Genomic DNA, 123,958 nt, shown 5'->3' with positions numbered 1-123,958 from the left:
GTAATAAGGTTCAAACTGTAGAAAATACTGATCAGAAATCTTCAGAACTCATCTTGAGGGAACAGGAGGGACTTACAACCTTATGGCAGACACAGGGAGGTCGCACAACTCATCACACATGAATGAAAGCAGTGGTTCCCAAACTTGATAGCACCAGGGCCCACTTTTTAAAATGACACTCTATTCAGACCCACGTAGGTTTATGAGACTTAAAAAAGATCTAGAAAAAAATAAAAATTTTCTTTATTTGTGAGCAGGGCTCGATTTTCTATCTGTGGGTGATGGACCACAGTGGCATCCACAGGGCTCAGCTCAGGCGGCCTCCTAGGCTGCCATCCCTGAGCACTCCCCGAAGGGCCCAGACACCAGTGAGTGCAGCCCTGTGGACGGGTTGCTGACCTCCTTGTTCTTGCCACAAAGCCACTTGGGAGCTCCGTTCCAGAGGAGCTGGAAGGGCTTGAGACCAGCACACAGCAGTGGTTGCACTTGTACGCCGGAAGGCCCATGTGGGGCCAGAAAGCAGTGTGGTGATGGTGTGCTGATTGCAGCAGGCTGAAGCCTGTTGAAGGCTTACTTGAAGCCAGCGATGGGCTCGGGGAGTGCAGGGTGCCCTGCAGACACGTCCGCAAGGCTCCCCAAGGCTCAGAAATAATAAAAATTGCGATATTTTTATTATTTATGAGCCTTGCGGAGCTTTGCGGAGTGTTCTGCAGGGCACCTGCACTCCTTGAGCCCTTCGGTGGCTTCAGTAAGCCTTTCAACCGCCCCCCCTTCAGCCTGCCTGCAATCAGGCACACCATCACCACCACGCTTTCTGCCCCACATGGGCTTCGGCGTCAATTGCTGCAATCCCTGCTGGTCAGCCCTCTCCAAAGACTTAAGTGGTTCCCTCCTCCCAAGGAGGGCTTTGGGAACCACTGTTGCAGTTTAAGAACATAAGAACAGCCCCACTGGATCAGGCCACCAAATGCCCCAGGGAGCACACCCAATAGCAAGAGACCTGCATCCTGGTGCCCTCCCTTGCATCTGACATAGCCCATTTCTAAAATCAGGAGGCTGCACATACACATCGTGGCTTGTAACCAGGGTAATATGCCATTGGGCAAAAGCTTAAAAGCCACACTGCTAAAGCATGAAAGGCACATAGAATAGTAAAAGCTGTTTGACTTTATTTAAAAGCAAATTGTTAGTCTCACAGAAAAGCTGCTTGAAAGAATCATTTTGGTAGCTGATTGTTAGTTTCACAGACGTTTCACAGAAGCTGGGACTTTGGGGCCTCAAAGGCCATGTTATACACCTTGGAATTTAGAAAAGATAGTGCAGCTAAGGCAACGAAGAGACAGGCTTCATCTTGGCAGAAGTACACCTCTTGGCAAGGACATCACTTTGCCTGCCTGCCAGTGCTCACTTATTTTATTCTTTCATGCTTTCAAAGGAAAAGACACATATAGGTAAAATAGTCTTTGCCCTAAAGTGTAACCAAGATATATGGGGACATAGTCGTCATAAGAAGTAAGTCTTAAGCAACCTTTGCTGCTTGATTTTAGAAAAGTCTTAAGAACAGACCAAAAGCTTTAACATTGCAGGAAGGCTTCACGGGTGTTTGATGCTGAAATTAGCATAGGAGAAAGGCATGCAGAGGAAGATAATGGTACCAGTCGAAGTACATTGCGTCATCCCTTTAATGAGGATGGTATGGAGACCTGTCAAGGAAGTCCCTAATTGGATTGATGGATGCGAGTAAGGGTCAGTACTGGATAAAATTATATTATAGCAACCCCTGCTGGTTCTTGAAAACTTGGTAATTCAAAATGTTTAATTGTTTAATTTCACCTTTTTTGGAAACCTGTATCTTGAAACTCACCTATGAGGTGTCTCTAAGGTTACCTTTAGCCTGTTAAGAGTTAGCCCCATCTATGATGTCAAACTTCAGCCAACGGGAAGTTCAGATTTTCAAACAAAGGACCCAGAGTGGTATAAAGGGTCCAGTTAACATTGCCAATTGCTCTCAGTGCTTTGGACAGGAGTCCCATGAGATGCCCGTTGCTAGCAACAAAATAAAACCTGCAAACCATCACCCTTAGTACTGAGTCTTGCTTTTTCAACCTTGCAACACTGTGTGCACCAAATGAACTTCTGCAGCACCTGTAGCCCTGCAGCAGGATCCCTGAGCTCCTATCCACGTCTTCATGGTTATTGAATCCGCAAGCTGAAGAGCTACTGCGTCAGGTCAGTTTCCTCCCAGATTTGACACTGTGTTAAGGAGGGTCATGGATGCATTCCTGGGCCCGGTGCGTATGGCTTGCAGCAGCAGTTGCCAGTGCATGCCCATGGTTGTGCCCCCAGCATCATGCATAGGCAGTGAGATAGGAAAATGTCAGATCCCAGGAACTTTCTGGGCCCCCTCCATTGACTCCTGGGACCCCTTTCTGACCCTGGGTCCGGGTACAAATTACCCCCTTTACCCCTTTCTCCTAGGCCCTGTGGACCAGGCCTGAGAGGGGCAGGATCAGCAGAGGACTCTTCTGCCATCTCCTATCCTTCCCCCAGGGCCTGGAAGCCCTACACAGGGATGCCCAGACTTGCACCCACTAAATAGCTGATGCAGATCCAAGTAGCTCCATTGGAGAGGATGGGGCGTTACTTGAGGTAAGGGGAAACATCTCCTCTTACTCTGAGAAGACCACCAGCCTGCTCCTGACACGTGGTGGATACAGTGGAGGCCACTCAGCCCTACCCCACCAGTGCTTGTTAGGACTGGGCTGCCCATGAGACTTAAAGCCCAATCCTAAACAGATCCTGAGCAACATGGAGGCTCTTGATTCTGCAGCAGTCCTAGAATCCAGTAGCCCAGAACCGAGTAGTCCCATTGCAGGACTACTTTCCTTACCTGGGAGAAGGGGATGAATGTTCAGTTCATCAGTTTTTTGGACAATTGACACAGCACACTGCACTGCCAGCTGGGGGCTCACATACCCTTGGTTGAAGGGCAAATTTCAGATTTTACTTGTAAGAGCTGAATCCCTGCCTCTGCTGGTATGTTCTGGTCTCCTCATTTCAAGGAAGGGGTTAGTGGGTAAAGGATTACCTGAAGCTCATTGCATCTGACCTGGGTGTTCTTCTTTCAGTGACTGGCTGCTAGTTGCAGGTCTAATGAACTAATGAAGGCCTAATGAGCTAGCAAGAGTTGAACAGGCCACAGATAACTGAAAAGTTGTTAACAGGCCGTAAAAATAGCAGTATAAATGAAGGAGCTTGCTTACTTGTTGCTCACCAACCTTTTCAAGAATCCTGCTGTCCAAAGCAATTGTTAAGACCCTAGTGGTAGCAAGCGGCCACCGGGATATTTGTCCCCACAAATCAGGGTTCATACAGTACAACCGTTTTCATTGGGCCAAAATTAAACATGTTTTCGATGCACTGATTGCAAGTCGGTAGAGAGGTAATCTTGTACTCAAGCATTCCTTTCAAATAATTCAAAGGGAATATTATAGGATTTACATGTTTAACGTTCACTGAATTGTGTTTATGAATTCTTTGCTTAGTGGAACGCTGAAGAACTATCACATGTCCTGTCCTTGGTGTTTGCTGTGAAGAAGGTCAATGAGAATCCCCTGATCTTACCAAATCTCAGCCTGGGCTTCTACATTTATGACAGTTTCTTCAGTGAAAGGATGACTTCTCAGAATACCCTGAAACTTCTTTTCACTTGTAAAAGGATTGTCCCCAACTTCAAATGTGACAAGGAAAAGAATTTGATAGCTGTCATTGGAGGACCTGACTTTGACATTTCCCATCACATGGCTACTATCTTAGGTGTCTACAGGATTCCACAGGTACAATAAGGATGTGGTTCATGAAAATTTTGCCAACTGTGACACATTTGTTTTTCTATTATATCCTCAGATTTCTTTTTTTTTTCTTTTTAGTTAGTTTGCTTGTGTATTTGTTTGAAAGAGAGAAGGAGAATACATGGCAAATGCACTTTTAACACCAAAGAGGCTATCTTATTTAGCTATTCAGGAAAACAAAGGTAGGAGAGTTAATGTGTGATTCATTCCTAAGGCAGCGACACTTGTAATGTTGGTCATTTAGAGCAAAAGCCTATGAGTGTCTACACAGAAGTAAGTCCCATTGTGTTCAATGGGCTTCGTACTCCTAGGAAAGTGTGTATAGAATTGTAGCCTCAGGGTACAATCCTAACCTGTGCTGGAACAGGCAGGCCATCTGGCCTGCGCTGTGTCCAGCTCAGGGTAGGAGCATGCTGGGGCGGAACTTGGAGTAAAGATATTTTATTTCCCTTACCCTGTGTCACGCACTAGCCAGCCCTATGGGCCTCCTCAGATCTGCGCCTGCGATTTTGTGGGAGCAAATCCAAGCAGTCTGTGTAATACTGATCAGGCCGGGGATGGTGGTTAGAATCTGGCCTAGGTTGCCCAGGCTGGTCTCACACCCCTCCCAGGCCTGATCTACTTCCTGGACTGCTCTCCCCACACCCTGGAATGACTCCCTCCCAGCACCCTCTTCTACCGCTGGGCTGGCTTGCCCAGGCCGGCACAAACTCACCCTGTTCCAGTGCTGCTCTGGCTCCGTGAGGCCAGCACATGAATGTGTGCTGGCCTACTCTTCTCGTGGGTAGCCCCAAACATGCTTTGCAACACGTTTGCAACACTCCGGAGCCAGCGTAAGGGACTTATGCCAGCTTGGGGGTGGGGAGGTTAAAGATTCCCCTGCCTGTATTACATTAGCAGAAATTATTTCTCACTTTAGGAAAAATGATCTTCCCAAAAATTGGCAGTGCTAGTGGCATCAATGAAGGATAAGGTGAAAAGTTTTAGAGCTACTGCCCCAACATGCCTAATGTAGAGAGAATTCTTCCACATTCCTTCCACTAAAAATGCAGATTTATTTATTTTTTGCTGGAATTTACTAATGAGCTTTAGTTTGTTAATTTTTTTTTTTTTGGGGGGGGGGGGTTAACAATTAAACATGCACATAATCCTCACCACTCATTATTATTTGTCTTTTGTAAAGTTAGATTGCCTATTGTATATTTACTCTAGTGATGAGTCTTAAAACCCAGCTCCCTCCCCTCTACCAGATGGTACCCAATGAAGCACATCAGGACAGAAGGATTGTCCAGCTGCTTCTGCATTTCCAGTGGATGTGGGTTGGGATAATTGCAGCAGATGCACCCCTGCTAATTGGGTAAGAGGCACTTTTTCAAGTGGGTGCTCCTTTTTTAGCAGGGGGAGAGATATTGGCCCGCCTCACCCCAGCACTGTCTGTTCTAGTGGCTGTCTGCTGGTATTCACTTGCATCTTTTTAGATTGTGAGCCCTTTTGGGACAGGGAGCCATTTAGTTATTTGATTTTTCTCTGTAAACCGCTTTGTGAACTTTTAGTTGAAAAGCGGTATATAAATAACAATAACAATAACAATAACAATAACAATAATAAGGGAGAAACTTTTGTCCAGACCCTGGTGTCAGTGTTCTTAGAGCGTAACACCTGCATAGCTCTTATTGCAAAACTAGAAGCCATATTTTATGTTTCTAGCATACTGGACTTATCCAGGCAGATGTGGACCATGTCTGTTTCACTGACTGAAGACAAGATCAAAGTCTTTGTTGTGCATGCAGACTCTCAGACTATAGCATGCTTGAAATGGTCAACGTATCTTTATGCCATGTTAAAACGCATTGTGAATAATCCCATAGGTAAAGTGTGGGTCATGACAGCTCACTGGGATTTCTCCTCGGAACTATTTCATAGGTGTTTTGACATGCAACTCTTCCATGGTGCCTTGTCTTTTGCAACCCCCACAAACGAAATGCTAGATTTTACAAGGTTCCTACAAATGCTACATCCCAACTCAGCCAAAGAAGATGGTTTTATCCGGCTCTTCTGGGAACAGGCATCCAACTGTTTCTTTTCTGATTCTAAGGAAGGTAAAGAGAGCAGTGATACCTGCACTGGGCAAGAGAAGCTGGAGAGCCTCCCTGGGATATTTTTTGAAATAAGCATGACTGGCCAAAGCTACAGCATCTATAATGCAGTCCATGCCATAGCACATGTTTTGCATAAGATGTAAGCATCAAGGTCAAAACAGAGAGCAGTGGTTGACAGAGACAGGCAGAAACTTTTAAGACTGCAACCTTGGCAGGTAATATTTCACATTCAAAGCACTATTTTTGTAATAGCTCATCTAAACTATACTGATATTCAGGTAACACACAGCAGTTCCAAAACTGTACACAACAGTTGTCTTAACAACTTCAGTTTTTCCATACTCAGATGCCTTCCCTCCTCTGTCAGTTGAATGCATCATAGAAGTCCAGATGTTCTCCATGCGTCTTCTTCTCATGGTCCAAATGGAAAGATTGCCGTGGGAGGCATTTCAGCTGCTGCTGCTTTTCCCCCACACCAGTTTCGTTCTTCTTAACAGTTTGGGCAATCACTGAATGAGAACAAACTGGATCTACTACTTGTTTCATATAGATTAGAGACCCTGAAATTACCAGAGCTGGGTGGGAAAGAGATATTATACAATGACACCAACATCATTGGCGCCTTATTGGACTCCTAAAAATGTATATCTGCGATCAAACCCCTGTTCTGCTCTCCCCCTGCCCCATTCAACCCCCTCCCTGCGCTCCCCCTGACCCGTTCTGCCTCCTGAGCAGGGCTTATCTGCTAAGACAGGCCTCCACTACTGCATGCGGGAAGGCTCCACCCTTCCCCCCAGTGTGCTGGCTCCTTGAACTGTTGCAAAAGGTTTTACAGTGCTTTTGCAGCAGCCTGTACCAGCAGAACATGTGTTCTGCCAGTGCAGGCCTTGAATAGGATTGGGCCGTGAGTATTACAAGTGTGATATAACATGTCTCTTCCACCTCAAACATGTCTCTGAACCTGTTTGCATATAAGAGCTGAAATTCCATCTCTGAAGGCAGCCCCATGTACTTAATTCATCAAATATATTTCATGTCGTTTGAATGGAAGTGTGCAGACAAAACAATGGGAATATATTTTAAAATTATCATTTTTCACAAGTGTATTAAAAACAAAATCAAGAAGATGTAAATGTAGAGTGAAAGACTAGGAAAATAATTCTGTTGCATTTCGTCATCATTTTATAAAATCTGCCTTCGCCACTTTCCCTCTAGCTGAGGGAGCATCTCACTTAACAACAGTGCTGGGGACACAGTGTCCTTTGATGAACTGGGTGAATTAGGAGGTGGATCTGATATAGTGAACTTGGGTACTTTCCCCAACCAATCCTTCTTAAGAGTGAAAGTAGGAAAGATGGATCCACAGACTTCAATGGGTGAAGAGTTCACAATTAAGGAGGAGGAGATCACATGGCACAGCTGGTTTAATCAGGTAGGGAAAGAACCAACAGCCCAATCCTATGCTTGTCTACTCAGAAGTAGGTCCCACTGAGTTCAATTACAACTTCTCTAAGATCAGTATGTATAGCAGTTGTTCCCCAAAGTGGTAGGTCACAAGTAGGACTTTGGGAATCACTGGTGTATAGGATTGCAACCTAGGTTCTAAAAGGCCAAGCTAAAAGGGTAAATGTCTAGTTGCTAGCTCTTAATAATTTCACCTTCCTGGCTAATAAAATTCAGTTATTAGCACTGAGTTTCTCTGTCACATCCCTTCTGTAGGATTGTGGGGAATACATGGAAGCAGAATGTAAGACATTAATAGATCTTCTTAGAAACCAATCCCTTGAAATTCCATTTCAAGCCCTGTTCACTTTCCCCCCCTACTCAAATCAAGGGAGAGAGGAAACCCCCTAATACTACTAGATCCCCACCAGTGTATCCCCTCCAATACCACTGCAGTTCTGATCCTATTGTATGCTGCGCAAATTTGATATAAAATGTGTTCCATTTGGGGGAAAAATAGAAAGGTTTTTAGTGGAAGAAATTCAGATCTTCAGAGACAAGAATGTTGCCTTCACAATGAACCAAAGAGAGACATTGTGAGAGATCCAGATGGGGGGCTTTTATAAAGGCAATTCATGCCTCCTTTTCACCTTACAAAGTAGCAGCTATGGAGCTACTGCAAAATGTATGGACTCCCCTTTGCAGTCAATGATTCAAATGCTGGTTCATCTGTCCAAAACTAAATCTTTTCTGTTCAGTTGTAATCCTCGCTACTGGCAATCCTGGCCCCTGTACGGCCCAGGGCCAGGACTGCAGAATGCCAACCCCCACAGAGGAGAATGCAGCCCCCCCCCATCACATATTCAGGCCTTCTGAGGGCCTCTGGGAGACTTTACGACATCACTTCTGGTTTTCATCCAAAAACTAGAATTGCTGTTAAAGGTCCTCCAAAGGTCTTAGAAGGCCTGCAGAGGGTCTGGGAGGCCATGTGCAGCCTCCTCTGGCTTTCCAGAGGACCTTCAGTCAGGGGGTGAGGAAGGTTGCAGTGGGGGGCAAGGAAGGCACCGCCACCCCTGAAGGCTTGTTGCTTAGGACATTTGACCCCCTTAACCCCCCTTAGGTTCGCCAGTGATCCTCACCCCCCCAAACAGAAGCACCTTGGTAATACCCATGTAGAGTACTTTGCATACAAGACTTAAAAGTCATAGGTTTTCTCTCTTTTTATGTATAAGTGCTACCACTTTCAGTTTGTAATGACAACTGCCCTCCAGGTTACAGAAGAAAAAACAAGGAGGGGGAGCCATTTTGTTGCTACGATTGTGCTCCATGTCCAGAGGGCAAAATTTCAGACTGGAAGGGTAGGAAACCTAATGTGCAGTTTTGATACATTGTATTCTATTTTATGGAGAGTGCTCTACCACCAATTCATTTCAACCAGTTCTATTCAAACAGAAGAGAGATGATGATAACCCAGTCACAACTAATGATGAGGATGATCTCTCTGCCCCTGCCAGCTTAGGTCTGGAAAAGACGGAGTTAGAGCCCAGTCCTATCCAATTTTCCAGTGGAGACCTCTGGGGGCTGAAAATCCTTTGTCAATTTTTTTTTACAAACCTTGAAAGAAATATTGCATCCTCAGCACATTCCTGATGAAGCATCCTGAATGTCAGTGAGGTAAAGAAGATGAGGATAGCTTAAGTCTCATTGTTCAATGGAACTTTGTCATTACAGGAATTCATGGGATACAATCAATCACTTTTTAATTCATGTTGCTATGTTCAGGTTTTGTTTTCCATGTAACAAAAGAACATTGAAAGTACGATTTGTATTCATCCTATTTGATACCAAACAAGCCCTCCATTTCAGGAAAAAGAATTGTGTCTGGTGAATTCAGCACAGAGTGGCATGTGAGGCCGTCTGCCTGACTGCTGGACCTGTGCCCAACATGGCTGATTATCTGCCCAGGAGGGACTGGCCAAGTGGACAGAGAGGGTGTTGCCACTGGCTTTAAAGCAGGCTTTGGTTTGCCCCCTCCTGAAGAAACCTTCTCTGGACCCTTCTATATTAGATAATAATCCGCCAGTATCAAACCTCCCATTTCTGGGCAAAGTGGTCAAGTGGGTGGTGACAGCTCCAGAGGGCCCTGGATGAAGTGGATTATCTGGATCCCTTTCAGTCTGGCTTCAAGCTTGGCTTTGGGATGGAGACAGCCTTGGTCGCCTTGGTGGATGACCTGTGCCAAAGGCTAGATGGTGGGAGTGCATCCATGCTGGTCCTTTCAGAGGCTTTTGACACCATCGACCACGGTGTCCTTCTGGGACGGTTGGCTGAGTTGGGGATTGAAGGCACCGTTTTGTGGCGGTTCTGCTCCTTCTTGGTCGACAGGTCCCAGAAGATGGTTTTGGGGGACTCCTGTTCAACAGTTTGGCCTTTAGAGTGTGGGGTGCCACAGGGTTCTATACTGTCCCCCATGTTATTTAATATCTATATGAAACGGCTAGGAGAGGTCATCCGGGGTTTTGGAGTTGAGTGCCATCAGTATGCTGATGACACCCAGCTCTATCTCTCCTTTCCACCAGACTCCAGAGTGGCTGTCTCTGTCCTGGAGCACTGCCTGGAGCCAGTTGAGATCTGGATGAGGGCGAACAAGCTGAAATTCAATCCGGACAAGACAGAGGTCCTCCTGGTGCAGAAATCCACGATGCAGCTGCTGGACTATCGCCTTGCTCTGAATGGGGTTGCACTCCCTCTGAAAGAGCAGGTTTGCAACCTGGGGGTTATCCTGGACTCACAGCTGCCAGAAGCGCCTTTGCCCAGCTTTGGCCGGTGCACCAGCTACGGCCGTACCTGCCTCAGTCGGAGCTGGCCACGGTGGTCCATGCCATAGTGACATCAAGATTAGAGTATTGCAACATGCTCAACGTGGGGCTGCCCTTGAAGATGGTCCGGAAGTTGCAGGTAGTGCAGAATGCAGCGGCTCGTGTAGTTGCTGGAGGTCAGCAGTTTGACTCTGTAACGCTGTTGTTCCAGTGGCTGCACTGGCTGTCCATTCATTTCTGGGCCCAATTCTAGGTGCTGGTTTTGACCTTTAAAGCCCTATACAACTTGGGACCAGTGTATCTGAGAGACCACCTTCTTCCATATAGTCTGGCTCATCCTCTTTGGTCATCGGGGGGGCCCTATTGGTTGTGCCACCATTGAGAGAGGTGAGGGGGATGTCGGCCAGAAACAGGGCCTTCTCGGTGGTGGCTCCTATACTGTGGAATTCCCTCCCCTTTGAGGTTCAAACAGCTCCTTCATTGTTAACCTTCCGGCAAGGCCTGAAGACTTTCTTATTTCAGAAAGCGTTCGGAGCCTGTTAGAGGGCATGATGGCTGCTTTTGAATAATTGTTTTTATACTGCTCGTTTTATTGCTGCTGGTCTTGCAGTTTTATCATTTATTTTATTATTATTATATTTCATAATTCTATGTATTTTAAATGTATTTTATGTCTTTTTAAGTGATGTCAGCCATCTTGGGTGCCCTTCGGGGAGAAAGGCGGATTACAAATCCAATAAATAATAAAAATAATGATGTCTATACCTGGGAATAGGAAAACAGTACAGATAGTCCAAATTCCTGCTTGAATGGGTGAAGCAGCAAGGACAACCGAATTGGTGATTCTTTCCCCTACCCAGTTGCCTATGCCGATCTTTTCCCTATCCGGTCTCCAATCTTGGATCCTGGCTTAGTGGCCATTAAAGCTGGAATCACACTGATTTCCCCCCCTCTCCCAAACCACAAGAAATAGCCAGGATCTCAAAAGATTGCCGCAAAAGCCATCTGGCTGTATGCACCAGTGTTTATACAACCAGTGTTTCAGGAAGCCAATGTATAGTGAGGTGTCAAAACAGCAGAGCAAGGGGAAGATGAATTGGGAATAAGAGTCTGATTGTTGACTGACAGTAAGAGTGTCCTGGTTATTCACAATGATTGCTGGCATCAAAGAAGCTGCCAGTGAAGGGGATAGCTCAAAAATTTTATAAAACAGGAATTCTAAACTTTGAGGAAGCCATGTCTACTTGGAAGGAAGTTCCACTGTGTTCAGTGGTGCTTACTGACAGATACGTATAGCCTGCAGAGTATAGCAGTTTTATTCAGACTGGGGCGTTGTGACACCCCAGTCTGAGGGCCCTGGTCTCTGCCCCCTTAAGGGGCGGGGGCAGGAGGGAAGGTAGCGACTTGATCACCAGGATAGCACCGCTCAGGGGGGCTGCAGGGACTGGGATGTACTCACCAGTCCCTGCAGTAGCCTTCCCGGGGTGTGGGCAGCCCTGCGCGAGTGCCTGCAGGGCTCCCCAGCCGCTTTGAAGCAAAAGTAGAGCGATGATGCTCCACTTCCGGTTTTGTGGTTTTTCATGGTTTTTGCTTGTGAAGTGTGTTTGGGGCACCCGGGAGAAATCAGAAAAAGGAAGAAGGTTGTAGGGAAGGATTTTAGGGGACCCTGTCCTTCTACCCCAATTGCTAGGCACTAAAGACAAAGAGAATGGGGAGATGGGGGAAGAGATAGTCAAAGGTCTGCAAGTGGAATTACGTAGTTACCTGTCCTGTAGAGCAGTTGGGAGGAGAGAGAGAAAGAGTTCTAGTGGAAGACCTCTCTTATAAGGGCTTAGGAGGTTTTTACCATGCGCTGAGCTGGGAGTAAGAAAGAATTTTGGGGTGGCTGGGTACTGAATTTGATTGCTGGGTGCTTGGGGCACAGCTTTCATATGTATAAGAGTCCCTGAAGTCTGAATGGGAATCAGGGAGTAAGTAAATCTGATATCAACTTAAAAGTCAAAAATCAATCAGGGAATTGAATGACTGGCTTTCTGGAAAGGGAAACTAAACAAAGACTTTGGAAAAATACAGGGTGTAGGTCCACTAAATCAGTGTTGAGAACTCGAGTCTGACCTGAGTGCCCAAAATGTGTGATTTCGGGGGGGGGGGGTGACTGGGACTTGTAACACATCTGGCCCTTGGAAACTCTTTCTACAACTCTTGGGCTCTCCCAGCACCACGGTCAGCTGCTCCCAGCTGAGGTGTCACTGCTGAAAGGGCAGCCCCCGTGATAACTGGACTTTCCCATAACTTGAAGTTACCAAGTTATCTGCATATTTTCGCTTCTGACATTTGCAGCTACTGAGTCCCTAAGTGAGAAGAAAGTGCTTATTTCTGGTTATGACCTGCTCAATGGCATCAGTACCTGCTTAATGCCACCACTCCCAGCCCTCAGCAGGCATCATGAATGTGATTCGGCTGGCTGCATGAAACGAGTTTGACCACTTTGGTATGTCCTTTACTGAAGTGCCTGGCTCAGGTGCGCAGGCTGAATGAAGTACTTGCAGAAGAGGGACAATGTAGCTTTTCAGACATTTATGAAATAACATGAAATCATTGGGGGGGGGGAGGCTATTCCTTGCCTGGAAGGAAAAGGCAGGCATCCATTTGCCACATATGCAGAAAGGGTTTTGTAAAGCTACACATGTTGAGTTTCTGCCTGAACACATCCCCAAGCCCTACACCTAACAGACTAAGGCAAGCTGGAGGTACACAGAATCTAACTGGTAAATCAGCACAGTATGTCAAACAGTATAGGTCTTCCTTGCTTATGTGATGTAGAAGTCAGGACCATGCATGAACTTAACGTATGCATGGTTTCTGAAGCAGGAGTCCATTTTTAAGAGCTGTGACACATTTATTAACATAAGTATTGTTGGGCTAAAAGAGTAGTTACTTGGAGGAAGTGCAAGATAGAAAAGGAAGTACTACTGCTACTACAATGACTACTTTTGAAATTGGCTTCAGCATTTAAAAACCAAGGAAAGGACTAAGGGCCTAATCCTATCCAACTTTTCAGCACCGGTGCAGCCGCAGTTCAGCCCTGGGGTAAGGGAACAAGTGTTCCCATGCCTTGAGGAGGCCTATGTGACTGTCTCCACACCACAGGCTGCAGTGCACGAACCATTGGCACAGCTGCACCAGCACTGGAAAATTGGATAGAATTGCACCCTAAGAATCCTATTCTGTCAGCTTAACTTGTGTGAGATGCTCTTTCCTGTTTAACTCTGGTCTCAGGAGAATGATATAACATTTGGGGGCAAAGATACAACCAAGCAAACCAGCACCAGACGCCAAGATGGAGAAGATCTCCACGGAGACAATGTACTTTCCTTTGGTGCTCAGGTAAGCTGGAACAAAAGATACCCAAACAGTGCAAAAGACCAGCATGCTGAAGGTGATGAACTTGGCTTCGTTGAACCTGCTGGGCAGCTTCCGAGCAAAGAAAGCCACAATGAAGCTGACGAGAGCCATGATGCCCAGGAAGCCCAGAACACAAGGAAAGAGGACAGACGAGCCTTCATTGCATTCCAGCACAATTTCTTCTGCCAGAGAATGCAGGTCCAAAGCAGGGAAGGGAGGACTTGTGCAGAGCCACACCGTGCACAGAGTTATTTGAAGGATGGAACAAGAGAGGACAACAGAGAGTGTGAGTCTCTTCCCCAGCCACAGTCTCATTCTGGACCCTGGCCTGATAGCCATGAATGCAAGAACCACAGTGATGGTTTTGGCCAGTACAGAAGAAAGTGCCAGGGAGAAGGTAACTGCAAAAGCAGGTTGTCGTAGGCAGCAGGTGATTGGCTGAGGCTGGCCAATGAATAGAAAACAGCAGAGGAAGCAGACCAAGAGGGAGATGAGTGAGAATAGGTGAGATCCCGATTGTTGGCTTTGACGATGGGAGTGTTCTGGTGCCTGATGAAGATTCCTAGCACCATAACTGTGGCCAGAGAAAGAGACAGTGCCAAGACAGCCATGGTGATCCCCAAAGGTTCTTCGTAAGACAAGAAGTTTAGACCTTTGGGAAGGCATTGATCTTTGTCCCTGTTTGGATATTGATCTTCTTGGCACTGGAAACAGCTTTCCAAGTCTGAAAGAAGGAAAAGAGGCTGTTTGAGTTTCTCAGATTTACAATAATTGCTCCTCTGCTGCAGAGTATATCAAAAGAAATGAGCCCTTATAGACAGGCAGCCAATTCCAGTCATTGGGGTCCACTGGCATCCAGAACTGTTGGGATCCTGGCAGATGTTGTGCAATCTGGCACTGCCAGCAGGAACTCGAAGGCTGCCAGCAAAGTCACTGGTGGACACTCCTGCCGGTGGGGGTTGGTGTTGGGAGGAATGGGGGAGAGAGTGGGAGAACGATAGTGTTTCTGGGGAGGGATAAGGGAGGAACTGGGGCAGTGTGGTGGTGGATCTGGTAGCAGTGGCACATGCTGGATCCTATATCTTCTTTTCAAATGTCCCTGTCCCTTTCCTCCCTCAGACAGAAACCCCGCCGCCCCTCACAGTTTTTCTCTGGCATTATTCAGGGCAGGGGTGAGCAAACTTTCGACTTTAGAGATCCTGGACCTTCAACTATTGTGTAAGCAAGAGAATTTCAGCAGGTGCAGCTTGAAATTCCCTCTTCTATACAATTGTTAAAGGTCCAGGGCACCTAAAATTGAACATGTGCCCACCCTTGATCTTGGGTACTCCAATGCTAGATTGGTCCAAATGCTGAGGAGCAGTAGGAATTTCTTCCCCGGTTGAGTTAGGAGGTTGTTCTCTATACTGCACACCTTTTTGGTTAGAAATCTTCCCTTCTGGACACGGAGGACAATCATAGCAACAAAATGGCATCCCTTCTTTCTTTTGCTTGCTGTGGCCTGGCTGACAGTGGTCACTGCATAATGAGGAAGGAGGCACCTGTGCACACAAAAGAAAACAAAAACAAAACAGAAGGGGAGAAGGCTGTTCCAGTCTTATAAAGTTATCATACACCTGGGAGAGTGAGCAGCACATATGTAGGCCACATATGACGAAGAAATATAATGACCACTTAGTTACATTCAAATGGGGCCTTGTGCTGCTGGAACGAGTATACTTGCCACAGTGCCCTTTGTGGCTGTCACCAAATGTAACATGCCATTCAGTATGGCTGGGCCACAACTTGCAGCAGCAGCCACATACCAGGGGCTAGAGAAGGAGCCTTGGCTCCAAGAAGTCAGCACTCGTGAAGATGGAGGCAAGAGGTTGGTTGAATGGGAGAGGGAGGGGAAGGAATAAGTTGGAGACCAGGATGTGACGGGGTTTGTGTGTGTGTGTGTGTGTGTGTGTGTGTGTGTGAGAGAGAGAGAATCAGGGCCAAGAAGTGGCTGGTAATGGTGGCATAACTGATATCCTATTTCCTTGATCCTCTACCAGAGTCCACTGAGACTTCTTTCAGCAGCGAGTGTTTATTCAAGTAGGCCCATTTGGGAAGTTGAGGCTTATCCCTGGGCAAGGAAACAAATGACCAAGAGGAGACCTCTGGGGACTGAAAATCCTTTGTCAATTTTTGTTTTACAAACCTTGAAAGAAATATTGTATCCTCAGCACATTCCTGATGAAGCATCGTTAATGTCAGTGAGGTAAAGAAGATGAGGATAGCTTAAGTCTCGTTGTTCAATGGAACTTTGTCATTACAGGAATTCATGGGATACAATCAATCACTTTTTCATTCACGTTGCTATGTTCAGATTTTGTTTTCCATGTAACAAAATAACATTGAAAATATAATTGGTGTTCATCCTATTTGACACCAAACAAGCCCTACATTTCAGTAAAAGAATTGTGTCTTGTGAATTCAGCACAGAGTGGATGGGAACCCTCTCCTTAACAGTTGTTTTATATTTTGAAAGCACTGGAACAGGAAAGCAGTTTAGGATACAGGTCAACTTGCATGGTGAAACAGAGAAAGATTATCAAGGTACGAATGACATTTTACCTGTATGGAGGACACCCTTTTCACAGTAAAAATGTTTTTGTTTTAAGAGACTTTATTAATATTAGGGAACATTTTCCACTTAACTTTGTCCTGAAAGAGCTTCATTCACCTACCTCCTGGTCAAACCAGCTGTGCCATTTGATACTGTCCACGTTAATGGTCAACTCCTTGCCCAACAAAGTCTGAGGATCCACTCTTCCTACTTTCACTCCCAAGAAGGATTGGTTTGGAAAAACAACCCAGTTGATAAGATCAAGTCCAGCTGCAAATTTGCCCTCCTGATCCAAAGAAACCTTCTCTCCCACACTCTTATTAAATGACATCTTCAGGAAAGGGTGAAGCTGAAGAGGAAGAATGATCCTTTTTTAAAAAAAAGCAATGAGATTGACAGCAAATTCTGTTTAACTCCTCCCCCCCCCCACCAGTGGAGCCAGGCAGGTGGAGTTTGTGCTGCATCCCAAAGGAAGGCTGTCCCAGCGGTCTCCATTTATCCCCTTGCCTAGGTGAGTTAGGCCTCCACTCCTGTGATGGGTCGAATCAGTCCTGCCCAAGCCATTTTACTGGCTCAAGTCCATGAAAACCAAGGAAGGTGGATCGAGGTTTGGAAGAAGCAACTTCATCACATTGTAGGAAGGAAGGAGGCCTTTTTTTCTTGTCCCTCTCACCCTGATATTCTCCAAAGCCTACACTGTAATGGGGATGGCAGCAAAGAAAGAATATTTCTTTACTGTCATGGGTAACCTGATCCTCTGCTGCCCCACTGCCAGCCCTGCACCTGCAGCACCCGTGTGGGTGTCACAAACATGCCATCAAGCACATTTGTGCCTCTCAGACAGTAAGCCGGAAGGAGTGTGCTACTCCCTCAGTGTCACAATGGGAGCTCCAGCTGCTGGCGCAGGTATGCACTGAGAGATGTGGGATCAGGGGGAAGGTATCAGGAGGGCATTCCTGGGAACGGTGGATAAGGTTGGGCCCTCAGTTGCTCCCTGAGATGAATTAGGTATGCACTTTGCAGATAAGACTCTGTACATGCACCAAAATTTAGACTTTTGTCCTATTGAAATGGATTCATTACATCTTCTAGACTTTGAGGCTGTGGATAATATTGTTTGGACTCTTCATGTTTAATTATATCATTATTGTGTTTTAATGCATATGATAGCAGTGGGTTTAGTTTGATTGCTGTTTATGAAATCCGATTCACAGGTCCAGGATTATGAATTTTAGTCCGTGAAGTCACCAGCAGGATTGCCAGGTTACAGCAAGTCTACTACTCTCCCTTGCTGAGGGAGAATCAGCATGGCTTCTGTAAGGGTAAGTCTTGCCTCACAAACCTTTCAGAATTCTTTGAAAAGGTCAACAGGCATGTGGATGCAGGAGAACCCGTGGACATTACATATCTGGACTTTCAGAAGGTGTTCAACACAGTCCCTTGCCAAAGGCTACTGAAAAAACTCCACAGTCAGGGAATTAGAGAGCAGGTCCTGTCCTGGTTTGAGAACTGGTTGAAGAACAGGAAACAGAGAGTGGATGTAATGGGCAATTTTCACAATGGAGAGAGGTGAAAAGCGGTGTGCCTCAAGGATCTGTCCTGGGACCGGTGCTCTTCAACCTCTTCATAAATGACCTAGAGATAGGGGTGGGCAGTGAGGTGGCTAAGTTTGCAGATGACACCAAACTTTTCCGAGTGGTGAAGACCAGAAGTGATTGTGAGGAGCTCCAGAAGGAACTCTCCAGACTGGCAGAATGGGCAGCAAAATGGCAGGTGCGCTTCAATGTCAGTAAGTGTAAAGTCATGCACATTGGGGCAAAAAATCAAAACTTCACATATAGGCTGATGGGTTCTGAGCTGTCTGTGACAGATCAGGAGAGAGATCTTGGGGTGTTGGTGGACATGTCGATGAAAGTGTCAACCCAATGTGCGGCGGCAGTGAAGAAGTCCAAGTCTATGCTTGGGATCACACCTGGAGTATTGTGTCCAGTTCTGGTCGCCACATCTCAAAAAGGACATAGTAGAAATGGGAAAGGTGCAAAAGAAAGTGACTAAGGGCGCAATCCTAACCCCTTATGTCAGTGCTTTCCAGCACTGGCATAGCGATGCCAATGGGACGTGTGCTGCATCCTGCAGTTGGGCGTCACTCACGGAAGCCTCCTCAAAATAAGGGAATGTTTGTTCCCTTACCTCAGAGTTGCATTGCCCTTATGTCAGTGCTGGAAACCACTGACATAAGGGGTTAGGATTGCACTCTAAGATGATTAGTGGGCTGGGGCACCTTCCTTATTAGGAAAGGCTATGGCGTTTGGGCCTCTTCCGCCTAGAAAAGAGACACTTGAGGGGGGACTTGATTGAGACATACAAAATTATGCATGGGAAGGATAAAGTGGATAGAGAGATGCTCTTTACACTCTCACATAAAACCAGAACTAGGGGACATCCACTAAAATTGAGTGTTGTAAGAGTTAGGACAGACAAAGGAAAATATTTCTTTACTCAGCGTGTGATTGGTCTGTGGAGCTCCTTGCCACAGGATGTGGTGACAGCATCTGTCCTGGATGTCTTTAAAAGGGGATTGGACAAGTTTCTGGAGGAAAAATCCATTATGGGTTACAAGCCATGATGTGTATGTGCAACCTCCTGATTTTAGAAATGGGCTATGTCAGAATGCCTGATTTTAGAAATGGGCTATGTCAGATGCAAGGGAGGGCACCAGGATGCAGGTCTCTTGTTATCAGGTGTGCTCCCTGGGGCATTTGGTGGGCCGCTGTGAGATACAGGAAGCTGGACTAGATGGGCCTATGGCCTGATCCAGTTCTTATCTTCTTATATTCTTAATATGCAACCCTACTCCTGGCCTTTGGTCTTCTTTTGCAGGAAAGCCTGCATGAACCAGTAGATGTAGTGAAACCATCTGGTGAAACCATTTCCATTCTGGTGAAAGGAATGTGAAAGTTATAGGGCACAACGGGATTCCTTCTGAACTTGAAGGTTGGAGAGAGCACCTCTTGCCTGGCTGGATTCTCTGCTGTTCTCCTCCCCCTTAAGCTGCTACAGAGATACAGGTTGCAGTCTCATTGGTTTATGTTGCTATTTTGTGTTGGTCTAAGTCTGTTGTGAGTGTATGTGGGTGTATGTGCAGAAGCCCTTGCTGAGATAATGTGTTGGGGTGCTCGAGGGAATAATTGTGCTATGAATAAAGGAGTGATGCATGATTCTTGGTTATCCAAGGGACCACCTTCTCCCACATAATCCGGGTCACCCTCTTAGGTCATCTGGGGGGCTCTTCTTCTATCCAAAGTTAGGGGGATGGCGGCTTGCGGACAAGTCTTCCCTGTTGCATCTGGCAATTGGTTGATGGGTTAATGCACCTATTTTCAACATTCCTCATCTCATGCCACACTGACAAGGCACTAAAATTGTCAAGGCAACCATCACTTTTTGGGGTAATTGACAAGGCACACCACATTGCCGGTGGGGGGTCACATCCCCTATAGCCCTACTAATAAATGACCCTCCCTCAAACTCCCAAGGCACACTTGAGGACTATTTGCAGCACACCAGTGTGCCCCAGCATACTGGTTGAAAATCACTGGATTAAGGTCTGCTCTCTATGCCTTTGTAACACTGCAGTGGCTTGACTGCTTTTTTATGGACGAAACAGTTCCCCCTCTCCTAATGGCTCTCTCTCTCTCTCTCTCTCTCTCTCTCTCTCTCTCTCTCTCTCTCTATCTATCTATCTATCTATCTATCTATCTATCTCTCTGTGTTTACATGAGTTTACATATTGCTGCTTATGTGGCACTTTAACAATGGAGCTTTGTAAGCTGTCTTGGGTGTTTGCTACAGCATGGAAAAAGCAGGATATAAATTTTTCAAATCAAAATAAACAATTAAACAATACTGGTTTTCAACGTTGTAAGACTCTTTGTGCATCCTTATCCAAAGGGTGAATGTGTTTAAAAAATAAAATAAACAGCAAAAAAGTGCCGTAGCTGTGTAGATGGAAAACGTACCTCCCAAGGTTGCAGAGCTGGAGGTCCCAGTTTGTCTCCATTCACCTTTGGCCTGGTTCTGGACATGTGCATTGCATGTAAAGCATGTGCAATGGCATAGGCAGCACTGTAGATGCTGTAGCTTTGACGGGTTGTGCTCATATCCACCAGTGTCTCAGGAATATCCTCCAGCTTTGGCTCAGAGCAGCTTCCATTGTTTCCTTGACCCTCCTTGAAGTTTGGCAAGGAACAGTTGGAGACCCCTTCTAAAAAGTCTGTCATTGAGAACCGTTCTTTTTCCCACTCTGAATTTAGCCTCTGGAGGACATTTTGGAACTCCAGCATTTCCGCAGAATGGACTGCAAAAGAGAAGGAACCATGGAAGTTTTTTTTACTCGAAGCCTCGATTATTAACTGTGATGAAGAATCCCAGTGGGCAGTCATGATCCACACCTTGCCAACAGAGATGGTTTCCACAAGTAGGAATGTATGGAATGTACCCATGGTCTGTATATCTGCATATATGATGCAGACAGTTGCTTTGGTGTTTGTTAGAGAAGAGATTATATCCCACATACCTTCATACCTGAAAAAGATCAAAAGAGATTCACTGCCTGGCACTGTTTTTGTGAATGCGACACAGATGTCATGCTGGGAAAGCTTTGCTGTCAGTGTCTCTGTGAATGTCTGTCCTATTTCAGATTCGGACCCAATGACCCCAACCCAGTTCCATTGGAAATGCAGGAGTAATCGAACAATTGCGTTATACTGGTATTGAGCACTGTGATTCATGTTGTAAAAGGTAGAGGTCTGGGTCCCACCACGTTTCCATGTAGCAAACGTGCCATAAGCAACCTTTAAATAAAGCACATTTTAAACATCTGTTAAGGATATTATGGGTCCATGAACATCTGCCTGTATGATGGCTTGGAACGTTCGGAGAAAGGGGGCGCAAGGCACTTCCATTTGCAGGAAGCGCTTTGTCCTGCTATTTCCGAGTGCGTCAAGCCTTGGGGTGCGCTGCGGTGGGCTGTGCAGGACTCCCCGCACCTCCTGCAGCCTGCTGCAGCCCTGCCTTCTTTATAAAATTTATAAAACCCTTGGAAATGGCTGCAAAATGAAGAAAGAAGTGGAAGGTCTCATCCTAGCTGCACAGGAACAGGCACTTTCAACACATAGTATCAAAGCAAAATTTCAGAAGATGAATGACTACAGCAGATGTAAGTCTTACAGCATCTTACAGCACTTTGTAAGATGAAGGATGACACTATCAGGTCAGTGCCTATAGTAAGATCACCCAAACTGACTATAAAGAGTGTCACGAACAAGTTGCAGCCATGCTTCATTGGAACTTTTGCAAATAATAAAATTCCCTTCACACCTAAGTTCCTGGGATCTTACCTGTGGAATCCTGTAGATGCTTAAGATGGTGTCCATCAAGAGGGAACTTCTTGTGTCAGATCCCCCAATGACAGCTATTAGATTTTCACAGTTGCCACACTTGAAATTAGGGATGACATTTTCCTGATCAGACAGAAGTTTCAGGGTATTCTGATAAATCATCCTTGCATCAAAAAGGTCATTTTCAACGTGAAGTCCCAAACTGATATTTGGCAAAATGGTGGGGTTCTCATTGATCTCTTTGACAGCATATATCAAGGAGAGGACAGTCTGGTAATTCCTTGGTACTGCACTGAAAAGGGAAAGTACATGCTTGATTAGGTCATCATATTGTGTGAGATGAGAAAGGAAGCCAAAGCCTCACAGTGTAGGCTACACCTGGTGACTGAGGATTCTGTGATTTACAGATTATCGTTGTAAAACCTCCATTGGAAAATGGTAGTTTAGATTAGCCTGCCCATGTAAGCCACCTTGAATGCTGTCTCAATGTCAGAGAAAAGTGTTACATAAACACCAAAATATATATAAGTAAGTAAGTAAGTAAGTAAGTAAGTAAGTAAGTAAGTAAGTAAGTAAGTAAGTAAGTAAGTAAATAAATAGTGAAGGTCCATGAACATTTTCCATCTGAAGATGTGATCACCTGACCTTGTCCTTCAGCTTAGGAAAAAAGATCTCCTTACCCAGGCAGTTCCATACGCCGTATTCTGGGAAGTTCACTGAAGTCTTCAGTGTCAATATCCGTGATGAGCTGAGATGCCATCCCACCAATGAGAAGATCCCCTGCCTGGTAATGCTCAGGTGGGAACTCCAGGTGATTTGCCATGTTGCAAATGGCAGTGTCTGCTCTGCAGTGAATGGGAAAGAGCAGGAACACAGATGCCACCGCAATATTGAGAGCAAACGCACTGAAGCTGCAATTTCCCTTTATCATATTGTCCCTTTCTGTGAGGCAGCTTAGAGTAGCCTCCTGAAGATCTTTTCTCATTTTGTGTTATCCACCTGGCAGAAGCCACCCTTGAATGGTTCCTGATCCTGCCACCAGGACCTAGGAGTAGGGGTTAAAGGGGGAGGACACTCTCCTTTCTAGGGTGAGCCTAAATACAATGATAACCATCTCCTGCAATACATTTATACATCTGAAAGAGTTTGGAGAACCTTCTGAGTGTGTTTGGTTTTCCGTATCTAGCTACCAACGCCGGGCAGGCAGGTAGACCTGAGCTCTGCATTGGGAAGACTGGTAGACCTGGGCTCCAAAGACTATTCTGGCTGTTGCCACTTTCCCCCTATTCTGCCCACCCCCATTGCTACCCCTAGACTCTGTTACACCCCTTCCCTCTTTCAAAAGGGGCCCAAAAGAAACTTTGTAGTGCCTGATAAAATTCCTTGCAGAGGCCCTGCCTGCCAGTTGCTCATCTAAGGAAGTTAAAAAAAGCTTACAGATCATCATGACAACCTCATCTATTCACACTGCCCCTTATGTTGAATACAGGATGCTGCTTATATCCACTTTCCAACTTGATTCTGAAGAGCGATCAGAGTCTCTGAAAAACACTCTGGACTCTGGGGGGTCCCAATTGTAGTGCTTTTACTTAATGATATGGTTCACATTTCCCTAAGGTAATAAGGTTCAAACTGTAGAAAATACTGATCAGAAATCTTCAGAACTCATCTTGAGGGAACAGGAGGGACTTACAACCTTATGGCAGACACAGGGAGGTCGCACAACTCATCACACATGAATGAAAGCAGTGGTTCCCAAACTTGATAGCACCAGGGCCCACTTTTTAAAATGACACTCTATTCAGACCCACGTAGGTTTATGAGACTTAAAAAAGATCTAGAAAAAAATAAAAATTTTCTTTATTTGTGAGCAGGGCTCGATTTTCTATCTGTGGGTGATGGACCACAGTGGCATCCACAGGGCTCAGCTCAGGCGGCCTCCTAGGCTGCCATCCCTGAGCACTCCCCGAAGGGCACAGACACCAGTGAGTGCAGCCCTGTGGACGGGTTGCTGACCTCCTTGTTCTTGCCACAAAGCCACTTGGGAGCTCCGTTCCAGAGGAGCTGGAAGGGCTTGAGACCAGCACACAGCAGTGGTTGCACTTGTACGCCGGAAGGCCCATGTGGGGCCAGAAAGCAGTGTGGTGATGGTGTGCTGATTGCAGCAGGCTGAAGCCTGTTGAAGGCTTACTTGAAGCCAGCGATGGGCTCGGGGAGTGCAGGGTGCCCTGCAGACACGTCCGCAAGGCTCCCCAAGGCTCAGAAATAATAAAAATTGCGATCGGAAGGCACTTCTGCTTTCGTGATTGGAAACAGAAATGGTTCCTGATCAGGATTTTTATTATTTTTGAGACTTGCGGAGGCATCTGTGGGTTTGCCTGCACCTCCCCTTGAGCCTGTTGCTGGCTTCAGGTAAACCAGAACCCCCCCCTTCTCGGCCTGGAACGCAATCCTAGGGATCGCATTGCTGCAATCCCCCTGCCCCTCCAAAGACTTAAGTGGTTCCCTCCTCCCAAGGAGGGCTTTGGGAACCACTGTTGCAGTTTAAGAACATAAGAACAGCCCCACTGGATCAGGCCACCAAATGCCCCAGGGAGCACACCCAATAGCAAGAGACCTGCATCCTGGTGCCCTCCCTTGCATCTGACATAGCCCATTTCTAAAATCAGGAGGCTGCACATACACATCGTGGCTTGTAACCAGGGTAATATGCCATTGGGCAAAAGCTTAAAAGCCACACTGCTAAAGCATGAAAGGCACATAGAATAGTAAAAGCTGTTTGACTTTATTTAAAAGCAAATTGTTAGTCTCACAGAAAAGCTGCTTGAAAGAATCATTTTGGTAGCTGATTGTTAGTTTCACAGACGTTCCACAGAAGCTGGGACTTTGGGGCCTCAAAGGCCATGTTATACACCTTGGAATTTAGAAAAGATAGTGCAGCTAAGGCAACGAAGAGACAGGCTTCATCTTGGCAGAAGTACACCTCTTGGCAAGGACATCACTTTGCCTGCCTGCCAGTGCTCACTTATTTTATTCTTTCATGCTTTCAAAGGAAAAGACACATATAGGTAAAATAGTCTTTGCCCTAAAGTGTAACCAAGATATATGGGGACATAGTCGTCATAAGAAGTAAGTCTTAAGCAACCTTTGCTGCTTGATTTTAGAAAAGTCTTAAGAACAGACCAAAAGCTTTAACATTGCAGGAAGGCTTCACGGGTGTTTGATGCTGAAATTAGCATAGGAGAAAGGCATGCAGAGGAAGATAATGGTACCAGTCGAAGTACATTGCGTCATCCCTTTAATGAGGATGGTATGGAGACCTGTCAAGGAAGTCCCTAATTGGATTGATGGATGCGAGTAAGGGTCAGTACTGGATAAAATTATATTATAGCAACCCCTGCTGGTTCTTGAAAACTTGGTAATTCAAAATGTTTAATTGTTTAATTTCACCTTTTTTGGAAACCTGTATCTTGAAACTCACCTATGAGGTGTCTCTAAGGTTACCTTTAGCCTGTTAAGAGTTAGCCCCATCTATGATGTCAAACTTCAGCCAACGGGAAGTTCAGATTTTCAAACAAAGGACCCAGAGTGGTATAAAGGGTCCAGTTAACATTGCCAATTGCTCTCAGTGCTTTGGACAGGAGTCCCATGAGATGCCCGTTGCTAGCAACAAAATAAAACCTGCAAACCATCACCCTTAGTACTGAGTCTTGCTTTTTCAACCTTGCAACACTGTGTGCACCAAATGAACTTCTGCAGCACCTGTAGCCCTGCAGCTGGATCCCTGAGCTCCTATCCACGTCTTCATGGTTATTGAATCCGCAAGCTGAAGAGCTACTGCGTCAGGTCAGTTTCCTCCCAGATTTGACACTCTGTTAAGGAGGGTCATGGATGCATTCCTGGGCCCGGTGCGTATGGCTTGCAGCAGCAGTTGCCAGTGCATGCCCATGGTTGTGCCCCCAGCATCATGCATAGGCAGTGAGATAGGAAAATGTCAGATCCCAGGAACTTTCTGGGCCCCCTCCATTGACTCCTGGGACCCCTTTCTGACCCTGGGTCCGGGTACAAATTACCCCCTTTACCCCTTTCTCCTAGGCCCTGTGGACCAGGCCTGAGAGGGGCAGGATCAGCAGAGGACTCTTCTGCCATCTCCTATCCTTCCCCCAGGGCCTGGAAGCCCTACACAGGGATGCCCAGACTTGCACCCACTAAATAGCTGATGCAGATCCAAGTAGCTCCATTGGAGAGGATGGGGCGTTACTTGAGGTAAGGGGAAACATCTCCTCTTACTCTGAGAAGACCACCAGCCTGCTCCTGACACGTGGTGTATACAGTGGAGGCCACTCAGCCCTACCCCACCAGTGCTTGTTAGGACTGGGCTGCCCATGAGACTTAAAGCCCAATCCTAAACAGATCCTGAGCAACATGGAGGCTCTTGATTCTGCAGCAGTCCTAGAATCCAGTAGCCCAGAACCGAGTAGTCCCATTGCAGGACTACTTTCCTTACCTGGGAGAAGGGGATGAATGTTCAGTTCATCAGTTTTTTGGACAATTGACACAGCACACTGCACTGCCAGCTGGGGGCTCACATACCCTTGGTTGAAGGGCAAATTTCAGATTTTACTTGTAAGAGCTGAATCCCTGCCTCTGCTGGTATGTTCTGGTCTCCTCATTTCAAGGAAGGGGTTAGTGGGTAAAGGATTACCTGAAGCTCATTGCATCTGACCTGGGTGTTCTTCTTTCAGTGACTGGCTGCTAGTTGCAGGTCTAATGAACTAATGAAGGCCTAATGAGCTAGCAAGAGTTGTTGAACAGGCCACAGATAACTGAAAAGTTGTTAACAGGCCGTAAAAATAGCAGTATAAATGAAGGAGCTTGCTTGCTTGTTGCTCACCAACCTTTTCAAGAATCCTGCTGTCCAAAGCAATTGTTAAGACCCTAGTGGTAGCAAGCGGCCACCGGGATATTTGTCCCCACAAATCAGGGTTCATACAGTACAACCGTTTTCATTGGGCCAAAATTAAACACGTTTTCGATGCACTGATTGCAAGTCGGTAGAGAGGTAATCTTGTACTCAAGCATTCCTTTCAAATAATTCAAAGGGAATATTATAGGATTTACATGTTTAACGTTCACTGAATTGTGTTTATGAATTCATTGTAAAACTGGCACTGAATAATTTTGTTTTTATTAATTTGTGGGAGTCTACTGGGGAAAAATTATAATTTAAAGGAACACTTTTCATAAATGAAAGTCAAAATATATGGAGGACATTACTATTGACAATTTTGTTTTTTTTATTTTGAGGGCCTCAGTCATTTATGGGCATTAAGACATGCGCACTTCAATATTGAACTGTGTGTAGCTGTAATAATATAAATTCTCATACTGACATACAGATGGTTCATGTCACTGCGAACATCTGTCTTATACATGCTGTAATTCTGTGCTTAGTGGAACGCTGAAGAACTATCACATGTCCTGTCCTTGGTGTTTGCTGTGAAGAAGGTCAATGAGAATCCCCTGATCTTACCAAATCTCAGCCTGGGCTTCTACATTTATGACAGTTTCTTCAGTGAAAGGATGACTTCTCAGAATACCCTGAAACTTCTTTTCACTTGTAAAAGGATTGTCCCCAACTTCAAATGTGACAAGGAAAAGAATTTGATAGCTGTCATTGGAGGACCTGACTTTGACATTTCCCATCACATGGCTACTATCTTAGGTGTCTACAGGATTCCACAGGTACAATAAGGATGTGGTTCATGAAAATTTTGCCAACTGTGACACATTTGTTTTTCTATTATATCCTCAGATTTCTTTTTTTTTTCTTTTTAGTTAGTTTGCTTGTGTATTTGTTTGAAAGAGAGAAGGAGAATACATGGCAAATGCACTTTTAACACCAAAGAGGCTGTCTTATTTAGCTATTCAGGAAAACAAAGGTAGGAGAGTTAATGTGTGATTCATTCCTAAGGCAGCGACACTTGTAATGTTGGTCATTTAGAGCAAAAGCCTATGAGTGTCTACACAGAAGTAAGTCCCATTGTGTTCAATGGGCTTCGTACTCCTAGGAAAGTGTGTATAGAATTGTAGCCTCAGGGTACAATCCTAACCTGTGCTGGAACAGGCAGGCCATCTGGCCTGCGCTGTGTCCAGCTCAGGGTAGGAGCATGCTGGGGCGGAACTTGGAGTAAAGATATTTTATTTCCCTTACCCTGTGTCACGCACTAGCCAGCCCTATGTGCCTCCTCAGATCTGCGCCTGCGATTTTGTGGGAGCAAATCCAAGCAGTCTGTGTAATACTGATCAGGCCGGGGATGGTGGTTAGAATCTGGCCTAGGTTGCCCAGGCTGGTCTCACACCCCTCCCAGGCCTGATCTACTTCCTGGACTGCTCTCCCCACACCCTGGAATGACTCCCTCCCAGCACCCTCTTCTACCGCTGGGCTGGCTTGCCCAGGCCGGCACAAACTCACCCTGTTCCAGTGCTGCTCTGGCTCCGTGAGGCCAGCACATGAATGTGTGCTGGCCTACTCTTCTCGTGGGTAGCCCCAAACATGCTTTGCAACACGTTTGCAACACTCCGGAGCCAGCGTAAGGGACTTATGCCAGCTTGGGGGTGGGGAGGTTAAAGATTCCCCTGCCTGTATTACATTAGCAGAAATTATTTCTCACTTTAGGAAAAATGATCTTCCCAAAATTGGCAGTGCTAGTGGCATCAATGAAGGATAAGGTGAAAAGTTTTAGAGCTACTGCCCCAACATGCCTAATGTAGAGAGAATTCTTCCACATTCCTTCCACTAAAAATGCAGATTTATTTATTTTTTGCTGGAATTTACTAATGAGCTTTAGTTTGTTAATTTTTTTTTTGGGGGGGGGGGGGTTAACAATTAAACATGCACATAATCCTCACCACTCATTATTATTTGTCTTTTGTAAAGTTAGATTGCCTATTGTATATTTACTCTAGTGATGAGTCTTAAAACCCAGCTCCCTCCCTTCTACCAGATGGTACCCAATGAAGCACATCAGGACAGAAGGATTGTCCAGCTGCTTCTGCATTTCCAGTGGATGTGGGTTGGGATAATTGCAGCAGATGCACCCCTGCTAATTGGGTAAGAGGCACTTTTTCAAGTGGGTGCTCCTTTTTTAGCAGGGGGAGAGATATTGGCCCGCCTCACCCCAGCACTGTCTGTTCTAGTGGCTGTCTGCTGATATTCACTTGCATCTTTTTAGATTGTGAGCCCTTTTGGGACAGGGAGCCATTTAGTTATTTGATTTTTCTCTGTAAACCGCTTTGTGAACTTTTAGTTGAAAAGCGGTATATAAATAACAATAACAATAACAATAACAATAACAATAACAATAACAATAACAATAACAATAACAATAATAAGGGAGAAACTTTTGTCCAGACCCTGGTGTCAGTGTTCTTAGAGCGTAACACCTGCATAGCTCTTATTGCAAAACTAGAAGCCATATTTTATGTTTCTAGCATACTGGACTTATCCAGGCAGATGTGGACCATGTCTGTTTCACTGACTGAAGACAAGATCAAAGTCTTTGTTGTGCATGCAGACTCTCAGACTATAGCATGCTTGAAATGGTCAACGTATCTTTATGCCATGTTAAAACGCATTGTGAATAATCCCATAGGTAAAGTGTGGGTCATGACAGCTCACTGGGATTTCTCCTCGGAACTATTTCATAGGTGTTTTGACATGCAACTCTTCCATGGTGCCTTGTCTTTTGCAACCCCCACAAACGAAATGCTAGATTTTACAAGGTTCCTACAAATGCTACATCCCAACTCAGCCAAAGAAGATGGTTTTATCCGGCTCTTCTGGGAACAGGCATCCAACTGTTTCTTTTCTGATTCTAAGGAAGGTAAAGAGAGCAGTGATACCTGCACTGGGCAAGAGAAGCTGGAGAGCCTCCCTGGGATATTTTTTGAAATAAGCATGACTGGCCAAAGCTACAGCATCTATAATGCAGTCCATGCCATAGCACATGTTTTGCATAAGATGTAAGCATCAAGGTCAAAACAGAGAGCAGTGGTTGACAGAGACAGGCAGAAACTTTTAAGACTGCAACCTTGGCAGGTAATATTTCACATTCAAAGCACTATTTTTGTAATAGCTCATCTAAACTATACTGATATTCAGGTAACACACAGCAGTTCCAAAACTGTACACAACAGTTGTCTTAACAACTTCGGTTTTTCCATACTCAGATGCCTTCCCTCCTCTGTCAGTTGAATGCATCATAGAAGTCCAGATGTTCTCCATGCGTCTTCTTCTCATGGTCCAAATGGAAAGATTGCCGTGGGAGGCATTTCAGCTGCTGCTGCTTTTCCCCCACACCAGTTTCGTTCTTCTTAACAGTTTGGGCAATCACTGAATGAGAACAAACTGGATCTACTACTTGTTTCATATAGATTAGAGACCCTGAAATTACCAGAGCTGGGTGGGAAAGAGATATTATACAATGACACCAACATCATTGGCGCCTTATTGGACTCCTAAAAATGTATATCTGCGATCAAACCCCTGTTCTGCTCTCCCCCTGCCCCATTCAACCCCCTCCCTGCGCTCCCCCTGACCCGTTCTGCCTCCTGAGCAGGGCTTATCTGCTAAGACAGGCCTCCACTACTGCATGCGGGAAGGCTCCACCCTTCCTCCTAGTGTGCTGGCTCCTTGAACTGTTGCAAAAGGTTTTACAGTGCTTTTGCAGCAGCCTGTACCAGCAGAACATGTGTTCTGCCAGTGCAGGCCTTGAATAGGATTGGGCCGTGAGTATTACAAGTGTGATATAACATGTCTCTTCCACCTCAAACATGTCTCTGAACCTGTTTGCATATAAGAGCTGAAATTCCATCTCTGAAGGCAGCCCCATGTACTTAATTCATCAAATATATTTCATGTCGTTTGAATGGAAGTGTGCAGACAAAACAATGGGAATATATTTTAAAATTATCATTTTTCACAAGTGTATTAAAAACAAAATCAAGAAGATGTAAATGTAGAGTGAAAGACTAGGAAAATAATTCTGTTGCATTTCGTCATCATTTTATAAAATCTGCCTTCGCCACTTTCCCTCTAGCTGAGGGAGCATCTCACTTAACAACAGTGCTGGGGACACAGTGTCCTTTGATGAACTGGGTGAATTAGGAGGTGGATCTGATATAGTGAACTTGGGTACTTTCCCCAACCAATCCTTCTTAAGAGTGAAAGTAGGAAAGATGGATGGTGGGAGTGCATCCATGCTGGTCCTTTCAGAGGCTTTTGACACCATCGACCACGGTGTCCTTCTGGGACGGTTGGCTGAGTTGGGGATTGAAGGCACCGTTTTGTGGCGGTTCTGCTCCTTCTTGGTCGACAGGTCCCAGAAGATGGTTTTGGGGGACTCCTGTTCAACAGTTTGGCCTTTAGAGTGTGGGGTGCCACAGGGTTCTATACTGTCCCCCATGTTATTTAATATCTATATGAAACGGCTAGGAGAGGTCATCCGGGGTTTTGGAGTTGAGTGCCATCAGTATGCTGATGACACCCAGCTCTATCTCTCCTTTCCACCAGACTCCAGAGTGGCTGTCTCTGTCCTGGAGCACTGCCTGGAGCCAGTTGAGATCTGGATGAGGGCGAACAAGCTGAAATTCAATCCGACAAGACAGAGGTCCTCCTGGTGCAGAAATCCACGATGCAGGTGCTGGACGATCACCTTGCTCTGAATGGGGTTGCACTCCCTCTGAAAGAGCAGGTTTGCAACCTGGGGGTTATCCTGGACTCACAGCTGCCAGAAGCGCCTTTGCCCAGCTTTGGCCGGTGCGCCAGCTACGGCCGTACCTGCCTCAGTCGGAGCTGGCCATGGTGGTCCATGCCATAGTGACATCAAGATTAGAGTATTGCAACATGCTCAACGTGGGGCTGCCCTTGAAGATGGTCCGGAAGTTGCAGGTAGTGCAGAATGCAGCAGCTCGTGTAGTTGCTGGAGGTCAGCAGTTTGACTCTGTAACGCTGTTGTTCCAGTGGCTGCACTGGCTGTCCATTCATTTCTGGGCCCAATTCTAGGTGCTGGTTTTGACCTTTAAAGCCCTATACAACTTGGGACCAGTGTATCTGAGAGACCACCTTCTTCCATATAGTCCGGCTCATCCTCTTCAGTCATCGGGGGGGGGGGGCCCTATTGGTTGTGCCACCATTGAGAGAGGTGAGGGGGATGTCGGCCAGAAACAGGGCCTTCTCGGTGGTGGCTCCTATACTGTGGAATTCCCTCCCCTTTGAGGTTCAAACAGCTCCTTCATTGTTAACTTTCCCGTGAGGCCTGAAGACTTTCTTATTTCAGAAAGCGTTCGGAGCCTGTTAGAGGGCATGATGGCTGCTTTTGAATAATTGTTTTTATACTGCTCGTTTTATTGCTGCTGGTCTTGCAGTTTTATCATTTATTTTATTATTATTATATTTCATAATTCTATGTATTTTAAATGTATTTTATGTCTTTTTAAGTGATGTCAGCCATCTTGGGTGCCCTTCGGGGAGAAAGGCGGATTACAAATCCAATAAATAATAAAAATAATAATGTCTATACCTGGGAATAGGAAAACAGTACAGATAGTCCAAATTCCTGCTTGAAGGGGTGAAGCAGCAAGGACAACTGAATTGGTGATTCTTTCCCCTACCCAGTTGCCTATGCCGATCTTTTCCCTATCCGGTCTCTAATCTTGGATCCTGGCTTAGTGGCCATTAAAGCTGGAATCACACTGATTTTCCCCCCTCTCCCAAACCACAAGAAATAGCCAGGATCTCAAAAGATTGCCGCAAAAGCCATCTGGCTGTAGCACCAGTGTTTATACAACCAGTGTTTCAGGAAGCCAATGTATAGTGAGGTGTCAAAACAGCAGAGCAAGGGGAAGATGAATTGGGAATAAGAGTCTGATTGTTGACTGACAGTAAGAGTGTCCTGGTTATTCACAATGATTGCTGGCATCAAAGAAGCTGCCAGTGAAGGGGATAGCTCAAAAACTTTATAAAACAGGAATTCTAAACTTTGAGGAAGCCATGTCTACTTGGAAGGAAGTTCCACTGTGTTCAGTGGTGCTTACTGACAGATACGTATAGCCTGCAGAGTATAGCAGTTTTATTCAGACTGGGGCGTTGTGACACCCCAGTCTGAGGGCCCTGGTCTCTGCCCCCTTAAGGGGCGGGGGCAGGAGGGAAGGTAGCGACTTGATCACCAGGATAGCACCGCTCAGGGGGGCTGCAGGGACTGGGATGTACTCACCAGTCCCTGCAGTAGCCTTCCCGGGGTGTGGGCAGCCCTGCGCGAGTGCCTGCAGGGCTCCCCAGCCGCTTTGAAGCAAAAGTAGAGCGATGGTGCTCCACTTCCGGTTTTGTGGTTTTTCATGGTTTTTGCTTGTGAAGTGTGTTTGGGGCACCCGGGAGAAATCAGAAAAAGGAAGAAGGTTGTAGGGAAGGATTTTAGGGGACCCTGTCCTTCTACCCCAATTGCTAGGCACTAAAGACAAAGAGAATGGGGAGATGGGGGAAGAGATAGTCAAAGGTCTGCAAGTGGAATTACGTAGTTACCTGTCCTGTAGAGCAGTTGGGAGGAGAGAGAGAAAGAGTTCTAGTGGAAGACCTCTCTTATAAGGGCTTAGGAGGTTTTTACCATGCGCTGAGCTGGGAGTAAGAAAGAATTTTGGGGTGGCTGGGTACTGAATTTGATTGCTGGGTGCTTGGGGCACAGCTTTCATATGTATAAGAGTCCCTGAAGTCTGAATGGGAATCAGGGAGTAAGTAAATCTGATATCAACTTAAAAGTCAAAAATCAATCAGGGAATTGAATGACTGGCTTTCTGGAAAGGGAAACTAAACAAAGACTTTGGAAAAATACAGGGTGTAGGTCCACTAAATCAGTGTTGAGAACTCGAGTCTGACCTGAGTGCCCAAAATGTGTGATTTCGGGGGGGGGGGTGACTGGGACTTGTAACACATCTGGCCCATGGAAACTCTTTCTACAACTCTTGGGCTCTCCCAGCACCACGGTCAGCTGCTCCCAGCTGAGGTGTCACTGCTGAAAGGGCAGCCCCCGTGATAACTGGACTTTCCCATAACTTGAAGTTACCAAGTTATCTGCATATTTTCGCTTCTGACATTTGCAGCTACTGAGTCCCTAAGTGAGAAGAAAGTGCTTATTTCTGGTTATGACCTGCTCAATGGCATCAGTACCTACTTAATGCCACCACTCCCAGCCCTCAGCAGGCATCATGAATGTGATTCGGCTGGCTGCATGAAACGAGTTTGACCACTTTGGTATGTCCTTTACTGAAGTGCCTGGCTCAGGTGCGCAGGCTGAATGAAGTACTTGCAGAAGAGGGACAATGTAGCTTTTCAGACATTTATGAAATAACATGAAATCATTGGAGGAGGGGGGAGGCTATTCCTTGCCTGGAAGGAAAAGGCAGGCATCCATTTGCCACATATGCAGAAAGGGTTTTGTAAAGCTACACATGTTGAGTTTCAGAATGTTGGCATGTCAGAATGCCAGATGCGGGGGAGGGCACCAGGATGAGGTCTCTTGTTATCTGGTGTGCTCCCTGGGGCATTTGGTGGGCCGCTGTGAGATACAGGAAGCTGGACTAGATGGGCCTGTGGCCTGATCCAGTGGGGCTGTTCTTATGTTCTTATGTTCTTATGAGGCTATTCCTTGCCTGGAAGGAAAAGGCAGGCATCCATTTGCCACTTATGCAGAAAGGGTTTTGTAAAGCTACACATGTTGAGTTTCTGCCTGAACACATCCCCAAGCCCTACACCTAACAGACTAAGGCAAGCTGGAGGTACACAGAATCTAACTGGTAAATCAGCACAGTATGTCAAACAGTATAGGTCTTCCTTGCTTATGTGATGTAGAAGTCAGGACCATGCATGAACTTAACGTATTCATGGTTTCTGAAGCAGGAGTCCATTTTTAAGAGCCGTGACACATTTATTAACATAAGTATTGTTGGGCTAAAAGAGTAGTTACTTGGAGGAAGTGCAAGATAGAAAAGGAAGTACTACTGCTACTACAATGACTACTTTTGAAATTGGCTTCAGCATTTAAAAACCAAGGAAAGGACTAAGGGCCTAATCCTATCCAAGTTTCCAGCACCGGTGCAGCCGCAGTGCAGCCCTGGGGTAAGGGAACAAGTGTTCCCATGCCTTGAGGAGGCCTATGTCACTGTCTCCACACCACAGGCTGCAGTGCACGAACCATTGGCACAGCTGCACCAGCACTGGAAAATTGGATAGGATTGCACCCTAAGAATCCTATTCTGTCAGCTTAACTTGTGTGAGATGCTCTTTCCTGTTTAACTCTGGTCTGAGGAGAATGATATAACATTTGGGGGCAAAGATACAACCAAGCAAACCAGCACCAGACGCCAAGATGGAGAAGATCTCCACGGCGACCATGTACTTTCCTTTGGTGCTCAGGTAAGCTGGAACAAAAGATACCCAAACAGTGCAAAAGACCAGCATGCTGAAGGTGATGAACTTGGCTTCGTTGAACCTGCTGGGCAGCTTCCGAGCAAAGAAAGCCACAATGAAGCTGACGAGAGCCATGATGCCCAGGAAGCCCAGAACACAAGGAAAGAGGACAGACGAGCCTTCATTGCATTCCAGCACAATTTCTTCTGCCAGAGAATGCAGGTCCAGAGCAGGGAAGGGAGGACTTGTGCAGAGCCACACCGTGCACAGAGTTATTTGAAGGATGGAACAAGAGAGGACAACAGAGAGTGTGAGTCTCTTCCCCAGCCACAGTCTCATTCTGGACCCTGGCCTGATAGCCATGAATGCAAGAACCACAGTGATGGTTTTGGCCAGTACAGAAGAAAGTGCCAGGGAGAAGGTAACTGCAAAAGCAGGTTGTCGTAGGCAGCAGGTGATCGGCTGAGGCTGGCCAATGAATAGAAAACAGCAGAGGAAGCAGACCAAGAGGGAGACGAGTAGAGAATAGGTGAGATCCCGATTGTTGGCTTTGACGATGGGAGTGTTCTGGTGCCTGATGAAGATTCCTAGCACCATAACTGTGGCCAGAGAAAGAGACAGTGCCAAGACAGCCATGGTGATCCCCAAAGGTTCTTCGTAAGACAAGAAGTTTAGACCTTTGGGAAGGCATTGATCTTTGTCCCTGTTTGGATATTGATCTTCTTGGCACTGGAAACAGCTTTCCAAGTCTGAAAGAAGGAAAAGAGGCTGTTTGAGTTTCTCAGATTTACAATAATTGCTCCTCTGCTGCAGAGTATCCTCTATCAAAAGAAATGAGCCCTTATAGACGGGCAGCCAATTCCAGTCATTGGGGTCCACTGGCATCCAGAACTGTTGGGATCCTGGCAGATGTTGTGCAATCTGGCACTGCCAGCAGGAACTCGAAGGCTGCCAGCAAAGTCACTGGTGGACACTCCTGCCGGTGGGGGTTGTTGTTGGGAGGAATGGGGGAGAGAGTGGGAGAACGATAGTGTTTCTGGGGAGGGATAAGGGAGGAACTGGGGCAGTGTGGTGGTGGATCTGGTAGCAGTGGCACATGCTGGATCCTATATCTTCTTTTCAAATGTCCCTGTCCCTTTCCTCCCTCAGACAGAAACCCCGCCGCCCCTCACAGTTTTTCTCTGGCATTATTCAGGGCAGGGGTGAGCAAACTTTCGACTTTAGAGATCCTGGACCTTCAACAATTGTGTAAGCAAGAGAATTTCAGCAGGTGCAGCTTGAAATTCCCTCTTCTATTCAATTGTTAAAGGTCCAGGGCACCTAAAATTGAACATGTGCCCACCCTTGATCTTGGGTACTCCAATGCTAGATTGGTCCAAACGCTGAGGAGCAGTAGGAATTTCTTCCCCGGTTGAGTTAGGAGGTTGTTCTCTATACTGCACACCTTTTTGGTTAGAAATCTTCCCTTCTGGACACGGAGGACAATCATAGCAACAAAATGGCATCCCTTCTTTCTTTTGCTTGCTGTGGCCTGGCTGACAGTGGTCACTGCATAATGAGGAAGGAGGCACCTGTACACACAAAAGAAAACAAAAACAAAACAGAAGGGGAGAAGGCTGTTCCAGTCTTATAATGTTATCATACACCTGGGAGAGCGAGCAGCACATATGTAGGTCACGTATGATGAAGAAATATAATGACCACTTGGTTACAATCGAATGGGGCCTTGTGCTGCTGGAACGAGTGTACTCGCAACACAGTGCCCTTTGTGGCTGTCACCAAACGTAACATGCCATTCAGTATGGCTGGGCCACAACTTGCAGCAGCAGCCACACACCAGGGGCTAGAGAAGGAGCCTTGGCTCCAAGAAGTCAGCACTCGTGAAGATGGAGGCAAGAGGATGGTTGAATGGGAGAGGGAGGGGAAGGAATAAGTTGGAGACCAGGATGTGACGGGGTTTGTGTGTGTGTGTGTGTGTGTGTGTGTGTGTGTGTGTGTGTGTGTGTGTGAGAATCAGGGCCAGGAAGTGGCTGGTAATGGTGGCATAACTGATATCCTATCTCCTTGATCCTCTACCAGAGTCCACTGAGACTTCTTTCAGCAGCGAGTGTTTGTTCAAGTAGGCCCATTTGGGCAGTTGAGGCTTATCCCTGGGCAAGGAAACAAATGACCAAGAGGAGACCTCTGGGGACTGAAAATCCTTTGTCAATTTTTGTTTTACAAACCTTGAAAGAAATATTGTATCCTCAGCACATTCCTGATGAAGCATCGTGAATGTCAGTGAGGTAAAGAAGATGAGGATAGCTTAAGTCTCGTTATTCAATGGAACTTTGTCATTACAGGAATTCATGGGATACAATCAATCACTTTTTCATTCTTGTTGCTATGTTCAGATTTTGTTTTCCATGTAACAAAATAACATTGAAAATATAATTTGTGTTCATCCTATTTGACACCAAACAAGCCCTACATTTCAGTAAAAGAATTGTGTCTTGTGAATTCAGCACAGAGTGGATGGGAACCCTCTCCTTAACAGTTGTTTTATATTTTGAAAGCACTGGAACAGGAAAGCAGTTTAGGATACAGGTCAACTTGCATGGTGAAACAGAGAAAGATTATCAAGGTACGAATGACATTTTACCTGTATGGAGGAGACCCTTTTCACAGTAAAAATGTTTTTGTTTTAAGAGACTTTATTAATATTAGGGAACATTTTCCACTTAACTTTGTCCTGAAAGAGCTTCATTCACCTACCTCCTGTTCAAACCAGCTGTGCCATTTGATACTGTCCACGTTAATGGTCAACTCCTTGCCCAACAAAGTCTGAGGATCCACTCTTCCTACTTTCACTCCCAAGAAGGATTGGTTTGGAAAAACAACCCAGTTGATAAGATCAAGTCCAGCTGCAAATTTGCCCTCCTGATCCAAAGAAACCTTCTCTCCCACACTCTTATTAAATGACATCTTCAGGAAAGGGTGAAGCTGAAGAGGAAGAATGATCCTTTTTTAAAAAAAAGCAATGAGATTGACTGCAAATTCTGTTTAATTCCTTCCCCCCCCCCCCACCAGTGGAGCCAGGCAGGTGGAGTTTGTGCTGCATCCCAATGGAAGGCTGTCCCAGCGGTCTCCATTTATTCCCTTGCCTAGGTGAGTTAGGCCTCCACTCCTGTGATGGGTCGAATCAGTCCTGCCCAAGGAATTTTACTGGCTCAAGTCCATGAAAACCAAGGAAGGTGGATCGAGGTTTGGAAGAAGCAACTTCATTACATTGTAGGAAGGAAGGAGGCCCTTTTTCCTTCTCCCTCTCACCCTGATATGCTCCAAAGCCTACACTGTAATGGGGATGGCAGCAAAGAAAGAATATTTCTTTACTGTCATGGGTAACCTGATCCTCTGCTGCCCCACTGCCAGCCCTGCACCTGCAGCACCCGTGTGGGTGTCACAAACATGCCATCAAGCACATTTGTGCCTCTCAGACAGTAAGCCGGAAGGAGTGTGCTACTCCCTCAGTGTCACAATGGGAGCTCCAGCTGCTGGCGCAGGTATGCACTGAGAGATGTGGGATCAGGGGGAAGGTATCAGGAGGGCATTCCTGGGAACGGTGGATAAGGTTGGGCCCTCAGTTGCTCCCTGAGATGAATTAGGTATGCACTTTGCAGATAAGACTCTGTACATGCACCAAAATTTAGACTTTTGTCCTATTGAAATGGATTCATTACATCTTCTAGACTTTGAGGCTGTGGATAATATTGTTTGGACTCTTCATGTTTAATTATATCATTATTGTGTTTTAATGCATATGATAGCAGTGGGTTTAGTTTGATTGTTGTTTATGAAATCCGATTCACAGGTCCAGGATTATGAATTTTAGCCCGTGAAGTCACCTGCAGGATTGCCAGGTTACAGCAAGTCTACTACTCTCCCTTGCTGAGGGAGAATCAGCATGGCTTCTGTAAGGGTAAGTCTTGCCTCACAAACCTTTCAGAATTCTTTGAAAAGGTCAACAGGCATGTGGATGCAGGAGAACCCGTGGACATTACATATCTGGACTTTCAGAAGGTGTTCAACACAGTCCCTTGCCAAAGGCTACTGAAAAAACTCCACAGTCAGGGAATTAGAGAGCAGGTCCTGTCCTGGTTTGAGAACTGGTTGAAGAACAGGAAACAGAGAGTGGATGTAATGGGCAATTTTCACAATGGAGAGAGGTGAAAAGCGGTGTGCCTCAAGGATCTGTCCTGGGACCGGTGCTCTTCAACCTCTTCATAAATGACCTAGAGATAGCGGTGGGCAGTGAGGTGGCTAAGTTTGCAGATGACACCAAACTTTTCCAAGTGGTGAAGACCAGAAGTGATTGTGAGGAGCTCCAGAAGGATCTCTCCAGACTGGCAGAATGGGTAGCAAAATGGCAGGTGCGCTTCAATGTCAGTAAGTGTAAAGTCATGCACATTGGGGCAAAAAATCAAAACTTCACATATAGGCTGATGGGTTCTGAGCTGTCTGTGACAGATCAGGAGAGAGATCTTGGGGTGTTGGTGTTTGTTCCCTTACCTCAGAGTTGCATTGCCCTTATGTCAGTGCTGGAAACCACTGACATAAGGGGTTAGGATTGCACTCTAAGATGATTAGTGGGCTGGGGCACCTTCCCTATGAGGAAAGGCTATGGCGTTTGGGCCTCTTCCGCCTAGAAAAGAGACACTTGAGGGGGGACTTGATTGAGACATACAAAATTATGCATGGGAAGGATAAAGTGGATAGAGAGATGCTCTTTACACTCTCACATAAAACCAGAACTAGGGGACATCCACTGAAATTGAGTGTTGTAAGAGTTAGGACAGACAAAGGAAAATATTTCTTTACTCAGCGTGTGATTGGTCTGTGGAGCTCCTTGCCACAGGATGTGGTGACAGCATCTGGCCTGGATGTCTTTAAAAGGGGATTGGACAAGTTTCTGGAGGAAAAATCCATTATGGGTTACAAGCCATGATGTGTATGTGCAACCTCCTGATTTTAGAAATGGGCTATATCAGAATGCCTGATTTTAGAAATGGGCTATGTCAGATGCAAGGGAGGGCATCAGGATGCAGGTCTCTTGTTATCAGGTGTGCTCCCTGGGGCGTTTGGTGGGCCGCTGTGAAATACAGGAAGCTGGACTAGATGGGCCTATGGCCTGATCCAGTTCTTATGTTCTTATATTCTTAATATGCAACCCTACTCCCGGCCTTTGCTCTTCTTTTGCAGGAAAGCCTTCATGAACCAGTAGATGTAGTGAAACCATCTGGTGAAACCATTTCCATTCTGGTGAAAGGAATGTGAAAGTTATAGGGCACAACGGGATTCCTTCTGAACTTGAAGGTTGGAGAGAGCACCTCTTGCCTGGCTGGATTCTCTGCTGTTCTCCTCCCCCTTAAGCTGCTACAGAGATACAGGTTGCAGTCTCATTGGTTTATGTTGCTATTTTGTGTTGGTCTAAGTCTGTTGTGAGTGTATGTGGGTGTATGTGCAGAAGCCCTTGCTGAGATAATGTGTTGGGGTGCTCGAGGGAATAATTGTGCTATGAATAAAGGAGTGATGCATGATTCTTGGTTATCCAAGGGACCACCTTCTCCCACATAATCCGGGTCACCCTCTTAGGTCATCTGGGGGGCTCTTCTTCTATCCAAAGTTAGGGGGATGGCGGCTTGCGGACAAGTCTTCCCTGTTGCATCTGGCAATTGGTTGATGGGTTAATGCACCTATTTTCAACATTCCTCATCTCATGCCACACTGACAAGGCACTAAAATTGTCAAGGCAACCATCACTTTTTTGGGTAATTGACAAGGCACACCACATTGCCGGTGGGGGGTCACATCCCCTATAGCCCTACTAATAAATGACCCTCCCTCAAACTCCCAAGGCACACTTGAGGACTATTTGCAGCACACCAGTGTGCCCCAGCATACTGGTTGAAAATCACTGGATTAAGGTCTGCTCTCTATGCCTTTGTAACACTGCAGTGGCTTGACTGCTTTTTTATGGACGAAACAGTTCCCCCTCTCCTAATGGCTCTCTCTCTCTCTCTCTCTCTCTCTCTCTCTCTCTCTCTCTCTCTCTATCTATCTATCTATCTATCTATCTATCTCTCTGTGTTTACATGAGTTTACATATTGCTGCTTATGTGGCACTTTAACAATGGAGCTTTGTAAGCTGTCTTGGGTGTTTGCTACAGCATGGAAAAAGCAGGATATAAATTTTTCAAATCAAAATAAACAATTAAACAATACTGGTTTTCAACGTTGTAAGACTCTTTGTGCATCCTTATCCAAAGGGTGAATGTGTTTAAAAAATAAAATAAACAGCAAAAAAGTGCCGTAGCTGTGTAGATGGAAAACGTACCTCCCAAGGTAGCAGAGCTGGAGGTCCCAGTTTGTCTCCATTCACCTTTGGCCTGGTTCTGGACATGTGCATTGCATGTAAAGCATGTGCAATGGCATAGGCAGCACTGTAGATGCTGTAGCTTTGACGGGTTGTGCTCATATCCACCAGTGTCTCAGGAATATCCTCCAGCTTTGGCTCAGAGCAGCTTCCATTGTTTCCTTTACCCTCCTTGAAGTTTGGCAAAGAACAGTTGGAGACCCCTTCTAAAAAGTCTGTCATTGAGAACCGTTCTTTTTCCCACTCTGAATGTAGCCTCTGGAGGACAATTTGGAACTCCAGCATTTCTGCAGAATGGACTGCAAAAGAGAAGGAACCATGGAAGTTTTTTTTACTCGAAGCCTCGATTATTAACTGTGATGAAGAATCCCAGTGGGCAGTCATGATCCACACCTTGCCAACAGAGATGGTTTCCACAAGTAGGAATGTATGGAATGTACCCATGGTCTGTATATCTGCATATATGATGCAGACAGTTGCTTTGGTGTTTGTTAGAGAAGAGATTATATCCCACATACCTTCATACCTGAAAAAGATCAAAAGAAATTCACTGCCTGGCACTGTTTTTGTGAAGGCGACACAGATGTCATGCTGGGAAAGCTTTGCTGTCAGTGTCTCTGTGTATGTCTGTCCTATTTCAGATTCGGACCCAATGACCCCAACCCAGTTCCATTGGAAATGCAGGAGTAATCGAACAATCGCGTTATACTGGTATTGAGCACTGTGATTCATGTTGTAAAAGGTAGAGGTCTGGGTCCCACCACGTTTCCATGTAGCAAACGTGCCATAAGCAACCTTTAAATAAAGCACATTTTAAACATTTGTTAAGGATATTATGGGTCCATGAACATCTGCCTGTATGATGGCTTGGAACGTTCGGAGAAAGCGGGCGCAAGGCACTTCCATTTGCAGGAAGCGCTTTGTCCTGCTATTTCCGAGTGCGTCAAGCCTTGGGGTGCGCTGCGGTGGGCTGTGCAGGACTCCCCGCACCTCCTGCAGCCTGCTGCAGCCCCGCCTTCTTTATAAAATTTATAAAACCCTTGGAAATGGCTGCAAAATGAAGAAAGAAGTGGAAGGTCTCATCCTAGCTGCACAGGAACAGGCACTTTCAACACATAGTATCAAAGCAAAATTTCAAAAGATGAATGACTACAGCAGATGTCCACTTTGTAAGATGAAGGATGACACTATCAGGTCAGTGCCTATAGTAAGATCACCCAAACTGACTATAAAGAGTGTCACGAACAAGTTGCAGCCATGCTTCATTGGAACTTTTGCAAATAATAAAATTCCCTTCACACCTAAGTTCCTGGGATCTTACCTGTGGAATCCTGTAGATGCTTAAGATGGTGTCCATCAAGAGGGAACTTCTTGTGTCAGATCCCCCAATGACAGCTATTAGATTTTCACAGTTGCCACACTTGAAATTAGGGATGACATTTTCCTGATCAGACAGAAGTTTCAGGGTATTCTGATAAATCATCCTTGCATCAAAAAGGTCATTTTCAACGTGAAGTCCCAAACTGATATTTGGCAAAATGGTGGGGTTCTCATTGATCTCTTTGACAGCATATATCAAGGAGAGGACAGTCTGGTAATTCCTTGGTACTGCACTGAAAAGGGAAAGTACATGCTTGATTAGGTCATCATATTGTGTGAGATGAAAAAGGAAGCCAAAGCCTCACAGTGTAGGCTACACCTGGTGACTGAGGATTCTGTGATTTACAGATTATCGTTGTAAAACCTCCATTGGAAAATGGTAGTTTAGATTAGCCTGCCCATGTAAGCCACCTTGAATGCTGTCTCAATGTCACAGAAAAGTGTTACATAAACACCAAAATATATATAAGTAAGTAAGTAAGTAAGTAAATAAATAAATAAATAAATAAATAGTGAAAGTCCATGAACATTTTCCATCTGAAGATGTGATCACCTGATCTTGTCCTTCAGCTTAGGAAAAAAGATCTCCTTACCCAGGCAGTTCCATACGCCGTATTCTGGGAAGTTCACTGAAGTCTTCAGTGTCAATATCCGTGATGAGCTGAGATGCCATCCCACCAATGAGAAGATCCCCTGCCTGGTAATGCTCAGGTGGGAACTCCAGGTGATTTGCCATGTTGCAAATGGCAGTGTCTGCTCTGCAGTGAATGGGAAAGAGCAGGAACACAGATGCCACCGCAATATTGAGAGCAAACGCACTGAAGCTGCAATTTCCCTTTATCATATTGTCCCTTTCTGTGAGGCAGCTTAGAGTAGCCTCCTGAAGATCTTTTCTCATTTTGTGTTATCCGCCTGGCAGAAGCCACCCTTGAATGGTTCCTGATCCTGCCACCAGGACCTAGGAGTAGGGGTTAAAGGGGGAGGACACTCTCCTTTCTAGGGTGAGCCTAAATACAATGATAACCATCTCCTGCAATACATTTATACATCTGAAAGAGTTTGGAGAAGCTTCTGAATGTGTTTGGTTTTCCGTATCTAGCTACCAATGCCGGGCAGGCAGGTAGACCTGAGCTCTGCATTGGGAAGACTGGTAGACCTGGGCTCCAAAGACTATTCTGGCTGTTGCCACTTTCCCCCTATTCTGCCCACCCCCATTGCTACCCCTAGACTCTGTTACACCCCTTCCCTCTTTCAAAAGGGGCCCAAAAGAAACTTTGAAAAAATTCCTTGCAGAGGCCCTGCCTGCCAGTTGCTCATCTAAGGAAGTTAAAAAAAGCTTACAGATCAGCCTGACAACCTCATCTATTCACACTGCCCCTTATGTTGAATACAGGATGCAGCTTATATCCACTTTCCAACTTGATTCTGAAGAGCGATCAGAGTCTCTGAAAAACACTCTGGACTCTGGGGGGTCCCAATCGTAGTGCTTTGACTTAATGATATGGTTCACATTTCCCTAAGGTAATAAGGTTCAAACTGTAGAAAATACTGATCAGAAATCTTCAGAACTCATCTTGAGGGAGCTGGAGGAACTTACAACCTTATGGCAGACACAGGGAGGTCGCACAACTCATCACACGTGGATGAAAGCAGTGGTTTCCAAACATGATAGCACCAGCGCCCACTTTTTAAAATGACACTCTATTCAGACCCACGTAGGTTTATGAGACTTAAAAAAGATCTAGAAAGAAATAAAATTTATCTTTATTTGTGTCCAGGGCTCGATTTTCTATCTGTGGGTGATGGACCACAGTGGCATCCACAGGGCTCAGCTCAGGCGGCCTCCTAGGCTGCCATCCCTGAGCACTCCCCGAAGGGCCCAGACACCAGTGAGTGCAGCCCTGTGGACGGGTTGCTGACCTCCTTGTTCTTGCCACAAAGCCACTTGGGAGCTCCGTTCCAGAGGAGCTGGAAGGGCTTGAGACCAGCACACAGCAGTGGTTGCACTTGTACGCCGGAAGGCCCATGCGGGGCCAGAAAGCAGTGTGGTGATGGTGTGCTGATTGCAGCAGGTTGAAGCCTGCTGAAGGCTTACTTGAAGCCAGCGATGGGCTCAGGGAGTGCAGGGCGCACTGCAGACACGTCCGCAAGGCTCCCCAAGGGTCAGAAATAATAAAAATTGCGATCGGAAGGCACTTCTGCTTTCGTGATTGGAAACAGAAATGGTTCCTGATCAGGATTTTTATTATTTTTGAGACTTGCGGAGGCATCTGTGGGTTCGCCTGCACCTCCCCTTGAGCCTGTTGCAGGCTTCAGGTAAACCAGAAAGCGCCCTCCCCTTCACTGGCTGCAACACAATCCTAGGGATCACATTGCTGCAATCCCCCTGCCCCTCCAAAGACTTAAGTGGTTCCCTCCTCCCAAGGAGGGCTTTGGGAACCACTGTTGCAGTTTAAGAACATAAGAACAGCCCCACTGGATCAGGCCACCAAATGCCCCAGGGAGCACACCCAATAACAAGAGACCTGCATCCTGGTGCCCTCCCTTGCATCTGACATAGCCCATTTCTAAAATCAGGAGGCTGCACATACACATCGTGGCTTGTAACCAGCGTAATATGCCATTGGGCAAAAGCTTAAAAGCCACACTGCTAAAGCATGAAAGGCACACAGAATAGTAAAAGCTGTTTGACTTTATTTAAAAGCAAATTGTTAGTCTCACAGAAAAGCTGCTTGAAAGAATCAATTTGGTAGCTGATTGTTAGTTTCACAGAAGTTTCACAGAAGCTGGGACTTTGGGGCCTCAAAGGCCATGTTATACACCTTGGAATTTAGAAAAGATAGTGCAGCTAAGGCAACGAAGAGACAGGCTTCATCTTGGCAGAAGTACACCTCTTGGCAAGGACATCACTTTGCCTGCCTGCCAGTGTTCACTTATTTTATTTTTTCATGCTTTCAAAGGAAAAGACACATATAGGTAAAATAGTCTTTGCCCTAAAGTGTAACCAAGATATATGGGGACATAGTCGTCATAAGAAGTAAGTCTTAAGCAACCTTTGCTGCTTGATTTTAGAAAAGTCTTAAGAACAGACCAAAAGCTTTAACATTGCAGGAAGGCTTCACGGGTGTTTGATGCTGAAATTAGCATAGGAGAAAGGCATGCAGAGGAAGATAACGGTACCAGTCAAAGTACATTGTGTCATCCCTCATTAGAGGATGGTATGGAGACCTGTCAAGGAAGTCCCTAATTGGATTGATGGATGCGAGTAAGGGTCAGTACTGGATAAAATGATATTATAGCAACCCCTGCTGGTTCTTGAAAACTTGGTAATTCAAAATGTTTAATTGTTTAATTTCACCTTTTTTGGAAACCTGTATCTTGAAACTCACCTATGAGGTGTCTCTAAGGTTACCTTTAGCCTGTTAAGAGTTAGCCCCATCTATGATGTCAAACTTCAGCCAACGGGAAGTTCAGATTTTCAAACAAAGGACCCAGAGTGGTATAAAGGGTCCAGTTAACATTGCCAATTGCTCTCAGTGCTTTGGACAGGAGTCCCATGAGATGCCCGTTGCTAGCAACAAAATAAAACCTGCAAACCATCACCCTTAGTACTGAGTCTTGCTTTTTCAACCTTGCAACACTGTGTGCACCAAAATGAACTTCTGCAGCACCTGTAGCCCTGCAGCTGGATCCCTGAGCTCCTATCCACGTCTTCATGGTTACTGAATCCGCAAGCTGAAGAGCTACTGCGTCAGGCCAGTTTCCTCCCAGATTTGACACTCTGTTAAGGAGGGTCATGGATGCATTCCTGGGCCCGGTGCATATGGCTTGCAGCAGCAGTTGCCAGTGCATGCCCATGGTTGTGCCCCCAGCATCATGCATAGGCAGTGAGATAGGAAAATGTCAGATCCCAGGAACTTTCTGGGCCCCCTCCATTGACTCCTGGGACCCCTTTCTGACCCTGGGTCCGGGTACAAATTACCCCCTTTACCCCTTTCTCCTAGGCCCTGTGGACCAGGCCTGAGAGGGGCAGGATCAGCAGAGGACTCTTCTGCCATCTCCTATCCTTCCCCCAGGGCCTGGAAGCCCTACACAGGGATGCCCAGACTTGCACCCACTAAATAGCTGATGCAGATCCAAGTAGCTCCATTGGACAGGATGGGGCGTTACTTGAGGTAAGGGGAAAAATCTCCTCTTACTCTGAGAAGACCACCAGCCTGCTCCTGACACGTGGTGGATACAGTGGAGGCCACTCAGCCCTACCCCACCAGTGCTTGTTAGGACTGGGCTGCCCATGAGACTTAAAGCCCAATCCTAAACAGATCCTGAGCAACATGGAGGCTCTTGATTCTGCAGCAGTCCTAGAATCCAGTAGCCCAGAACCGAGTAGTCCCATTGCAGGACTACTTTCCTTACCTGGGAGAAGGGGATGAATGTTCAGTTCATCAGTTTTTTGGACAATTGACACAGCACACTGCACTGCCAGCTGGGGGCTCACATACCCTTGGTTGAAGGGCAAATTTCAGATTTTACTTGTAAGAGCTGAATCCCTGCCTCTGCTGGTATGTTCTGGTCTCCTCATTTCAAGGAAGGGGTTAGTGGGTAAAGGATTACCTGAAGCTCATTGCATCTGACCTGGGTGTTCTTCTTTCAGTGACTGGCTGCTAGTTGCAGGTCTAATGAACTAATGAAGGCCTAATGAACTAGCAAGAGTTGAACAGGCCACAGATAACTGAAAAGTTGTTAACAGGCCGTAAAAATAGCAGTATAAATGAAGGAGCTTGCTTACTTGTTGCTCACCAACCTTTTCAAGAATCCTGCTGTCCAAAGCAATTGTTAAGACCCTAGTGGTAGCAAGCGGCCACCGGGATATTTGTCCCCACAAATCAGGGTTCATACAGTACAACCGTTTTCATTGGGCCAAAATTAAACACGTTTTCGATGCATTGATTGCAAGTCGGTAGAGAGGTAATCTTGTACTCAAGCATTCCTTTCAAATAATTCAAAGGGAATATTATAGGATTTACATGTTTAACGTTCACTGAATTGTGTTTATGAATTCATTGTAAAACTGGCACTGAATAATTTTGTTTTTATTAATTTGTGGGAGTCTACTGGGGAAAAATTATAATTTAAAGGAACACTTTTCATAAATGAAAGTCAAAATATATGGAGGACATTACTATTGACAATTTTGTTTTTTTATTTTGAGGGCCTCAGTCATTTATGGGCATTAAGACATGCGCACTTCAATATTGAACTGTGTGTAGCTGTAAAAATATAAATTCTCATATTGACATACAGATGGTTCATGTCACTGCGAACATCTGTCTTATACATGCTGTAATTCTGTGCTTAGTGGAACACTGAAGAACTATCACATGTCCTGTCCTTGGTGTTTGCTGTGAAGAAGGTCAATGAGAATCCCCTGATCTTACCAAATCTCAGCCTGGGCTTCTACATTTATGACAGTTTCTTCAGTGAAAGGATGACTTCTCAGAATACCCTGAAACTTCTTTCCACTTGTAAAAGGATTGTCCCCAACTTCAAATGTGACAAGGAAAAGAATTTGATAGCTGTCATTGGAGGACCTGACTTTGACATTTCCCATCACATGGCTACTATCTTAGGTGTCTACAGGATTCCACAGGTACAATAAGGATATGGTTCATGAAAATTTTGCCAACTGTGACACATTTGTTTTTCTATTATATCCTCAGATTTCTTTTTTTTCCTTTTTAGTTAGTTTGCTTGTGTATTTGTTTGAAAGAGAGAAGGAGAATACATGGCAAAAGCACTTTTAACACCAAAGAGGCTATCTTATTTAGCTATTCAGGAAAACAAAGGTAGGAGAGTTAATGTGTGATTCATTCCTAAGGCAGCGACACTTGTAAAGTTGGTCATTTAGAGCAAAAGCCTATGAGTGTCTACACAGAAGTAAGTCCCATTGTGTTCAATGGGCTTCGTACTCCCAGGAAAGTGTGTATAGAATTGTAGCCTTAGGGTACAATCCTAACCTGTGCTGGAACAGGCAGGCCATCTGGCCTGCGCTGTGTCCAGCTCAGGGTAGGAGCATGCTGGGGCAGAACTTGGAGTAAAGAGATTTTATTTCCCTTACCCTGTGTCACGCACTAGCCAGCCCTATGGGCCTCCTCAGATCTGCGCCTGCGATTTTGTGGGAGCAAATCCAAGCAGTCTGTGTAATACTGATCAGGCCGGGGATGGTGGTTAGAATCTGGCCTAGGTTGCCCAGGCTGGTCTCACACCCCTCCCAGGCCTGATCTACTTCCTGGACTGCTCTCCCCACACCCTGGAATCACTCCCTCCCACCATCCTCCTACCCGCTGGGCTGGCTTGCCCAGGCCGGCACAAACTCACCCTGTTCCAGTGCTGCTCTGGCTCTGTGAGGCCAGCACATGAATGTGTGCTGGCCTACTCTTCTCATGAGTAGCCCCAAACATGCTTTACAACATGTTCGCAACACTCCAGAGCCAGCGTAAGGGACTTATGCCAGCTTGGGTGTGGGGAGGTTAAGGATTCCTCTGCCTGTATGACATTAGCAGAAATTATTTCTCACTTTAGGAAAAAAACGATCTTCCCAAAATTGGCAGTGCTAGTGGCAGCAGTGAAGGATAAGATGAAAAGTTTTAGAGCTACTGCCCCAACATGCCTAATGTAGAGAGGATTCTTCCACATTCCTTCCACTAAAAATGCAGATTTATTTATTTTTTGCTGGAATTTACTAATGAGCTTTATTTTGTTAATTTTTGGGGGGTTAACAAGTAAACATGCACATAATCCTCACCACTCATTATTATTTGTCTTTTGTAAACTTAGATTGCCTGTTGTATATTTACTCCAGTGATGAGTCTTAAAAACCAGCTCCCTCCTTTCTATCAGATGGTACCCAATGAAGCACATCAGTACAGAGGGATTGTCCAGCTGCTTCTGCATTTCCAGTGGACGTGGGTTGGGATAATTGCAGAGAGGATTGGGAGGTTTCGGAGAGGAAAGGATATTTAAACCCCTTACCCCCTGGAAGCCTCCTGCCAGGGTGGATCCTGCAGCAATGGTATGCACCAGATCCTATCCCCTCCTTCAGCAGCCTCCATGACTCCTTCCTGGATTTGCACCAGCTACAGAGCACAGGTCCAAAGAGACTCATTGCACCACGACCCACCTTGCGCTCTGCAGTCAATCGCAGCCCAACACTCCCTGTTGCAGGCCCGAGAATGCCTGCCAAAGAATACATGGATGCCAACCGGAAGCTGTTCTGGTCACTTCCTTAAGGCATTCTGGGGCCCACAGAAGCCAGTGGGGTGGGTTAGTTGGACCTATTTATCTGTGGGGGATTTGTTCCCTGACCCCTCTTACCAAAACCTGTGAATAAGCCAATCATTTCCAATAGGACCTCTGGACACTACTGGAGATGTTTTATGGTCATGTCTGGAACTGATCTGGGGCCCGAAGAGGCCTTTTCATGATCATTGATCATTATCCACCATTGGCTGCAGCACATGCTCTGTCAACATGGCTGCATCATTGTCAGTGGTAGGGGATAGGTTTGGACTGTTAGTCATGACTAACTTTATATATATATAACTAACTTTATATATATGCTGCCTTAATTCTCCTGTCTCTGTCCATTATTCCCTGTTGCTATGGTTTGACTGGAAGGTGTAAGACAGGGCAGTTGTGTCCAAGGAATTGAAGGGGCCATCTCACTGCCTGAAGAATATTCTCACCTAATAATCAACTACTTGGCAATGTGTTTTTTTGTTTTGTTTTGTTTTGTTTTGTTTTTTTGCCAAGTTAGATTTTGAACCAGGTGCCAGCTTTAAATTGTACTTCCTGGATCTGGGGCAATTGTATCTAATTGCAGGGCCTGGGCTTGGTGTATACTTTGGGGGGATCTCCCCTTGAGAGTGTGCCGCAAAGGGCTAGAAGGCTGTTCAGGTAAATACAGGTTATGGCCAAAGACACTCAGTAAGTCATGGTCTGCTGACGTAATGACGTAAAGTTTATTTGACATATTCCATCCCAGATCATTGCCTCTTCTGGTCCTGTAGGGACACAGCTATTATTGGAATTAGGTAGGGGAATAGTTACTTGGTGCTTCAAGGAAATAAACCCAAAGACTGAATTATATGATCTAAACAAATTGGACAAACCAAGGAAATTGACACTTCCAGACACTATCAGAGGGGCAAATTGTGTTTGGGGGAAGGGTTCCTGGAGCTTGAGACAGTCAATCTCTGGAGGTAACTTTCAGCAGTTCCTGGTAGCAACTGTTTCCAAGCATTTGGCTTGCAAGAACACACTGCTGTAGTAAATGCTTACTGCTGTTTTAAAGGGGAAATGCTGCCTGTCCCGAGATCATGTTAAGGTCTCCATCTGAGGGGGAAAAAATTTGTTTCTAGTACTTCAGACAAATGCAAAAAAAAAAAAAAAAAAAAAAAACATTCCCCTTACCCCAGGTAACACTGCAGCAGCCCCAAGGGGGCTACTCTGATCTGTGCCACCTACTCCGATCTGCACAAAGCTGCACCGGGTCAGCCAGGAGTGGGGTCAGAATGTGGCCTAAGTGGAACCTGGCCCCACCCCCCGTTCTCCCCCAACCTACCCATGGGCCGGCCCACCACCTGCCTTCCCCCCACCCCAGAATGCCTCCATCCCACCCTCTCCAAGCTCCTACTCTCTGAGCCACCAACAAAGTTATTTTTATTTATTGTTCAGCTGCCCATCCTCTAGGGAGCTCAGGGTGGGGTATATATCTAGTTCTTTCTCTTTTTTGTTATCACAACAAACCTGTGTGGTTGGGTGAGGCTGAGAGCTAGTGACTGGCCCAAAGTCACCCAATAATTTTCATGGCTGAGTGGGGATTTGAACTTGGATCTTCCAGGTCTTAGTCCAACTCCCCGATGACTACAGCATCTTGCTTCTCAAAAGAGTGACTCAGGTGACTGGCTTAGGACAACCTGTATTTCGTTCGGACTGGGAATTATATAACATAGCTTTGATGATGTCATCAGTGGATTGGAGGAGTGAAACCCACCTGGTCACTTCGCTCCACCCCCTTGACCAAGATTGACAAGCTTGACAGTCCAATCGCTAACTGCATGCCAATCCTGGAAGGAGGCTAGGCATTCCAGACAGGGATGCAACAACCAAAAACCCTTCATGAGGTGAGCATAAGACAGCCAAAGAACAAGGCAGTGGAGGAATCAGGACTGAATCGTTTCAGAAGCTTTATTGAGATCTAAGCATGGGCCTTTTTCTGTTTCTGGTAGTGCTTTTTAAACATAAGTACAGTTGTTACTCAGTATCAATGGGAGGGTCTGTTCCTGAACCCCCTGCAGATACCAAAACCCACGGATAACTGAATCCATGGGTCAGGGCCATCAGAGGAACTTCGGATGAGACTGGAATCCATAGCTAATATTCATACTCTTTGGAGTGCTCAGGAAAGTGTTTAGAAGGAGGAGAGATTAAAAGAGAGAAGGGCGTCTTAGAGGAGAAAGTGGCTGATGAAAGAGGAGGAAAGTGTGGGAGAAGGGACACAGGGAGATTAGTAGCCTAGTACTAACTAAGGGTGCAACCCAAATGAAGCCTTGGGCTGACACAAGTCCCTTAGGGTCTGTGCCTCTTTGAGAGGAAGCCAGGCCGGTGCTCTGAGAAGCGCCGGCCTGCGGAGGCTGATGCAAGCTTCGCACCGGCTTCCTCTCTTGAACGTGTGTCAGCCTGACTGGGCCGACGCAAGAGGAAAAGGTAGGTGGCGGGAGGCATTCCTGGGTGGGAGGGAGGGTGAATGGTGGGCAGCCCCAGGGGCAGGTGGGTGGGTGGGCAGGCAAGAGTGGGATGCGGGACTGGAACACCCACCGGAGCCCAATGCCATATCCCAACCCCTGTTCCCAGGGAGAATGGAGCGGCTTCAAGCCACTCCACTCTCCTCGGACTTGTGCAACCTCAGGAGGTGGTGCAGGCCCGAGGAGACCCATAGGGGTAAGTGGCCCTTACCCGGGGTTAATGGAAAAGGCCCTTACCCTTGCCTCTTGCTGAGCTGCTTCTGACCCCTGTCCTGTGCTGGATACTGCGCAAGCCTCTTGGCTTGCCTGTTTCAGCGCAGGATAGGATTGTGCCCTAAATTCCTGTGCGGTTATGTAGCAGCACTGGCATGAGTTCTGCTGCATCCAGCAGAGGGATTTTGGTTGCAGAAGGTCTCCTCATGGTGAGCAGACACTTGTCCCCTTGCCCTGGGATAAGTCTTTGCAGCCATAATGGGTCATCCCTGGTACAAGTCTGAGTGGGTCTGTCTTGGCAAATCAGGCCCCAGAAGGGCGATAAAATATGTTGTGCCACTGATCCCACCCCTTCCCAGGCCCAACCCGCCTAACCCCCTCCCCATTGCGGCCCTCCCTCATTGTGTTACACCCCATCAAAGCCCTCCCCCACCCTTCCCCCATCTGCACAGCACTTCCCTGCTGCGGTGGACATTGATCCCTGTATCAGTGCCACCAGGAAGACTCTGGCCTTCCTGCTGGTGCATACATGTGAAGGAGCTGGTCCTTCACATAATCCAAAAGTGCTTTATGACACTTTTGTGGCAGTCTGACATGCCTCCTGAATAGGATTGAAGCCTTAGATCTGCAATAAAGTGTCCACGGAAATAAAAATCAATAGCATTTTAAAAAAAATTACTTCTGGCATGGAAGAGTTAGGAAGAGTCAGAAGAGACTTCGACCTCACTGACGCTATCAAAGGTGTGTGTTTCATTGATTCCATGAGCAAAGGCCTCAGCATAAAATAAGATGCTGTGCATGCTGTATAGCAAATGTTACAGGATGGGAAAGTCCTAGCAAGTTCTTATGCTGATGCTGCCCCTGCATTGCAAAGACTGGCTCTGGAGAGGAATGGACTGTAAGTGCTCTGTTTATTAGAATAATGGAACAAAATGGAACAATAATGGAAAAATAATGGAGGAATTTATGTTTTTTCCAAATGAGATGAACCAAACGGTTTCAAAAAGAGGAAAAAAGGCACTCTAGATTTTAGAGTTCACATTAGTGTCTTTGATCTATTTAGAAGTCCATGGGAATGTGTGTAAGAGCAGACCAGAGAAGCAAGCACATATAATTTCATTGTCTTCTTCTTAACTGTTCCTTGTTGTTGAGTGCAGGCTTCAGGATAATGATGTAGCATTTAGGAGAAAAGATGCAACCTAGTAACCCAGCACTGGAGGCCAAGATGGAGAAGATCTCCACAGCCACCATGTACTTCCCTTTGGTGCTTAGATATGTTGGAACAAAGGACAGCCAGACACTGCAAAAGACCAACATGCTGAAGGTGATAAATTTGGCTTCATTGAAACTGTCCGGCAACTTCCGTGCTAGGAAAGCCACAATGAAGCTGACCACGGCCAGGGAGCCCATATAACCCAAGATACAGTAAAACATGGCAACTGAGCCCTCATTACATTGCACTATGATCTCCCCATTTAGTGAGTGCATGTCTGTATCTGGGAATGGAGGGGAAGTGCTTAACCAAAGCAAAGAAATGCCTGCTTGAATAGAGGAGCATGAAAGGACCATGGAATTTGCCAGTCTTTTCCCCACCCATTTCCTCATCCCAGATCCTGGTTTGGTAGCCATGAAAGCCAAAACCACAGTGATGGTCTTTGCCAAGACACTGGAAAGGGCCACAGAGAAGGCAATACCAAAGGCAGTTTGTCGGAGAAGGCAGGCCACCCTTCCAGGTCTTCCAATGAAGAGCAAGGAGCAGAGGAAGCACAGGAGAAGGGAGACGAGGAGGATATAAGTGAGGCTGCGGTTGTTGGCTTTGACGATGGGAGTGTCCCGATGCTTCATGAAGATTCCAATAACGAAAGCTGTGATGAGGGATAAGGAAATAGCCAACACAGCCAAAAGGGTTCCTAATGGTTCATTGTAAGTAAGGTAGCTTAGACCTTTGAGAATGCATTGATTTTGATACCTGGTGGGAAAGTGATCTTCTGGACATTTGACGCAGGCCTCCATGTCTGAAAAGCAGAAGCGCTGTTCGATTATTTCAAGACTTTGACCAAGGTTTAGAAAGAAGTCCATTATATCAAATATTTAACATCTTAGTCCCATTCCCCATAACATGCATAACATGCAGCACAAAAATGAATAAATAAATAATTAAAAATTTTTTTGCTTTCCTCCCTGTAACCTACTCGCCTTCTATGATGTCTCCTCAGACCTACCCCAGCTCTTTGACTAGTGCACATCTGAGGATAACCTGGGGGGTGCTGTAGGACCATGTCATGGAACAAACTAAATCTTTAAAGAAAGTTTAATAAGTTTCAATGTAGATATGAAGGCAAAATAACAGGGAAATGACTGTAATGACAGGGAAAACATGCTTAAAATACTACTACTACTGCTACTACTGCTACTACTACTACTACTACTACTAGTTCTTTCATATCAGTCTCACATGGAGGGGCCGTAGCCTATCCCCTTTTTTACCCAGTCCCTCTCATTTTAATTCCTTGGATTGGCATCAATTACATTGCTGACATGTGTCCTAGGGAACCCATAGGCCATCAGGAGACATACAGAGAGGTAAGAGGAAAGTATTATCTTTCCCAGGTCTCCTGATTGTCTGCTCCCCCCCCCCAACTATTGAATGCAGGGCACACTTCCTTTGTGTGCCTGCATCACCACCAATGGGGGAGGATAGATGGGACTCTTAGATCATTATTCCATCAAGCTCAGCATTGTCTCCTCTGACTACTTGTGGCTCTCCAGAACTTCAGACAGGGTTCTGTCCTGGATGTGCCTAAAGATGTCAGGATACTGGGACTGTCTTCATATACAAAGCATGAGCTCTGTCATTTATTTTAGACCTGCCTCCCTAGGCTTGCCCATCAGAAAGCTTTAAAGTGTGGAGTTCAGGCCATCATGGATCTTATCTGCACAATTACTCAACCTATTGTACATAATTTCTCCTACCCTTTTGTTCAGAGATCATCCCTTCTGGACATGGATCACAATCATAGCAGCAAAATTTCTCTCCCTCTCTCTTTTTCCTGCTATAGCCAGGAGAGCATTTGTCATTGCACACAGAAAGGGGCATCACCTGTTCATAAGCAGAAAGGAAGGTTAATATTATTGGGAAAGGTTATTCAAAGAAAGTGATTTAAGAATGACTGGTATGTAGACCGTGAGTTACTCACATGGACTGATAACATCATAGACCTAACAGGCATTATAAAAGGGGCTTAAATTGACACGTGGAGGGAAGAGGTGGAAGTGTAAGTGGTATCAAATAGACCCACTCATCCAATCAATTTTCCTATGAACTTCATATGCCCATTAAAATACATTTCAATCTGCCTATGCACAATGTGGAGTTCTTTAGTTAGCCAACAAAGGGGCTCTGGAGATCCAAGGGGGGGCTCTTTGTTTTTTTGAAATCAGTTCATGAACAAGCTCTACAAGCCGACACAGTGTTTTGCCAAATTTCAGTTCTAAACTTCATCTATCAATCTTATACTCTCTTTAAGCTAATTAGCTCCCCTTCTTTCCCCATCAATGGCCCTAGTTCTGCACTGCAGCACTGCTGGACCCCACCACTAGAGTAGCATGCCTGTTCAACCTGCAGAGGTCCTCCTTACTCCCCTCTCCTGCCAGTAGCCTCTCTGGCCACCACAGCAGCACCTAGGTTCTCAGCACCTCTTGGGCATGGCAGCCACACATCAGTTGCCAGCAGTCTCTGTTCCAGCAATCCTTAGTAATCTCTGTTTGGTCCATTCATCAGTCAGTCCATCTATCAGCCAGCCAGTCCATCCACCCATCCATCTTCTTTCCTCCAAGCTCCTTCCTTCTACACCCAAACTCTTTCCTTCCTCCAGGTGCTGCTTTTATCCCTGAGGGCCTTGTTGCCTTCAAGTGGCAACAATTGTGCAGCGCACTTACTGCAGTCTAAACCCCAAGCTTCCCAGATCTGTCAGAACAAGGGGCCACTGTTGACAACACACCCTGTCTCCTCCTGTGTGTTCCATTACAAACAATTTATCTGCATTAGCAAAATTCATAGAAGAAAGAATGCAATTTGAAGGAATTTAAAAAATAATAATAATAACCTTTTTTCAAATTAGATGAAATAAAAAATTTCTTGAGCTTGATGTCGGGAATGTATACAGAGGAAGTGGATATTAGTTTCTTGCTTTCGTACAAGAAACAATTGAACAATTACTCATTTAGGGTATATAATTTACAGTATGCTACCCAGCACAATTTGACCAGGAAGGTCATGCCACACACAAAGGTGGCTAAAATCAAATTTTGCTCACTCCTTCTATTAATCACATCATCTGCAGCTCTCTTTCACCTGGTTAAAACTTCTATGCCACACAATCTGATCATCATAAATGGTTAAGACAGTGTCTCTAGGAGGCAGAATGTCCAGTTTTCCAACTTTAACTCTAACAAAAGATCCATTTGGGAATGTGACCCAGTTCGTAACATCAAAACCTGCCACAAATTCTCCTGCTTCATCAAAAAACACTGTGTCCCCAGCACTGGTGTTGAAGGTGATGCTCCTCAGAAAGGGATGAAGCTAGAATGAAAGAGAAAAGGAGGGAATGGACAAAGAGGGAATTCACATCATTCCACTGAGTTCAAGTTTACACTAATCTGGATCATGCTTCTGCCAAATTGTAACTGGGGTGATCTTCTTTTGCTTGGTGACTCCTGTATTTTGCTCATATGAAACAAGTCACAGCAAAGTAAAGAATTATTTCAAAAAATATTGTTCTTAGTAATTAGCTGACAATGAAGAGATAAGAAAAGTAACCATGAATTGTGTGGAATTTTTAAATGTACAATTAGCTAGCAGAGGTCTATCCATCTCTAGATGATATGCTACTATTGTTTCATACTGTAATATTATGCAATTACCTGCCATGAATACACATTCCCCAAATCCAGTTTCCCTGCTAATATCTTACTGGATCTAGATGAGAACAGAGCATGCAAAGCATGTGCCACAGCATAGGCAGCACTGTAGACATTGTAGCTGTGGCCAGTCATGTCCATTTCAAAGAAGGTGCTCAGAAGGCTCTCCAGCTTCTCCTCCCCAGTGCAGGATGTCTTGCTCTCAGCATTCCGACTTGAAGCTTCCAATGAACAGTCAAAGGCTTGTTCCCAGAAATTCTGGATAAAGCCATCTCCTTCTGCCCAGGTGGGCTTTATGGTCTGAACAAAGTTTTGGAATCCAGGTGGCTGATTGGAGTGAACCGAGAATGATATGGCCCCATGGAAGCCTTGTATATCCCACAGCCTTTGGAGGTACACTGAATAGAAATCCCACTGGGATGTTACAATCCAGACTTTGCTCACTGGTGGCAATGAAATGAAGGGTGCATAAAACAGCAACATTCTCAAAACTTGGAGGGATGGATTTTCTCCATATACCAAACATGCATTGACTTTTCTATCCATAAGAACTGGATATTTTTCCAGCAATTCTATAACCATGCCTACCAAGTGATCTATAAAAGTCCTTTTTGGTGTTCTCATTATGAAGGCATCACAGATGCCATTTTGGGAAAGCATTGGGACCATAGTCTGCAAAAACCTGTCTCCATTGTCATCATCTACAGCCAGAAGACCAACCCACGTCCATTGGAAATGTTGAAATAACTGGATAACTCCCTGGAATTGATGGGCTTCATTTGGCACCATCCGATACAAAGATGGGAAAAACATCTTGTCATCATGAGCTGGGGAAAAGGATCCATAAGTGAGCTGAAAGAAAACATACAAGATGTTCTTGAAAAGGAAGTACTTCTGTATTTGAAATATCTGTCTTCGCATGCAAAAAAACCTACCTGTGGAAACTTGTAGATGGACGTTATGGTGGCTGCATTGGCAGTGGTTTCAGTTACCAGTCCCGCAATGACAGCAATTAACTTGTTCTGGGTGTTGCACTTGAAGTTGGGGACAAATGTAAGCTGGGTGGAAGGCAGGCTCAGGGTGGCCTTGTAAGTCGTCCTTGCAACGTAGTAGCAGTTGAGGATGCGGAACCCCAAAGTGATGTTTGGTAAGATGTTGGTATCCTCATTGATCTCTTTGACAGCAAATGCCAAGGCCAGGACATGCTGGTAGTTCTTTGGTACCGAACTGCAACAGAAAGTTTCCAGGTCTTTAGCCAAACTGCTGAAAGGGCATTTGGATCCTCCACTATCCTACTGCTACATGCTTTCAAGTTCTAGTTTATCTTCAATGCTTGCAAAACACCAATTGTGGGAGTAGCAGAAATTGTGTCTGAATTTTCTTTCCAAGAGCAAGTTATACAAAAGTTCTAGTGTATGTGTTCTAGCGTATTCTCCTGACAAATAGCCGTTACTCCCCACTCTTGTGGGTGACAGTGGACAATGTTGCCAATCATCCTATTGGCATGTTGCCATCACATGTTGCCAACCATCCTATTGCTTAATGATCTGTTCTCAGTTACTGTATTATAATCTGAATATGGTAAGAAAGAAGTTAAGAAAACAAATATCTTACACTGGTTCTCCAATCAACATCTGTGTGGGTTGTACCATGAAGGAAGGATGGTCATGCAGAACGAAAACCTGGGAAACAATCTCACCAATGATCACATCTCCTGGCTGATAGAAATCGTGAGGGATGGGAAGAGGATCGTTGCATATGGTACAGTTGACAGCGTGAGCCTTTTGTATGAAGTAAGACAGCAGTGCTAGTGGCAATATCAGTACTTGCACCATCCTGATGGCCTGATGTGCTTTGGTGGGCTTCTTGACGTCCGACACATGAAGAAAGGTTCTGGTCCTTCTACCAGCATGCCAGCAGCTTCTGCTGCTGCAAAGCACATTATGGTTTCTTTGCAGCAGTCTTCTCCACTGGAACAAGCATTCTGAAAGCACCACTAATTGATTGGACTGAGCCATAAGTATTATACCCTGCCCTGGTCAAAACCAGGGTGCTCTGCAACAAATATAAGATCCTGGAGTCTGAACAGCTGGATACATGTGGGGTGAATACCTAAACAGGTGCACTCCGGTGGTGATAATTAACAATATGTGGAGGAGAGTTTGTCTTTAAAAAGTGATCAGGGCCCTATGCTAACCAACTTTCCAGCATCACTGCAGGCACAAGGCAGCCCTGAGCTAACGGAGCATTCCCTTAACTTGGTCACATTCCCTTACCTTGAGGATTCTTCCATGATTACACCCCCTCCAGGATGCAGCACACCCCCCATTGTTACGGCTGCATTAGCACAGGGAAGTTGGATAGAATTGGACCCTTCTACGTATCTTTGAAGACTTCTCCGTAAAGCACTTTCTTTAACACACAAAAGTGTTGCTTGAGAAGCTTTTCTATATACCATTATCTCTTATCATTTTTGTCTGTTATCCACCACCAGCTACAGTGTGTGCTCCATCAACACGGCTGCAGCGTCATCAATGGTGGGGGGTAGAACTGGGCTGCTACTGGTGGCGAACGTTCTGTGGATACAGCCTACTGCCTACTGTGGCCTTTTCCTATGGTTTGACTGGGATGCTTAAGACAGAGCAGTTGTGTCCAGGGAATTGGAGAGGTGGTCTCTCTACCTGAAGCACATTCTCAATTTCATATAATCAACTTCTTAGCAATGCTTTTTTTCAAGTTAGTTGTGACCCTTGTGCCAGCTGTAATTGTACTTCCTCAATAGGGAAGACTTGTGTCTAATTGCAGAGCCTTGGCTTGGTTTATGCTCTCAGGGATCTCCCCCTGAGATTGTGCAATTAAGGGCCAGAAGACTGATCAGGTAAACACAGGTTATGGCCAAAAACACCAATTAGCCAGGCCACAGTCTTGGTCTGCTGACACAATGCAGATTAGAAAGTTTATTTGATGTAAGATATAAACTTGGCTGAAGGGACAAGTTCTAGCCTGGGCTTCACTCTGACACTGAGTCTTCTACTTGCAGGAATAGTGATTTTGTTGGTTCATTTTGCAGTGAGACACATTTGGCCATGCAAGGCTCCTTCTGCAGTCCGAAATGGTAAAGCCCAGGCACTGGTTTATCTGCTCAGTGAGAACGAGGCTTCAAAGGCAGGAGGCCTAGCTGGAGAAAGAAACTGAAGCCTAGTTTCCCCACTTGGAACTGCAGAGGGAACAGCAGACTTAGGGCTCAGTTCTATAACTTTGCAGCGCTAGTGCTGAGCTCCAGTAGTGGTGCTGGGTGCCGCAAATGTGTCATAAGGCACATCTGCAGCACCCAGAGAGGAAGGGCCACTGTCACGAAGGGTCGAGCGGTGCTCCAGCAGCACTGGCTGGCTGTAACTAGGGGGGAGATGGGGAGTGGGGGGAATGGTTGCTTCTGGGGGCCGCATCTGGCCCAAAGGCCTTATATTTGACACTCCGGTACTAGACACTCTGGTGGCAGGAACTGTAGTAATCAGGAAGTGCAGTTTCCTTTGGAGTTCTCTGACTTTGCCGAGCATCACTTGAACTATCTTTCGGAGAGGGAATAGACCAGGCACCGAAGGAATCACAGCGCCTGAGGCAGCTGAGGAGTCATTTAAGAATCTTTATTGATATCACAGCACGGGCCTTTCTTTGGTTACTGGAAGTGGTTTTTAAAACACAAGTAACTTATTCATGTGGGGGTAAAACAAACACGTTCAGGGACCAGTTGCACTCCCCAGAGCAGCATGCTGAAGGAGTGCCAGCAGGAAGGCTAGAGCCTCTCTGCACACATCAGAGGTAGCCAAAATGTTGTGGAGTTGGGAGAGGTGGGAGAGGCAGAACAGGGCCGGAAGGGGGCTAAACTGGGGTGGAACAGGGGGTCGCGAGGCTGCAGGAGGGGGTGGATCCAGCATTGATTTAAATTCCCTTCCCCCTCCAAATCCTCCCAGTCCTCCTCCACCATTCAATACAGCATGCCTATTTTTGGTGTGACTGCCTCAGCAGGGGGGGGGGGGGCGTAAGGAAGCCTAGGATTGGACTGTAACTTATACAAGCACTCCACAATACACCTTTACAGTCTAATGAACTTACCATGCATGAAGGCTGATCGCTCCCATCCTAGTGCCATATTGCCCAGCCATATTACTAATCTGACTTCATTCTTGATGGGAGGTTAAGAACATAAGAAGAGCCTGCTGGATCAAGTCCAGGGCCCATCTAGTCCAGTTTCCTGTATCTCACAGCAGCTCACCAGATGCTTCAGAGTGCACACAAGGCAACAGACACAACCTGTGTCCTGGTGCCCTCCCCTGCATCTGGCATTCTATTTACCTCACACACCCCAAGGAAGACACCAGACTGCACTTGGGTTTAACTTGGTACACTTTATTAAACACGTGAGCAATTTTTAATGCATGAAACCTACTGAACACACCTTCCTCCCTTTCCAGCCTGGGATAGGGGAAAACATTGACATCCACGACTTGTAAACTGTGATGGAGTTTTCCTCCAGAAATCTGTCCAATCTCCTTTTAAAGGCATCTAGGCCAGATGCCATCAGCACATTCTGCAGCAAGGAGTTCCACAGACTAATTACACGCTGGTTAAATAAATATTTTCTTTGGTCTGTTCTAACTCTCCCAATACTCAATGTTAGTGGATGTCCCCTAGTTCTGACACAAGATAAACTTGGCTCAAGGAACACGTTCTAGCCTAGGCTTCCCTCTGGCATTGAGCCTCTTTAGACTTAAGAGCCTCAAACATGGCAGCCTTTCCTCATAAGGGAGGTGCCTCAGCCCAGTAATCATTTTGGCCATTCTCTTCAGCACCTTTTCCTAGTTCCACTAAGTTCTTTTTTTAAGATGGGGGTGACCAGAACTGAAGGTTGGAGGAGGGAAATCACCATCTATGCCTCATTTTAGCAACACTGTGGAAAGTCTAGGCACAAAGCATACCCTATATAACCCCTGCAGTACAGGGGGTATATATAAATACAGGGGGTAAAGATCTTCCGTTTCCATGTAAACTTGACAATCATTAAATAATCAGAAGAAGTAGATGTTACTGTGGGTGGATTTCAAGTCTTCTTCAAATAAAATAATCACACATTAAAAGGTAGGAAAATTGCCTCTTTCTCCTACCAAAGAGATAATGTAGCCAATGAGATCAGAACACTGTTTTGTTGTTGTTGTTGTTTTTCATTCTGAGCAATAAACAAATTTTATTTAAAACCTATTATTAAATTTTATTTAATGTCCTGTGGCAAGAGTATATTTATATGTGACTGAACTACATAAACCTATAATATATATATATATATATATATATATATATATATATATATATATATATATATATATATAGGATAGTGCATACCGCCAAACTGCATGCACACTGAGGAGCTTGCTGTGTCAGACCATTGGTCCACCAAGCTCAATGCACACAGGTACCAATACAGAACCTCCCTGAATGAAAAGATGCATACAATATAGCCTGAAAGAAGCCAAGGGGTGTCTGCACATCACACAGCAACTGCTCACCTCACTGGCAATCAGTGAGGGAACCAAGGCTGCCACCAAGGAATGTCAGTCACACTTTACCTGTGCACAGAGCATCAGCTCCTGCCTCGCTCATCAGGTGAGCGATAAAGAAGTTCAGAGGACAAGACAGAAGGGGAAGAAAAGACTGTTGCTCACCATGGTCAAGTTTGTTGGCTTTGACCATTTTGACAGCATAGTCTGAGATACTGGAGCACTCGATCTGTGGAAGAAGATGGTTGCAAAAGAGAAAGAAAAAGGGAATTATTTTTTTTCCTACCCATCCAGCAAAGTGTCTTCCTCATGAATTTTCCTTTTGCCAAAAGTCACTTCAGTCGAATATAATAAAAACTTTTAACATAACAAAGGATTTCACTTAGCCATAGCAGCCCAAAAGTGTGTCAAGTACAAGCTCTAGTGAAAAATTAAGGAGCAAATATATAGGGTCAAAAAATGGTTCTACTTGTCACAGTTGTACAGGGAAATGAACAAACTTATGTCCTGCTTCAAAATCATGAAGCTAGGACAGCATACAATGTTTCATTTTCCCCATGGTTCCCCAAACCCTCAAGAGTTGTTCTTCCTGTCCCAAATTTTCCATTATCCTCTTCTGTCTGGCCTTGTTTTAATCCTTCTAATATAGTACTACAACTTGGGACAATCCAATGAAGTTGAATTGGCCACAGTTTCAGGAAAGGGAAAAGTACTTATCCACACAACACATAATTGCATTGATGGAATTCACTTTCACAAGATGGTCACTAGTTTAACTGGCTTATATACAGGTTTTAAATAAAATTTATTTATTGCTCAGAATGAAAACAACAACAACAACAACAACAAACAGTGTTCCATCTCATTGGCTTCATTATCTCTTTGGTAGGAGAAACTATATATACTGAACTATACCACCACTTTGGATCTTGCTATGATCTCACTTTAACTATTTAATAAACATCCTAGATTGTCTCTCTAAGTAGAAGCAGCCCAGAGCTTCAGGCCAAAGACTGTTTTCTCCATGATGTCCTTCAAAGGCAAAAATAACTGTTCTGATAATAGGAATTCAGACAAAAAAAAAAAAATGCCTAGCTCTTCTCTCATTAAGGAAGCCATAATGAACACCAGGACAATGGGGATTATCTTTCTCATTATTGACAATATGACTGGATAGTTTTTCTCTGCCTCCCAAAGGATTTCTAGACTGCCAGCCAGGTCAACAATACCTATGTCTGAAAGATGCTATATAAGCCTTCTGTTTTGTTCAGACCTGGACCTAGGAACAGGTAGGGCTCTGTCAGTCTTTTGCATGCCTGTTTCTTTTTCATAAATTGAAATTTCATAAATTTCATGCTCACACCCACATATAAAATAAGCAGGGGGAGCAAAGGAAGAACTTCTCTTTTCCCAGTTTTGCCTTGAATTCCTGGTTTCTTCCTAGGGCTTGTAGCTTGTGAAACTGGTATGTAAATCAGAGAAAAATAGTTTTGACGTGGGGATGGTGCCTTTTCCCTCCCTCACCATCCAGAGGGCCAACTACTTCTCTGGCGGGTTTCCTGCTTCTAACATATTTGAAGAAGCTTTTATTATTCCCCTTAATGCTGCTGGCCATGTGTTCCTCATAGTCCCTCTTGGCCTCCTGTATCACCTTCTTACATTTCTTTTGCCACATTTCTTTATGTTCCTTTTTATTCCTTTTTATTCTCCTCATTAGGGCAAGACTTCCATTTATGGAAGGAAGCTTCCTTGCCCTTTATGGACTCTCTAACTTGGCTAGTTAGCCATTCGGGCACCCTCTTGGACTTAGTCGAGCCCTTCTTTCTTTGCGGTATACACTTTTGCTGGGCCTCTAATACTGTTGATTTGAGCAACCTCCATGCTCTCTGTAGAAATTGGACTCTTTTTACCCTCCCTTTTAACCTCCTTCTAACCAGCCTCCTTATTTGACGGAAGTTCGCTCGTCGGAAGTCAAGGGTTTTTGTGAGAGATTTGCCCGGTATTCTTCCCCCAACATGCATGTTGAAATGGATCTCAGCATGATCACTGTTCCCCAATGGCTCCGTAACACTGACATCTCTAACCAGGTCCTGAGTACCGCACAATATTAAATCCAGAGTCACCTGTCCTCTGGTGGGCTCCATGACTAGCTGCTCTAAGGCACAGTCATTTAGGATGTCAAGGAATCCGGTCTCCTTTTTGTGACCAGAATACAAATTGACCCAGTCAATATGAGGATAATTGAAGTCCCCCATGATTACAACCCTGTCCCTCCTTGTCACCTCCCTGATCTGTTTCCTCATTTCAAGGTCCCCTTCCAATTTCTGGTCTGGAGGATGATAGTACACCCCCAGTATTACATCACTGTACAGGCCTGGTAATTTATCCCGCAGAGATTCTATGGTGGAGTCGGACCCACCTTCAATGTCTACTTTGCTGGTTTATATCCCTTCTTTAACATAAATGGCCACCCCACCTCCAACATGCCCCTCCCTGTCCCTCCTGTACAGTTTATAGCCCGGGATTGCGGTATCCCACTGATTCTCCGCATTCCACCAGGTTTCCGTTATGCCCACTATGTCAAAGTTTTCCCTTGTCACCAGACATTCCAGTTCTCCCATCTTTGCTCAGAAACTTCGGGCATTTGCAAAAAAGCATTTGTACATGGAATGCCCCAGGATTCCGCACTCAAACACCCTCTTTACCCCTCCTATTGGTTGTTGCTTTGGCAAGATAATGTAGACCAGCTCTGTCTGGTCTTCAAGGACTAGGTCACTAGAGAGCCAAGCACTGGGTCAGGGGTGGCCTACAGCTTTTTGTTAACAAGCATTTTAGGACCAGAGTCAGAACTGATGTTAAAATGGCACACTTTGGTCAAAGTTTAGCGAGAGCTCTCGGCTCATGGCATCGGGCAGATTGAAATACATTTTAATGGGTCTATGTAATTCATATGAAAATGGAGCTAAGGAGCTCATCTGATGAGTATATCTATCTGTTACCTGATATACTCCCACCCCTTCCTCCATGTGTAAATTTAAGCCCATTTTATAATTTCTGAAAAAGGTCCACTGAAAGTTTTAAGATGTCCATGTGAACAATCCAATAATAATCTTATTTTATGCTTATGAATAGGTGGTGCCCATTTCCATGTGCAATGATAACTGTTCTCCTGGCTATAGCAGGAAAAAGAAAGAGGGGGAGAAATTTTGCTGCTATGATTGCGCTTCATGTCCAGAGGGGATGATATCTGACCAAAAGGGTAGGAGAAATTACGTACAATACTTTGACCATTTGCACAGTAAGTTCCAGGATGGCCTGATCTCCGCACTTTAGAGCTTTCTGATGGGCAAGCCTAAGGAGACAAACTCTAAATAAATGACAGAGCTCATGCTTCATATTTGAAGACAGTCCCAGTATCCTGACATCTTTAGGTACAGCCAGGACACAACCCTATCTGACGTTCTGGAGAGCAACAAGTAGTCAGAGAAGTCGATGGTCAGCTTGATGGAATAATAAGCTAAGAGCCCCATCTGTCCTCCATCATTGATGGTGATGCAGGCACATAGAGGAAGTTGTTCCCCTTATCTTTCTATATGACTCCTGATGGCCTATCGGTCCCCTAGGACCTGTGTCAGCAATATAGTTGGTATAAACCCGAGGATTTGAAAGGAGAGGAACTGGTTGCAAACAAAGTGGATAGGATACTGCCCCCCCCCACATGAAACTGATATGAGAGAACTACAGAGGTGGGAATTCCTAGATTCTAGAGTTGCCTTGTCCTAGGATTCTTATTCTTCTTCATCATAATTATTATTAGTTTAAGCATGTTTTCCCTGTACTTACATTTTTTTGTTTTTTTTTTTCATTTCTACTTTGAAACGTACTAAACTATATGTAAAGATGTTGCTCATTCCATGTCATGGTCCTACAGCACACCCAAGATTATCCTCAGATGTGCACCAGTCAATGAGCTGGGGTAGATCTGAGGAAACACCATGGAAGGCAAGCAGCTTACAGGTGGAAAGTAAAAAAAAAAGTTGGGATTTTTGGGGGGGGTTTTTTTGAGCTGCATATTATGCACATTATGGGGGGTGGGATTGGGTGTTCGGTCATTAAAGATTTGACATAATGGGCCCCATTAGTACAGAATTAGTAATTCTGTACTTTGGTCAAAGTGTTGAAATAATCGAACAGTGCTTTTGTTTTTTCAGACATGGAGGCCTGCGTCAAATGTCCAGAAGATCACTTTCCCACCAGGTATCAAAATCAATGCATTCTCAAAGGTCTAAGCTACCTTACTTACAACGAACCATTAGGAACCCTTTTGGCTGTGCTGGCTATTTCCTTATCCCTCATCACAGCTTTCGTTATTGGAATCTTCATAAAGCATCGGGACACTCACATCGTCAAAGCCAACAACCGCAGCCTCACTTATATCCTCCTCGTCTCCCTGCTCCTGTGCTTCCTCTGCTCCTTGCTCTTCCTTGGAAGGCCCAGAAGGATGACCTGCCTTCTCCGACAAACTGCCTTTGGCATCATCTTTTCTGTGGCCCTTTCCAGTGTCTTGGCAAAGACCATCACTGTGGTTTTGGCTTTCATGGCTACCAAACCAGGATCTGGGATGAGGAAATGGGTGGGGAAAAGACTGGCAAATTCCATGGTCCTTTCATGCTCCTCTATTCAAGCAGGCATTTCTTTGCTTTGGTTAAGCACTTCCCCTCCATTCCCAGATATGGACATGCACTCACTAAATGGGGAGATCATAGTGCAATGTAATGAGGGCTCAGCCGCCATGTTTTACTGTATCTTGGGTTATATGGGTTTCCTGGCCATAGTCAGCTTCATTGTGGCTTTCCTAGCACGGAAGTTGCCGGACAGTTTCAATGAAGCCAAATTTATTACCTTCAGCATGTTGGTCTTTTGCAGTGTCTGGCTGTCCTTTGTTCCAACATATCTAAGCACCAAAGGGAAGTACATGGTGGCTGTGGAGATCTTCTCCATCTTGGCCTCTAGTGCTGGGTTACTAGGTTGCATCTTTTCTTCTAAATGCTACATCATTATCCTGAAGCCTGAACTCAACAACAAGGAACAACTAATAAGAAGACAATAAAATTATATATGCTTGCCCCAAGGGCTGCAATACACACACCCCTGCTGCACAACACACCCCCATATGTATCAGAGTGATGACACAGCACCCGGAAGTAATTTGATAGTGATGCTATGATGTCATTGTGATTGTGTTTACTGTCAAATCACTTCTGGGATGGCTGTTTTCAGCCATTTGGAGACTCTGGGTGGATGGGTGGGCCCATCCACCGTCAAACAAATTCTAGGCCTCTGCTTGGCACGTGGCATACCTGTCAGCCCCCAGGGTCCATCACCAGACAACCTCTCCCCAACCACCCGTTCTATGTTCTACTGTAAAGGGAAAGCAGGCATTAGGAAGGGATATGTGTGCCCTGACTATGAGGAACTATACCCCTTGCTCAGCTGACCTTTTGGGAGTTCCTTTCCCTAACAGCTTGAATGTGTTGGCTTGATATACTCGTATAAAGACCTCAGCAATGTCAGCCACTCATGTCACCTGCCTCCTGGATTAGGCAGCTAGACATTGCTTCTCACCTTTATTGCTCCCATTCTGATGGGAGAAACAGTAGCAGCAGCTCCTCCTGCTCTGAGCCCACCTTCCCTTCCTTGACCTGTGGGCAATCATACGTTTTAGTGGAAGGAAGTTATCTCACTGCTATGGAGATTATTTCCAACAAATTGGGTGACTTCTCTGTCACCCAAGATCAGTCACCCAAGAGAGTCAAGATCAGGGGCGACAGAGCTACTTCTGCCTTTTCTCCAGTCTGATCAGGAGTTGTACATTCAGAAACCAACCTCCAAATGCTTAACTGGGAGTCTTATGCCTCTGGAAAAATCCTTTATCCATTTCATGGATGCAGGAACCCTATTTTGACCTCCCAGGAACTGATCAGTTAGCCAACCCATATAAGTCAGGCACCTTTCTAAATTTATATCCCAATCCTGAGTTGCCAGGTGCCCAGAGGAGGAGTGGCACTAAAATGCCGACCGCTGTATCCTAAGTGTGCCGGGCAGTTGTCTGCGTGTCCTCGGGGGAAGGGGACATTTTCCCCCTTTCCTCAGGTAAAGGTGCAAGCCCTGGAATGGGGCTACGGAAGTCTGGGCCAGCAATTTTGCCAGCGAAGAGTTGGAAGGCCTTGTGTTGGACTGTAAGGCCCAATGCAGGGTTCTTGATTCGGCGGAGCAGAGCTCTGCCAATCCCGCCCCTTCCTGTCCCCCTCTCTCTCCCCCTCCATTTAAAGAAATATATATACATAGATAGAGAGATCTCTATAGATACATAGATATAGATATTTCTTCAGATGGTCAGCTACCCTGGTTCTGCTGAAGAGAAGGGTGAAAGGTCTATAATTAACTGTGCAATGGGTTCACCATGGGGACAGGCAATGTTTCCCCTTTAAAACAGCAGTGAACATTTACTAAAGCAGTGTGTTCTTGCAAGCCAAATGCTTAGTAACAGCTGCTACCAGCAATAGTCAAAAGTGACCTCCAGGGATTGGCTGTCTCAAGCTCCCTCCCCCAAACACAATTTGCCCCTCTAATAGTGTATGGAAGTGTCAATTTCCTTGGTTTGTCCAATTTGTTTAGATAATATAATTCTGGGTTTATTTCCTTGAAGCACCAAGTAACTATTCCCCTACCTAATTCCAATAATAACTGTGTCCCTACAGGACCAGAAGAGGCAATGATCTGGAATGGAATATGTCAAATAAACTTAACGTCATTACGTCAGCAGACCGTGACTTACTGAATGTCTTTGGCCGTAACCTGTGTTTACCTGAACAGCCTTCTAGCCCTTTATGGCACACTCTCAAGGGGAGATCCCCCCAAAGTATACACCAAACCCAGGCCCTGCAATTAGATACAATTGCCCCAGATCCAGGAAGTACAATTTATAGCTAGTACCAGGTTCAAAATCTAACTTGGAAAAAAAAACAAAAAACACTGCCAAGTAGTTGATTATTAGGTGAGAATGTTCTTCAGGCACTGAGGCGGCCCCTTCAATTCCTTGGACACAACTGCCCTGTCTTCACTGCATCACTGCACCACCAGCGCAGGGCCTGCTGAATCCTGCAGGGGAACTTCAGCTGCTGGTGGTTTCCACAGGATAAGGGGACATTTGTCCATTTGCTCCTGGGGTAAACCCCAGTAGACACAGGGCACAACCCTAACCAACTTCCCAGCACTGGCATAGCAGTGACTGTGGGGCACCTGCTACATCCTGCAGTTAGGGGGCAGTCACAGAGGCCTCCTCAAGGTAGGGCAATGTTTGTTCCCTTATCTAGGAGCTGCATTGCTCTTATGTCAGTGCTGGAAAGTTGGATTAGGATTGCGGCCACAGTGAGCAATTGCACAAGTCCAAGTTGATCCACGCAGATCAGGCCCCAGAAGGGGGATACAACATGGCGTGCACTGGCACTGCTGATCCAGCCCCCCTTCCAGGCCCCACCCCCCACTTTTCCCGCCTCTGCGTCACACCTGCTCTGGTGCGTATTTCTATGTGCATCTGTGGGAAATCTCTGGCCTTCCCACTGGTGTGCGCAGCATTCACACCATCCCAAAGTGTTTTATTGTGCTTTTCTGACAGCACAAAGGCCTTGCACTAGGGATGAGGAAACCCAACGCGGCTTGACTCAAGCCACTTCTCCCCACAATATTCTGGGGCACTATTAAAAATAATAGTGGAAACATTAATAAAAATTAAAGTAAAAAATTAAACAAATAAGTAAATATTGACAAGGTGGTTAGCAAATATGAAAAGATAACATATAATTAAATGAAAAAAAATGTCTAGAACAACTGCCACTAAATAATACAAGAAGAGTCTATGAATTTCACAGATGAAACAATATGTTAGCAGCCTTGTGAAACAAAAAGGAAGTGGTACCAATGTCCTGCCACACTTCCCTTCAAATGGAGTTCCATAAACATGGTGCTAGCACTAGAAAGCCCTTTCTGTGGTACCTGTTTGTGGTCACGGAAGAAAAGACACATAAACCATGGTTCATGCTTCCTCAAACACACTTGGGTTTCCTCCAGGGGAAATGAAGCATGCCATGTCAACCAACTGGCTGTCTGTGTAGGTCCTACTACAACCACAGGGGGGAGAAGGTAGATTTGATGTCTCCCAAGAAGAATTTTGTTTTTGTTTTGTTGTTTCTTTTGTTTGCTAAGGCTTCCTTTAATGCTTTTCCTGATCGCCCAATTAAAAAGTGATCGGAGTTTGTTTGGCCTGGCCAGGACACGAGAGTCCCTCCTCAAGGGGGAGGAGAAAAGGGCTGGGTCTGGCAGCTACAGTGGACCTTTTAAAAGGGCATGAGACCCAGCCCTCTTCCTTCTTTGCATGTGGGCATCGTGGGAATACCTGCCCACCCGCCCGCCCTGGAGGCAGTCTGAGTTTAACTGGTCGCCGTTTGGGGCCGGGTAGGAATTTTTTGCTGCCTGCCAAGATTGGCTGAAGGATAGCCAGTTTTTTCGCCTACCCCAGACTGTTGTGGGCCCGGGGGTTACACTCCCCCTGTTTGCAAGCTGCCATTGGTCACTTTAAGAGGGCAGGTGGTGCGGGTTAGGAGGCATGAATGGGACTTTTGGCATGCACCTTCAGGCGGCATAGGCAGGGCGGAACCCTATTTCAGTCCTCAGGGGCTCGGCGGCACGAGGACGTAGACGGGGCCCTGGCCGGGACCGCGGGGCACATCTCAGAGGCTCAGCAGCTCAAGGTGGCGCAGTCCACGGTCCGGCTGCCTTCCCCTTAAGGGATAGACATGGATGAGACACACCGCCCAGCAGCGGGGCGCGACTTGGAGTCGGGTGCATGCCCGCCTGGGGGCAGAGGTTTCCGGTACCGCCCAGAGGTCCCTCCCCGCACTACAGGGGCTTTCGCTGCCTCAGATGCTGCACGTCTCAGCCTCTGCTTCTCTTGCTAATGTGAAATAAATTGGCCCTTTCTCCCATATCTGTTGTCTCGAGTGTTCATTGGACAGTGCCGAAACAATCTCTGATCTGGTCTGAGTCAATTAACCTAGGCATCCCTCAGCAGGGAATTTGTTTGCTTGAGGAGAGAAAGGGGGACCAATCCTCCAGGCTTTCCTCCACCCGCTTTTGTGCATGTGTGCACATTGAACCATTTTCTGTTTTACCCACAAAAGATCTGCCAGAGAGTGAGGACCTATCTAGCTCTATTCCTTTTTTCTATCCAGGGAGTGGAAGGAAGCAGTGGACGCAATATTTCAAACAATAAATGTCTTTCTTGTTTGTTACAAAGGCTTTATTGTAACTGTTTCCAAAGCATCAGTGCACTGGTAAAAACCATTTAACACATTTATTAACATATATGCTGTTGGGATGAAAGGAGAATCTTTTGTCATGGCCTGAGTTCCTTGGAAGAAGGTATGATAGAAAATATTGTTAATAATTTTGAAATTCAGTACAGCACTTAAAATAAATGATTAAGAGTTTAACTTTATTAAACAGGAATTCTAAACCTTGAAGAAGCCATGTCTACTTGGAAGTAAGTTCCACTCTGTTCAGTGTTGCTTACTTACAGATATGCATAGCCTACACAGTATAGGATTGCAACCTTTAAAAATGCAACCAAATTAAATGAAACTAACCAACCCATATAGGAACATGCATAGAGGCTTTCATGGAGAGAAAGAGAAGGAAACTGATGTGGGGGAATGGATGGAATGTCAGGGAAAATGAAAGCTCTGTCAGAAGTGAATAAGGTTATTTGTAAAAAGCAGAATGAGATAAATGGGTGAAAAAGTAACATACCATGCCATATGAGTCTCATTTGGGCAATCAAGGCACATGATTGACTGCTCCTTGCAAGATGGGAACCTCCCTACTCAGGGGTGATGCTGACCCTTTAACCCCAGGGCTGGTCCAAGTGCAGCTGAGGGTGGGGATGGGAGAGAGACATCCCAGGAAAGTGAGGGCCCAGGGCTTCATAAGGCACTCAGGGCCGGTGATGAGAGGTCTCTGGACAGGCTACCAGAAGGTTGTTGTATGGCTTCTCCATTGGGACCAGGGCAAGCCCAGGGAAGCAGCCAGGAGAGAAATGAATGAGGGAGAAGAAGGGTGAAGCAATCCCCTCTCCACTGCTGAACTCTGAGGTCTGGGGGGTGGGTCCTGGTTGGTGGGCCAGCAACCTCCCCTCTGTTTCTACTCCTCTTTCCCTGGGCCCAAGAAGTTCACAGACACCAAGCAGAGCACATCCCTCTTACAGTATCCCTACTGAGGGCAGAGGATGGAGAAACTTACAAAGCTGAACAATGACTCACTGAAGTGTTGTACCACTGCCCAGAAGGGCAGTGCCAGTTCGGTAGACAGGTGTGTAGGTTCTGTCCAGTGCTGCTGAGACCGAATGAGCAGACACTGAAAGGTGGAAAGCTATGAAGTTTCTTTATTCAACAAGACATGTCTGTGACCTCTGAGAGATGCACACTCAAATTCAGAGGTACTTTCAAAAGGGTGGGACCCCTTTTATACATTTCAGTTGTAATTCAAAGCATAGTCTTTCAAAAGGGGAAGTTCCCCGTTAACCTTCTCTGGTGACTTTCTGCTGACCTTCTCATGCACTCACCTCCTGCCCCTCTTCACTGTCCTCCTCATGCACTTGCCCCCACCTTCTTAAAGGGAAGTAGTCTGGTTTCCTTTTGCCTGTTGAACATGTTTTGATATTGCTATTTCCAGCTATGATGATGCTATTGTCTGCGGTTTTTGTTAGCTGTCAGCAAAGGGTCTTTAGTGACCTTTTTGTTAACTTGTCAGCAACAGGGGTTTGTTAATTATAAAATTTGCAAGGCAGCAAGTCTGGAGCTTTTCCCCCTAAGTTCATACTTTGTCTGTCTTCGTTCTGCACCCCTCCCTCTGTCCTGTATTGATGGTTGTTACAGGTTACTTCAGGAGGGAAGAAGGGGGTCCAAGACAGGTCATTAGGTAACAGAAGCATCATGATGCACAACGGTGCTTGATGGGAAGTACACTGTGTGGATTTATTAGATTGAAATCTGTGGTGTGTGTATGTAGATATTAGTTTTGAAACTTGCACATATTCAATTTCTGCCAACACATTTACTAACATACTGCTATGGAAGGGACAACAGTTTATCACAGGGGTGTCAAGCATAAGGCCCACGGGCTGCATCTGGCCACAAACACCTGCTGCAAACCCTTTATACAGCCCTTGGGCTCTCCCAGCACTACCATCTGAGGTGCCACTGTTGAAAGGGCAGCCCCCTTGATAATTGGGCTTTCCCATTTATTGAATTCATCAAGATTTGCATGTTTTCTCCTCTGACATTTGCAGCTACTGAGTTCCTAAGTGAGAAAAAAGTGCTAATTTTGCTCAATGGCATAAGTTCCTGCTTCATGACATCACTTCCAGCCCTCAGCAGGCACCGTAAATGTGATTCAGCTGGCTGTATGAAACAAGTGTGACAACACTGGTATGTCCTTTACTGGAGTGCCTGGCTCAGGTGTGCAGGCTGTATGAATTACCTGCAGAAGAGGGACAATGTAACTTTTCTGACATTTATGACACCATGAAATCATGGGGAGGCTTATTCCTTGCCTGGAAGGAAAAGGCAGGCATTCATTTGCCGCATATGCAGAAAGGGTTTTGTAAAGCTACGCATGTTGAGTTTCTGCCTGAACCAATCTCCAAGCCCTACACCTAGCTAACAGACTTAGGGCCCAATCCAAACCAGGCCTTGGGCGGGCACATATCCCTTGCGCCAGCCCAAGACTGTCACAAAAGTGCCATAAATCATTTGCCATAAAGCAAAAGTGCCATAAAGCCTAAGTGGCGTTAGGCCAGCACATTGACATGCGCCAGCTTCCCCATGCTGATGTGGGCCCCAGGAGGCAGGTAGGTTGCATCAGCCAAGCTTGGCTGAGGCAGGGATCAGGGCGGGGGGCATGGGGAGGGGGGAGGAGGTGGTGAGGAGATGTTTTGGGGTGAGGGAGGGCAAGTGGTGTGTGTTCCTAGGAGCGGGTGGGCAGAGAGGAAGTTTGGACCCTTGGGAACGCATTCATCTTGGCCCCTGTTTGGATATTGATCTTCTTGGCACTGGAAGCAGCTTTCCATGTCTGAAAGAAGGAAAAGAGGCTGTTTGAGTTTCCCAGATATACAATAATTGCTCCTCTGCTGCAGATTATCCTCTATCAAAAGAAATGAGCCCTTATAGACAGGCAACCCAATCCCAGCCATTGGGGTTCACTGGCACCCAAAAGTGTTGGGATCCTGGCAGATGTTGTGCAATCCGGCACCGCCAGCAGGAACAAGAAGGCTGCCAGCAAAGTCACTGGTGGACACTCATGCAGGTGGGGCTACGTGTTGGGAAGGATGGGGAGAGAGTGGAGAATGGTAGTGTTTCTTGGGAGGGATCAGGGAAGAACTTGGGGCAGTGTGGTGGTGAATCTGGCAGCAGCGGCTCAAGCTGGATCCTATCCCCTCCTTTTCAAATGTCCCTGTTCCTTTCCTCTCAGATGCATGCCACCAAAATAGGTGGAGCCACTACTGTGCATGCCATTCTGTTACCCATTTGTGGCTGAGGCTCAGCAGTGTGCAACCGTGATCTGCCTTTGGTGCCACCATAAAGGGCCCTGTGCTGCCTGAATTCTAGTTTTCACAGTGCCTTAGGATTGGGTCCTGACACTTAAAATTTTGCAGACTGACTTATTATTTCCAAAGCAAGAGCAGTGAATTATCTAGGGCAGGGGTGGGCAAACTTTCAACTTTAGGGGTCCTGGACCTTCAACAATTATGTAGGACAGGGAATTTCAGCAGGTGCAGCTTGAAATTCCCTCTTCCATACAATTGTTAAGGGTCCAGGATCCCCATTGAACTTAATGGTAGGTTTGCAACTGTTTCTTCCTTAAGGGAGCAGGAGGGGCATGTAAGTTTATGGCAACCACACAGAGATGGCAGAACTCATCACACATCTATAGTATAGTATAGTATAGTATAGTATAGTATAGTATAGTATAGTATAGTATAGTGGTTTTCCAACTGGTGTTTCGTGACCCACCAACCAAGGAAGCACTCAGCTCTGGCCCCAACAGGATCTGTGGGGGTGAGGAAGCCCCGCGGACGCCTCCGCAAGGCTCTCCAAACTTTGAAAATAATAAAAATCAGGATAGGAAGGCACTTCCGGAAGTGGCTTCTGATCACAATTTTGATTATTTTTGAGGCTTGGGGAGCCCTGTGGAGGAATCAGTGCAGCTTCCTGCACTCCACCCAAGCCCGTCACTGGCTTCGGGTAAGCCAGAAACCTCCCTTCTTTCCCCGGCAGCAGTGCAATTCTAGGGATCATGTTGCTGCAATCCCCCTGCCTGAGCAAAGATTTATGTGGTGCCCTCCTCCTAAGGGGGACTTTGGGAACCACTGGTGTAGTATAGTGTATAGCAGTGTTGAGAAAATCCAGCAAGGTTCGGCTTGAGTCAAGATGCCGAGTCACTGTCCCCATGACTCGACTTGAAAATGTGTCATAACAGGGGCACTTTCCAAGTCTCCGAGTCAACCTTTAGTGACTCTAATGGACTCGAGTTGTTGAATCGCTCCCCCCCTTTAAAAAGCCAGCTGTGGGGAAAACAGAGCTGCTGCTGAGGTGTGTGTCTGAGTTCTCTTTATTCACTCCCCTGCTATTGCTGCCCATCTGTAAACAGGGCAGGAAGGGTGGGAGGGACTGCAAGAGAGCCAGGACAGAAGTGGCGAGAGGGAGGAGGAGGGTCAAGAGCAGCAGCTGGGAGGCTTACCAGGATGACCGGATCCTTGGCAGCCCTACTCAGAAGTAGTCCCACTGCAGCAGGTCATTCAATGCCATGACATGCAGAACATGATCACTATGAACTTCAGCTGGACTTCAGGCTAGTCGGCCGAGCCGCACCATTCTGTCAGCCCAGGCCAGGGGTTCGCCTGCCTGCCTCCTGGAGCCGGTCAGGCATCATAGGAGCGGTTCAGACTTCACCCTCACCCTGGCCGTGGATAAACACCGAGCCAAGTACCTGCCTACCCAGCCCCGCACATACCCTGCCTACACTGGGAGTGACCAACCCAGACTAACCTAATAACTGCACCACCCTTTGCCAGTCTGAGGTAGGCGAAAAAACAGCCATCCAAGGTCCAATCAGGATAACTGCAAAAAATTCCTAACCGGCCCCCGAAGGCGAACAGCTAATCCCAGACTGGTTAACAGGGCGGGCGGGCGGGCGGGGTTGCCAGCTCGGAGCAAACTGAGCTCCAGCCAGAGCGCGCGCTCCTTGCTGGAGCTCAAGTCCCGCCTCCCCAGCTGTGTCACCCAATTTATTTCTTATTATTAACTGTTCCTTGTTGTTGAGTTCAGGCTTCAGGATAATGATGTAGCATTTAGGAGAAAAGATGCAACCTAGTAACCCAGCACTAGAGGCCAAGATGGAGAAGATCTCCACAGCCACCATGTACTTCCCTTTGGTGCTTAGATATGTTGGAACAAAGGACAGCCAGACACTGCAAAAGACCAACATGCTGAAGGTGATAAATTTGGCTTCATTGAAACTGTCCGGCAACTTCCGTGCTAGGAAAGCCACAATGAAGCTGACCACGGCCAGGAAGCCCATATAACCCAAGATACAGTAAAACATGACAACTGAGCCCTCATCACACTGCACTATGATCTTCCCATTTAGTGAGTGCATGTCTGTATCTGGGAATGGAGGGGAAGTGCTTAACCAAAGCAAAGAAATGCCTGCTTGAATAGAGGAGCATGAAAGGACCATGGAATTTGCCAGTCTTTTCCCCACCCATTTCCTCATCCCAGATCCTGGTTTGGTAGCCATGAAAGCCAAAACCACAGTGATGGTCTTTGCCAAGACACTGGAAAGGGCCACAGAAAAGATGATGCCAAAAGCAGTTTGTCAGAGAAGGCAGGTCATCCTTCCAGGTCTTCCAATGAAGAGCAAGGAGCAGAGGAAGCACAGGAGAAGGGAGACAAGGAGGATATAAGTGAGGCTGCGGTTGTTGGCTTTGACGATGAGAGTGTCCCGATGCTTCATGAAGATTCCAATAACGAAAGCTGTGATGAGGGATAAGGAATTAGCCAACACAGCCAAAAGGGTTCCTATTGGTTCGTTGTAAGTAAGGTAGCTTAGACCTTTGAGAATACATTGATTTTGATACCTGGTGGGAAAGCGAACTTCTGGACATTTGACGCAGGCCTCCATGTCTGAAAAGCAGAAGCGCTGTTTGATTATTTCAAGACTTTGACCAAGGTATAAAAAGAAGCCCATTATATCAAGTGTAACAGCCTATCCCCCACCAGTCCATTGCATGCAGCACACACTCACACACCCATTTTACTTTTCTCCCTCCTAGCCTGCAAGGAGTCTCCTCAGACCTACCCCAGCTCTTTCTCTGATGCACATCTGAGGAGAATCCTGGGGTTGTTGTAGCAGCACGATGTGGAACAAGTTACATCTTTATACGAAGTTTAATAACTTTCAAAGTAGAAATGAAAAGGAAACAATGAAGTAAAACATGCTTAAACTTAAATAGTAATAAAAATAATTATGAAGAATCATCAATATCATCCTAGGGCAGGGCAACACAAAATCTAGCAATCCGCATTCATGCAGTTCTCTCATAATTATTCTCACATGGGCGGCAGTATCCTATCCCCTTTGTTTTCAACCAGTCCCTCTCCTTTAAACTCCTCAGACATACATCGACTATATTACTTACATAGGTCTGAGGAAACATATAGGTCATCGGGAGCAATACAGAAAGGTAGGGGAAAAATACGTATACTATTTTCTTCACTCTCCCAGAGTGCACTTCCTTGGTGCGGCTGCATCATTGTCAATGGTGGAGGATAGAATTGGGCTCTTAGATCAGTATTCCATTAAGCTCAGTATTGTCTCTTCTGGCTATTTGTGGCTCAGTAGAGCTTTAGGTTCTGTCTTGGCTCTACCTAAAGATGTCTGAGATGGATACTGGGACCTTCTTCATTCAAAGCATGAGCTGTGTCACTCATTAAAAACGTGCTTCCTTAGGCTTGCCTATCAAAAAAGCTCTAAAGTGTGGAGATCCTGGATCTTATCTTAGCAATTGGTAAACCTATTGTACATAATTTCTCCTACCCTTTTGTTCAGAGATCATCCCTTCTGGACATGGATCACAATCATAGCAGCAAAATTTCTCTCCCTCTCTCTTTTTCCTGCTATAGCCAGGAGAGCAGTTGTCATTGCACACGGAAAGGGGCACCACCTGTTCATAAGCAGAAAGGAAGATTATTATTATTGGGAAAGGTTATTCAAAGAATGTGTTAAGAATGACTGGTATGTAAATAGTGAGTTGTTCACATGGACTGATAACATCCTAGATTAAACAGTGGATCTCTTCAGACGTTATAAAATGGACTTAAATATACACATGGAGGAAGAGGTGGGAGTATATCAGGTATCAGATAATCCTACTCATCTGATGAGCTTCTTAGGTTCATTTTAATATGAGTCACATATGCTCATTAAATACATATTTCAACCCACCAATACACAATGTGTAAATCTCTACTTGGCCAACAAAGGGGCTCTGAAGAGTCTAACTGTGGCCTCTTTGCTGTTTGAAAGCAACTCCTCCTCAGGAGTTGGCAAGGCAGGTGCGCAGAGGTGCACCAGCCTGCGGAGGCTGAAATAAGCCTCCACGCCAACAGATGCAGAGAGTCTTGGGTCGGCTAAACTTGGCCAACGCAAGGCTCTGGGGTGGGCGGGGAGGAGGTGGGAGGGAGGCATTCTGGGGTAGGGGGAGAGTGGGCAGTGGGCAACCCTGGGGCAGACAGGGAGCAGGATCTGGCAGTTATGCCGAATCCCAATCCCCGTTTCCAAGGAGGTGGGAGTGGCTTGAAGCCGTTCTGCTCTCCTTGGCCTTGTGCCACTTCAGGAGGTGGTGCAGGTTCGAAAAGACCCATAGAGGCCAGGGTGTCTTACCCAGGGGTTAGGGGAAAAGTTTCCCCTTGCCTCTGGCTGAGCCAATTCTGACCCCTATTCTGCACTGGATACAGCGCAAGTCTCTTGACTTGCCTGTTCTAGCACAGAATAGGATTGTGCCCTTACAGTAAGCTAACCAGCACAATTCAATCAGAAAGGACATGCCAAACATAAAAGTGGCTAAAATCAAACTTTTCTCATTTCTATCAATTGCATCATCTGCATCTCTGTTTCACCTGGTTAAAGCTTCTGTGCCACACAATCTGATCATCATTAATGGTTAAGACTGTGTCTCTAGGAGGCAGAATGTCCAGTCTTCCAACTTTAACCCTGACAAAAGATACATTTGGGAATGTGACCCAGTTGGTAACATCAAAACCTGCCACAAATTCTCCTGCTGCGTCAAAAAGCACTGTGTCTCCAGCACTGGTGTTGAAGGTGATGCTCCTCAGAAAGGGATGAAGCTAGAATGAAATAGAAAAGGAGGAAATGGAAGAGAACATCATTAAATGGCATCATTCCATGGAGTTCATGTTCACATTGATATTGATAACTGGGATTGTAACTAGCGTGATCTTTTGCTTGTTGACTCCTCTATTTTTCTTATATAGAACGAGTCACGGTAAAGTAAAAGTTTACTTTAAAAAATATTCAGTTCTTGGTAATGAGATGGAATTAAATACACGAATTTAAAAAGAAAAGCACCATAGATACTTACCTATCAGGCAAGAAATTTCTGCCAATAAATCAAGCTTAGATCATCTTGCCTTATCTGTGAGGTCAGTTAATTCCAGGTGAATTCCAGGGCAGTTCAAGCACCAGGAGAAGTGAGAGGACAGTGCAGAGATAATTAGATGGCTATTAGTCTCCACAGCAACCCCTCCCAGGCAACAGCTGTAGCCAAAGTTAACTTTTTATTCTCCTTCTGAGAAAAAAGACAGGCCAGTGCTCAAGGCTTGCATTTAAATCAAGCAAGCCTCCTTCTCTTTAGCAGACCCTTCTGTACCCTCGTTCCATTTTGCAAACGTTTGGCAGTGGTCTGTTGTTTTTTTAAAACACCAGGATCCCTTCATCAGATGCCTGATCTCCTCTAATCTCAGAAGCTAAGCAGGGTCAGGCCTGGTTAGTACTTGGATGGGAGACCGCCAGGGAATACTGGGTGCTGTAGGCTTATACCCTAGTCTTTCGAGACTGAAGGTTGCCAACCAATCCTCATTTCCATTTGAAACAAAGTTCAAGGCTCTAATTCAGTGCACTGTTCCTTAAGAATATCACACATGGGATATACTTCTGAGTAAATAGGGTTGCAACTATGTGCAGCTGCACTTCCTCATGGTCATTCCTTGTTGCATGTGTCTTCACAGTGAACTGAATTGCACACTCCCAGTTATGTGTGATATGTTGTATGTTATATGTAAAGCCTCTGGCTTCACACACCAGGCACCTTAAAGAAGAATTTGATAAATTGTTCTACAGGTATGTTGTTTACAGAGCACCAAATCTGATAGAGTTTATACGAAGGTTGTGAAGAGCAGAATTTAAGAAGTTAATGAATAAAAATATATTGTAGGATATTTTACTAAATTTTTAATAAATTAGAGACTCTATAGTTGTTTGGTAGGTTATTCTTCAGGATCTAGCCTCAGGTAAAACCAGACAAAATTATAGTCAGACCCCCCCCCCCCACACACACACGTTTAAGCTCCCATCTTATTCGAGGGTCATAGAAAACTCCATGCTTGTTGTCTCAAAACCTGCTATTGATTTATCTGTAAGATTGACATACTCAAGTATCTGCAGTAGCCATGGCTCGTGTGGAATTTTAAAATGTAGAATTAGTGAGCAGAGTTCTATCCATCTCTGGATGATATGCTAAAATATTTTCATATTGTAATATTGGACAATTACCTGCCAAGGATGCATATTCCCTAAATCCAGTTACCCTCCTAATAGCTTACTGGATCTAGATAAGAACAGAGCATGCAAAGTATGTGCCACAGCATAGGCAGCACTGTAGACATTGTAGCTGTGGCCAGTCATGTCCATTTCAAAGAAGGTGCTCAGAAGGCTCTCCAGCTTCTCCTCCCCAGTGCAGGATGTCTTGCTCTCAGCATTCCGACTTGAAGCTTCCAATGAACAGTCAAAGGCTTGTTCCCAGAAATTCTGGATAAAGCCATCTCCTTCTGCCCAGGAGGGCTTTACAGTCTGAACAAAGTTTTGGAATCCAGGTGGCTGATTGGAGTGAACCGTGAATGATATGGCCCCATGGAAGCCCTGTATATCCCATATCCTTTGAAGGTAAACTGAACTGAAATCCCATTGTGATGTAACAATCCAGACTTTGCCCACAGGTGGCAATGTAAAGAGGGGTGCATAAAACAGCAACATTCTCAAAACTTGGATGGACTTTCTCCATTTACCAAACATACATTGACTTTTCTATCCATAAGAACTGGATATTTTTCCATCAATTCTAAAACCATGCCTACCAAGCGATCTATAAAAGTCCTTTTTGGTGTTCTGAGAATGAAGGCATCACAGATGCCATTTTGGGAAAGTATTGGGACCATTGTCTGCAAAACCCTGTCTCCATTGTCATCGTCTACGGCCAGAAGCCCAACCCACGTCCATTGGAAATGTTGAAATAGCTGGATAACCCCCTGGAATTGATGGGCTTCACTTGGCACCATCTGATACAAAGATGGGAAAAACATCTTGTCATCATGAGCTGGGGAAAAGGATCCATAAGAGAGCTGAAAGAAAATATACAGGGTGCTCTTGTAAAGGATTACTAAAGTACTTCTGTATTTGAAATAACTGCATGCAAAAAACCTACCTGTAGAAGCTTGTAGATGGACGTTATGGTGGCTGCATTAGCAGTGATTTCGGTCACCAGTCCTGCAATGACAGCAATTAACTTGTTCTGGGTGTTGCACTTGAAGTTGGGGACAAACGTAAGCTGGGTGGAAGGCAGGTTCAGGGTGGCCTTGTAAGTTGTCCTTGCACCAAAATAGCAGTTGACGATGCGGAACCCCAAAGTGATGTTTGGTAAGATGTTGGGATCCTCATTGATCTCTTTGACAGCAAATGCCAAGGCCAGGACAAGCTGGTAGTCTTTCGGCACCGAACTGCAATGGAAAGGTATCAAGTCTTTAGCCAAACTGCTGAAGGGGCATTTGGATCCTTCATTGTCTTACTTCCTTACATTGTCTTGCTACATGCTTTCCACAAGTGTTTTATCTTAAATCCTTGTAAAGCCCCAAGTGTTGGTGTAGCAGAAGAAATTGTGCCAGCATTTTGTTTCCCAGAGGAACTTAAGCAAGAACAGGTTCTAACATATGCATTCTCCTGACAAATAGCCCTTGCTCTCCACTCTTGTGGGTGACAGCAGACAATAGATCATGTTGCTAATCATTCTATTGCTTCATGATCTGTTCTCAATTTCTCTAATCTGAATATGTGAAGAAAGAAGTTAAGAAAACAAATAACTTACACAGGTTCTCCAATCAGCGTCTGTGTGGGCTGCACTTTGAAAGAGGGACTGTCATGTAGGAAATAAACCTGGGAAACAATCTCATCAATGATCACATCTCCTGGCTGATAGAAATTGTGAGGGATGGGAAGGGGATCGTTGCATATGGTGCAGTTGACAGCATGAGCCTTTTGTACAAAATAAGACAGCAGGGCAAGCAGCGATATCATCATCTGTACCGTCCTGATGTCAAAACATTTTTCTCTGATTTACACACCAGTTTCACAAGCTACAGTTTTCCCTAGGAAGAAACCAGGAATTCAAGGCAAAAATTGGAAAAGAGAAGTTCTTCCTTTGCTCCCCCTGCTTATTTTATATGTGGCTGTGAGCATGAGGAAGTATACCTCAATTTATGAAGAAGAAACAGGCATGCAAAAGACTAGCAGAGCCCTACCTGCCTCTAGGTCCAGGTCTGAACAAAACAGAAGGCTTATATAGCATCTTTCAGACATCCGTATTGTTGACCTGGCTGGTAGTTTCTAGAAATCCTTTGGGAGGCAGGGAAAAGCAATCCAATCATTGTCAATGATACGAAAGATAATCACATTCCCATTGTCCTGGTGTTCATTATGGCTTCCCTAAGGAGAGAAGAGTTAGACATTTTTTGTTTGAATTCCTATTATCAGAACAGTTATTCTTGCCTTTGAAGGACATCATGGAGAAAAAAGCCTTTGGTGAAGCTCTGGGCTGCCTCTACTTAGAGCAGCCATTTTCAACCACTGTGCCGTGGTACACTGGTGTGCCGTGAATGGTCCCCAGGTGTGCTGTGGGAGTTTGATGGAGGGTCATTTATTAATAGGACCATTGGGGGATATGAGCCCCCCACCAACAGCATAGTGTGTCTTGTCAATTGTCAAAAAACGATGGTGTGCCTTGACAATTTTAGTACCTTCATGTCAGTACCTTCATGTCAGTGTGCCTTGAGATGAAAAAGTTTGAAAATAACTGACTTAGAGAGACGATTCAGGATGTTTATTAAATTGTTAAAATGAGATCATAGCAAGATCAAACATAGTGCTTATGAAAGTTCAGTCACATATAAATATAGAGACCAGTGCACTGTTTCCAAATGACATTTAGGGGGCAATCCTAACCCCTTATGTCAGTGCTTTCCAGCACTGAAGTAAGGGCAATGCAGCTCTGAGGTAAAGGAACAAACATTCCCTTACTTTGAGGAGGCCTCTGTGAGTGACACCGAACTGCAAGATGCAGCACATGTCCCATTGGCACCGCTATGCCAATGCTGGAAAGAACTGACATAAGGGGTTAGGATTGCACCCTAAATAAAATATGTCTATTGCTCAGGATTGAAAGAGCCAGGGTTCCCATCTCATTGGTTACATTATCTCTTTGATAGGAAAAAAGATGCCATTTTCCTACCTTTTTATATGTGATTATTATATTTGAAGAGGACTTACAACCCACACTTAATGACTGTTAGTAGTAGGAAGTACAAACCTTATGTCAAACTAACTTTGACAGCTGGTCCCGCCCCTTTTTACCAGAAATCTCGCCCCCTAAGGGAGTTCAAGTGACCCCACAAACAACTTCTCCCACTGCCCCACACCACTGGGGAGGGTTTTTGGGGCACCCCGACATTTGGTTTGGTGGGAAAAGAAGCCCGCCTATGAAGTGTGGGAAAGGGGGTTCATGTGACCCCCTCAAACAATTATCCCTGTTCCCCTCGACCGCTAGGGAGGGGTTTTGTAGCACCCCGACATTTGGTTTGGCGGGAAAAGGAGCCCGCCAATAAAGTGTGGGAAAGGGGATTCATGTGACCCCTCAAACAACTCTCCCCGTTCCCCTCGACCGCTAGGGAAGGGTTTTGTAGCACCCCAACATTTGGTTTGGCGGGAAAAGGAGCCCACCAGTAAAGTGTGGGAAAGGGGTTCATGGGACTCTCCCCATCGCCGCCGACCAATAGACGCAGGTTTCATAGCTCTCGGACCACCATGTGGAGCCAATGGGGAAAAAAGGCGGAGTGGGAACAGGTCCGGACATGTCCTTGTATTTAAGGCCCAGGGCCTTTGGGGGGAGGGAGAAACCCGTTCAGCCTTTGCGGTTGCTGCTGTTTTCTGCCATGGCCTCCCCTCTGAAAAGCTCACCCGCCTCGCCTTCTGAGATGGAGGCTTCCCAGTTGGAGTGCGAATCCCCTGCCGGGGAGGAGAGTGAAAATCACACTATGGTGGTGGTCAAGATGGAGAGCCCCAAAGAAGAGAAGGAGAACGTGCTGCCTTCTGAGGGGTGGGAGACCATGGATAGCCCTGAATCGCCTAACACTAGCGCGCTTAGATCAGTGTTTGAGAATCTTCCCTACCGGGCTTCAGGCTCTGAGCGATTGATGGATTCTCCTCCGAGGAAGAAAAGCCGCTGCTGTGAAATCGATGTCAGTGGTGAATTTCATAGGCCGATACCTATGGAGCTTCTTTACAAGCTAGCGAGGGATGAAGAGACTGTGCGTTTTCCCCCAGCCAGCTGTGACTACGGGTTTGCGCTTTTCCACTCAGTGTCCGAGTATCCTAAGGCCGCATCAATTAAGATTGCGCAGGTAACATTTTTACAATTATGGATGATCCTCATTGCAACTGTATTAATGGACTAGAATTAAGATTGTTTTTTTATATATTTTTTAAAAGGAGAAAGAATGTCCCGGATCTCCAAACACCGGGAAGGTTCCAGAAAATCAAGAAGAAAAAGGCCGTACAAGTTTCCGTGAAATTTTAGGCCTTCAGAAGACCCAGGTGGAGCATTTCACCCCCAACTGCCGCTCAGGCGCTATGAAATCACTGATCAGAGCTACAGTGTATGTGATTCTTAAGCATTGCTATAAGGGGTATTTACTTGACCGCTGCATTGGATGTAAAATTAAATCCAAGGAAGAGGAAGCCCACTTTTGCAGACAATGGAGTAATTTTGATAGATTAGGATTGTTTGAAGTTGTGTGTAAAAGAATCTACCTGAAGGAAATTCTGAACACTGTGATTAATATAGCTTACAGTTTTCGGTTTTTGCATCTGACCGCCACAACCGTTGATTATATTTTAAGCCTGTTTGCTAGCATGAATATCTTTCCTGACCCGCTGGTTTGGCTTAATACATTGGTGAATGTGGAGGATTACACTTACCTTGAGTATGTATATACTGTGGTTTCTAAAAAAAAGTATCAAAAGTTTCTTGCAAGAGGGCACTGCTGAATAAGTGTTCATGACAAGTGAAGGAGATGTAAGAAAACCTTTGTATGATTTTTTAAAAAAATAAAAGAAAATGGAAGACCCACAATGTATGTTTTTTGAGGGGAGGAGGGAGGAATGAACCAATAGGAATAGGCTTTCAGGAACATGTCCGGGCATGCCAGGGCATGCCCCTGTATTTAAGGCCCCGGCCCGAGTGTAAAAAAATTAAAAATAAAAATGGAGACTGTAGACGGGCAGTGCTTGGGTACAACTATCATTTTTTATAAAGCCGTGGATCCGCATAGTAATTCACTTGAATGGGGTACACACATGGATGATCTAATTAGAAAGGTCCCCTTGGAGAGTGAAGAACCAGAGCCATGTATTGGACCTCCAGAGGGGGTTTTATACAGGGGTAGTTCTCTGCCTGACAGCCAGGAAAGTGAAGTGGATTCACCACCCTATTGGACACAGTCCACGGTAAGCAAAAAAAAAAAAAAAGTGCTTTTTTTGGGGGGGAGGGTTTCGATATCGGGTACATGGGGTGGAGTGGTAATATTTTGCATTTTTCTTTTTAAAAAAAATCAGATGCAGGAACTAGATGTTGCGCCACTAGATTGGTCGACTGATGGGGATACCAGTGAAGATATCTGGAAAGTCCTGAAGAAGAAACCGCAGTGGTGTCCGTGCATGTCTGTATGTAAAATTTTACGGAGGGGGAGGCTGAAATATAACTAGACACCTCGATCACTGAGGGGGAAAAAAAAAATGTGTGAGACATGATTTTTTGTCTTGTCTAGGAAATTGAAGAGGATTTTGGGCGCATGACTTGCAGTGAGCCGTTAGGCTGTTCGTGCTTCCCTAAAAAGCCGGAGGAGGAATGAAAATAACTGTGAAGAAGAAAATAAAACAGAATTATGTTATCTGATTGTGCGCGTTTCTGTGCTAACTGGAGCCATGGAAAAGCATGAGGAAATTTTAAAAAATATATATTATACACCTGGGGTGGTCGGGAGCTTTGGAGGGGAAAACACGCTCTTTCGAGAGGCCAAAAAGCAAAGTAAATCTCTGACTCAAAAACATGTTCGGGAGTGGCTTGCAGAGCAAGATGCTTACACACTGCACAAACAGCACCGAGTACGATTTAAGAGAAACAAAACGGTTGTTTCGGGAATGGATGCGCAGTGGCAGGCTGATTTAGTGGATATGCAACAGTTTTCTAAGTACAACGCGGGACACAAGTACATTTTAATGGTGGTGGATATACTTTCCAAATACGCATGGGCCAGAAGCTTGAAAGAAAAATCAGGCAGGCAGGTGGCATCCGCTTTTCAACACGTTTTCAAACAGGGGAGAATACCACGCAAACTGCAAACTGATTCTGGTAAAGAATTTCTAAACCGTACTGTGAGAGAACTATTAAAAAACACGGAGTCCATCACTTTGTTACAGGGAATGAGGTCAAAGCTGCAGTCATGCAACGCTTTAATAGAACATTAAAATCAAGAATGTGGAGATTTTTCACAGCTAACAACACTTTTAGATACAAGGAAGTGGTACCGCGACTTATAAGCAGTTATAACCACACGGTGCACAGAACAACCAGGGTTCGACCTGTGGATGTGAACCACTCCATAAGAACATAAGAACAGCCCCACTGGATCAGGCCATAGGCCCATCTAGTCCAGCTTCCTGTATCTCACAGCGGCCCACCAAATGCCCCAGGGAGCACACCAGATAGCAGGGGCTCCAATGCAGGGGCTGTCTGGAAAACAGTGTACGGAGATTGGGTTAGAGGGAGAAAAGAGGTTTCTGTGTTCAGAAAAGGAGATCATGTGAGGATCTCAAAGCACAAGGGGGTAATTGAAAAAGGTTACGAACAAAGCTTTACCAGTGAGATTTTCATAGTTGACCAAGTCAGCAGCAAGGGGAGAAGACCCGTGTACAGCTTAAAAGATTACGAGGGAGAGAGCATTGCGGGGACTTTCTATCCTGAAGAATTACAGAGAGTGAGGACCAGAGAGGATAGGGTTTACAGGGTTGAAAAAGTTCTAACTACGAGGGGAAGGGGTAAGAAAAAGCAACACTTGATGAAATGGTTAGGGTGGCCTGACAAATTTAATAGTTGGGTCGCAGACTCTGAACTGTGTGAAGCTAAGTAGAGAAGGGGCATAGTGGGCATAACGGAAACCTGGTGGAATGCGGAGAATCAGTGGGATACCGCAATCCCGGGCTATAAACTCTACAGGAGGGACAGGCAGGGGCGTGTTGGAGGTGGGGTGGCCCTTTATGTTAAGGAAGGGATAGAATCCAGCAAAGTAGAGATTGAAGGTGGGTCCGACTCCACCGTAGAATCTCTGTGGGTTAAATTACCAGGCTTGTGCAGCGATGTAATACTGGGGGCGTGCTATCGTCCTCCAGACCAGAAATCTGATGGGGACCTTGAAATGAGGAAACAGATCAGGGAGGTGACAAGGAAGGACAGGGTTGTAATCAAGGGGGAATTCAATTATCCTCATATTGACTGGGTCAATTTGTGTTCTGGTCACGATAAGGAAACCGGATTTCTTGACGTGCTAAATGACTGTGGCTTAGATCAGCTAGTCAAGGAGCCCACCAGAGGACAGGTGACTTTTATGCAGGGGATGGACAGAGTGGATAGGGAGATGCTCTTTACACTCTCACATAATACCAGAACCAGGGGACATCCACTAAAATTGAGTGTTGGGCGGGTTAGGACAGACAAAAGAAAATATTTCTTTACTCAGCGCGTGGTCGGTCTGTGGAACTCCTTGCCACAGGATGTGGTGCTGGCGTCTAGCCTAGACGCCTTTAAAAGGGGATTGGACGAGTTTCTGGAGGAAAAATCCATTATGGGTTACAAGCCATGATGTGTACGCGCAACCTCCTGATTTTAGGAATGGGTTAAGTCAGAATGCCAGATGTAGGGGAGAGCACCAGGATGAGGTCTCTTGTTATCTGGTGTGCTCCCTGGGGCATTTGGTGGGCCGCTGTGAGATACAGGAAGCTGGACTAGATGGGCCTATGGCCTGATCCAGTGGGGCTGTTCTTATGTTCTTATGACTCTGGATTTAATTTTGTGCGGTACGCAGGACCTGGTTAGAGATGTAAACGTTACTGAGCCATTGGGGAACAGTGATCATGCTGCGATCCGTTTTGACGTGCACGTTGGGGGAAGAATACCAGGCAAATCTCTAACAAAAACCCTTGACTTCCGACGGGCGGACTTCCCTCAAATGAGGAGGCTGGTTAGAAGGAGGTTGAAAGGGAGGGTAAAAAGAGTCCAGTCTCTCCAGAGTGCATGGAGGCTGCTTAAAACAACAGTAATAGAGGCCCAGCAGAGGTGTATACCGCAAAGAAAGAAGGGTTCCACTAAATCCAGGAGGGTGCCCGCATGGCTAACCAGCCAAGTTAGAGAGGCTGTGAAGGGCAAGGAAGCTTCCTTCCGTAAATGGAAGTCTTGCCCTAATGAAGAGAATAAAAAGGAACATAAACTGTGGCAAAAGAAATGTAAGAAGGTGATAGGGGAGGCCAAGCGAGACTATGAGGAACGCATGGCCAGCAACATTAAGGGGAATAATAAAAACTTCTTCAAATATGTTAGAAGCAGGAAACCCGCCAGAGAAGCGGTTGGCCCTCTGGATGGTGAGGGAGGGAAAGGGGAGATAAAAGGAGACTTAGAGATGGCAGAGAAATTAAATGAGTTCTTTGCATCTGTCTTCACGGCAGAAGACCTTGGGCAGATACCGCTGCCTGAACGGCCCCTCCTGACCGAGGAGTTAAGTCAGATAGAGGTTAAAAGAGAAGATGTTTCAGACCTCATTGATAAATTAAAGATCAATAAGTCACCGGGCCCTGATGGCATACACCCAAGGGTTATTAAGGAATTGAAGAATGAAGTTGCAGATCTCTTGACTAAGGTATGCAACTTGTCCCTCAAAACAGCCACAGTACCAGAAGATTGGAGGATAGCAAATGTCACGCCTATTTTTAAAAAGGGAAAGAGGGGGGACCCGGGAAACTATAGGCCGGTCAGCCTAACATCCATACCGGGTAAGATGGTGGAATGCCTCATCAAAGATAGGATCTCAAAACACACAGACGAACAGGCCTTGCTGAGGGAGAGTCAGCATGGCTTCTGTAAGGGTAAGTCTTGCCTCACAAACCTTATAGAATTCTTTGAAAAGGTCAACAGGCATGTGGATGCGGGAGAACCCCTGGACATTATATATCTGGACTTTCAGAAGGCATTTGACACGGTCCCTCACCAAAGGCTACTGAAAAAACTCCACAGTCAGGGAATTAGAGGACAGGTCCTCTCGTGGATTGAGAACTGGTTGGAGGCCAGGAAGCAGAGAGTGGGTATCAATGGGCAATTTTCACAATGGAGAGAGGTGAAAAGCGGTGTGCCCCAAGGATCTGTCCTGGGACCGGTGCTTTTCAACCTCTTCATAAATGACGTGGAGACAGGGTTGAGCAGTGAAGTGGCTAAGTTTGCAGACGACACCAAACTTTTCCGAGTGGTAAAGACCAGAAGTGATTGTGAGGAGCTCCAGAAGGATCTCTCCAGACTGGCAGAATGGGCAGCAAAATGGCAGATGCGCTTCAATGTCAGTAAGTGTAAAGTCATGCACATTGGGGCAAAAAATCAAAACTTTAGATATAGGCTGATGGGTTCTGAGCTGTCTGTGACAGATCAGGAGAGAGATCTTGGGGTGGTGGTGGACAGGTCGATGAAAGTGTCGACCCAATGTGCGGCAGCAGTGAAGAAGGCCAATTCTATGCTTGGGATCATTAGGAAGGGTATTGAGAACAAAACGGCTAATATTATAATGCCGTTGTACAAATCGATGGTAAGGCCACACCTGGAGTATTGTGTCCAGTTCTGGTCGCCGCATCTCAAAAAAGACATAGTGGAAATGGAAAAGGTGCAAAAGAGAGCGACTAAGCTGATTACGGGGCTGGGGCACCTTCCTTATGAGGAAAGGCTACGGCGTTTGGGCCTCTTCAGCCTAGAAAAGAGACGCTTGAGGGGGGACATGATTGAGACATACAAAATTATGCAGGGGATGGACAGAGTGGATAGGGAGATGCTCTTTACACTCTCACATAATACCAGAACCAGGGGACATCCACTAAAATTGAGTGTTGGGCGGGTTAGGACAGACAAAAGAAAATATTTCTTTACTCAGCGCGTGGTCAGTCTGTGGAACTCCTTGCCACAGGATGTGGTGCTGGCGTCTAGCCTAGACGCCTTTAAAAGGGGATTGGACGAGTTTCTGGAGGAAAAATCCATTATGGGGTACAAGCCATGATGTGTATGCGCAACCTCCTGATTTTAGGAATGGGTTAAGTCAGAATGCCAGATGTAGGGGAGAGCACCAGGACGAGGTCTCTTGTTATCTGGTGTGCTCCCTGGGGCATTTGTTGGGCCGCTGTGAGATACAGGAAGCTGGACTAGATGGGCCTATGGCCTGATCCAGTGGGGCTGTTCTTATGTTCTTATGTAAGGGGAAAAATGGCGGAAAACAATTTTTACATCACCCTTCCTAGCAACGCCTGCAATAAAATATTTGATCAGAACACCAGTGCTGCCTTCACGATCCGGCTGGCGTGCTCCCTGGATCTGCCGGGGGAGTGGGAAGTGGGGTTAGCGGAGATATAATACCCTCACACCTGGGACACACTCAAAAATGATAGAAAGTTTCAAATTGACGATGGAAGGACAGAATGGCTATTCACTCTACGGAGGGGTTATTACGCTTCAGTACCTGACATACTGGATAATATGAACAAGGTAATAAAGAGTCATATAAATCCACCACCTGATACATCTCTGACCTATGATTCTGTGGATAGGAAGGTCTATCTTATTGCCCCGTCGCTTCACAAAATTGAAGCAGAAGCGGAACTGTCTCATATTTTAGGGCTGGACACGAGTTTAACCACCAGAAAATCAACCTTCACTGCGGATATTACAGGGGGGTTTAGCACCCTGTACGTTTACACAGACATTATAGACCACCAGGTCGTGGGGGACTTTTATGTGCCTCTGTTGCGATGTTTTCCTATTCACGGCGAGAACGGTGAACGAGTTACGGTGACTTATGATAGACCGCACTATGTCGGCGTATGCAGGGACCATATAGACAGCATCACCGTGGAGATAAAGACAGACCAGAACAAAAACGTGTCATTTCATTTCGGCAATGTCGTTGTGAAGCTACATTTCCGTCCCAGGATAAACAGGATATTATAAAAAAAATGGTCCTTCTAAAACGCTATGGGGACCCGGCCCTTTTTACCAGCTACTACAGGGTGCAGGCTGGGCATGGACTTCAAGAATTTCATGGAGCGCCTGTTATGTATGGAGCGGGGGTCGGAGGCATATTCCAAAGTCTTTTTCGAAAGGCGGTTCCCCTTTTGAGGAGGGGGTTAGAGATTATTAAACCGCACATTAAATTAGCTGCCCGCAATATTACCTGGGACGTGGTTGGAAATGTTTCTCAGGCCGTATTGAATAAAGTCATACCACAGAAGGGGTCGGGTCTGATGTACATGAAAAGAAGGAAAGCGGTTAAACGAAAAGCATCATGAGCGCTGCTGACAGGACCACCCCGTCCCTTTAAAAGAAGGGCTAAAATTCGAAGGACTACACAGAAGAGAAAAGCTCGGAAGCCGTGGTGCAGAAAGAGAGTCCTCTCTAGAGACATATTTTTTAAAAAAGCGACCATGGCCTTTATTCACGGTTGCTCAGAAGAGTGTACAAAATCTGAACTAGACCTGTTCCAAATAGCCCCTACGCAGACCAGCATTGAAGGAAGCGTTTATGTGGAGGTGCCTCCGTTGACAGCTGTGATGGAGTCTTCATCATCGGAGTTTTTCATCGCGGGAAATGGGGAGGATTATTTGGATTTAAACAACACTACTTTACCTGAGGTGTAAAATTGTAAAAGAAGATGGGGGTAACATTGATCGACAGGCAGAAGTGGCGTTGGTGAACTACCCTATCGCTTCCATTTTTAGTCAACTGGACATGACCCTGGGAGACAGACTCATTAGCCAGAGCAACAACTGCTATCCCTATAGGGCTTTCATCGAGTCTGTGCTAAACTACGGTGAAGAAGCACTATCCAGTCAGTTCTCTGCAGGAATGTTTTACAAAGACACACCTGGTGAACACGACTCAGCGGACCTGGATGGGCAAAACCAAGGGTTTATTAAAAGAGCAGGACTGACTGCTGAAAGCAGAAAAATAGAACTCCTGGGTCATCTCCACGCGGACCTCTTTTTTCAAGAAAAACTGTTGTTAAACGGGGTGGACGTGAAAATTAAACTCACCCGGAGCAAAGACAGATTCTGCATGATGACTGATGATGCAAACGTCCGCTACAAGTTGAAGCTTTAGACGGCATCGCTGTTTGTAAAGAAGGTGAGAGTCTCCCCGGGGGTACGGCTGGGGCACGCTGAAGCTTTGCTTACAGCCACCGCCAAGTACCCCGTGGACCGTGTCAGTATGAAAGTGTTTAGTCTCCTGGCGGGGAGTCGCGTTAGTAACCAGGAGAACCTGTTTCTGGGACAATTGCCGAAGATGGTCGTGATCAGCCTGGTGGACAACGACGCTTTCAGCGGAACCTTCAGCAAAAACCCGTTTAACTTTAAGCATTATGACATCAATTTTTTTGCTATTTACCTGTCGGGGTACCAAATCCCAGCAAAGCCGTTTCAGCCAGACTTTCAAGAAGGAAGCTGTGTGAGGGAGTACATGAGCCTGGTGCATGCCTCTGGTAAGCACATGAAAGACGAGGGGCTGATAGTCAACAGAGAAGACTTTGCGAGGGGGTACACACTCTTCGCCTTCAACCTGTCCCCTGACCAGGAATGCAGCGAGCACTATTCCTTGATCAACATGGGGAACCTTAGGGCAGAAGTTCGGTTTGCCAGACCCCTCCCGCAGACCATTAACATGATCGTCTACGGGGTTTTTGACAACATAATTGAAATAAATAACCAGAGGAATGTTCTGTTTGATTATATGTGACATGGACACTCTGCAGTTAACGCGGCTGCTGTCCGTTGACCCCGCCACCCGTAAGGTATTCAAGGGTGTGTTTCCTTGTGACCAGCTTCCTAAAGCGAACCAACTACGGAGACCTGCGGGATTGGTGGTCAACACGGACCCTCATGATTGCCCGGGAGAGCACTGGCTAGCTTTGTACTGGTCAGAAGAAAACCAGGTAGAGTTTTTTGACTCCTACGGCCATCTGCCAGACCATCCCCGATTCCCCGAGGCAATCATGGATTTTTTAAGAACCTGTGGCCCTGTAACGACATATCAAGCAAAGAAAGTACAATACCCGGACTCTGCAACCTGCGGTTACCACTGTGTGTTTTTTCTGCGCCAACGGTGTAAGGGGCTAACTTTTAACCAGATTCAAGAACTCTATTCCGATGACTTGCTAAGGAACGATCTCATGGTACTGCTATTTGTAAAAAAGAAGCAGAACATGTCATGACTAGCCCCCCGGTTTTTTTTATCAGCCCCAAACCTGTGTGTCATGTAGTAATTTTCATGGGCATGGTTTTCAATAAAAAAGATACCCCTCTCTGAGGGGGTTTAAAAGAAAAAAAAGTTGAAGCAGCGTGTGTTTTTTTTTAAAAAAGTGCTTTTATTTTTTATAAGGTCAGCCACGGTACAGAACTAGATTGTCTCTGCTTTTTAGAAGATCTTCTGGAAGCCTTGGGGGTATGTTTTATTTCCGTCATGGGGCTGGGGTTTTTCAAGTGGTCCAAAGAGGTCCTGTTTCCCGGGTTGCCGACAACCGTGGATGGGATATTTAGTTCAGCCATTGCCTTCAGAAAGACATCCCAACCCTTAGGGGTGTGCGCAGCTGGCAGCGTGTGGATTTGTGTGATTCCTTTCACCAAGTCCAACATGTTGGAGCCAGGGATAGTTTCCCTTTGTAAACAAAAGCCCCCTTTTCATTCCACGAAGAAACAGACTTGTTTTGCATCATTTTGTTTAGTACTATCTTCGCAGGGTTTTTATATCTGACAGACAAACTGTCCAAGACTTCATAATATACACTGTCTGGATCTGGAGAGACATGTGCTTTGGTAGTTGTCTCAGCCGGTTCTGCAGGCATTGCTGCTGGTAACGACAAGGTCAGATGTCCTTTTTCAGATTCCCCCTGTTTCACATGAGTTAGATATTTTTGAAGCAGAGCGGAATATTGTTTCGCCTTTTCATATTCCGTTAAGTCCCTTCTCTGTAAAACATTTCGCATGTCAGCATCTAAGGAACTGAGGGCTGTAGTTCTGATGTTTTCTTCTCCTGGGGAAGGATTTTTCAGTTGCTCTAACTGGTGGCTAGGTACAAGGAACATTTTTTCAGCGTGTTCCATCAACGGTTACGTAAAAGCTCTGCAACTAGGGGGAGAGCTATGCTTAACAAGGGAGCTAGAAACCCTCCAGATTGATTTACCAGCTGCTTCTTTTTTCTTAATGATAGCTGTTTATTACTCAGTTTTCTGATGAGTGAGCGGTTTTTTCTCAGTTGATAAATCTGACTGCCGGATAAGGGAATGTTACCTTTTAAAGTGTTGAGTGCAATTTCTGAGATAGCCGAGACGGGATCGTGAGGAGCCGCGCACAGAATGGCTTTTCTCTGTCGCGGGGGGGCCTTGATAAGCAGCTGAAAAAGGGGTAGATTTCTTCTCACGCAGATAGACATGTTGCCGTGAGGAGGAAGTGCTTACATTTGAACGCCCTATGGGTTAACTCACTTGCTTTTGTAAAGGGCTCCAAGTTTCTTTTTTTTATAGTGTAGACGACCGGCCAGTCTGGTGGGAAAAGCCCCGTCCTCAATCTGAAAGACTCAGGCGTGGAAGTGTTTAAGTCTACCATCAGATACCCATAAGGTTTTGCGGTAGCATCCTGAAAACTCTCTAGAAAGAACTGAACGTTTCCAGGGTACATCTGGCGTGCCAGTGTAACGATCTGTAGTTTGTCCCTGGGGTTTTTGAAGAGCACCATGTATTTTGCGTTTAAGGTAATGGTGCGATTGGATTTTCCCTGGAAGAAAATGTTCTGTGTGATGAAAAAAATACTTAAATTACGATGATGCACATACTTGGTAAAAACATCAGCGATCTCAGTGCTGGAAGAAGCAGAGGCCATGAGGTCATCCACGATAACAAGATTCACTTTATTTGGGGGTAGTATTTCATCATCATTAAACGTCACAGGGATCCTCTCCATAAAACGTATGTGGGGGTACTTCTGAAGGAGCTCCTTATACATAGGCTGCCAGCATGCATAACACCATACAATATTTTCAGGAACAACAGAGAGCACAGTATGCGCGTGATCCAACATGTTTTTTATAAAATACGTTTTCCCGCAGTTGCTAGGCCCTGCTAAAATGGCCGAAAAAGGGTGTTTCCACCGCACATCCATCTTAATACCCATAAGGTAGAGTTCTGAAGTCTTTCAGAAGGACCCTCTTATCATATACGACCCTTAGCGTCTTCTTCAGACCGCCTGTTTCGATACGCCACATCTTTTTATTTCTCAGAATGCCCCTCTGCTGCAGAACAATTTCTTTAGACCCCGTTCCATAGTCCAGAACCATCTGTTTCAGACTATCGAAATGGACCCTTTCAGAATTCTGAGCGTGGAGCATAATGCCCTTCACTCTCATGTAAGACCTCGCGGAGGACAGTCTCAGGCCATAGGTCTTTGGACCAGCTGACACAAACTCTGTGATGCACTCATTTGGGGGAATCTCATTTGTCAGATCCCCTAAGTAGTTTCCTAGGGGGGGACGCCAGTCCCCCTCACGATGTACAAAGATCACAGAATCTGTGTCATGGTACAAGCACCTGTCACCCAACTGTTCCAGCAAGTTGTAAAGTTCTAATTGCGCGTATGCGGTTGTAAAAGCCCCTATTAGTACATTTGTTCTCCCCGACCGTGTGTACCTGTCTATTGAATTTCTCCAAGACACAGTGACCGCCTCGTCGTCAAGAATTTCAAACCCTGAAATCTCATAGGCAGGTGAAAAGGCATACTCCAGAAGCTGAGTAGGGTCCCTCACGATGCTGCTGTTCAGCAAGTTAGAGCGCTGAGGAAATTTTCCCCACAAAGAATTTAAAAACAACTTTGCTATCTGGCGCTTTGCGGGGTTCACCGCGATCTTTTGGGGGCATAATTCAATGCCCTCTTTTTTACGATAATCAGAGATATATTGTTTCTTTTTTGCCTCATCCGTGCACCATGAGGGATAGCCCGTGGCTTCTTGTTTCTGCCGTAGATGCATTTTAATGTAACCAGAAAACAACTCGTCAGATTCGCCAGGAAAATCCCATATCTCTGAAATTGCCAAGACCCTGTACCCCTTTTCCAGAGCTTTCATCACCTCAAAACTGCACCATGTGCCTATCATCATCAGAGTGACGGCAGGGTTCCTGCTGGCTCGTTTCCGCACATTTCTGACACAAAGGGAACATGAGCTTCCCCCTCACCCTAACCTGTAATACAGGGAAAAAGAGTCCTCTCGGTGGGAGCACTTTCATTTTCACGACACCAAAATAGCAAGACAGGGGCTTAAAGTTCTTGGTGATAATTTCAGGATGCCCCAAAGGATATTTCTTTGTTTTGTTTACATAAGGGTACAGGCTCGTTAAGTCGTAATAACATATTTCCTCCCCCTCTTTGGGCTTGTAATAGAGGGTAATGGCATTTGTTCTCCCACCAAAGAGTGCATCTCTAGGTTGCAGAGGTTGCGGAGGGTTTATTTCAGATAGAAACGCTTTAAGCGCTGCATCACCGGCTAACATTGCCCTCCATTCGTGTTCCCAAATGGTAATGATCTCAAACCCCATATCTTTGATCTCATACTCCCTACGCTTGCTCTCATAATAAAGCATATGGTAGGTTGTGATCCTGAGGGGGTTTATTTCCATATCCTTGTAACAAATGGGACAGCCGTGATAAAAACACTCGTAAAATTCAAAAGCTGTCGGTTTGCCCCCAATCACTGCATAGCCATCCAGATAATATTCTCCTGCCCAAAATTCTCCCCTTTCAGAGCGTGTCTGATCTCGATGGATTTTTTATGCTCCAGATACATCAGCCATTGTATAGCCGCAGAGGAAAATAGCTTTTTTATCAAGTCGTAGTTGTCCCATGGTAGAATAGCGATGGCATTGCTTTCTAAAAACATGTATCTAAACATGGCCATTGCGACGCTAGCTATGGTTAAGTATTGAAACGGATCTAGCCCGTCCCTCCCTTCTGATTTAGTCATCCATAGGATCTCATCCCTGAACAACATACAGGCCTTCCTCAATATTTTTACATCCTGTTGGCAGTAATGCGCTAGCTCTTTCTGGAGATTAAAAATGCTGTTCTTATTTTCCTCATACCACGTGAGAAAATCTTTTTTCTCATCAGGCATCATGGTGTCATACCCGTAAAATTTCGGGTGGGGGAGAGGGCCTTGGTAATCCCAGTTTTCAGCAGTGTTAAAAAAGTGGGGAAAATATCCTTTACAACCCTCAAACCCCAAAGCCTTGGGAAGTTTCCCAAGCTTCATGGGGAGGAAGTTTAAGCTGTCGATAAATTTTAATTTCAATTTTTTCACTGTCACACACATAAGTTTACCTCCCTGTACAATAAGTTTCACATTCATCCTTTCCTTCACCAGCTGGTTTAAGATAAAGTAGCTATCATACCCCTTTGCATTGTGTGCCAAAAAGGTGAATCCTTTGAACTTTGGGGAGATAAAAGTTGAAATGAAGTCTGAAAGACAGCCTTCGCCCTTAAACTCCCAAGTTTTCCCTTCCTTTGTCCCCATCGCATATATATAATTGGGAAAGTGAATTCCTGTCTCCTGAGTACACTCAAAGTCAAAAAAGATATACTTGTCTGAAAGTTCAGGTTCCCCATTTTTTCTTGTTCTCTTCCAAATAGAAAAAGAAATGATTATTCATTTATGTATATATTTTACACTACACAGGCAAGCACAGTTCAGTCAATAAAAGACAAACCAATCAACAATGGCTAAAATTGAACTTTTTCTACTTATTCTATAGATTGTGTCACCTGTCTTACCTGATTGAAGCTTCTGTGCCACACAATTTGATCATCATTGATGGTTAACACTGGGTCTGGGGGAACCAGAATATCCAGTCTCCCAACTTTAACTCTAACAAAAGATCCATTCATGTGTGTGACCCAGTTTGTAACATAAAAACCTTCAAGTAATTCTCCATGTGCATCAAAAAACACTGTGTCTCCAGCACTGGTGTTGAATGAGACGCTCCTCAGAAAGCGATGGAGCTACATTGGAACAAAGAAAAAATGGGAGAAGAAGGCACTGAAACCACTGCATCGAGTTCTTATTTACCTAGATCCAGATTATTTTTGTCAGAGATTGCAACAGGAATGATTTTATTTTGCAAGGTGACCCTTTGTCTCTCATGTAACACCACAAACAGGTAAGTATGAAGAAAATTAAGAAAAGTATCTTCACTTAATAATGAGCTGGTATTAAAGAGGTAAATTCTATCCCTTGCCACTCCAAGACCACACCAATGAATTGAGAGCTAAATAATTTTTCTACTTCTGATAGGCCACCTGGGGCCCAATCCTATCCAACTTTCCAGCACTGGTGTAGCTGCAATACAACCCCAGGATAAGGGAACAAATGTTTCCATACCTTGAAGGGGCCTTTGGAACTTCCTTCTTACCACAGGATGCAGCGAATGCCCCAATGGCATGGCTTCACTGGCACTGGAAAATTGGATAGGATTGGGCCCCTGGTCACCTATGGGTCTCCTCAGACCCATGCCAGCAAATTAGCTGTCATACGTTGAGGAGAAGGAGGTATGCCTGAGCCAAGGAGAGGAGATGATATCTCCTACTACTATGTGCTACTACTAGGCCTGACTGTGCTACTCAGTCATGACTAAATCTTTTTGGATATAGGCTATCCTGTGAGAGGGTGAAAGGAAGCTGAAAATTCACATATGAACAAATTCTTAGTCTTTGTGACTGCAGGTCTGAATACAAGTTCTAACAAGAAAAAAACCCTGAGCCAAGAGAAAACAATGTTTTCCTTTCATCTAGCCAGCTTTGCCTTTATGTCTCTGTCTATTGCTCTGATTGAACTGGAATTGAAATCCACTGATCCTCTCCCAAACGGCCCATGGTTCACCACCACCGCCACCTTACTTGCTCTGATGGTGACTGGGCTGGCTTGTCAGCAGGTGTGTGAAGCCTCCAGCCATTCACATAAGCAATTCAAGAGAACCCTTTGGTGGCACATCTTCCTTGCTATCACAAATGGATTTACAGCATTGAATCATGAAATCCACTGCTGAAAATCAAGGCTAGGATTGGGTCATGAATTTACAAGGGAAAATAAATGTAATTTGGGTAGAATCTTTTATGCAGAACTAGATGAAAGAGTTCTATCCATCTCTGGATACTGTGTTAGAATACTGTCCTTAATTAGTAATTACCTGCCATGGATGCACATTCCCCAAATCCAGCTTCCCTTTTACCAGTTCTTTGGATTTGGGTCTGGATACATACAGAGCATGCAAAGCATGTGCAACAGCATAGTCTGCGATGTAGACATTGTAGCTGTGGCCAGTCATGTCCATTTCAAAGAGTGTGCTAAGAAGGCTCTCCAGCTTCTCCTCCTTAGTACAGGATTCTGTGCCAATAGAATTTTCCAGGGAACAGTCAAATGCTTGCTCCCAGAAATTCTGGATAAAACCATCTTCTTTTGCCCAAGAGGGGTCTATGCGCTGAACAAAGTTTTGGAATCCAGGTGGCTGATTTGAGTGGACTGTGAAAGATATGGCCCCATGGAAACTTTGTATATCCCACAACCTTTGAAGGGCTACAGCCCTGAAATCCCACTGTGATGTTACAATCCACACTTTGCCCAAAGGTGGCAATGACTGGAACAGCGCATAAAACAGAAAAACTCTCAAAACAGCTAGCGATGGCGGCTCTCCGTATACAAAACATGCATTCACTTTATTATCCATGAGAATATCATATTTTTTCAGCAGTTCTAAAACCATGTCTATCAATTCATCCATCTAAGTTCGTTTAGGTGTTCTCATTATGAAGGCGTCACAGATCCCATTTTGAGAAAGCATTGGTACCATTGTCTGCAGAAACTTGTCTCCATTGTCATCATCCACAGCCAAGAGCCCAATCCATGTCCACTGGAAGTGCTGAAGTAACTGGATAACCCCTTTGAACTGATGGATCTCATTTGGGACCATTTGGTACAAGGATGAGAAAAGTGTTTTGTCTCCATGAGCTGGGGAAAAGGATCCAAAAGTGAGCTGCAAGAAAATATATAGTGAAGTCTCAGATGGACTGCAGGATATTTGTCATTCCAGAGTTATATTCACATATTTTGGCAGCCTACCTGTGGAAACTTGTAGATGGAACATATGGTGGCCACATTGGCAGAGTTTTCAGATTCAAGTGCTCCAATTATTGCAATTAAACCCGCTTTGGCATCACATTTGAAGTTGGGAACAAACTTATGTTTTGTAGAAAGCAAGCTAAGAGTGGCCTTAAAAGTTGTCCGTGCAATGAAGTAGCAGTTGAGTATGTTGAACCCCAAAGTGATGTTTGGCAAGATGTTGGGATTCTCATTTATTTCTTTTACTGCAAATGCCAAGGCCAAGACGTGCTGATAGTTCTTTGTCACTGAACTACAACAGAAAGTCACTAGTCAATATGCCTTGTTCAATTAAATAATTAAAGGTGCATTAACATACCCCATCATCATCATCCCACTGCATGCCTTCTAATTTGATTTAACTTGAAACCTTGAAAGATTATAGAGTGATTTTATTGCAGTAAATATTGTACCAGCAGCTCAGTCAGAAATGAAGGAAGTTTCTTTAAATGTATATTTTCCTGACAAATAGCCCTTGCTCAAAATTGTCTGGGTTTGTAGCGAAGAGCGAATCATGCTACCCAAACAGACAGTTCCTTAATCATCTGTTCGTAATTATTATACTCTATTATAAACAGGTGGAAAAGAATCTTACGCAGGCTCGCCAATCAAGGTCTGTGTGGGTTGCTCCATGAAAGAGGGGCTGTCATGAAATACCAAAATCTGAGAAACAATCTCTCCAATGACGACATCTCCTGGTTGATAAAATTTGTGAGGGATAGGAAGGGGATCATCACCTATCATGTAGTTAACAAAGTGGGCCTTCCATGTGGTATAAGGAAGCAGCACAAGCAGCAATACTATGAGAAGCAGAATCCTATTGACCAAAAATCCCTTATGGGTGCAGATCCCCATCTTTCCATTTACACCACAATGCAGTTTGAGCATCTTGTTATAACCTCTTCTGAATTCACGATGACTCTGCGGAATAGTGAGACAGAGATTGGCACATGAGTATTTCTCTACACCACTGGTTCCCAAACTGTGGTCTGGGGACCATAGGTGGTCCGTGAGACCCTGAGAAGTGGTCCGTGACATCTCAGCAAAAAAAATGCCTTTGATCACTTCTAGTGTCTCACCAAGCAAGAAATCTCTCACGGACCACCAGAGAGGACAGAGAATAAGACTGCCTGAGCCACAACCACTGAAGTGTTGCCTTCAAAGACATTCCTTTTTCTTATGTCTTTCACCAGTGTTCTTGATTGGTGCATTCACCATCATCCTCACCTGCCTTTCTCATAGCAAATGGCCTACATCGTTATTATTTTTAACATTTTTATTATATAGTATTATTATTAATATAGTATCATAATAATTTTATGGATCTATGTAGATCACTGTTTCTGCTACAACAGAAAAATGACACACATTTCCTTAGCAACATGAAAGAACATACAGGAACATTTGGGGTCAAAAATCTAGAGATCTCTAGATAACCCTGCCATTAAATGACAATCCTATTCACAAATACTTTGGAGTCGGTTTCTTTAAACTCTATAGAGTTTACATCAGAGATGACATATATGGAGTTTCACTGCCAGACTTATGAACAATGTCCTCTTTCTACATCCTCATTTTTTCTTGGAGGACAGATATAATATCTACTATTTGTATGACACTTTATGAGTACACCAATGGTGGACCTCCCATTAAGAATGATGGGGCAAATGCCCCAGGTGCGAGCCTTTAGGATCCCTGGAAGCCTCTCTGAGGCTCCCGATGGGGTCAGAAACTGCTCCTGGATAAAGGGAGTTACAGTTCAAAGCCTCGGGGAAGCCTCAGGAAGCTTCCCGGATGCAGCCTGCAGTCGTGTGAGGATCCATGTGCCTCAGTGAAGTGGTGGAGAGTTTTTCCCACAGTTGGGTGGCGGTATCCTGCTGGGGTGCACCATCTTGGACCTTTGCCCCAGGGCGCAAGGCTGGGGAGGTCTGTCACTGGAGTATACAAAGCATATCACATATATTACCTGGATGGAATTATAACAAACCACAGTATTATTAGGTGGGGGAAAAGAACAGAACAGGAGCCTGGATTATTTATAATTATCAATGTCCAAATATATCTGTATCCAATCTCAGAAAATGAGATTGCCAGATGCAAGCGAGGGCACCAGGATGTGGGTCTCTTGCTGTCTTGTGTTCTCCCTGAGGGATCTGATGGGCCACTGTGAGATACAGGAAGTGGGACTAGATGGGCCTTTGGCCTGATCCAGCAGGGCTCTTCTTATGTTCTTATGAAAATGGTCAAAAATATTGCAAGAAACATGGTGTACAGAAAATATAGGGAGCAAAACAAAATGATTCTCAAGAACATTTTACATTTACAACATGATATAGCGTCCCATCTTGCTTTAACCTTTTATGAATTCAAAATGGCCCTGTGACATATTAGACAAAGAGCTTTTCTAGGTGTATTTGTTAGTTAGTAACCACTTTTGATCAAGTGCAAATTTTGTAGGATCACAGGAAAGACTGACAGAGGGTGCAATCCTAACCCCTTATGTCAGTGCTTTCCTGCACTGACATAAGGGCAATGAAGCTCTAAGGTAAGGTAATAAACATTCTCTTACTTTGAGGAGGCCTCTGTGAGTGACACCTAAGTGCAGGATGCAGCACATGTCCCATTGGCACTGTTATGCCAGTGCTGGAAAGCATTGACATAAGGGGTTAGGACTGTGCCCAGAGCCTTTCTTGGACCAAAAATCAATTCTGTGCATGGGAGTTTTATAGCACTTTTCAGATAGTGTTATTGTTGTTCTTGCTAGTGTCCCCTGGAGATCCACTGAGTAGCAGGAAGGAAACTAGTAATTTTGAGAATGGCAGGGGAGAGAATCACATCTCCAGTGACTTGGCCTTTGCTGTAGCTTCAAGCAATAGGAAGTAAGTAGGAAAAATATTTTGTTCTGAACTCCTTTTAACACTTTGAAGGATGGGCTGAAGAAATTAGAATATGGCCCATTGGGTACAGGTTGCCTCTGCCCATAGATTAGCCTACAGTGAGTTTGGAAAAATAGTATTTCTGAAGCTTGGAGAAGCTCTCTGCTAGTCGAGAGGCAAGTTAGACATCCAAGCGTAGCCATTTGCCTCTTCTCCTCTTGTTAGGCTGCTACTATCATGAGGGTGGTTGATATCTTGTGTGCCATGTACATCTTATGCCATGACAAATGGATTTATATGCCATGAATAAATTGGACCAACAAGGTATATTTACACCTGTGCACTTGTTCCATTATCAACCTTGTTCTCCTACCTACCCTATTTGTTCATTCCTCCAGTGGAACAGAGTAAATTGTCGTTAGAGTTCTAAGATACATACATGTTTCCAGTACTAGAGAGTCCTTGATGTCTACCACATGGAGCTAACTTTTAAGGGTACTCACCTGTTATGTCCATCCCCCTGTGGGGGTGCATGGTGGCCAGAGCTTGGGTAGTGGGTTTGGTGGGTAACTTTCCCATAGGAAAACAAAAACAAGAGGTCCTGAAAATAGGTTTTGACAGGTGGTTTAATCGGAGAAGATTCTTTACATTTATTGAGGTCCTTGTTACACCACAAGAACCCTGGGTACATCAAGATCAACCCAAAGTAAGTCCATAGAAAGTCCTTCATAAGGAGCTGTGCCACAGCTGAGTCTTGGCCCACTGGCCAGCAGGGATGGTTGTGGAGCCTAGCCTATGGCTCCTTTAGATGGCAGCACTGGAGGGCCCTTCCAGGGTGCTGGCAAAGTTGGTGCTGCTTGCTGGCCAGATGGCGAGCCACTTGAAGGGCCCTGAGAGGGGTGGTTGTCCAGCCCTCACTGGTCGCAGGGGGCCCTGTTCCTTTAGGCACCTGCCCTGAAGGGAGGGCTTGTCCCTTTGTGGTCTGGATCAGGTCTTTCCCTTGGGGCCATCTACTCCCCAGGAGCCCCCTCCAAGTGCATTATGGGATGTAGGAAGGATCCAGTGTCGCCGTGGCTTTCCCTCACCACTTCCTCCCAATTGGAGCTCCAGGAGGTGCTATTTCCTTTGCTGGCTGCTGGGCTCTATATGAGCCTCCTGGCCAGCCAGGGTTACCCCTCCGCTTCCAGCCAGAAACTCAAGATCTCACAGGATCTCAGGCCTCCATCCTTCCCAATCTGCCACAGCGCTAGCTGTGGGGTAGAGCAGCCGCCGGAAAGCTGACTTGGCCAGTGCCCTGCCCTGTGGGCGTGAGCACTGCATTTGGGACTTGGCGCCACAGGCCCCCAGCAGCCAGCCTTGCTGACTCCTCATCCCAGCTACCGGTCCCAGGGTTCCTCCAGTGGTTGGAGGATTCTCTGCCTTGCAAGGTGACTCCTGGCACGGGGCCTGGCTCACCCCTTTGCGCCTTCTGGTCATCCCCACCTCTGGCAGGGGGCCTCACCACAGGCCTCATTTTGGGGTGACACCACCTTAAAAGGGAGGCTAGAGCCACTTTCTAGGCCTCCTCCTTAAACAGTAAACAGATAGGCGAAGGAGCTATAGACTCCACACACTCATACCAAAGCAGGAAGGGAAAGAAATGCTAAATGTGTTGTCAACTGAACTGGACACAGGACCCAGAAGATTGGTGGAATATGAGAGCCAATGGTTGCCAAAGGCCAAGGTTACATATATGTACTGAGAAGGGTTTTTGTGTTACAGAAACTGTGGGACTGTTGTACAAGACACAACAGTCTCCTGGTTTAAAGATCAGGGAAAGATAGAAAAGGGTTTAGGAAACTGAGGTGGAACAGACGGTAGCCTTACTTCCAAGGGCAGCAGAAAGTCAAGGGAGTTGAGATTGATTTGGGGGACTGGGGTGGGATGGATTCCTTGAGAGACAGTCCATTGTAGCTGCAATTTGCAAAACAAAGATGCTCAGTGGACACTAGAGTGGCAGTAGTGCTAAGGGAAGCGCATGGGACCTGGAGCCATTCTCTAGTCCTCCCCTTTAAGCAGTAAATTCCTCACGCTCATACCAATGGAGGAAGGGAAGGAAATGCTAAATGTGTTATCACCTGGACTGTCCATAAGCAACAGAGGATAGATGGGGTTTAAGGGCCAATGGTCATGACTCTCTGTCAATGTTCATTCAAGTCACATGACATGAACATGATGCACCTTTGTTATAGAAGCACATATCTTTTCTTCACAGTGCCATGGTGCCTGGCCTGTTTCTATGAAAAGAATGACATTCATCTTTCTTTCCGTAGAAGCAATTTCAGTGTTTCTGCTTTCCCAAAATGAGAGATACTCCTCAAGTCCCAAAATGTATTACATTTGCATGCCTTGCATGCTCTGGGTCATTCCAATGATAAATATGTGTTCTTGTTTACTTTTATCATTTTTTCCCCAAGCAAGGGCCCTTGATTTAACAGTGTCCTTCAAACAGATGACAACAGTTAGATACATAAATTCTGTGCCGATTGAAGACTGATTTCGGTAATGAAATCAGTTTGCTAGTCAAACTGACCCTGGTTTGCTAGTCAAAAGGGTGTATTTCACTAATTCTTTGAACAAAGTCCAAACTCTAAAATAAAATTGTGGGAATACTTGATAGCAAAAGATTATACCATGAATAAGGGCTCGCTTCCATAACAATTGTCAGCCTTTTTGCAGATCAGTTCAATTATTTTAAAGAAGAAGCTGCAGGAATTTCTGAATATGTAATTGTGTCCATACTCTAACTACCAGTAGTTATCCAAGGAAATACATCAGAAAGAAGATTTTAGAAAAACAAATGTATATTCATTCATTTCTTTCTCACTAAATGCTCCCTGATATTTAGATCGGGTCTCAGAATAATAACAAAGCATTTTGGGAAAAAGATGCAACCCAGTAAGCCAGCACTGGAGGTTAAAATGGAGAAGATCTCCACAGCCACCATATATTTTCCTTTGGTGCTCAGGTAGGTTGGAACAAAGGATAACCAAACACTGCAAAAGACCAACATGCTGAAGGTGATCAATTTGGCTTCATTGAAGGTGTCTGGCAACTTCCGAGCTAGGAAGGCCACAATGAAGCTCACAACAGCCAGGAAACCCATATAGCCCAAGACACAGTAAAACATAGTGGCTGAGCCCTCATTACATTCCAATATGATTTCCCTAATCAGTGAGTGCATGTTCATATCTGGGAATGGGGGAGAAGTATTTAGCCACACTGCACAAATCCCTACTTGAATGGAAGAGCAGGATACAACAATAGATGTTGCCAGTCTTTTCCCTAGCCATTTCCTCACACTGGATCCTGGTTTGGTAGCCATAAATGCCAGAACCACAGTGACAGTCTTTGCCAGCACAGAGGAAAGGGCCACAGAGAAGATGATGCCAAATGCTGTTTGTTGGAGAAGGCAGGTCACCCTTTCAGGTCTTCCAGTGAGGAGCAAAGAGCAGAGGAAGCAAAGGAGGAGGGAGATGAGGAGGACATAAGTGAGGCTGCGGTTGTTGGCTTTGACAATGGGAGTGTCCTGATGCTTGATAAAGATTCCTAGCACTATGGCTGTGATGAGAGATAATGAAATAGCCAACAGAGCTAGGATGATTCCTAAGCTTTCATTGTACTGAAAGTAGCTTAAACTCTTGGGAAGACATTGATTTCGGTGTTTGTTGGAATATTGATCTTCTGGACATTTGACACAAGTATCCATGTCTGAAATTAGGAAAAAACCATTCAAATATTTCACACATTGAGCAATGGTCTATAGGGAAGGGGTCATTTCACTTGTATAACTTGTTGTGTTTGTTTTTGGTACAACTGTTAATAAATGTTATAAATATAAAATAAAATATTAATTAAAATATTCCCATTGGAGCTTGTTTCCTTATAAACATTTCTGCAGGGCTTCAGGCAGAGTTTTTCCCAAACCTGGAGGTGCCAATGTGGGATCTCCTCCATGAATAGCATATGTTGTGCCATTAACTTAGGGCCCAATTCAGACGAATGCACACTAGCTTACAGCTGGCGCACACTGTCACAAACATGCTGTAAGGCACATTTGCAAGAACTTACTGTGGGCCCAGCACTGGAGTTAGCCCACCGCAAGCCCATGCTGGGCCAGCTCTGGCACTGGGGCTGCATTCTGCCACCAGACAGTTGCCCAGGGGAAAGGTGGGGAGAGGGTGGGGGAAGGCATGGCGGGGGAGGGAGGGGGATGTGGGGAGGGTGGAACCAGTGTAGCTCAGCGCCACCAACATAAGATCACTGGATAAGAACAGCCCCACTGGATCAGGCCATAGGCCCATCTAGTCCAGCTTCCTGTATCTCACAGCGGCCCACCAAATGCCCCAGGGAGCACACCAGATAACAAGAAACCTCATCCTGGTGCCCTCCCTTGCATCTGACATAGCCCATTTCTAAAATCAGGAGGTTGCACATACACATCATGGCTTGTACCCCGTAATGGATTTTTCCTCCAGAAACTTGTCCAATCCCCTTTTAAAGGCGTCCAGGCCAGATGCCATCACCACATCCTGTGGCAAGGAGTTCCACAGACCAACCACGCGCTAAGTAAAGAAATATTTTCTTTTGTCTGTCCTAACTCTCCCAACACTCAGTTTTAGTGGAAGTCCCCTGGTTCTGGTGTTATGTGAGAGTGTAAAGAGCATCTCCCTATCCACTCTGTCCATCCCATGCATAATTTTGTATGTCCCAATCATGTCCCCCCTCAGGTGTCTCTTTTCTAGGCTGAAAAGGCCCACCCAGAGCCATCGCAGAATCAAGTAGCTCCATTGTGGGGCTACTTCCCTTACCCGGGAGAAGAGGACAAAAGTTCCCTTCCCCAAGGAGCCGCCGTGGGCTATCCAGTTGTACTCAGGATGCCACTGTAGCCATTTTGGTATTGTGGTAGCCCCATGCTCCAGGCAGCTCATGATTGGGCTGTTACATACTCACCACATTGTTTTTGCATAACAAAAAAGCAGAGCAATACAAGGACCTGCATAAGAATATTGTACATTCTTGGTTTCTACCCTTCTGGTCAGAGATCATCCCTTCTGGACATGGAGCACAATCATAGCAGCAAAACTTCTCTCCCTCCTTCTTTTTCCTGCTGTAGCCAGGAGAGCAGTTGTCATTGCACATCGAAACAGGTTGCACCTATCCATAAACATGAAGGGAGAGTCACTCCAAGTGGACAATAAACAATGTATTTTGAGCCTGGCTGGTCAGCAAAACAGTGTATTTTTTAACTGTGAATTTTTTTATGTTTAACTGTATATTTTAGAGCGCCATCCTATCCTGCGGTGGAACAGGCAAGCCAAGAGGTCCTTGGAGAAAGGGCAGTATAAAAATGTGAAAACTAACTAAATACATAAATGTGCTGTCCTACCATCATGACCATGACATGTTTAGCTCTGGGTAGACAACATAGCTACTTCAGAGAGTCTACCTGGACTTAAGCCCAACTCAGAAATGTCCAAAGTAAAATTTGCTCCATGCATTTGTCTGGGCACCGTCCAATGAACACTCGAGACAACACACATGGGAGAAAGAGCTACTTTATGAGTATTTTAATACAGAAAGGAGGCTGAGACCTGCAGTTGCAGGGGCAGTGAAAACCCCTTTGTGGTGCGGAGGCGGGACCACTGGGCGGTCCCAGAACCAAATCTGTCCCCCAGGCTGGATGTGCACCCGACTCCAAGCTGCGCCCCGTTCTTGGGCAACGCAGCTCATCCAGGTCTGTCCCATAAGGGGAGGACAGCCGGACCGCAGGCTGTGCCGCCTTGAGCCGCTGAGCCTCTGAGGAGGACCCCTGCGGTCCCGGCCAGGGCTCCAATCAATGTCCTTGTGCCGCTGAGCCCCTGAGGACTGCTATTGGGTTCTGCCCTGCCTATGCTGTCTGAAGGTGCACTCCAAAGTCCCAAGCACACCTCTACTGCACCACCTGCCACAGGGAGGGGTCAGCCTAGCGCTTTACCCCCTGCTCCCAAACAGTGGGAGAAGCGCTTTAAGGCCATCCTGCAGGTCTCTCAGAAAGGTGTCCGCCCCCTGCTCAGTCAAGTGCCCAGATCTCCTCTGTAGAGAGCAGGTATCGAGAAGGTAATGGCTGGATGCACAATGACCTGTCCACCAGTCCATGCCACAAACTGGCCAATCTCTTTGGCAACCTTCCTCCTCATCCTCTCCACCTTAGCACAGCAGCTGGCACCACGCCACACCTGCTGCTGTAGGAAGTCCAACCAGACCACCGTGGTGCCGGGCAGCCAACCCTGAAGGGTGGCAAGCTCCCTGCATGCTCTGGGCCTGAGCGGCAGCCCGGACATCCCACACAGATCATTTTCATGCAGGTGGATCACCAATACGTCAGGCGACAAGTTATCTTTCAATTACTCTGCCATTGCGGGCAGCAGCTGGCCCCACTGCATCCCCCGCTTGGCCAGCCAGCCAACTTGCATGGCGGGGCCGAGCCCAAGCTGCATTCCAAATTGCTTCGCGGCCGCCCACTTGCAGACCCAAACTACTATGGAATGGCCACAGAACAGTGGCCATGAACCGGCTTCTCACCGCATCCTGCAGAAAGGGAAAGAGAAGTTATTGCCACAACCCCTGCCCTTTCTAAGCAGGTTGTCATCAGACCATTGCCCCTCCCTCACCAGAGCAGCGACCGCTCACCTGTTAAGTGAGTTGGTGGCGTCGCCCCTCTCTACATCAGAACAGGGGCTGTGTACCTGTTAGCAGGTTGTTGACAGCACATCCCACCTCTTCCACTGGAGCAGGGACAGCACACCCATTAAAGCGGTTGGTAACACTGCCTGTTAAGCAGGTTGGTAGCAACATTGCTGACATAACCTCACCCCTCCCCCGCTGGAGGAGGGGCTGCTCATCCATTAAGTGGATTGGTAACCTCACCCCTCTCTCAAGGAACAGGGGCAGCATACCTGCTGGAGGGGTGTTGACAGAACGTCACCCCTCTCCCACTGGGCAGGGGTAGCACACTCATTAAGTGGGTTGGTAATAACATCACCCCTAAAGCAGTGGGTGCCGAGCACCCATTAAGCGTGCTGTTAACAGCAAAAATCCTCCCTCTCAAGGAGAAGGGCCACAATCCTGTCAAGCAGGCTGGTAACTGAACATCACCCCTTTCCTAGGAGGAGGGGCAGAGCACCCATTAAATGGTTGCTAATAGAATGCCCCCCTCTTGAAGAAGAAGGGGCCACAAATCCGTAAGTGGGTTTGTTACCAAACATTGCCCCTCCCCCAGGAGCCTGGACAGTGTACCCATTAAGTGGGCTGGTAACGAAACATCACCCCTGTCTAAGGAGAAGCAGCTACGCGGGTTGTTAACAGAAACCTTCCCTCTTCCAAAGGCCTAGGGCATTATGCCCACTAAGTGAGTCTGCACCAGAACACCCCCCTTCTCTGAAAGGAGTAGGGGCAGTACTCCTGGTAAGCGCATTGTTGACAGAACCCCACTGCCCCCACAGGAGTCAGGTAAGCGCACCTGTTAGGCAGGCTGGTAACAGATTGCCATCCTCCCCCAATGAGAAGGGGTAGCATGCCTGTTAAGCAGGTTGGTAATGGAATGCCACGCCACCCTTCCCTTAAAGGCATAGGGGGCAGCACACCCATTAAGTGGGGTGCTACGAGACATATCTCGTCTCTCAAGGAGCAGGGGCAGCATGCCCACCAAATGAGTTGCTAAATGCCCTGCTGATGCCCATGGAAAACATAGTATTAAATGCGCCAGCGTGTCCCCATCCACTCTGCTCAATAGTATTAAATGCACCAGTGCGTCCCCATCCACTCTGCTCAATTCCTTGGGTGCTGAAGCCTGGCCAGGCAGGTTTCAAAGTGGCTCCCACATAGATGGAGAGCATGTTGTAAGCAATCCAAGATGGCCAGGGGCTCCCCATGTGCCTCTAAATATCCTCTGAAACTGATGAAGTATTAACAGAGTCCAATATTAACTAGCCAGAGTCCAGGCTCAGCCTGCCTACTCAGAAGCAAGGCCCATTATAGCCTATGGGGCTTACTCTCAGGAAAGTGTGTCAAGGATTGTGGCCAGAGTCCAAGGCTCTGCCTGCCTACTCAGAAGCAAGGCCCATTATAAACTATGGGGCTTACTCTCAGGAAAGTGCATCTAGGATTGTGGCCAGAGTCCAAGGCTCTGCCTGCCTACTCAGAAGCAAGGCCCACGACAGACCATAGCAGGTTTACTCCCAGTGGAGGGGCAAAGCGCATGCCCGGGCACCAACCACCATGGCACAATCCCACCTGGCGGCCGCCTGAGGGGGAGGCAACACCCATGCCCAGGCCACGCAAGCTGTGGCATGGCCTCACCCCACCACCACCCGCCCCACTGCTTCTCACGGCATGGGGGGGCCAAGCACGCGCCCAGGCAGCAACTGCCGCAGCGCAATCCTTGCCTGGTGGCCAACTGGGGGGGTGACACATGCACCCGGGCTGTGCAAGCTGCATCGCGGGCAGTGCTCTGCTGCTGTCAACAGCCCACCCCGCTGCCTCCACTGGTGGGGGGCGAAGCACACGCCCCGCCAGCGACCGCCATGGCGCTTTCTGCACCTGGTGGCCACCTGCCCCAGGGGTGGGGAAGGGGGGGCAGTGCTTGCCCTGGAGGTGACTGCCGTGGCGTCCTCCGAGGGATGGGGGACAGGGGGGCAGTGCCAGCCTGGCAGCCACCCACCTACATCGCGGCCCCCCCTTGAGGAAGAGGGGGTGGGAAGCTCGCATCCAGGTGACCCACATGCCCCCAAAGCTGCCACCATGCAACGCAGGGGGGAATGCCATGCACGCCCACGTGGGAGAGGGGGGTCAGCGCCAGCCCGGCATCTTCCCACCTGCATCGCGGCCCCCCCTTGAGGAAGGGGGGATGGGATGCTCGGCCAAGGCCAGAAGCTGACGGGGGGCTGAGGGGAGAGGGGGTTCATTCGCCCACCCCCCTGACCTTCCCACGTGGCCGGGCGCCCTCTCAAATGGCAGTGCGGGCAGCCAAGTGTGCCCCCTCGATGTCTCCCCCAGCAGAGATCCTTTCCCTAAAGCTTCCCCCTCCTGGGGAATGCTCCCTTACTTCTCTGGGCACTGCACGGCCCATCTCACCCAATCACGAGGAGGCTCCCTCTGCACTTGAGCCCCCGGTGCGTGATGGGTGGTGTCAAAGAAGGAAGGGGGGCTGTTGATGTGTCCTTAAAATACCTCTGCTCTCCCCAGCAACAGCCCTCCACCAATCCCCTCGCAGGGAAAGGGGCTCACATGTTCCGGCCAGGCCATACAAACCCAGATCTCCCTGCTTGTAATTGGGCAATCGGGAGTCTCACCTGGTTAAAGCTTTTGTGCCACACAATTTGGTCATCATTAATGGTTAACACTGTGTCTCGAGCAGCTGAAATGTCCAGTTGTCCAATTTTAACTCTAACAAAAGAACCATTTAGGAATGTTCTCAAGTTTGTAACAACAAAACCTGCAACTAATTCTCCATTTTCATCAAAATGCACTGTGTCCCCAGCACTGCTGTTGAACTTAGAAAGTGATGGAGCTGGGTTGAAAGACAAGCAAGAAAAAACAAGACGTGAAAATACTTGCAGTGAGTCTCTTTAGAATCCTAGTTATGCTTGATTCAAAATATAGCTTGTGACCTTTCCCTATTCTGGTTCAGACAGAATAGAAAAAGCAAGCACCCAACTACATTCTTTAACAATTAGGCATTGTACTGTACAATGGAGCAGAGCCTCTGAGAAGAATTTTATCAGGGGGTACAAAGTTTCTTTAGGGTCCCTTTGCAAAGGGGGAGGGGTGAAACAGAGCGGGGGAGGGTGGTGACAAGCAAGCAGAATGGGGGTCAGGGAGGGGCAAAACAGAGTGGAACGGAGGGTAGAGACAGCTGGAAAAGTCTTTGGAGCCCAGGTCTACCCACCCATGTGGCATCAGCAGCTAGATACAGAAAACAGAAAACCAAAGTCTCTCTAAAATCTTTTAAATATAGAAAATCATGCAGAAAATTAGCATATTTAGGCTCACACTAGAATGGAAAGTGTCCTGTGCATACTAAAACTTGTTTCTGCAGCAACTGTAGCCCCACAGTTGTGTCCCTGAGCTCCTATAAACGTCTTCATGGTAAGAGGATCCACAAGCCAAAGAGCTATTGTAGCAGTCCAGTTTCCTCCCAGATTTGATATTATGTTAAGGAGTGTCATTCGATGCATTCCCCAGCCCAGCATATATGGCTTGCCAGTAGCTGCAGCCACAGGCTCCTGGTAGTAACACCAGCATCCCGTGCGGGCAACAAGTCTGTGTAGATAGGAAAATGTCAGATCCCAGGAAATTTCTGGGCCCCCTCCTTTGGCTCCTGGGCCCCCTTTTTGACCCTGGACCCGCGTATTAACTACCCCCTTTACCCCCCTCTTCTAGGCCCTGAATGGAAGTGGAATAACGTATAAATGGCATTCGATAGAAGAGTGATCATGATTTGGTAGAATTGTTCTATGCAGCATTAGAAGGAGAGCTCTGTCCATCTCTGCATGATGTCCAAGGAGTGTTTCTTTAAGGTGCAGTTACCTGCCATGGATGCATGTTCTCCAAATCCAGCCTTTCTCCCATCAGTCCTTTAGATCTGGATCTGGTTAGATACAGAGCATGCAAAGCATGAGCTACAGCATAGACTGAATTGTAGACATTGTAGCTGTGACCAGTCATGTCCATTTCAAACAGTGTGCTCAGAAGGCTCTCCAGCTTCTCCTCCCCAGTGCAGGATGTCTTGCTCTCAACATTCAGACTGGAAGCTTCCAATGAACAGTCAAAAGCTTGTTCCCAGAAATTCTGGATAAAGCCATCTCCTTCTGCCCAGGTGGGCTTTATGGTCTGAACAAAGTTTTGGAATCCAGGTGGCTGATTTGAGTGGACTGTGAAGCATATGGTCCCGTGGAAGCTTTGTATATCCCACAATCTTTGCAGGGACATTGCCCAAAAATCCCATTGTGATGTAACAATCCACACTTTGCCCAAAGGTGGCAAGGCATAGAAAGATGCATAGAATAGAAAAACTCTCAAAACCGGCAGTGATGGATTTTCTCCATAGACAAAAAACACACTGACTTTTGGGTCCATAAGAATATCATATTTATCCAGCAATTCTAAAATCATTTCTATCAACTCATCCATATAAGTCCATTTGGGTGTTCTCAGTATGAAGGCATCACAGATCCCATTTTTAGAAAGCATTGTTACCATTGTCTGCAAAAACCTGTCTCCATTGCCATCATTTACAGCCAACAGCCCAATCCAAGTCCACTGGAAGTGTTGAAGTAACTGAATAACCCCTTTGAATTGATGGGCTTCATTTGGGACCATTTGGTACAAAGATGAGAAAAGTGTTTTGTCACCGTGAGCTGGGAAAAAGGATCCATAAGTGAGCTAGAAGAAAATATATAGCTCTTTGTCAGGTGGATTGCAAGATAATGTTTCTGTACCTCAACTGTATTCACATTTACCTACCTGTGGAACCTTGTAGATGGACGATATGGTGGCAACATGGGCGGTGTTATCAGATTTAAGTGCTCCAATGACAGCAATTAAATGTGTCCGTGAGTCACAGTTGAAGTTTGGGACAAATTTGTGTTCTGTAGAAAGCAGGCCAAGGGTGGCTTTATAAGTTGTCCGTGCAACATAATAGCAGTTGAGTACGTGGAATCCCAAAGTGATGTTTGGTAAGATGTCAGGTTTCTCATTAATCTCTTTTACAGCAAACACCAAGGCCAAGACATGCTGATAGTGCTTTGGCACAGAACTATAATAGAAAATTCCAAGTCATCCAGGAAACAGTGAAAGATGTATTTGGAGCCTTCATCAACATAGAACGGTATGCTTTCTATTTTGGTGTGGCTCAAAACACTAAAAAAGGCACACGTTGATTTTATTACAGCAGATTTAGTAACAGCAGATAGAAAGAAGAAACCCAAAAAGGTTCCTTAAGTAGATATTTCTCTTACAAATAGCAATTGCTCAAAGCTGTTTGGAACTACTGAAAATCTTATCTTGCTTCTTACACTCTAGGTCCCATAATCATCTGTTCCCATTTATTGTGATGTGTATGTGTTACAAAGGAAAGCAGAAATCTTACACAGGTTTGCCAATAAAGGTCAGTTTGGGTTGCTCCATGAATGAAAGACTTTCATGAAAGGTGAACACTTGAGAAACGATCTCTCCAATGACAACATCTCCTGGTTGATGAAATCTGTGAGAGATAGGAAGGGAATCATCATTTATAGTACAATAAATTGAATGGGTCTTGTAGGCAGTAGAAGGGGACACTGAAAGCATCAAAATCACTAGATGCAGCATCTTGAGGCCCCAACATCCATCTGAACAGAGGTTTATTTCTAGACCAGGGATTCTTATAGCATCTTTCAGATAGTTTTGTTGTTGATCTTGCTAGTGTTCCTTAGAGAGCCACTGAGTAGCAGGTAGAAAACTAGTAATTTTGAAGAGAAAAAAAAAGTTAGGGAGATGGTCAAATCCCCAGTGTCTTTGTTTTTACTGTGACAGCTAGGAAAAAAAAAAAATTTGTTCTGATCTCCTGGTAACCTCTGTTTTCTCCTTTGAAGGATGGGTTGAAGAACGTAAGACATGGCCTTCTGGGTACAGGTTGCCTCTGCCCATAGGTCAGCTTTCAGCAGAGATATGCAAAAAAAAAAATTTGTAGCTCACTTTATCAGAAGGACTTCTGGAACTTGAATAAGAGCTTCTAAAACAGTGGTCTCAAAACTAGAGAATGCTGCATGCCACAAACAGCCTCCCCGGCATAACTGGAGCTTACCATCCCACCAGGGAGGCTTCCATTGTCACTGCTGATTGCCCCCCACGTTTGTTCTGCCCTGCTGCATCTTCCAGGAAATCCTGGAGCAGAACTTGGAAGCAGTGGGGTGGAGTGAACAGGGGAGTAGGGAGGGTGATCACAAAGGCAATGGATGCCTCCCTTGCAGAATGGTAAGCAATTCAGAATGTGGGGGAGGGGTCAGCGAGTTTGCCAGATTCTGCACGTGGGCTGGAGTCCTGAGAGCCCTGCTTTAACAGGAGAGGAAAACTTGCAGAATTATTTTAAGTTCCCACACCTCAGAGTAATTCTCCCACCCAAAGAAATGTTATAGAAAATGAGAAGTTTGTAGCCTGATAAATTAGCCTGAAAATGAGAAGTTTGTAGCCTGATAAATGAGGCTACTGATAAGCCTCAGATAAGAGGCTACTCATAAGCCTCAATCAGTTGATTGATCTGAATCAATTGATCAGTAGATCAATGAGGCTACTGATAAGCCTCAGATAAGATTCTTCCCAAGATTGGATGTCCACCCAGGCTCCTCAGCATCATCAAATCCTTCCACAAGGACATGAAAGGCACTGTTGTCTTTGATGGCTCCACATCACACCCCTTTGACATCCGAAGCGGCGTGAAACAGGGCTGTGTTCTTGCACCAACCTTGTTTGGGATCTTCTTCGCTGTCCTGCTGAAGCAGGCCTTTGGAACTACAACAGAAGGCATCTATCTCCGGACCAGATCAGATGGAAAGCTCTTCAACCTCTCCAGACTGAGAGCAAAGTCCAAAGTCCAGCTGAAATGTCTGCGTGACTTCCTCTTTGCCGACGATGCAGCTATCACTACCCACTCTGCCAAAGATCTCCAGCAGCTCATGGATCGTTTTAGCAAGGCCTGCCAAGATTTTGGACTGACAATCAGCCTGAAGAAAACACAGGTCATGGTTCAGGATGTGGACTTACCTCCCTGCATCACAATCTCTGCACATGAACTGGAGGTTGTCCATGACTTTGTGTACCTTGGCTCAACGATCTCCGACACTCTTTCTCTCGATACCGAGCTAAACAAACGCATCGGTAAAGCAGCTACCACGTTTTCCAGACTCACAAAGAGAGTCTGGTCCAACAAGAAGCTGACGGAACATACCAAGATCCAGGTCTACAGAGCTTGCGTCCTGAGTACACTTCTGTACTGCAGCGAGTCATGGACTCTTCACTCACAACAGGAGAGGAAACTGAATGCTTTCCACATGCGCTGCCTCCGACGTATTCTCGGCATCACCTGGCAGGACAAAGTTTCAAACAACACAGTCCTGGAACGTGCTGGAATCCCTAGCATGTATGCACTACTGAAACAGAGACGCCTGCGTTGGCTCGGTCATGTTGTGAGAATGGATGATGGCCGGATCCCAAAGGATCTCCTCTATGGAGAACTCGTGCAAGGAAAGTGCCCTACAGGTAGACCACAGCTGCGATACAAGGACATCTGCAAGAGGGATCTGAAGGCCTTAGGAGTGGACCTCAACAAGTGGGAAACCCTGGCCTCTGAGCGGCCCGCTTGGAGGCAGGCTGTGCAACATGGCCTTTCCCAGTTTGAAGAGACACTTGGCCAACAGTCTGAGGCTAAGAGGCAAAGAAGGAAGGCCCATAGCCAGGGAGACAGGCCAGGGACAGACTGCACTTGCTCCCAGTGTGGAAGGGATTGTCACTCCCGAATCGGCCTTTTCAGCCACACTAGACGCTGTTCCAGAACCACCTTTCAGAGCGCGATACCATAGTCTTTCGAGACTGAAGGTTGCCAACTAACCTAGCCTGATAATCAATGCCTGTGGACCGCTTTTCATCTATAATGGATGAAATTATACCAAGATCCAGGTCTTTTATACCTAGTCAATGATACCAAATTGAACAAATGATTATGACCAAATTGACCAAATGATTATGACCAAATTGACCAAATTATTATGACCAAATTATACCAAATTGACAATACCAGGTCAATTATACCAAAATTATACCATGATCAAGGTATAATTTCATCTATAATGGATGAAATTATACCAAGATCCAGGTCTACAGAGCTTTCGTCCAGAGTACACTTCTGTACTGCAGCGGGTCATGGACTGCTGTAGCCTGGAGTCATGGACATCCAGGCTACAGCAGAAAAACCAAGGAAGGAGAGCCATTTTGTTGTTATGAATGTGTTCCATGTGCAGATGGGAAGATTTCAGACCGGGAAGGTAGGAGACAAAAAAACCATCTTTGAAAATTCTAATCATGGTTCAGTGTTGAATGCTGGCAAGCCACAAATATATCCGCTCTCAAGTCTGACTAATCTGAGTGGTAGGAGTGCCCCCTGGAGCATTTGCAATGCTTTTGTCCACCATTATGCTTGCCTTTTCCGCTCCATCCTTTATCTTTCTAATCATCAGAGAGAAAGGAGATGACCCTGATACATTGTGAGGTAAGAGGATGGCAACATTTGGCAGTCAGAAAACAGATACAGAGAGGTCTTGCCTATGCTGACCAGCTATGATATCAAATAATAAATCCATCATACCATGAAGTTCCTCATCCATCATCAGAAGTAGCTGTTTCATGGAAGCTAGAGAACAGAAAACATCTTCAGTTGAGTGCTGGAAGAGTTAGGACAGACAAAAGAAAATATTTCTTTGCTCAGCATGTAATTAGCCTGTGGAACTCCTTGCCATAGGATGTGATGATGGCATCTGGTCTAGATGCCTTTAGAAGGGGATTGGGCAGATTTCTGGAAGAGAAGTCCATCACAGGTTACAAGCCATGATGGGTATGTGCAACCTCCTTATTTTAAAAGTAGGCTACCTACGAAGGCCAGGTGCAAGGGAGTGACACCAGAATGCAGGTTTACTTGTGTGCATCTGGTGGGCCCCTGTGAGATACAGGAAGCTAGACTAGATGGGCCTTTAGCCTGATCCAGCGGGGCTCCTCATATGTTACTATGATATATTATCCTGACCCAGAAGCATTTAATACATTACATGGGTAGCAAAGGGACTCTACTTCCAATATGTTTATTTTCCCCATTTTTCCCATTATATAGAGCTGGGCAATTGATGTATTGACCCATAGAATCTGAGGAGGTTTCATACTTAGAGTGGGCTATGGAGGCTTCTCTGTTTCTGTGTGTATGAATCGGTACTTGTCTTCACAAGCACACTAAAAAGAATTACTCATGAGACCTCCACTCTACAAAGATGTAGATTTATGCATTTGGAGTAGATTCATATATCAAAGCCATGTGTCAAAGTTTCATATAGAAACCCAGATATTGATATGCCTAAGAAGGTAAATGAAACGATTACTGTGGGATTGAGATAATGCATTTGATATTTCAGATATGGATGACTGCCCCAAATGCCAGGAAGATCAATTCCCAAACAAGAACAAAGATCAGTGCTACCCCACGCTCATCAGTTTCCTCTCTTTCTCAGAAACTCTGGGGATTCTTTTGCTTTCCTTGGCTCTCTTCTTTTCTCTGCTCACAGCTTTGGTTCTAGGAATTTTTATCAAAAACAAGAATACTCCCATTGTCAAGGCCAACAATCAGGACCTCACCTACTCTCTCCTCGTCTCCCTTTTCCTCTGCTTCCTCTGTTCCTTACTATTCATTGGTCGGTCTCAAGCAGTGACATGTTACTTGCGACAAACTACTTTTGGTGTCATCTTTGCTGTGGCTGTTTCCTGTGTCTTGGCCAAAACCATCACTGTGGTTCTGGCTTTCATGGCCACCAAGCCAGGATCTGGAATGAGGAAATGGGTGGGGAAAAGGCTGGCCAACTTCATGGTTGTTTCCTGCTCCCTGATTCAAGCCAGTATTTGTGCTATATGGCTAGCTACAGCTCCTCCCTACCCAGATTTGAACCTGCACTCTCTGGCTGAAGAAATCACAGTGGAATGCAACGAAGGGTCACTCACTATGTTTTATTGTGTTCTGAGCTACCTTGGTTTCCTGGCTGTTGTCAGCTTCATTTTGGCTTTCCTAGCCAGGAAGCTTCCAGACAGTTTCAATGAAGCCAAGTTCATCACTTTCAGCATGTTGGTCTTTTGCAGTGTTTGGTTGTCCTTTGTTCCAGCTTACCTGAGCACCAAGGGGAAATCTGTTGTGGCTGTGGAGATCTTCTCCATTTTGGCCTCTAGTGCTGGGTTATTGATTTTTATCTTTTTTCCCAAATGCTATGTAATTATTTGGAGACCAGATCTGAACAGCAAGGACCAACTAATCAGAAGATGGTAGCAATAACATAATGGTTTTCTCTGTGTAAAAGCTCCAGTAAAAACAATGAGATTTATGGCCAAATCCTAACTAAAATCAGTGCTGTCACAAAAATGCAGTAAATCATTTTGTGACATTTTGCTGGAGCCTTCCAGCGCATAATAATAAGCCCTTCAGTAGTCCATGAAGTCCTGTCATTCGCTTCTGTGGAAGGGATAGTCTTTCACACTGTCTAGTCTCCCCTAGCCAATGTCCCAAGTCCCTGAGAAAGAGAGTAATTGATTAAAAGCAGGGCTTTCTCTTGTCCTCATAGTTCTTGGTGGATGAGTTAGAAAAAATTTCACACTGTAGCCTTTGGGCTGATCTCAGCATTCTCCCTGAGAATTTTCCACCATGTTTTCCAGACTCACAAAGAGAGTCTGGTCCAACAAGAAGCTGATGGAACATACCAAGATCCAGGTCTACAGAGCTTGCGTTCCTGAGTACACTTCTGTACTGCAGCGAGTCATGGACTCTTTGCTCACAACAGGAGAGGAAACAGAATGCTTTCCACATGCACTGCCTCCAACACACTCTTGGCATCACCTGGCAGGACAAAGTTCCAAACAACACAGTCCTGGAACGTGCTGGAATCCCTAGCATGTATTCACTGCTGAAACAGAGACGCCTGCATTGGCTCGGTCATGTCGTGAGAATGGATGATGGCCGGATCCCAAAGGATCTCCTCTATGGAGAACTCGTGCAAGGAAAGTGCCCTACAGGTAGACCACAGCTGCGATACAAGGACATCTGCAAGAGGGATCTGAAGGCCTTAGGAGTGGACCTCAACAAGTGGGAAACTCTGGCCTCTGAGCAGCCCGCTTGGAGGCAGGCTGTGCAGCATGGCCTTTCCCAGTTTGAAGAGACACTTGGTCAACAGACTGAGGCTAAGAGGCAAAGAAGGAAGGCCCATAGCCAGGGAGACAGACCAGGGACAGACTGCACTTGCTCCCAGTGTGGAAGGAATTGTCACTCCCGAATTGGCCTTTTCAGCCACACTAGATGCTGTTCCAGAACCACCTTTCAGAGTGCGATACCATAGTCTTTCGAGACCGAAGGTTGCCAACAACAAGGATGAAATTAAGACTTAAACCCATTCCACTACTAAGCAAACAGATTGGTAGATTCACCATTTTGTCCTGGATTAAACAACACAGGTCATGCTTATATGGACTGTGACCAGCACTATGCATATTTACAGGAGTCATTGAGTTTGGTGCACTTTAAATCAACCTTGTTTCCACTATATACAGTATATTAAAAAAAACAAAAAAAACAAGTTTGTACACATGAAGGGCT

At 45.8% G+C, this 123,958-nt stretch overlaps 4 protein-coding genes and 2 pseudogenes across 4 annotated transcripts; 1 reads left to right on the top strand and 5 right to left on the bottom strand.

Moving 5' to 3' along the window:
- The first annotated feature begins 5,589 nt into the window (after positions 1–5,589).
- LOC136653242 (vomeronasal type-2 receptor 26-like) lies at positions 5,590–68,464 on the top strand. The gene is made up of 3 exons (XM_066630149.1): positions 5,590–5,719; positions 8,626–8,751; positions 67,566–68,464. Exons 1-3 carry the CDS (start codon positions 5,590–5,592, stop codon positions 68,462–68,464), a joined length of 1,155 nt encoding a protein of 384 aa, XP_066486246.1.
- On the bottom strand, positions 13,435–22,432 carry LOC136651190 (vomeronasal type-2 receptor 26-like; annotated as a pseudogene).
- LOC136651188 (vomeronasal type-2 receptor 26-like) lies at positions 34,913–43,599 on the bottom strand. The gene is made up of 4 exons (XM_066627379.1): positions 43,457–43,599; positions 42,805–43,096; positions 36,516–36,642; positions 34,913–35,820 (listed from the first exon to the last, which is right to left on the bottom strand). The coding sequence occupies exons 1-4, from the start codon at positions 43,597–43,599 to the stop codon at positions 34,913–34,915; spliced, it is 1,470 nt and encodes a 489-aa protein (XP_066483476.1).
- On the bottom strand, positions 53,999–60,095 carry LOC136651187 (vomeronasal type-2 receptor 26-like). Its single transcript, XM_066627378.1, has 5 exons — positions 60,079–60,095; positions 58,738–59,029; positions 57,237–57,464; positions 55,856–55,982; positions 53,999–54,897 (listed from the first exon to the last, which is right to left on the bottom strand). The coding sequence occupies exons 1-5, from the start codon at positions 60,093–60,095 to the stop codon at positions 53,999–54,001; spliced, it is 1,563 nt and encodes a 520-aa protein (XP_066483475.1).
- A 9,137-nt stretch (positions 68,465–77,601) lies between the features above and the next one.
- LOC136653241 (vomeronasal type-2 receptor 26-like) lies at positions 77,602–84,117 on the bottom strand (annotated as a pseudogene).
- Positions 84,118–108,361: 24,244 nt separating this feature from the next.
- Positions 108,362–118,398, bottom strand: LOC136653240 (vomeronasal type-2 receptor 26-like). Its single transcript, XM_066630148.1, has 5 exons — positions 118,376–118,398; positions 117,055–117,346; positions 112,114–112,119; positions 110,580–110,706; positions 108,362–109,260 (listed from the first exon to the last, which is right to left on the bottom strand). The coding sequence occupies exons 1-5, from the start codon at positions 118,396–118,398 to the stop codon at positions 108,362–108,364; spliced, it is 1,347 nt and encodes a 448-aa protein (XP_066486245.1).
- Positions 118,399–123,958: the final 5,560 nt, after the last annotated feature.

Source organism: Tiliqua scincoides, chromosome 5 (assembly GCF_035046505.1).
Source record: "Tiliqua scincoides isolate rTilSci1 chromosome 5, rTilSci1.hap2, whole genome shotgun sequence".
Lineage (NCBI taxonomy): Eukaryota > Metazoa > Chordata > Lepidosauria > Squamata > Scincidae > Tiliqua > Tiliqua scincoides.
Note: the sequence above shows the minus strand (reverse complement) of the source record. Positions and strands in the feature narration are given on the sequence as shown.

What these genes read in the sequence shown, in the direction of transcription:
- LOC136653242 (XM_066630149.1), top strand. Translation starts at nt 5,590, where the DNA reads ATGTCTGTTTCACTGACTGAAGACAAGATCAAAGTCTTTGTTGTGCAT. An exon ending in CATTGTGAATAATCCCATAG is followed by an intron (nt 5,720 to 8,625) that starts GTAAAGTGTGGG and finishes TTTATGTATAAG; the next exon opens with TGCTACCACTTTCAGTTTGT. An exon ending in CAAAATTTCAGACTGGAAGG is followed by an intron (nt 8,752 to 67,565) that starts GTAGGAAACCTA and finishes TTGTTTTTTCAG; the next exon opens with ACATGGAGGCCTGCGTCAAA.
- LOC136651188 (XM_066627379.1), bottom strand. Translation starts at nt 43,599, where the DNA reads ATGGCAAATCACCTGGAGTTCCCACCTGAGCATTACCAGGCAGGGGAT. An exon ending in CGGCGTATGGAACTGCCTGG is followed by an intron (nt 43,097 to 43,456) that starts GTAAGGAGATCT and finishes TTCCCTTTTCAG; the next exon opens with TGCAGTACCAAGGAATTACC. An exon ending in GAAGATTTCTAACCAAAAAG is followed by an intron (nt 35,821 to 36,515) that starts GTGTGCAGTATA and finishes TCCTTCTTTCAG; the next exon opens with ACTTGGAAAGCTGTTTCCAG.
- LOC136651187 (XM_066627378.1), bottom strand. An exon ending in GGCATAGAAGTTTTAACCAG is followed by an intron (nt 55,983 to 57,236) that starts GTGAAAGAGAGC and finishes GCTTATGAACAG; the next exon opens with GTGATGCCCCTTTCTGTGTG. An exon ending in GATGATCTCTGAACAAAAGG is followed by an intron (nt 54,898 to 55,855) that starts GTAGGAGAAATT and finishes TCTGCTTTTCAG; the next exon opens with ACATGGAGGCCTGCGTCAAA.
- LOC136653240 (XM_066630148.1), bottom strand. Translation starts at nt 118,398, where the DNA reads ATGGAAGCCTCCCTGGTGGGATG. An exon ending in GAAGCCTCCCTGGTGGGATG is followed by an intron (nt 117,347 to 118,375) that starts GTAAGCTCCAGT and finishes TTTCTATTATAG; the next exon opens with TTCTGTGCCAAAGCACTATC. An exon ending in GATGATCTCTGACCAGAAGG is followed by an intron (nt 109,261 to 110,579) that starts GTAGAAACCAAG and finishes TCCTAATTTCAG; the next exon opens with ACATGGATACTTGTGTCAAA.